This window comes from Anguilla rostrata, chromosome 3 (assembly GCF_018555375.3).
Source record: "Anguilla rostrata isolate EN2019 chromosome 3, ASM1855537v3, whole genome shotgun sequence".
Lineage (NCBI taxonomy): Eukaryota > Metazoa > Chordata > Actinopteri > Anguilliformes > Anguillidae > Anguilla > Anguilla rostrata.
Genome location: NC_057935.1, coordinates 49,219,111 through 49,335,199, shown reverse-complemented (window position 1 = coordinate 49,335,199; position 116,089 = coordinate 49,219,111). Strand labels below are relative to the sequence as shown.

The following is a 116,089-nucleotide window of genomic DNA, read 5'->3' as shown; positions in this document are numbered from 1 at the left end:
TATGTTTGTGTGTGTGCGTGTGCTTGTGTCCATATGTGCGTTTTGTGTGTGTGTGCATGCGTGTGTGTGTGTGTGTGTGTGTATGTTCATATTTGTGTGTCTGTGTTTGTGTGTGTCTGCATGTGTGTATGTGTGTGCATGTGATGTGCGTGTGTGTGTGTGTGTGTCTCTGTGTATATGTGTGTAGTTATGTATATATGTGTATATATGTGTAGTTGTTTAAATGTGTGTGTAGTTGTGTATATGTGTGTATAAGTGTGTATGTGTTTATATGTGCGTGTGTATATGTATGTGCAGTCGTGTATGTGTGTCTATATGTATGTGCATTTGTGTATATATGTGTGTATGTGTATGTTACGGTTGCTCTCAAGCCCCCGCAAACATAAGCGATGCCGACACCAAGGTTTCCCAAAATAACCAATAACTTTATTGAAATATATATAAGGAATACTAAAATACCAATTAGCGGCAACACACCAGATAAAATCAAGACCCGGCCGTGGTCGAGAGGTAAGGAGAAAAACTCCCATCTTCTGAGAAGCCGACTCCAGGCTTCTTAAAAGGGCACTGCCACAGGTGCTCACAATTACGTAACAGGTCAGGTGTCAAACTGGCTGGGCAGCGAGTGTATATATGTGTAGTTGTTTATATGTGTGTGTGTAGTTGTGTATATATGTGTGTATGTGTGTATATGTGTGTGTATGTGTGTAGTTGCGTGTATATGTGTAGTTGTTTATATGTGTGTGTGTAGTTGTGTATATATGTGTGTGTGTATGTGTGTATGTGTATATATATGTGTGTATGTGTATATATGTGTGTGTGTGTATATGTGTGTAGTTGTTTATATGTGTGTGTGTAGTTGTGTATATATGTGTGTGTATGTGTATATATGTGTGTGTATGTGTGTATGTGTGTAGTTGTTTATATGTGTGTGTGTAGTTGTGTATATATGTGTGTATATGTGTGTATGTGTATATATGTGTGTGTATGTGTGTATATGTGTAGTTGTTTATATGTGTGTGTGTAGTTGTGTATATATGTGTGTGTATGTGTGTGTGTGTAGTTGCGTGTATGCACAGTGTGTGCAGAGCCAGACCGCACTGTGGGATAACTGGAGCCTCAGGAGTTCCCATGACTCCTCCCGTTTGGAGGCCTCCGCCGGCCTCAGAGTAATTAAAATGTGTGAGGAGAATCAAACGCTGCGACAGCATGAGAGCGGCCGCCGGACGGCAGCTTTGATCAGAGGAAGCCGACGTGACAGCGGCAAAACCCTTCACGGGAATTTCAAATGCCCGCAGTACAGCTGCCCCCCCCGCGCCCCCCCCCGAACGTGAAACTGATACGCTTCCACGGCTCGGCTCTTAATAAAAGCGTGCCGTTTAATTCTTTATTTAAGAGCACTTTGGAGTGGAGAACAAAGGCGGGTGCTGTGAGTCAGTGTTTACAGAAACAGCATTTCCACGGTGGCGTGGAGTTCGCCTGATGAGGGGTATGGGAAGCCTGCGGGGCTGGCTCTGGGTTCTGCCTCATCATGCAGAGAACGATCCGGAAGGCACCGCTCGTGTAGCATACATGTGCAACATTTTCATCTCTTTCTATCTCTCTCTCTCTATCTCTATCTCTCTGTCTCTATCTCTATCTCTCTCTCTATCTCTGTCTCTGTCTCTCTCTGTCTGTCTCTCTCACCCTCTCTCTTTCTTTCTCTCTCTCTCTCAGGGACGGAACTGTGAGATCGCCATTAACGCCTGCGTTAGCCTGCCCTGCACCAACGGTGGAACCTGCCACTTGCAGCCCGGTCAGGAGGACCAGTTCAGGTGAGCTGTGTGTTCATTTTGTGGGGCGTGAATTTATACGCAGCCAATTACACAGCCTGTACATCCTGTTAACCATCGGTCAATGTGGTCATACGTGCGTTGCGGCCTGGATGAACGGGCCCAAGCGCATCCCTGTTTAGTCCGGTTCCTGTCCCATCCCTGGCGGGTTCGGCTGGTTCCACAGCGGGCTGAATTCCCATAAGGAATTACGAGCGGACAGCGAACAGCGTTTGGGGTTGAGGCGCCGCTCAGGGTGTTTGGGTGCGACCGCGCCCCTCGTCCCTCCCTGTGGGCCCCGCTCCGGCGGTGGCATCGCGGTGCCGCCGGCAGGGTTACGGGCGAGGGCGCGGGACTCACAGGAGGGGCGGTGAGGTGAGCGGCGCCGGTCTCGCTTCTGAGGCGGCTCGTTAGCGAGCGTCTCTGGCGCCTGGCGGCCGGGTCCGAAGCGCCTGCGGAGTGCCCTCTGACCCCCATGAGCGTGCAGAGCTCCGGGGCGGGGCGGGAGCGACGGGGAGCTGCGCGTCAAAAACACCCTCTCACGCGTACCGCTCGGTAACGAGGCCCAGTGGCAACACGGAGGCCAAAAAGTAAAAGCAGCTTCAGAGAGAAAGCGGCTGTTATCTGGCTCTGGCTCAAATGAGAAACAGCGCATGCGACGGCCCTCCCCTTGAGACAGGCGGTACGAGCGAGCACGCTAGCAGAGCGTTAGCCCGTGCTCGCGCTGCGCTCGCTGTCCGGCGGCGGGCTCGCCAGTAACCGCCGTGCCGCCCCTTGTGTCCCGCAGCTGCGTCTGCCCACCGGGGTTCGAGGGCCAGCGCTGCGAGGTGAACCCGGACGACTGCGAGGACAACGACTGCGAGAACAACTCCACCTGCGTGGACGGCGTGAACAACTACACCTGCCTCTGCCCCCCGAACTACACCGGTGAGTCCCGTCCCCCGCCCCCCCCCGTCCACTCGGGCGCGGCCGGGCCGCCAGGCTCCGCGCCCACACCTGCGCCGCGTGACCGCGGGTCAGCGCCAGACCGGTCTCTCGGTGCCCCGGAGGAGAGCGGCGGTGAAATTGGATTTCTGGCCGAGGGCTGACTCTGCACTTTTTTACTGTATTTTATTTTTTATTTTTTGCTTTTTTTGAAGAAGGCGGACCTCGTGCATTTTTCCCACCGCGCGGCTGCCAAGCCGGGAGTCGTTTTTGGGCCGCCGGGCTCAGACCATGATGGCACAGCCTCGTCTGGGCGGGAGAGGGGTGGGGTGGGAGGGGAGGGAGGGGGGGCATGCAGGACAGCCGGCGGATCCTTACCCTGTCATTATGGCTGCACGCCTAATTTTAGGGCCCCTCTGGCGTTCAGCGGGCCGGTGGCTCTGGGGCAGCACAGGAGCGGGAGTGGGCGTGGGGCGGGCGTGGTGCGGGCCTGGCGCGGAGAGCGGTCCTCCCCCCGCCGCGTGGGAAGCTCGGGACCCTGGGGGGCAGGCCAGGGGGGCGCGTGAGCTGGAATTGTAAATCACAACTGTAGTTATCAATTGCAATACAAATTGCTGCTGTTGCAGTATATCGCCCAGCCCTACCAACCTGGCAATTAGGGTTCTTATTTTTGAATTCTCCCCTATCCCATTGCACCCCCAGTCTGCTCCCAGCCAACCCCTGAGCTAAGAAGGCTAAGGGTACCATAGACTTTCAGATGGAGAGATGGAGGGAGGAAAGGATACCGAGAGAGAGAGAGAGAGAAAGAGAGATGCAATGAGAGGGGAGAGAGAAGGATTGAAACAGAGAAGGCAATGGTGATTTGATAACACTGCGTGTGTCACTGGAGAACCCTGTCCCCCTCGCGTGATCCCGCCCCCCCCCCCACCCCCCCCCCCCCGGCATGGAGGTCATTAGGCCTCCCGCTCACCTTCCATAACCTCAGAGCCCCTCAGCCTGCCAGCGCTGTCCCTGAGCAGCCTGTCCGCAGCCACCCAGCGCGTCCCAGATTAACCCCTCCGGACCGCTGCGCTCTCAGACACCGCGTTTCTGTGGGACGGGCGTGGCCTCGCTGGGCTGCCAGCAGCAGAAGGACAGTAGGCCCCACTCTGCGCGGGTGGAAAGGTCAGGGGTAGTACACCGGCTTTCTTCTCTCTGCTCCTCAAGCCGCTAGAGGAAAGTTCACCCTCTTTCTCCCCGCATCCCTTTATTTATTTCTCCATCTGTTTCTCCGTTTCTGTGTGTTCTTCAGTACTCTGCGAGCTCTGTGTAACGCGCGCCAGGGCAGCGTATTAAACAGTGTGCTTAAATCTTTTATCGCTCGCAGTATGTTGGTAATAAAGCATACGGCATATGCTAAATCCCTCAGCAGTTAACGTGTTACGCGCTCCAGTCATGAAAGCTTCTTCTCCAAATCAAACAAGCGCTTTGTCACATGAGAGCAGATCTGCGGCCGACGTGTTCTGATGATCGTCGCATTCAAAAACGCTCGTAGAAGCGACGCGGCGGGACAACGCAGACGCCGAGCGGGATAGCGGGATTTACGTCCCGGCCGCGGCCGAGCTTCCCCCCCCGGGCGGAAGCGGCGCAAGCGGCTCTGGCGGCAGACGGAAGCCCTTTTCGGGAGCGGGCCGCCGCCGGCCAGGACCGGCCCACCGCACACGCTACTCAGGAGGAGCCCGTCGGGCCTGAGAGGGCCTGGAAGCGGGGCCCGCAGGAGGCCTGGCTCTCGCCCAAAACCCGGCTCCCGGATCCGCTCCGACAGGCGGAGGCTTTATTAAGGCGGAGCCCCTGGGGCCCCGCTCAGCACGGGCGCTCCGTGTAGACTTAACGCTACGAGCGCGAACCTTCCAACCTTGTTAGCGGGCCGAACGTGAAAATTGGTTCCACGGGACCTTCTTTTCGGAGCGGACGAGATGCGGCGGGACCGGAGCGGAGCGGGTCCGGAAGGCGACGAAGTGACCGTGCCCCGCGCCCGACCGAAGAACGGCGGCGGGGGGAAATACGCGCGAGCCTCTCACGTTCACCGCGCGTTCCGGAAAATTCTAGCGAGCCGTTCGCCGCGCGACGAATCCAATTCCTCACCCCCCGCGCAAAAAAAATAACGAAATAAATAAGGAGACGTGGAAACGATAATTACTCACACCCGTTAAATCGTGTGGGAAGGCAGATAGTAAAAAAAAAAATGTGTGTGGAATATGTGAGTTTGTGTAACTGTCTTTGAAGGGGGCGCTTGTCTGATTTAGTCTCTAGTGTTCGTATGAATCGCATCGAGCTGCTCGTGTTGCGCGTCCTGTTTGATTTCATTTGAGGGAATTAGAGCGGTGCCGCTGCTGAAGGCCCTGTCCTTCATCTCTGGACGGGGGACGGCCTTTCATAAGCGTGGCTGCGCTGCGTTCAGGACGTGCGCTGAGTGATCTTCGCTAATCGCGTTTACGCTCATAAATATTAATGTCCCAATTAGGCCGCCGATTCCACCTTCGGATTCGGCGGCTTCATCATAATTTCCCTTCTTCCTCCGTGTCTGCGGTGCTTTAGTTTCGGTTAGTCTCTCCGTTTTGTTGAGACCCGGTCGGTGCTATTCTCGTACCGCATTTATGCCGTTAAAAATAGACCACGCTTCGTGTTTTTCTTTTCTTCAAATTCGCGTCGGCGAAATTGCGGTTGACTGCAGGCCCGTAGCTGTAACCTCAAGGGTGTGGTTGACCGGCGTGTACTGCGGTGTCTCTGCCTGATTGGTCTTTAGCAATGTCACACGGACACTAACGGCCTGTGCTACCGCCTATTGATCTTTACACTGCTGTCTGTTTTTTTGCCCTTAGTAATGAGTGACTGTTGGTTTACATTTGGGAATGTGTACTCACCCTTAGAATTACACTGTAGTGTACCAGGCCTGGGAAAAACTAGCTACAGCACTTGATCTTTTAAATGTTTTGGACGTGAACACATCATACTGTGTCACACAGCAGTATTACAGCCACTACTGAACAATAGACTCCAAAATCGAATGGTAAAAAGCTTGTGAGCGTACAAAGTTGTCCCCTCTCTTCAGAAGTCCATAGGCTAGCACTGTGGATGTGTGTCAGTTCTCCATTGGCCTAGCAACCAGGAGGTCCATTGGGAAGGCAGACTGGGTCAGACAGGACTACAGACACAGTCACAGACTGCCCTCAGGCCCCAGACCCTCACGGTCTGTGTTTCTCCGCAGGGGACCTGTGTGACGAGGTGGTGGATCACTGCGCCGAGGGCTTCGACCCCTGCCAGCACGACGCCAAGTGCGTCCCGCTCTCCAGAGGGTACAGGTGAGTCCCGGCTCTGCAGGGGGGAGGGGCAGGCCTGAGCCCCCTCAACGGTCACAGCGTACGGGGACCCACTCATGAGCCCAGGCGGAAAGTCCAGGGGTCAGAAAGTAAAAGCCCCGTCGTGTGTTTCTTGCACCCATCAACTCCGGCCGGCTGATTTCACTGATTAATTCCACTTCCTGGCTGAAGAATTGTGTGATGAGCAAATTCAGGTAACGAAACACTGGGGAGAACACTGGGGAGGACTTTTGCTTTCTGAACCTGGATTTTCCACCTCACCAACAGCACCTGTCCGACAGCTCACCAACATCAACCACTTCTTTCAAATCAGAAATGCCAACTGTTTGGAGCAGAGTGACAACTTAATGAAAATGGGACTGTAAAAACATGATTGGCATTTCTGTATGAATCCCCCGTTTGATCAAAGAATAAATTGCAGCTAAAAAAAACGTTTTTTTGTGTGTGTGTGACAGGTGCGAGTGTCTGCCGGGGTACGTGGGACAGCACTGCGAGCAGGACTACGACGACTGCCTGGAGAACAAGTGCCAGCACGGGGCGCAGTGCGTGGACGCCGTCAACGGCTACACCTGCGTCTGCAAAGAGGGCTTCAGGTGGGACCCGCCAACCTGCAGCGCCGGTCTGTACGCTGAGATAAGAGCCGGGCCCCGGACCCTGGGCCCCAGACCTGTGGACCATGGCCAACTTTCACCCTGGTCGTGTTGCTGTGAAAGTCTAATGAGATTTAAACAGTCCCCTCTGCCCCCCACCCCCCCGGCCCCCCCACCCCCACCCCGGCCCCCCCACCACCCTGCCCAATTGCCTCTAACACAGAGGGGTGGACAGGGACAGAGCTGCTTTAACTGTGAGGTGTTTAAAGACGCACAGAGGCAGCGTGGGAGTTTAGCCGGAGGTCTGTGCTGCAGCCCCAGTCACACACACATGAGCGCAGGCCTGGGGAGGAGCGGGGAGAGCTGCCAGAGCACCCGCCTCTGTTTCAGCGCACATCTGTGGGGTTTTACCGGAACCCAAATTAAGCTGTAAAAAATAACACATGAAATAAGTATTCCTTGCAAGAAAAAAGGCCAGAAAGTGGACAGAAACAAAGCCGCTGGCTAATGAACAGCTACGAAGCCACTGCTACTGTAACAGTACGGTCTGCAAGTGTTTAGTGGTTGGGTCAAGGTTTCAAGCCAATTCCACTGAAGGCCACCAATGCTCTGAGAGTTTAAGGTTGGAGTGTTTAAACCCCGAGTGTTGATGGGATTTTATAACTTGCGGTTATCCTCGAAGGTTTCTCTGATAGAATCCGAGTCTTCTTAAACGAGGTTACGAAATGGCTTCCCGTAACGCGGAGCTGTCTATCTGTTCCAGCGGCCTCTTCTGCGAGAGCCCTCCTCCCATGATCCTCCTGCAGACCAGCCCGTGTGACCACGCGGACTGCCAGAACGGCTCGCAGTGCCTGGTGGTGGCGGGGGAGCCCGTGTGCCGCTGCCTGCCGGCCTTTTTCGGGAGCAAGTGTCAGAAGACCCTCACCGTCAACTTCCTGGGCAGGGAGGCGTACGTGACGCTTTCCGGGGCCAAGACCCGTCCCACCGCCCACATCTCCCTCCAGGTACCGCCCGCGCGCGCCTCCGCACGCCGTTAGCCGCGCTCGCGCCCGCCGTGCACGCCCGCGGCTCACCCGCGCTACCCGCCGTTTCCCGGGTTCAGCGTAGCCCGCGCCGCGGTCTGAATCTGACCTGCGGTCCCTGAGGTAAAATGGCCGCCTCTGACCCGAAGGCCTCTGTGGAATTGCCCTCCCTGTCAACACCCTGGCCTACTTCGGGTCACTGCTTGCTCCCTCTTTCAGCGCCATAGGAGGGGGGAGGGTGGGCACGGCGGGATGAACTTTGACATCCACCAAAAAAGAGCGGGAAGGCTTGGACAGAGCGAGCATCAGAGAGGTGGAGGGAACAAACAGCAACGGCTTTGAGTGCTCATTCCTCCCGCTGAACCTCCCCACGCTGCCCAGCTTCAGGAGCCTCCGGTGCCCTGTTCTCCTGCCGCGCTCCTGTGTCTCCACGGAACAGACGCGGCTCCCAAACGCGCAGACGTAGCGACCCCGCAGTTCAGCCAGCCTTAAAGGACTCGCATGACCCATTGGGGAGAAAAGCAAGCTCCCCGCTTGCAGGCAACAGAGGAAGGCTTTCCTATCATAGGCATTGGCAGGACCCTGGCTGTGCTGTAATTTAAGTGTGCATCCCCCCCACCGCCCCCTTTTTTTAGGAAGGGTGGTTATATTTCACTGAAGACGGTGAGGAAGTTTTCTGTCCCCTCCTGGAGTGGGGGGGGGGGCTGATGTGTCGTCGTCACAGTTGCCACGGGCGCCGTGACATTATTAGAATGTCACCTTTTGTCCACCGGCGTGAATAATACCTCTCCGGAGGATATACATTATGGTAATAGAACGCCATTGAGGCCTTTATCGGTGCAATCAGTGGAAATGACTCATGAGCGGATTGCATCTCGGCCACAAATGAGCCCGTCCCCTCGTTTGCACGATGGGAGCGAGGTAGCGTTAATTAAAAAGGTGGAGAATTAATAACGCCGATGTCTCTCTCTCTCCCCGCGTGCGGAGGTTAGCGCTTCGACTTTGCGGGTTGTAAGGAGAGGAATGGGAGCGATATCGTGAAACGAGCGGCTTTTTCATACGTGGAGCCTGCCGTTATACTGTACACTGCACACGTATGCAGTATTATCGTTGGTCATTAATGTAGAGTGCAACAGTGCTTTATCTCCCATGAAATACAAAGTTGCAAAGATATAATTGATGTAGGAGACTATTATTTAAAATAATAATAATAATAATAATAATAATAATAACATGTACTGTGCAGTTGCCGTGCCTAAATGTTGGCTGGAAAGGATTTTTCCGTTAAGCACACTTTTAAAATGTTTAATAATTCAGTTCAAATCCAAGCATCGCAGTAGCGCAGCGGTCAAAGCACTGGCCTGTCAGATCAGGGTACGGCTGGCGAATTGAGGAAGCGGTAAAATCGGACGGCTGTTTCCAGGGAGGGGAATCGTCACGCGCAAAGCGTCGATCGGGATCGGGATCACGGTCAGGAGCACGAGGAGCCGTGCCTTGGAGGAGACACGGCCACCTCCTTTCTACCGCCGACCGCCGGGGAGGCGTGTTCTCAGCAGTGCATGTGGGAATTGAATAGCACTAGCGTACAATTAGCCACCAAACTGGGATTTAAAAAAAATAGAAAATGAAAGTCTAATTCCAAATGCAGAACTTTTTTCCCAGTTGTGGCTCGCAAGTTGGGGACGAGACCTAAAGCCGGCGCCCAGCTCTGCAGAGTCCCATTCGCGGCTGAAAACAGCCTCCTGCGCTACATAAAGCCCCTTTTCCTGCAGCCGCGGCTCTGGTCATGTGACCAGTTAACCGGCCGGTGGCCTGTCAGAGCCGACCTGTCTAATGCGATGGAGTGGAAGGCGGGGCGTGAAGCCATTCACACCCAGGCCCCCCTGGCCCCCCCTGGCTCCCCAGGCCCCCAGGCCCCCCGTGGCCCCCAGGCTCCCCCTGGCCCCCCAGGCCCCCCTGACCCCCCAGGCCCCCTGCGCCTCTTATTTTGGAGGGACTGCACGCAACCTGCCGCACAGCGCTCGCAGAAATGCTGGCAGGACGGTGTGCGCTGCCCGTGCTTGTATACTGCCCCGCCGAATGTGTCACTTAATCCACTCCGGTGCTGTTTGCGCCCAATCAGATTTGCCATAAATTCCCACTCAGAACAATCTTCTGGTGCTCGTAGCTCCCGGTCTCATTTGCCTTTTGGATGCTTTTATCCAAAAATAATTTAGATAAATTGAAATAAAAAAATAGGTAGAATATGAAATGTAATGATACTTACAGTAGGTATGGTCTCCGCTGTACCCAGCTTCTCCCTCCCCGTCGGTGTCCTCACGGTCTGACCTCTCCCCTCCCAACAGGTGGCCACGGACAAGGACAACGGGGTTTTGCTGTACAAGGACGACAACGACCCCATAGTGCTGGAGCTGTACCAGGGGCACATCCGCCTGATATACGACATCGCCAACTACCCCACCACCTTCTACAGGTCAGCGCTCGCCCCGCACGCACGCTCCGCACGCACGCTCGCGCAGCCGCCTGGTAAATGAGGACTCAGCATCTGGTCCTTCCGCCCGCACGCTCGCTCAGCTATTAGTGCTGCCTCGGCCTTCTCCTAAAACTGCCCACGCCCACACCCACGCCCACGCCCACTCCGGCTTGCGGGCATACGTGTAAACACACGTGCGTACGTGCACGGTGCAGGATGCACGCAGTGTTTTGAACTATTAAAAATGTTCCCTGTGACTTCACTTCCTGTTGACTCCTTCCTGCCTGAATCAGAGCTTTACACAGCGGGGCTGTGTCGTCAGTCCCTTGAGGGCTTGCTGAATCTCCCCCTGTTGTTACCTGATAAATTGATAGCATCCTGTTTTCTGCTAGCGTTGGGAAGCAGTTCAAGTTTGTTGGCAATTCCCTGAATCTACACTTTGTACAGTATCTCACTGATTTTTTTTTAGTGGAAATGCGCATATATACAGTAGTGAGAAAGGTAAGGACAATCAATACGTATTTATTTTTCCCAGTAAGGTAGAATGGAGCACAGATTGTCATTGTGTAAGTGCTTCATACCCATGTCTGAGCCTGCGCTGCAGTTTGAATCAGAGGTCACAGGTTCTGTCTCCAGAAGATTTGCACCCATTGATCCATCCATCTGCCACATCGCTACCCCCTATGCAAAGGTTACTTTTAACTGTCGGCACAGACAACGGGCCATCGATCGTTCTGATGAGCTTTGGGTTCCTGCAGTTCCTGGGGCCATGGGGGCACGTGCTGAAATAACTCTTTTTAGCCTAAAATGAAATATAGTGTGAACTTTCTACTGGAACTTTATTGCGCTTTATTATATTTCATCTTCCCCAGTTTGGTTTTTCTTGCGTTCGAACTCTGTCAGACATTGATAGTCAGAGAGAGGTAGTGCTGTGCGGACTTTGGAAAGGTAAGCACACAGTGTTTAGGGTCACAGGCTGCACAGATCTGTGTTTAGGGTCACAGGCTGCACAGGGCTGTGTTTAGGGTCACAGGCTATATAAGGCTGTGTTTAGGCTCACAGGCTGCACAGGGCTGTGTTCAGGCTCACAGGCTGCACAGGGCTGTGTTTAGGGTCACAGGCTGCACAGGGTTGTGTTTAGGATCACAGGCTGCACAGGGCTGTGTTTAGGGTCACAGGCTGCACAGGGCTATGTTCAGGCTCACAGGCTGCACAGGGCTGTGTTTAGGGCCACAGGCTGTATAAGGCTGTGTTTAGGGCCACAGGCTGCACAGGGCTGTGTTTAGGGTCACAGGCTGCACAGGGTTGTGTTTAGGGTCACAGGCTGCACAGGGCTGTGTTTAGGGTCACAGGCTGTATAAGGCTGTGTTTAGGGCCACAGGCTGCACAGGGCTGTGTTTAGGGCCACAGGCTGTATAAGGCTGTGTTTAGGGTCACAGGCTGCACAGGGTTGTGTTTAGGGTCACAGGCTGCACAGGGCTGTGTTTAGGGTCACAGGCTGTATAAGGCTGTGTTTAGGGCCACAGGCTGTATAAGGCTGTGTTTAGGGCCACAGGCTGCACAGGGCTGTGTTTAGGGCCACAGGCTGCACAGGGCTGTGTTTAGGGTCACAGGCTGCACAGGGTTGTGTTTAGGGTCACTGGGCTCAGAAGTGCTGATTGGTGAGAGGAGCAGCCAGCCTCTCTCTGAAGGTGAAGGGAAATGGCCCTTGTGTGGATTCGGGGCCGCAGGTGGCGGGGCCTTTGCCCGCGAGGTCCAGAGGCCGCCGCGCGACGGTTAGCGCTTGATGGCGCAGGGCCAGAGCGGGCGAGGTCCGGCCCCTTTCGCTCTGACAGGGTTTAGAGCCTCTGCCCCCCCCGCCTCGCCCCTCACTGTGTCAGCGCTGGCTCTTCGGCCCTGTTTTATGTTGCCACAGAAGGCTCTTCCCTCACGAAGGGGCCCTGGGTACGGTGTGGCGTTCCTGGGCTCTCCGCGGGAGCGTGGCTCCGAATGCAGGCGGGTCGCGAACCCGCCGCGGGCCCCGGCACGTGAGGAAGAGTGCGGTAGGAGAGAGGAGAAAGGACGCTTTCCCCCAACATCTGGAGCGCTGCTGCTGTGGAGCAGAAGAAGGGAGGGAAGGAGAGAGAGAGAGAGAGAGTGCTCAGCCTCCAGGAGGATAAAGGAGAGAGGAGAGAGAATTTGAGACAGAGAGAAGTATAGAGGGAGAGAGGAAGGAGAGAGAGAGAGAGAGATTGAGAGAGAGAGTACTCAGCCTCCAGGAGGATAAAGGAGAGAGGAGAGAGAATTTGAGACAGAGAGAGAAGTATAGAGGGATATAGAGGGAGAGAGGAAGGAGAGCGAGAGAGAGAGAGAGTACTCAGCCTCCAGGAGGATAAAGGAGAGAGGAGAGAGAATTAGAGACAGAGAAGTATAGAGGGATATAGAGGGAGAGAGGAAGGAGAGAGAGAGAGAGAGAGTACTCAGCCTCCAGGAGGATAAAGGAGAGAGGAGAGAGAATTAGAGACAGAGAGAGAAGTACAGAGGGATATAGAGGGAGAGAGGAAGGAGAGAGAGAGAGAGAGAGAGAGAGTACTCAGCCTCCAGGAGGATAAAGGAGAGAGGATTTGAGACAGAGAGAGAAGTATAGAGGGAGAGAGGAAGGAGAGAGAGAGAGAGAGAGAGAGAGTACTCAGCCTCCAGGAGGATAAAGGAGAGAGGAGAGAGAATTTGAGGCATAGAGTGAAGTACAGAGGGAGATAGAGGGAAAGAGGAAGGAGAGAGCATTCTCACCCGCCAGGTGAAAGGAGAGAGGAGAGAGACGGTCCTGGCAGAAGGAGGAGAAAAGGAGGATACTGAGGAGGTGAATAGATGAGAAAAGATTGTGGAAAGGTGTAGGGGAGAGCGGAGTGGTTGAGAGAGACAGATCTGATCCTGGAAGTGAGGGGGAGGGGGGTAGATTATGGAAAGGAGAAACAGGGTTTGGGGGAAGGTAAGACAGGAGGGGGGTCTGGCTCTTTACCACTAGTGACACATAATTAACATAAGCTGAATGCCTGTCTCCTTATGCCTTGTTAATGCAGTGCCCTTTTCAAAATGCCACGCTAATCTCTTTATTAGTTTAAGGAGCAATGTCGGCTATAAGTCAGAGGAAGGGAGTGGAGGGAGGGAGGGGGGGAGGGGTGTATCTCAGGAAATTAAACAGGAATGTTGGAATTACAGCCATCATTCTCATGTTTGCAGTTCAGCGCCTTGCCCAGCTCCACCCCTGTTCAGAAAGAAATTCGTCTTCCCGCTCGATTAAAACAGGGAGAGGGGATGCGGCGGTCGCTTCTGCAGCATGGCGCTTCGTCCCAGGCGCAGCTCGGCGTCACGGTCAGCCTTCAGCTACGGCTCTGAGCGCGCGGAGGACGCAGGATTGGCGGCTGAGCTGGAGGATTCCGCGGGCTTCCGTGGAAAGGTCGCCCTGGCGACAGGAACGACGCGTGGCTCCTGCCTGCTTGGCATTTGCTTGCGGCGTTGCTGCGACGTTGATGCTACATCGCCGCAGTGTTCTTTTGGACTTATGGGAGAATGCTGAAGGAATGCGTCCTGTGTTAGCTTGGAAGGGGGGGTGGGGGAGGTGTGGGCCAGTGGGCAAACATGGAGGAGAATATTCCATTTGCTGCTTCTGTACAGCAAAGTGTCTCCTTTCAAGGGCATAGTTAAGAGCCTTGTTCTGTTTGGTTTTCCTTCGCTCTGATCTACTGCAGTGAAATGTTACCGTGGAACCAAACACTAAGCGCCACACACACACACGCGCACACACACAGACAGTCCCCGCACCCTAAACGCGCTTGTAGTTTGGGACTGAGATTCCAAGCAAGCATAATTGAGGTTACAGCTGCGATTTATAACTGCGCTGGCTGGCTGTGCAACGTCAAGTCCAATTGGTCTGCTCGGGCTACGCGGCAAGCAAATGATAGCGCTGGGTAATTGAATTTGGAAAATGTAAATACGTCTACAGGGTAGCTGATGTAGATAACTCTCCCAGATAAAGGCACCGGTAATTGTTCCTAAGTTTGTCTACGTGTCACTTATAATGCGGTTTTGCGGAGGAAAACAGGGCATTTTATTCGCAGCTGACAGGAAATTGACTTCCCCCTGGTGCGAGGGGACGCGGGGTTGGCGAAATCTTTGACGGCTTTATGTTTATTTTTATTGAATTCCGTAATGGGGCCGCTTTAAACCAATACGCAGGCCGGCCTCACATCAAAGACGCTCGTCCCCCCTCCAAAAAAAAAAAAGACTGTGGCCTCTGGAAAATTTCAACTTGTCAAAATACAGACAAGGCCCAATATTGGCAAAAGCTGGCGGTCTGGAATACCCTGCCTTCGGGCAATCTGACGGTCTGCCGCCCCCCTGTGGTGTAACGGCTGTATTGCGTGTCTAGTCGTCCACCCTGAACGGTTAGCCTCTTTACACCGGCCCCTGAGAGAGTATTAGCACCTTGTCTGTGTTTTTACCCAGAAAGCAATCGAACCCCACCCGCTTCTACACTCGTTCCCCCTCTGTCCCTCCGCCCAACCCCCCTTTCTCTTAAACCCCAAAAACCCAGCATCCTTTCCCCTCAAGACCCCGGACTTTTATTGCCCTTCGTTTTCAGAGCGCGTGTAACGAAAGGCAGCTGTCAAAACCAGAGACACTGGATGAAAATGTCATTAAATCGTAATAAAGCTGGACTTCACGGAGGTATTTTACGTATCAAGTGGAAGAGTGGGAGAATGAAAAGGGCATGGGGGAGGGGGGAGGGGGGGGAGCATTTCAAAAGTACTTTTCTTTGTAAGTAGATTTTCGTATTGGTTGCAAATGCCCCTCTTCAAATAGGAATTGAATTACAGCCCCTTAATGCAAACCACATACGCGTTTGTGTGTAGCCAAGACCTTTATAAACAGAGGGCAACAGTTGAACCATTTGTCGGTAGACGGGGTTAGACCATGTTCCTGTGCGCTGGAATCCTGGGACACGGCTTGTATTGCATGTAGTGTATATGAAGAGTGGTGTTCGCAGTCATGGCAATAATAGCTTGTCTATTTTTACTTTTGGGCTGCTGGTTAGTTCTGTACAACTGGCACGATAGTGATGAGCAGCTACAGTGCCACAGTGCCACCTGGTGGACTTATTGCTGCAAGGGATTTTCCCCACCACCCTCCCTGTACCCCCTAGCTATGCTGGGTTTTTTTTCCAGAATTTACACCCCATAGAGTTTGGCTGTCAGAGCTACAGTTGGTCTGGGTACTCCACTCACTGCAGCAGTCCAAATCCCTGTCTCCCAATTAGCCAATAGGAGACAAGGAGGTGGGGGAGGGCATTTTTGCCCCTTTGATAGAGTGTGTTTGAACAAGGCCACCATGCAATGAAGCGTAGGGAAGTGGGGGGTGGCGGGGTGATGGTGGTGGTTAGACTTACAGAAACGGAAGAGCTTGTTTTGGGCTGAGGAGAGAAGGGACCAAACTGCCCTCATCTTCACTCTTTCCCTCTCTCTCTCTCTCTCTCCCAGAGAGGGCCCTGCCAAACCACTGTCTCTGTCGGCTGTGGCCGCCTGTCTTCCCTCCAGGAATAACCTCCACAGCAGAGGCTGCCAAGCGCCGCACGGTGCCCCCGCGGCACCCCAAGCTCCGGGTTTTCGGGGCGACCCGCGGGGGGTCAGGGCCGGGCTGTCCGAGCATCGCCGAGATAGCCAAACATAGCCATCGGTCATTACAGGAAACTGGCGGCGAGGTGGGCGGGTGCAGTCCGTGCTGAGCACGGCATCATGGGAACTGTAGTAGGGTCGGCCACTGCATCACCATAGTGGTGTGAAAAAGAGCTACAGCTGGTCACAGGCCAATGTCATCCTGCTCAGTAGCCGCAGGCCGCTGCCCTGTTCCCGGAGCCTGCCTCCTGAGGTACCGCGGCGTTAGCTACGCTCACGGTGCACTTTAACATGGACGTGGGAAACGGAATAGCTCACTCTCAGCGAGCCAAAGCTCTGAGGCTCTGATGGCCCAGAGAAAGAGTGTTTGAAAGGTGTTTGCGGAGTCCCACGCCTACGTCTGGCCTGACAGCCAAACCTTCTCTCGCATAAGAATTTGAGAACCCATAATGTGAAGAGCAGGCTTTTCGGTCCATCTAGCCATTTAGCGCATAGCTATCTTCGCCCTACTCTCCTTCTGTGAACAGCAGCTTAGCAGGCTCCCAGAAGTCACCCGGCCCACTTATGTTAAGTGTCTGACAACAGACAGTGATTTTTAGTTAACAGTGATTGTTCGTTTAAACAGAAAGGTCGATTTTTACTTGATCTTTTTTGCACATGCTCTCAAAACCTCTCAGGGAGTGTGGTGCTTTGGGGGATTCCCTTTTCCCATTTTGCTTGTAAACATGCCAAGCAGAGATGGAGATTTTTAGTGGTGAAAATTTTTGCTTTATGTAAATATTATGTTAATATTATATAAAAATGATATTCATCGGCAAGAGACGAGAATAACGAGAACAGCAATCTTACTTTTTCAGCAGCAACAGACTGGCTTTGCATTCCGTTCCTCTTCGGCAGTGTGTATAGGAGCCACAGAGGGTTCCATATGTACAATTTCCATGAAAGAGAGTGTCCTGCCAAGAAAGAGCGGCCATCTTCTTGGGTAGTCCTGAAAGGATTATCCCTACAGAAAGAATGACTGCCCCTCCTTCCCTCTGTTCCTCCCTTTCTGCAGTGTGGAGACTGTAAACGATGGCCTCTTCCACACGGTGGAGGTCCTCATCCAAAATCACACGCTCAGCCTGGTGGTGGACAAGGGCGCCCCCCGGAGTCTGGGCAAGCTCCCGCGACAGCCCTCCATGGACCAAAGCACGCAGGTCTACATCGGAGGTGAGCGCCAACTTCCGCCATCCCAACACACACAGGCACGCACGCATATGTGCAAGCGCACACACATTGATATTGGCTTGTTTCAGTCAACAGTGTTTGTATGCATTGACTGATACTAAGGTACTGTTTAATCCCACATGACCTGCCATGGGACTGGAGATTGAGTACATGAAATTACAGTGACATGATGCATGACAGCCAAAGCAGTTTTTGAAATATTGAATGGATCATTTATTGAATGCAGTATATTTAGAGTTGGCTCACAGTCGGGCTATCATGAAGGATTAATTAAAATGCCTTTAAACATAACTTACTCAATCTTTCTCTCTCAGCGCAGTTTGGCTGATGGCAACAAGGCAGTATTTCAGTGTGCGATTTAGCCTCCCCAGTGTACAGCACACTGCTGGAGTGGGGGGGTCTGTGGTTTTATCTGTGGTAACTGAGCTTTGCGAAAGAGAAAAACATCTCTCATTTTCTCTCAATGGAGCGCACAGCCAGTTTACTTTTCACCAGCAACATTTCCAGTGTTCAGTGTACAGCACTTTCTGTCATGCACCATTTTTGTTTAGTCTGAAAAGTAAAGCTATCAACATTATAATGTTTGATTTTTTATTTGTTGTATTTGCTTTGTTTTTTTTTTCCGACAATGGAGACATTTTAACACAAGACTTGTCTGATTACATAAGGTACATAACATTGTGGACTGCAAGAATTGACAAAGTACAGTACTTTACTTTCAAAGTAATGAATGAACTTTCAGATCACAGTTCATCACTGTTGGACAGAAGTTTTTATTCCTTGTGTTATTGTATATGTACTGTACTCATACCTTTAACTGCAAACAACAACGAAATGTCACTTCTCATTTCCAGGGCATTCACAGAGCATTTATTACAACATGCCTGGCATGCATGGCTTTTACTACAAGAGTTCCATAAGTCATAGCAGCTCACCTCTTCCACTCTGTGTGTGTGTGTGTGCGTGTGTGTGTGTGTGTGTGTGCGTGTGTGTGTGTGTGTGCGTGTGTGTGTGTGCGTGTGTGTGTGTTTCTCAGGCGTCCCTTCTACGGTTGGGATGTCAGGACTTCGTCAGGGAGCGGAGCGCGGCTCTCTGGCGTTTAACGGCTGCATCCACAACGTGAGGATCAACGGGGAGCTGCAGGATCTGGGCCTGGCCACCGGGGGCGCCGATGGGGTGCTACCCGGCTGCCACTCCTGCAGCGTGTGCGCGCAGGGGGCCTGCCGACAGCGGGGCGACACGGGGGTGAGCTGCGAGTGCCCGCCCGGACGCAGCGGCCCGCTCTGCGACCAGAAGAGCCCGCCCAGCCCCTGCCAGGCTAGCAGGTACGGCACGCTAATGCTAATGCTAACACTGCACCAACATTTATGCTCATAGACACAGCTACAGACACAGCACTGCTCATACACACAGCTACAGACACAGCACTGCTCATACACACAGCTACAGACAAGCAATGCTCATACACACAGCTACAGACAAAGTAATGCTCATACACACCTACAAACACAGTACTGCTCACACACACAACTACAGACACAGTAATGCTCATACACACAGCTACGGACACAGTAATGTTCATACACACAGCTACAGATACAGCACTGCTCATACACACAGCTACAGACACAGCACTGCTCATACACACAGCTACAGACACAGCATGTAATACACACAGCTCAACAAGTAATGCTCATACACACAGCTACAGCAAGTATGCTCATACACCCTAAAACACAGTATGCTCACACACAACACTACAGCCCGTAAGTTCATACACCATGCTACTGACACAGTAATGTTCATACACACAGCTACAGACACAGCACTGCTCATACACACAGTTACAGACAAAGTAATGCTCATACACACCTGCAAACACAGTACTGCTTACACACACAACTACAGACACAGTAATGCTCATACACACAGCTACAGACACAGTAATGTTCATACACACATGTACAGACACAGCACTGCTCATACACACAGCTACAGACACAGTACTGTTCATACACACATGTACAGACACAGCACTGCTCATACACACAGCTACAGACAAAGTAATGCTCATGCACACACCTACACCTGCAAACACAGTAATCTGACACACGCCAACACCTACGTACACACTGAAGCACACAGTACAGGCATGCATGTATTTACACTCATATCTCCTATGTGGGTGTATCCACATTAAGTTTATCTACTACTGGGCCTTCTGAAAGTATTCATCCCCCTTTAGCTACTTTCACAGTTGGTTCAGTCACCACATAAAATGTTAAATGCTCTTTCCCTCCTCACTGACACCATAAATGTAACCGCTTTACTGTGAAAAAATGTTTTATATGCAATTTACAAAAGGACCTAAATTTCTAATTTACCAAAGTATTCACCCCACCACAGTTAATACTTTGTAGATCGACCTTGAGCAGCGACAGCAGTTACAGCTTTAAAGCCAGAAATATACAAAGCTCAAGAGTCTGCATTAGCTTTGCGTGTTTAGGTTTTGTAATCTTTGCCTATTCCTCCATTAAAATTTGCCCCAGCTCTGATTCAGTCGATTGAGCATTGGTGGACAGGTCATACAGCAGGCTTTCAATGGGATTTAAGTATGAGCCTTGACTGTGCAACTCCAGAATAATAATGGCCTGGTTGTTTTTAATCCATTCCTTTGTAGTTTTTGCCACGTGCTTTGGGTCTTTGTCCAGATGGAAAATGAATCTTTGTTGTCAACACAGATCTCTTGGGGACTGTAACAGGTTGACCTCAAGGATTAGCATGTATTTAGCTCCATACAGTTTGCCCTTGATGGCAGCAACCTTCCCAGGCCCCTCCTGCTGAAAAGCAGCCCCATAGCATGATGCCGCCACCATGTTTGGCTTTCATGCCGAAGAGCTCGACTTCAGTCTCATCACACCGCAAAATCTTCTCCTGGAAAGTCTCAGGTTTTGCCACATGACTTCTGGCAAACGCCTGGCATGACTTAACGTTGGCCTTTCTCAGAAGTGGCTTCCATCTAGTCACTCTCCCAAAGAGGACAAATCTGCAAAGTGCTGCAGAGATTTTTGATCTCTGGGCAGTTTCTTATAATTCAGCCAATGAGCTTTTCTAGTCTGTCGGTGTTGTAGCTGGCATCTTGGTCACTTCTCCGACTTTTGCCTTTTTTATCTGATGGTGCAGTTTGGTTGGACTGCCTGGTCTGGGTAGTGCCACATTTTTCCATAGTTCTTTTTATAACCTTCTGTAGCTTCACAGGCTTCTAAAACTTCATTTCGACGTTTCACAGACAGTCCCTTGGTTTCCATGACAGCGTGACTGATCTGCTCTTTCAGTTGTGAGACCTCGCAAAGTCAGTCATGTTTATTCTGCAATCATGTGATTGAATACAGGTGGCTTCAAAATCAGAATAACTGGACCTTGTAAATGTGTTTAGTGTGGTCTCTCAGGAAAATGGAATTCAACTGATCAAATTTAGGCTGTTAACACAAAAGGGTGAATACTAATCAATTAACTTTGAGGTTTTTATTTTTTTATCTAATTTCAAACAAATCAAAAAAAATTTTTTTCATTTTGACATTATACCAAGTTACTTGTATAGGATAAGAAAAAAAATCCCAATTAAATATATTTCCTTTTGACTTTGTAACACAGCAAAATCGGTAATAATGAATGGAGGTTCGACACATTTTGAAGGCACTATGAAGTGCCTTTACATGTTGATATAAATATTTTACATTTATAAATAATTTAGTCCATGGTATGCTTAATTTTACGCAGCCTAATACACGCATGCTCACATGCACACACACACACATACGCACACACACAAAGCCTCTGAGCAGTTTTGTGCAGCAGAGCTGAGTTTGTGTCCCTCCCGCCCTCTCTCTGTCTCCAGGTGTGTCCACGGCTTGTGTGTTCCCAAGGGCTCGGGGTACAGCTGCCAGTGTGCAGAGGGCTTCTCCGGGCAGTACTGCGACAGGCCCGAGGAGCCTCCGGCCTGCAGGGGGCACTACTGCGGGCACGGGGAGTGCTGGGTGACAGAGAGCGGCGCGCCCGCCTGCCGGTGCCAGCCCGGCTACGCCGGCCCCAACTGCGACACAGGTAAGACCTCCTGTCCTGATCTGAGATGGCACCGGAGGTCTGTTCTGAATGTTGATTTAAACAGGAAACACTGCCACCCAGTGGCCACATCCAGGATCTGCAGGAATTTAAAGGCATCACGTAATGCAACCAAATATAGGAATAAGTCTTATTTAATGCATTGTCATTTCTTAATTTTACTTCGTATGTCCATTTAAACCAGTGGTAACCAACCCTGTTCCTGGAGATCTACATCCAGTAGGTTTTTATTTCAATCCTAATTTGACACACCTGCCTCTACTAATTAGCAGCTCAGCGAGATCTGTAGCTGTTGAATGAGGTGTGGCTTTGTTAGGGCTGGTAGATCTCCAGGAACAAGGTTGGTTAGCACTGATACAGATTTTGTACAGCTTTGGTTGAGGGTGGATGGATCATGCTCAGTGGACCAAAATGTAATTGGGTCCACCCCTCCCTCACCCGTCTCCTCCTTCCCCTCCGCAGAGCCGACCTGTCAGGGAGAGGTGGTCCGCGAGCAGCTGAAGCGCCATCAGGGCCACAAGACCTGCACCTCCACCGGCAAGGTGGCGCGGGCGGAGTGCTCCCGGGCGTGCGAGGGGGGGCTCTGCTGCGCCCCCGTCAAGACCCGGAGGCGGAAAGTGGTCTTCAAGTGCACCGACGGGTCCTCGTTCTCCGAGGAGCTGGAGACGTCCGTGGAGTGCGGCTGCACAAAGTGCCCGTTGTAAAAAAGTCCCCCAAAAAACACACCCCACCACAGAGGAACACGAAAAGGGACCTGCCAAGGAAGAAGAGAGATATATTGTAAAATAAAAAACAAATAGAACTTATTTTTATTATGGGATTTTGTTTTTAATGAAAGACTCTTTAACTGTTTTTATATGTCGGCTAGACTTTGCCGCACGAGTCATTTTGTACCGTAAACAAATAAGCCAACAAGACAGATTAACATTTCTGAAATTATATGAATTTCTATATGTGTATAAATCTACATAAATGTATAACCTAATCTGAGGATTCCTTTGCTGTTTATTGCATGTCTTTGTAAGTGAGTTTTGTGAGTGTGGAGTGGGGACGCCCTCCTCGAAGGGTGCGTGCTATACCCTCCCGGTCCCACAGGGGGAGGTAGAGAGCAGCAGACCCCACGACACAGGAAGAAGAGGATGGCAGTCTTTCTCGTCTTCATCTTTGGAAGCTAAAGAAAAGAACAGGGGCTCTGCAATGGACTTATACAGCCTCGCTCACCTGCCACCCCCCGAACTCTTGGGTTCAAACGTTTGACGGGAGACAGGGAGTTAGATATTTTTTTGGGGTGCGTTATGAAAACATTTTTCCCGTCGGAGAAGGGAGAAGCGCGAGCGGGCGTCAGGGCGGCGTTCCGTCCGCGGTTTCCCCTGCCGCCCGCCGAGTTCCTGCCGCGCTGCTTCAGGACGTCTCCGTTTCTCGAGCGACCGCCTGGAATCGGCTCAGCGGCAGAATGTGACACTCGTAAACCGTTACCGGCGCGGTTTGGGGGAAGGAGAGCGCGCCCGTCCTCACAGCCGAGGCGGCTGTGGCGAGCGCCTCTCCCGGTGTGACGGTACCGGCGGAAACGAGCTCTGCAGACGTCTCCTTTCGATGGGGGGGGGCTCTGCACTGTCACCCGGAGAAACCGGTGTTGAACACCACCAAAACCGTCCCTCACTACATAAAACTATTAAACAAACATCTATGAAGCCCATAACTACTGTATTGTTTACTATATAAATATCACATTTTGATATATTTTCAACAGGAATTGTGATATCAGCTACAAACGGTTATTTAGGTAGTATGAATGTGCTGACAGTGTAGGCCCCAATATCACACATCTAAATGAGGGAAGCTCTTCTCTGACAGATTGGGGACCAGTGTACAATTTATATGAGCTGACCAAGGCTTGTGAGATGCATCATATTTAAACCTACAGTATAATAGTAATGCCTATTATGGTGGCACTAATACAAGTTGCATCTTTTAGACATAGAAATTTTCTGGTAAAATATGAACTTGTGACAGATTAATACTTATGTTGAATGTTGAATTAAAAACCAATGAAACCACACTCTTTGTCTATATTCCTGTATCGATACCCCCAAAAATTACACCCTCTAGCAAAACTGGAAGTAGAACCTACGGCAGAACTGTTTTGTTGGCCAGAAACAGACAAAACTCTCTTTCGTCTGTATCTGACAAGAAGCAGATGGCAGGCAAAGTGATCAAACATTATAAACAGTTCTTCCCGGGGTTTCCATAAACATACTTTGCAAACTCACATGAAATCCCAGGTCTGCTTGATTGTACTTAGTACAGTGTTTTAAGATTCTCAGTTTAAGTCCCAAACGGAGCCCTTAAAAATGTATGGTTTATGTGTACACCCAGGTACTGTATTTGGAGAAAACTGCTGGATAATCTATAAGACATTATTCTGACATACAGAGCAACCATATATTCTGACTTAAAAAGGTACACGTCTCCTCCAATCACCATTAGCTTAAATAAAACATGATTTTGACTAAAATGAAATTAGTCAAATAAATTAGAAATATCATAGATCTGAACACCTATCAGAAAACGAATGCATCAATGTCGTATATCAAAGTAGACATTTCAAATTCCAGAAATAAATATATCAATGTTTAACTGAAGTTTGTATTATAGCCTTAACAGTGGAAGCAAAATAATTGATTGACTTAAGGGGAGAGTCATCTCTTTACCTCACTGACGGCATCGGGAGTCATGGATCTAACATTACAATTTTTACCATAACTATATCTTGTAGGAGTCAGGAGGTCGTGCCTTGGTTAATTCAAGCAAACAATGAAACATTTTTAAAGGAAACGATCTTTCGAACCTTGAAGTAGATGGGCCAGAGCAGCAGAAAACCATGCCAGATTCCACTCCTGTCAGCTAAGAACAGGAAGATGAGGTCATAGTTGTCACATGAACACCAAAACTGGATGATTGAAGACTGGAAAAACAATGCCTTGTCTGACAAATCTTGATTTCTGCTACAACATGCAGATGGTAGGGTTACAATTTGGTGTGAACAGCATAAATCCATGGATCCATCTGGCCTTCTGTCACCCGTACAGGCAATTGGTGGTGATGTAACGGTGTGGAAAATGTTTTCTGGGCTCACATTCAGCCCCTCAGTAAAGAATTGAGCATCATCTGAATGCCACATTATACCTGAGCACTGACCATGTGTATCCCTTTATGACCACAGTCTACCCTTTTTCAAGAGGACAATGCACCATGTCACAAAGCACACATGATCTCAAGCTGGTTCTGTGAACATGACAGTGGCTTCAGTTTACTCCAGTGGCCTGCACAGTCCCCAGATCTCAAGCCAATAAAGCACCTTTGGGATGAGGTGGAATGGGATGCTCCCAGCATGAATATGTGAAAAACGGCTGTTTTTTTGAGGAGGAAGGGGGTCCTACCTGGTACTAGATAGGTGTACATGGTAAAGTTTTAACCGGGTGCATATATAGTACATATATGACCAATCCAACTGGATATTGACTTCTGATTTTCTGGAAAAGAATCTGGATCTGGAAAATATACATTCTCAGAAGATGTTTTAGGTTTTGTTTGAATAGCGTCAGAATATAGTTCAGCTCAGAGCGGTTGTAGAGTTGCGGCATGTTATTGTTCTGGCATGTGACGGTCAGTTACACAGTTCACCACTAGATGGTGCAATTTGTCCAGCTGTCGTCACACTCTCAAGCACTTACCAGTCTTTTGTTTGGTATTGGTGTATTCATATCAAAGCGATTGTCAATCTTTCTGTTTGAGAAGAAAGTCATTTGGATATTGAAGTATTACATAACCAAGCAAATTCTCTGGTGATAAAGAATAATTAAGTTCTTCCTGATTCAGGGCAGAGAAGCTGTCTTGCCCCCGGGGTGCAGGTTGTATAACATTCATTCATTTTATTCATTTTAGAGGGATTCATTTTACTGGATGCCCCCATTTCGCCTTGTTCTGTCTTTTTTTAGCAACATTAAAAGGTCACCAAGAGTGAGGGAGGGAAGATTTTTAGGGAAGATGGCATAAAATAAGCAAATAATAAACAACAGTGAAATGATTTTGGTTTTAGTTTTACTTTTTATGTTATTTTGCAGTGTCTGCAGTATTAGACGTCATATGAAAAGGTCACAGCTAAGTAATAAAAGTATTTTCATCCCAGTTAAAATGTAAAATAAAAGGGATTTAAGGAATTACAGAAAATGTAAGGAAATAGCCTCGGATTAGTGGGATTATGCTGGGATACTGACATGTGATAAGTACCAGGGGCTTCCGCCAGTTCATTAAAACAGCTGATCTGTGCGCAGATATCCGAGCACGGAGAACATCCGTGTGTGTGATGAAGGGAGACAGCTAGTATTAAATCCTGTGTGAAGTTTTCCGACAATTACAGCATGTGCGTGTACGTGCATAACCTGCCTCGGCACTATGGTTATCCGTGGAACGACAACTCCCTCCCCAGGGGCGAAAAAACCGGAGAAATAACTGTCGTGACATGTTCGCTTAATGAACAAAAACAATACTTACCATTCCTAAGTATTAACCACTCTGTAGAAATTACAGAACTGCATAGCCCCTCCGAGTGTAGTTCATAATTGTTTGACAGATACTGGGAAGCAGGATGGCCTATTTACCTGGAAAATACCGCTAAATATCTGTCAAACTGACTGCATCAATATCATATGAGAAACAAGATGTCAAATTTGAATTATACAGTGTCTGAGAGCAAGTATTTCAGATGCCAAATACGTCAGAGACGTGGTCAAATTCAAGGGTTTTTGGGGATCTTTTCCTTATATGTAGTCATAAGTAGCAAAAATAATGATTGCTATGTTGGAGACACAGCAATATTACATAGATGGGTTGAAGTGCCAATAATTTACAGTGCAATGCTTTGACTAATAACGATGCAATATTATAAAAAATTACTACTATGATCAGAAAACCCACTCAACAGCATTCAAATGAAGATTCGCCTCTGAACACAGAGGGCACTCTAAGAGATGGAGAAATTAAACATTTTTGGATTTAATGTCAGAGGAATTTGGGATCGCAGGGTCAGTTCACCAGTGGGATGACTTTCGACTTGGTCCCTCAGCCAAATGATTCTCAAATAAACATTCTCTGCCATGTCTGTGAGACATTACAGTCGCTGTATACCAGCAGTAAAACAGGTTTCCATGGCTACATATTACATTACACGCGGAAGGGCTTTGCCCATTGTCTGGGAATCATGATGCAATGAAGAATAATACCGGTGTTGTGCATGAGCCGACTCAGGTTTAGTGACAGACTGATCAGGCTCGGCATTTTGCAGCCAGGATGCTGTGTGCATTTTAAGGACACCGGGAAATATTTGTGAGCAAAGACAAGGGATGAGGTGTGGAATATCGGCCAGACAATAACTGTCAAAAATGATCAGGACCTTTAGAACGTTCTGGACATTTTGCTCAATATCATTATTAAGGTCACTTGTTAACTTAATGAATTGATTAGCTGGGGTCTGAAAACAGATGTAGGTGAGGGAAATAAATCCACCCGGAGAGAAGAAAGTCCACACTGTCAGATTTAGGCGTTGGCATAACAGAAGGATTTGGGGATTTAGGGGGGGGGGCTTAGAATAGAATAGATTTTCTCTTCCTCTTATTCAAATGGCAGGCCTCTCTGTCTTTGTCTGAACAGACAGAGCCTGGTTCGTAAGTCAGGAAGCAGCTCTCCCCTCTTTCACCGAGCTAATCTACTTCTATCAGGCATCAGTAAACAAATATTAGGTACCAACTAATTTAATGAAATAAAAACATATTTTATAAATGCATTTTAAACACAATCTTTTCTGTCTTTCTCGTTCTGTTATTAACGAGGATGAGTATTTCCTGTTCTGGCCGCGTCACGCGCTGAATTGTAAATTCTTAGCGACGTACACAGTTAATTGCGGACCATTTCCGGGGTGGAAATAATGGAATGAGCTGCGGAGGCTCTGGGTGTGTGACACAGAGGACCCGTTAAACTGCGCAAAGTCAGATCAAACGGCGTCAGTCATAAGCGAGAGGCGGCCTGGCGGCAGGCCAGACAGGTAGACCCAGATACGGCTGCTGGATGCACTCAGCAAACACGTCATTTCAGCGCTGGTGCCAGCGGTGGGGGGGGGGGGGGGGGGGTGAGCAGGGGGCATTACAGGGCTGTGCCAATCCTGAGCGACTGCTCTGTTGCCTAGTGCCTTGCTGTTTATTTCCACAATAAAAATAACTGAATTGTTGGTTCCTTAAATGTAGTCACATAAATCAGAATTTAATTGACTGCAGAATGCAAAACTAGGTCAGTACATTTCATCATAGACACCAGAGAGCTTGTGCAGCACTTGTTTTGCATTCATGTTTTTTCGGATGCAAGATTTTTTGTATTACTGTAGATCATTAATGACTCGTCATCTTTAAACCAAGGCTGTCAGGTTAGGGTTGAGGATAGAGATAGGGTTAGGGCTAGGGCTGGAGTTAGGGTTAGGGGTTTACAGTTAGGTATGCAGTTAGGATACACTCTGTTCTGGCGGTTTAATCAAGCGGTCTGTTTCTTATCGCATTGCTCCTCAATCATGTATTATATCATAAAGATACTTCAGCTAAAATAACTGCTATTGATGAGAGGTGGCTGTAGCCTTTTCTCGTTTTTGTTTTGTAGACTAGGTTGTGTTTCAGATACATGAGTGAGTCAGGAAGACTTGCTTAAAAGATCCCCCCCCCCCCATGGAAAACCATGCAAACCTTGAGTAAGCCACCTGCAAGCAAACTGAAAGCAGGAATGGACATTCACTTGAACTATGGAGTAATGGTAAATCCTGTCTGTAAATCCTCCTCAATACACAGAAGAATGACTTAACGTGTGTATGTTTTTCCAAAAGCTTGTTCATCAAGCACAATGTTAAGGTGACAAAGTGAAAACCAATTAAATCTGCTATTGCTGGGCAGTTTATTTAATTTTGGCAGTTCATTTAGTTTTTGGTAAAAATGTGCTAAATCTGCCAGCTGGCATTTGTGCCAAGCTGGAGGTTGCATTCAATTTATCTGAGCAAGAAGATGCTACACTAGATTTATCAAATGTCTTTTTTTCTGTCTTCCCCCAGTGTGTTTTAATGGCAGTATATTTGTTTGTGATAATGTTTGCAGAATGAATCTGTACAAGCATAAAATCAACAAAACTCTTGAAAATAAAGCTCTATTCTATTCTATTCTATTTATTATATATTTTCCCACAATTACCTGGACCCTGGATTGTTTGATATACGTATCCTCAAGTCCTTAGACCGAGCAACTCCTCTAGGCGGGCTACTAGTTCACCTTGTGCTGCAGATAGTTGGCTGAACCAGGGATCTTGCCAGCCCCAGAAGCTCTATGATTACTCAACCATGATTGGTTGCATTATAGAAAACGCAGTTTTGCAGACATGCTGACGGCAGTACGTTCGACACCAAAAAGGTGAAGCTTCTGTTGAGAAGAACATCAGCCTCTCCATGAGATCTGGAGGTGGATCTGTTTAAATAAGGACTGCTTTATATCTCATGGTTCACATGTTAGAATAGAATTTTGCTTAACTCAATTAAGAACCTGAAGTCGGGACAAAATGAACTTTCCATCATGACAGTGATCCAAAGAAACACCCAATTCCAGGAAGAAATTGTTATTTAAACACAAAGCTAGGCTGGCCACTTGAAATCTCCAGACCATAAACTTGAACTAATACTTTTGATTGCTTTCCTCTGAAGTAGGTTATGAGTAATAAAAATAAAATAAAAAGGAGGTAAAAAAATATATATTCTAGGTTGAAGGAGGGATGAAATTACACGGGAATCTCATAAAAATTACAGGATTACATTTGATCTTTTTTAAATTGAATTTTGCCCTCAGTTGTAAATATTGTGCTTGCTTATTATTAAAAAAGTAATATCATTTTTATTCCAGTTTATGAGTGACCATTATGGTAGATTTTTTTCTGCATGTTTTACTGTTGTCTCACTCACTGTCCATCTGCTGCCGTTGGCAAACTGATATCTCTCTGTTCTTTTCCATCCTACTCCACATCTTAATGTAATGTTTAGAAAAAGAAAACCCTGAAATTATGGAGAGGTTAAGCGAACAGAGGCATTAAATGCCATTGAAATGCCCAGGAGTTGCGTGTATACGTATGTGTATCTGCGTCTGTGCACGTGCACGTGTGTGCACACGTGCCTATGTGTATCATACAGTATATGTATGTACTGTATGTACATGCGTGTTTGTGTGCGCGCGTGCGTTTGTGAGTGTGTGCATTCGCCTGTGCGTTATTACTGTGAAAAAAGCTAATCACAGTGCCACCAGCTGCCATCTGTTCCTCTCAGTCAGGCTGACCCTACAGTGATCCCTCCCGGCCCTGAAGATGACAGCTTCAGAGAACCGTGTAATCAAACCACTCAATGAAAAAAGGTAGGTCACGTCCAATGCAGAGCCACCGTTTATCAAGCGCACATTAGCAATTCGTTTTCATTAGGGCATAAGATGAAAATCAGCACTCACGGGCTGGTTCAGCACATTTTGTCGGAGCGGTTAGCATTTTCATGCTAACAAATGATGCATGTCCGTCTTGCTCTCTGTTCCCTATCATAGATCTAAGCAGCGCGTTCAAAGGCGTCAGGCGGTGAAAAGGAGCACTTTGAAGCAGGAGACAAAAGCCTACTTTCACATAACTGAAGGTCAAACGGAGAACATGAAGGTGAAGTCGGTGCATGCAGTCTTTGTGTCCCAAAGTCAGAGTCCCACGGTCAAGCCGGTACACGGAATGCCAGGGCATTCATCCGGCAAAAAGGTCAGCGCTTTGTGCAGGAAGTATTTGTTAAGCGGCCAGGCTGCCGTTCTGAAGTGTTTGCAGATGGGCTGGTAATTGGCGATTACAGTAAGGGCCACTTTGTTGACAAAAACTGCAATTCCTTTGAAATATGATCGGCCATTTTTTAAAAATCCAAATCGGCGATTCACGTCTACCGCTGGGTGATTTGAAATGCATCAGTACTTGCAAGGTTTCATGACCAAAAGTCTTTAAGTTCTTATTACCCCCAATTGCCACTTAAAGTAGATATCGGCTTCTAATATGAATGATTTCGAAACACAGCGAGGGGGAAGGGAATTAAACCAGGTTTGACAATTGTATCTAATCATTCTAACAAAAAATTGACCACCTATTCTATCTAACAACCAAAAATCCAGGATATTCAGTATCTTTTTGATAGAGTAGATAATGTAAGACAGGCAACACATATAAATTAGACAACCAAGTGACCAGTACCCTTATCTAAAAGGACTACATGGGTGACATTTGGCCTTAGAACAAGCTGTACGTCAAAGGAATGCACAATCATGATTGACTTAGATTATACTACACATTGTGTTTGATTAATTATTTGATCTTAGCACATTTCACCTTTAATGAATTACAGTTCAAAAATAAATTACACTTAATAATGAATTACAGTTCAAAATAACAAACAAATAAAATAACATTTTCAACTGAATCCTGATTAAAAGCATCAACAGTTTTCATGAGAAGTGCATACATTTTCGACAAACTGTATAATGTTATACATTTTTAGCTGCATGTATGTAATAATAATAATAATAATAATGGAAACATTTTTTATGCAAATCCTGCACCTTTGGTATCCACTGTAATTCATATAAATATTGAAGCATAGTTAGAGCACTGCAGGTATCTCCATGTATCCTATCATGCATTGTAGCAGGAGCACCCAGTCAGTGTAACCTTGAGAGGCATCTGTAGGAGAGGCTGTTGGTGATTTAAAGAAGAGTGAGTCATTAATCTTCATTACAGGCAGACATGAGGTGCCCAGCCCCAGCCACGGTCAGTGGCCCTCCTCAGGTTGGACAGCCCTATCCACCACCCAGTGCATAAGCCCAGCCTGCTCCATGTACTGTGTGTGTCAGACAGAGCCATGCGGGTGTTAGACTTCACCCACTTCCAAGTAATGTACTGAATGTGCACTCTGTGTGAGAGGCAAAGTGTTATGCATGAGCTTTATGCTCTTTATGGTGTTATGTATGGCGAACCCTCTCTGTACAACCTCGGTGTTATATATCTGTGTTGTATTCAGTGTTGGACACAGTCTGGTGTGTTATGTATGGTAAACCCCCTCCGTACAGCCTCGGTGTTATATATGTGTTGTACGCAGTGTTGGACACAGTCTGATGTGCTATACGCAGTGGCCTCAGACGGCAGGCACAGTCGCAGCTCACTCAGAACGGCCTACTCACATGTCAGCCTGGAGCAGGTGGTGCGTATGATTTATACAGCCCTGACAGTGAGCTGTCAGCACCGCAGGTAATTTTGTTTTTGTTGGCAAAAGCTCCATGAAACAAGTGGATCGTTTTTTCTCCCCTTTCAATGGCACTGTGGCAGGTGTGAGGTGAGACTGACTTAAGCGTTTAATGCCGCTCTGCTTATGTACGTACCTGCAGCCAATCCAAGGCTGCCAAAGCAAACTTGTACTCCACCGTCTTCAACAGAGAGTTTTGTTCAAAGCAGGGCTAGCATGAGCTGCGCTGTGATCCACCTCATATAACCTGCCCAGGGAAACAACTGCTATGCCCTGTAACAACAAAAAATGAAACAAACAAAGGTGAATCACCTACGCGGTCGTGCGTATCCTACATGGCACACACACGACAGCTGTCTGCAGCTTATCATTTCGATGACATTTGCAGCAACGAAGCGTTTCGGAAAGTCCAGTAATTGCATTGCCGCACGGCTGTCCTGAGGCGCAACGCAGCCAATGATTTCACAGGCAGTGCCTCTGGCCCCGCCCCCTCCTCTACCCTCAGCCGCTCCGGCACGTGAGCGCATCTCCCTCCGCTGCCCGCGCTCCTCGCTCACAATGGAGAGCGCCGTGTCTCCATGTGCTCTGTAATCCCTGCGCTGCTTCGCATAATCTCAGATGCCAAGAGGCAGGCGCTGCGTCCCTCTGATAAGTGTCTTGTCAGATTAGCTCGGTGCGGGTGGAGGTGCCGCCGCAGAGGCGGGCACCCCGCGCACGTGTGAGAGGAGAGTGCGCACGGGGGGCTGGTGAAGGGGGGGGTGGGGGGGGGAGCGAGGGCCAAGAGGACCGGCTCGACCCAGTTTCTGCCGCTGCCTTCTCCGCGTGCCAGCCGGCTTGGCCCACGGATCCGAGGAGGTAGCGGGGCTAACTGAGCGAGACCATTCCAGCCAGGAGCCCGCACTCCTCTGACTGTTAATCAGGCTGCCGAACACCCTCTGACATTTCAGCTCGTTTCCCTCAACGAGCGAAAACAACCCGACGCCGCTCGCGGGTCTTTGCGTCCAGATGACGTGTAACTCCATCAGCCTGGTAATGGCGTACATATTTTATCGCGCGTGCGTGTGTAACGGTGCACGGGGGGCTCGTTGCCTCACAAATGTGTTTTTTCCGGCCTGTTGCACTATTGCAGCGTCCGTCATCTGCGATGCGGCTGGTTTCCCGAGGCGGGCGTCCCGGCTCCCGGCCCGTGTGCCGCTCGCTGGGTACGGCGCCCACTCAAGGGCAGGCCGCCCTTTCTGCCTCCGGCCCTCGCCGCACACGCCCACAGCCCATTGGCTCCCCGGCGCTGTCTGTCTGATTTATCTCCTAAATCCCTCCGGGGGCCCAATGCCTGCCTTCCAGGCAGCTGCTCGCAGCCATGAGGAAGGCAGCTATTAAACCCTGATTTTAAAAAAGACACGTTACCAGGCAAACTGTGGAAGGAGCAGCCCGGGTGATTCACTGCTACCCAACACGGAGGAGAAGAGAGACAAGAGTAGCTTCCTCTTTCTGTTCCGTGTGCGTCATGTGACTATGGTCAAAAGCAGTGTGCCTTCTACTCTAGGTCTTGAGTCCCTTTCTTTTTTCCTTTATTTTGTTTCGCGGAGAAATGAACCTGCTCTGTTTCCACTCTTTGCCGGTGCTCTTTTGAAGGGCATTAGTATTTGGAAGCCATTGAAGCCCCACCGAAATCTCTACTGTGCGAACATGTGCACATCGAGAAGCCAGCAACTGGGACAGAACAGGCTGTCACGGAAACCACGTGAAGCCACGAGGGGAAGGGGGGGAGGGAATGTGCAAAAGAAGCATCCAAGACATGGTAGGTCTGCTCGGGCTGTGGGCTGCTTTGCCCGCATTACTTGGAGATTTACGAACCCCCTTTTTCTCGCAACTCAAATTTAAGGAATGTGGGCTTGTAATAATTTGGTGATTTATACAGGGAGAGACGTGAGCTGGTGAGCTGGGCTCCAACGGTTCCTCTCCGAGCTGGAGCGTGGCTGGTCTTCCAGTTGGAGCAGAGGCAGAAGCGTCTCTGTTAAGAGCTGTTGTGTGGGCGTCCTTCGGCCCAATCGCAGCCGAGACACATTCTGCTTCAGCGCCATTGTAATTTCAAGGCGCAGACTGCAACCACAAGCGTAATCATCGCGTGATAATGAGGGGTTTATTCGATCGAACGCAGGGGCCAGATGGCACGACAGTCTCTTTACTTTACGTGAGCCCCACACAGAGGCAGGTAGGTGACAGTGAGAGTGGCATGTGAAGTCAAGTCCTGTTTGAGCCTATTCTAGAACAATACCAGACCGGAACTGCAAGAAGCTGCTTCATGAGAATCAGCCATATTTTCGTTAGGGAGAAAATAATTAGAGGTGAGGCGAGTTTATCTGTGGTTTACAGAAGCCGTTGAGCAGCATTCCACCTCAGCTAATGTGGGAAATCACCCTAAACTTCAGATACACCGCATATAGCACATTTTTCATAGTCAATCTGCCGACAAATGGCTGTTCAGAGCCACTCTCCAATAGTTTTAAGACGGAAAGATCTGATTGTTTGACAGTACGCAGAGCACCTCAACTATTGCAAGTATTAGCAGTGAATGATAAATGTGTCCTGTTCCTTCAAGTGAGCGCAATCAATTCATTCCCTCAATGAAATCATAGTGGTGTTGTCCTGGGTTTGGTATACAACCTGGGTTGTACAAACAACCTACATTGGGGGTACATACCTGATTTTTGTTCATTTGATCCCCTTTTCATGTAAATGCTAAACCACAAAGAGCACCACAAACACATCATTTCAAGGGCTACTACCACAAATTTGGGCAAATATTAAATACATGAAAAGTTAGTTTTGTCATATTGCTCTCAATCCATTCTTAATGATGTCAAATACATGAATGAATTAAATTGAATATAAAGTGTGAGAAGCAGATTTGGCTAAGCACCACAAAACATTAATGCCAAATAGAATGCCAAAATTTAATAGGTCTTGTGAGATCAAAAATTACTCCAGTTGGATTGGACAGGTAAAACTCCAGGTGTGTAGCTAGTTAGATTGCTACATCTTTCATGGTTCTTTGTGTATTACAGTTTAAAGAAATATTAATATTTATAGAAAATATTGTACGTTAATAATACATAACGTGGCTTCAGCAAAGATGAATTTGGGCGGGTAGCATGCTAGTAAAATAAGATGACATCCATTCACAGCAAAGTAAATTTAATCCCGCATACAACCTGTGGGTCAGGGTTGCCTTGTTTGGCCAGTCTTACTGCCTGGTTAATCCCAAGAGAATTCAAACATGACCTCTGGCAAGATGCACTCTCCGTGCCTGATGATTCAATGTTATGATTCTTTACTAGGCATTACATCACTTTTTGTTTTGGCTTTCAAAGGCTCCAACTCAAGAGTGAATCTGAAAAGAGAATTAAAGAACAAATGCAGGAGAATTTGTATGTCAAATTAAATGCTGGTGGAATCCAAACCAGACTACCTTCAGATGCAGAATCGAACAGGATTTGGACAAAACTGATCCATCAACAATTTATTATATTTGGACTATGATCGTCAGGGGTGTCAAACTAAGTACCCAGGGGGCCATTGGGTCTGCATGTTTTTGTGGTTTCCTTTCTATCAGCTGTCAATTAATGGGATATATGTTGCATAAAAATAGAAGTGTAAACGGGACCTTGATTCCAAAGAATTCTGACATTCTAGAAGGAACTCAATGCAAACCTTTCAGTGGCACATGGCCAATGTCAGTCAGGCATCAGACAAACAAGTTATGATGGTCTGCAACAAGTTGCTACAAGCAAAACACTTTCTCAAAGCAACTCCCACAATTCCCATCCTATAGGGCTATTCACTCCCATGCCCCACTTATTGAATCATTTCATAAGAACCTGTCTGTTGCGGCAGTTGTGGGCACATGTATTTATACAACGTATTATGAATACTGTATGACACTGTAAACTGCAGGCTATTGGCACCTGCACAATATTTATCTAGGCATAATGAATGGAATGTTAGTTATCCTGCGACGCAAGTCTCTAACCCTGTTTTAATTTAGGAACAAACTTACGGTGCTATGGAGCCAAAAAGAGATGAAGGGCATGAAATCAGGTCACGCAAAGCGTAGGATGTGCCATTGAGCAAGTCATCTGACTGGTGAGCTAATATATAAAAAGCTAGCACTTAGCTAACGTGCAGCCTGTCAAGTTAGCTAATTGATGACAAGCTAAATTAATTTATCAGTCAAGGTGCGCTGAACCATTGCTGGCTCAAAAAGTATGCTGCCGCCTCAACCTGTTGCTACCTGTGCTCCTCTTCAATTACCAAAACACCGAATGCAAGTCTCCCATTTTGTCTCCGGCCCGTATTTCTTTTGAATTCTGCTCCGTTCTTTGTTCTTCTCACGCACACCCTGGATGTGTTTACGAGGCAGCTCACAGGCGGACATGCGATACGGGCTGTATGCGGAGTTGCTGAAATGCTAATGACATTCTGCTAACGTGCCAGACATGCGAATTCTGGCCCATCTGGTCGCCGTCGGTGAAGCTCCATATGCGCTTTGCGCGCCAAGTCTGCGCACATGGGCATTATGGAGGAACGGTTCACTGGCAAACACCAGCCATTTTCATTTGGAAGGTAGATCTGAGATAGAGTTCTGTTGTTAAGCCCAAGGAAAAAGAGGATACATTTCAGATGCCCCAAAATATTCCCAGATAGATTACTTGCTCGCTAGTTAGTTTTAGTTTTTATGCTGGTTGCTGGGATGAATTAACCCAGAAACATGAAGTATTCCAGGTATTGTGCCATGTGTACTTTCTTTGGTAAGTCTGGTCACTAGTTCTGTTAGTGCACAGGTAAACAGGCAGGAATGCTGGATCTTTACCCACATGAGTCAGTTTGCTACTTAATAAAAAGCACAGAAAAGGCATAATTAATAGCATTTTATGTTATCGTAAGCAGTAATACAATAGAATGCCTTACTTATAAAGGTGATTTTTAAAGGAGCAGCATAGCTTTTTAGCTACAGTACACTCCAAATTTCAGCCAGTTTGGAAAGCCCATCATAATAATAGAGTCATCCCATCACAATAACATTCGTAATCACGTTGGGAGGGAACTGTTTATTTTCACTCTGCAATCTAGCTGAAGTTACTGAGGCAAAGGACTTCACAATTGGCAGCTGAGGCAGGTAATCGAGACTTGCTATTGCGCAGTGACGCTGGAATCCACCCTGGACAGGTCACAGGGCCCACACACCATTCACTCACACACTCAGGCCTATAGACAATTTAGCCTCCATTACCGGAGTATCTGGAGGAAACCCACGTCGACACGGGGAGAACTTTCAGACTTCACACAGAAAGGCCCGGGCTGGGATTCAAACCCAGTGCACGACCGTGCCGCCCATTCCATTGTAATAACGTAGTGCTAAACAGTCTTCCATCTCTGCCCTTGAAGATACTTAACTAACTTAATTTTCGTTTCGCTTACAGAAAGCTCACAGAACAGCAAACATGACTGCAAACACACAAATGAGTATTGAGCTGAGAAAGTCGACAGGCTTGTCATCGCCCTACCTGGGGAGTTCCATTAACATCGTAATGTGGCTATTTTCCCCTCTCTTGAGCTGCTAATCAATCTGTCATGTGGCTTCAGGAAGAAATAGAAAATGACTCAGCAGCACCTCGGGGTTCCTGTCTCAGTTCAGAGAGACCAGGTGGGCTTCCGTCCATTCATGAAGGAGACTAGCACCTCCAAGCCAAGCATAACCCCTCATTACCACACGCAGGGACAACCCAAGCCCAACGGCAGCTATTTTCTAAAGTCTTTCAGACGACATTGTCCTTGTCAGTGTTGTCTCATATACAGTATAGACTGTAAGTATTTTGACAGTGACACAGTTTTTGTTATTTTGGCTCTATTCACCAGCACATTAGATTTGAAATGTATTATTATTATTATTATTATTATTCATAATAAAATATGAGTGAATGAATAATAATGAATGATACATTTTATTGTATGCATTTCAAGGTATCCATGGACACAGCTGAAAAACTGCTCATTCTTCTGTTAAAGCATCTTTACTGTTCTTACAACATAAGAATACACTGATGTCCAGTGGAGCAATACATTGTATAAAAATCCATTTGGACCCCTCTATTGTTGCACTAGGCCAAAAATGTAATTCCATATGACAAGGTAAATGGAAATGTGTTATGTGTAAGTGCCTTATTCAGACATGTACAGACACACCTGTTGATGATACCCTACCTTAAACTGCATTCTTTAACTATATCAATTACTAGGTGTGTATCCAAACCCGAATACCCCATTCAAAATGCATAGATAATGCATTGTATACAAATATGTTTTATAACCAATGGCATTCAGATGATTTTCTCTATTTTCGTTTGCCGGTAAGAAAATCCCACGTTACTATGTAAAAGGGCTGTTCGCCAAATAAATTAATTAGCATTAAATGACAAAAACCTTGAAATATATATCTCCTATATTTCTGTGGGTTGAGTTTTTAAACCACCAATGGAATTCCAGTCTGGTTTCAGATGCAGTCAAAGTACAGCGACTGCTCTTTTAGGGTAGCGAATGACCTCAGTGCTGATGGCAAAAGTTTTAATGTCACGTGGTGTTCCTCAAGGATCACTTCTAGGACCAGTCCTTTTTAATCTTTATATGCTGCCTATGGAAGGTGTTAAAAGGTCACTAGTAGTCCTTATAAACCTTTTCTCGGACCTGGAATTCTTAAATTAAATCAGAACAAGACCAAGGTGCTTCTTGTGGGTTCAAGACTCAAAGACTGGGGGCGACATAGCTCAGGAGGTAAGAGCGCTTGTCTGGCAGTCGGAGGGTTGCCGGTTCGATCCCCCACCCTGGGCATGTCGAAGTGTCCCTGAGCAAGACAACTGACCCCTAATTGCTCTGGTGAATGCGAGGCATCAATTGTAAAAGCGCTTTGGATAAAAGCGCTATAAAAATGCAGTCCATTTACCATTTACCAAAAAAGTGAAATCTGTCACTTCCCCTTGTTCTCTGTATGACTAAGCACTGGTTTCCCCTCTTCGCTCAGTATAAGGTCTTTGTAGTGAGCCCAGGTGCAATAAAAGCACAATGTTTTCCCAGCACATCTCAACTGGGATGAAAATGTGGATAAGAAACAATCCAATCATGGGAGCACAAGCAAGGAATCAAATTCATTGTGTTGAGGATAATATATAGTTTAATTAATATTTGTTTCAAACACAGAGACAGACCAGCAGTACCTCAAGTTTTTGGCAAACACTTTGTTGATGGAGAGCTTGTAAAACACTGGGCATAGGTGCAACTGAATGTTTGGCAACACAACAATTCATGACTCATTCTCAGGTGAGAGAGGAGACGCTAATTGGAGAATTAGTCAGTCATGAAAATCAGTCATGTGGATGACTGCATAACCTGGCTATTCAGCAAGAGGTGCATAGACACTGACAGCCGCCTGCCTCTGCTTTTCAGTTACCCACTGAAAACAAATACTTTTGCTTTGTGGAACTATATCACATTAATAAGGCTTCGAGCCAGAGGGTGCTCAGTACAAAAGGGTGCCATTATTGAAGGCTCCCAGCCAAGAAGCCACAGTCCCTCAACCTGAAGGGTCATTCTCCGTTTCCAGGAGTACTCACACACCTGGACGCACAGCACTTCCCCCTTTTTACGTTCACCCAAGCTCATTGGTTCATTGCTGACCTCAGAGAAGCCGTGGAGAAGCTGGCCGCTTTTTGGAAGTTGATTTTCGAGATCGGGCAGAACCTGACATTTGGGTGTTAAAGGGCCAGTCCGCGTGCGCATTCTGGCGCTTCTGATTGGGCTGGGTTGTTCGGAGGGTGGCTGAAGCCCCGGTAAAGGGCAAGGCACAGCAGTCTCCCTCTGCCTCCAGGCAGTGCCATCTGGCTGGGCCACTGTAACCCAGCCCTGGGCATTTATCAGCAGAGCAAACCCAGCACAAAGCCCCTAATAAACTCCATACCACAGGATAATTAGCAAGGCGAGAACTCTAAACCAGACCAGATTAATGTCAAAGAAGAACCATTTGTTCTGCTTACACAACAGGAACTGCCTGGCAGTCAGGATGCCGTCCAAAATCGAGACAGGAATGTTAAAGTGAGAAAGAGCGTTTCAGAATACACGGCACCCTTATGAGTCTGGGCAGGGGATTTGTATGGATAAATTTCATTGTTTATCTTTTTTTACTGTAGCCTACATGCTTTCTGGTTGCAGTCCTATTTTATTTTGATAAAATAAAATCATTCCCTCAGTGGGGCACAGTTTGGCAAACTAAACAGGTTATGTATATATTTAGAGCAGGTCTTTGGATGTTTTAGGGTTTCTTTTGCATTTGATGCAGGTCGCTTTGCACTTGACATGTGTTCTTGGGTGGTCCTTACAATGATTTCCATCTGTCAAGTTGTGCTATAAACCCACAGCAGATCAGCAAGATCACACAGCATCGTGGGTCAGAGTTTCCTGCAAGAGAATTACAACAGCATTTACAGCGTTATATTCTTAAGCAAAGCACTTAACCAGAACTGCTTTGGCTTAAAATTTGTTGCATGAGCATATATTATGTAAAAATTCAAACTATGAGAACAATCCCAAATAAATGTGTCTGATAAGCAAAAAGGTTTTTTAAATAATAATTTTTTTATTGGGGGTGTCAAAAGTTGGAGGAGACACACTTTTTTTGAAATGACAGAGTAGGGGTTATTTATTTGAGTGGATATCCAGATCATATGCTTTCATAGCTCTTACCACTACATTTCTGAAATGTTTATAGTCTGTTAAGAAATTGAGCTGCAAAACATTTTGTCACAAAAAAAAAACATCAAAGGGGGAGGTGGATGAATAATGGAACATTTTTACAAGAAGGCTATCATTATTTAGACCTGAGCAGGTTGACAGACTAAAGCTTTTGGAGAGCTTGTTGGGCATGTGGCACCGAGACAGTATGTGTTTGTGGAATTTGTATATATATATATATATATATATATATATATATATATATATATATATGCTTCTGTGCTGTGAAGCCCAGAGAGGGACGTAAGTGGAGAGCCTGATAAAATATGGCTCCTAAGTACATTAAAATGGAAAATTGCAGCATAAAATGAAGTTTCAGCACATAACAGCCAACTTTTTTGTGCCTTTGCTCATCACTTTTCCCATATGTGCATGCCCCTGAATGTAATTCAAAGTGATCCCCCCCCCCACTCCAAAAAAACAAACTGGTTCCATTTAAAACCGCAGAAAAGGCCACATCTCAATATCCTAAAAGCCCGTTACCGGGAAGGAGCTAATCACTTCTTTGCCGAGCGGGTCTTTGTGTTTCCTCTGGCACGACAGGAGTGGTTTACTTTTCATCTACAGTGCCGCTCTGAAGAATCATCCAAGCTTCAGTACACCATTTACCTCCACGTGGGGATCAAAAGGGGGTGGGTGGGCAATTATGGTCTCCTGGTTGTGCAGCAGACTTCTGTAAACATCAGGCCAGTTTCGAGTGCTTACGAGGGAGTGTGGGTCACATGGCACCATTGTGAACTTGCGTCTCATTCCCCCGCCATTACAGCATTTTCCCATAAGCTCCCAGGATGATCAGCAGCACTAATCTAAACTCACAACTCTCCTCTAACCGGTAAGACCACTGCAGACCTTGTGCCCACTTGCCCTGCCCCACAGTTGGTTATTAGGACATTTCAGTAACTTCTACCAACCAAGAACTTCCTTTTCACGAACAGACTTCCAGAACTTCCAGAACAATACATATTTCTTAAATCAATTTTTGATACAGTGACAAGAAGTGACTACTAGGAGGATTCAACGTTTCTATCCCTCCTGTAATTTTTCCAGCTGCTGCCTGATGACATAGTCAGTGACAACCTTGGGAGCAATTGATTCTGACTACATGTTGGCAGAAAGCATGGTTATACGATCGCACGCAATATTTTTGGAATTAATTCAGGAAAAAAAAAAAACACTTTTGTCTGCCCACAATGCAGAGCATTTTTCTGACATTGGATACAAATATGGAGATATACTGTTTTTATTACTTGCACAAGAGTATTAGTCCTGGGTCAGCTGAATTTAATGAGAAATGTACATTGTCCATTCATTTAATTAACAACTGACTTATACAATATCTAGAACAAAATGCAATATGACAGAACTAAATACAGATGCTTGAACGTGTTCAGCAAAGCTGTTCTTGTGATCACCAAGTTGTGGTTGTTTACAACTGCCAAGCCTATAATATTATGTAATATTAAGTATTGGGTGGGGGAGAGCTTTCTTAAACAATTCTGTTTTACTGAATCTAAGTTTGGTTTGTATATTCAGACAATGATGCTTGTACATCTCCTTTAATGTTTATGTTGCCTTAACCTTCCTTAGCTTCCACACAAGTGACTTCAATCAGCTTGCATTTACAAGTAAAGAAACAGAAATTCATAAAAACCTTGATGTTTTGCTGTAACAGTTGGAAAATACAGTAGTTGTGTGGTGAATGGTTGTCAGGAAGTCAGTCGCTGTTGGTGCTGGTATGGCTCTTCACACACCTGTGGAAATTCATTAATAATGCAAACCACCACTTTGGACAGGTTCCACCAAGGCAGCAGGTTCTGCCACAAATTCAGCCAGTGAGAGGGAGGTGTGATGAATTACAAGCTGACCACACACTCTCCACCAATCAAAGGAGGAAAGAGTGAGGTCCACTAGGGTTCAGCTAAACATCTATGACTCTACAACTATCTATGACTACGGCAATGAAGAAACTTAGCCCCAGCTACCGCGGCCCAACGCACGGGCATATGTGCAGGCCTGGGTGAGGATTTTTTCTAATCAAAGCAGCTCTGTTCTCTCCCCCTGCCTCTAGACCTGGAACAGGCGCCCTCATATGCCCTACAAGCCTGGACAGATTAGGGCAAACCGCCCAGCAGTGAACAGGAGGAACAAGGAGACCGACCAGCAGCCCTCTGGCCTGAATGTAGTTCTGTCTTAGCTGCCTTATTTAGTTTCATTCAAGAAATATTTCCAGTCCCATGGCTGTCCACTGTCCTCTCTAATTTATTATTTCGTTTATCAGAGTTGAAAGACTCTGACGGGCTGTTGAATGAAAAATGGTAAAGGTCAGGTTACCAAAGGTAAGGTAAGCATGATAATTGCAAGTTTCTGAAAGGAGGGTTGTTTTTACTGCTATAATACAAGTTGTACATTGGGAGCCCTTAAAGAATAATTTAACTGCCATAGCAGAGTCAAATCGCAAGCTGTATTCATTTACATTAATTACACCAAACCATGAGGATTACAGGTAAAGTAAAGGCTGAGTTCAGTTCCCCCTGCTGCCTAGGGTTTAAAATTGTTGTTTATTTTTATTCAAACTACAAAGAAAAAACTGGTAGAAACAACTCAAGTTTGCGCAACACAGAGGAAAATACAGTTCAGTCTGAGTAATCTAATCGTGCAAGGACCATATTTTCCCTTTGCAGTAAGTATGCAGTAAGGGGGAAAATCATGATTCATTCAATTGAAAAATGAGATCTGCATCGAGTTTCATTTTCCTATGAGATGGTTCCAGTTGAAAGGCCGGAAAAATACGGCTTTCTTTTTCATTGTGGGGAAAATTGTTTGGCCAATCAACAGAGACTACTCCACCTGTCGCTTTGTCACATGAGAAGGGGAGATTTTCCACTGCACGCCTCGGCTCCACAGGATAATGCAACTGTCCGACATCGTAACACGATCCTCGAGAAGTCAATTGGCAGAGTGACCCATTCATAGTGACAGCCGCCCCTGACACAACCATGTCGGTTCCTGTGTGTTTTCTTTGACTTCTGATGCTAAATAAAGTGCCTTAGTGATTATTGACATATAAAAGATTAAATATCATGTTGATTTTGGGGTGTGGCTAGTGTTTTTAAGGTCTCTGCTGACTGAATGTATAAAGCAACAGGCACTGGAAAACACTGTATTTTATGGAGCTTTTTATAACTAAAAAGAAAAGGTATAATAACAAAGACATTTTTTATCTTTTCTGCATTATTTGATTTTCTTGGTTAAATTTTACAGGTAAGACAAGAAACACCATTCAGATGTGTATCAGGAGATTGTATGGGTTGTCAATAAATAAGACCAGCGAGCACAACCTTCTGTCCTAAAAAATACTAAGGACAAAACAAATTTGTCATTACTCACCTGTTTTGTTTGTACTATTTTAAAGACCAAAAAAGCCCTCAATATCCTATGGGTTCCTGGCGCAATTCAACTGAAGTTCACTAACCTTTCATAGGGGGGATGTTGATGTTTGTGGAGCTTTGAAGTTGCACGCTTTGGGGGGGTTTCTGTTTAAACTGTGACGCACATTCGCTGTGAGACAAGATTCTCCAAATGTTTGTGCATTATTCGCTGCCCAGTATCAAACCTGTGGGGTAAACAGGGAATGACTTCAAATAAGTTGTACATAGTTATAAAACAGGATAATTCTGTTCACTAATCTAAACTATGATTTTCTTCTTCCGACAAATATTTTCTGACAAATAATTTTCTAACAGAAAAATGGAGCTCTTCTAATGCTTTGCCATTAGAACCCTGATTTTTCTTTTACCTCAAATACAAAATCTTGGCACATTCTTTTTAATCTTGACTAAAGTCATTTTGATCCCTGTACTAAGAGGATTGTAAGAAGTTTGGGTAGTTGACTTCACCAGTGCAAATACTTGTATGTCTCTGTCAGAGAGCTTTTCCAGTAAACTTATATCAAAGTCTGTGTGATCAGTTATCGTAGTGAATCAGCAAATCCAGTTTTAACGCACAACATAAAGCACTGGCATTCCGATATGTGTAGTAGTCGGGCTGGTGATGAGGAAATATAAATGTCACACCACAATATAAATGTCTAAAACATGAGTATTATGCAAAGAACTGTGTCGTGAGTAAGCTACCCCGTCATTCTGGATACGTCACTCTCTCTCCCGGGATGCAAAGAAAATGGGCCTTTTGTGTCATTTGTCTTTGTCCTGTTTTTCTTTTAAAAGAAAATGATTACATGTAGGAGGGGAATAATGAGTGTGGTTAAGATGCCAATTTCATAACTTCTGTTCTCTATGACTTCAGACTGTATATTTTCTTTGTGAGTCACAGCGAAAGATTCAAAACCACAATAGGGTGTTTCATAAAACTATCAAACAAAACCGTCACAGTTCACTCTCCATGTATGTCATCAAAGTTAAAGGGCTTGTCATCTCAGCTGACAATTTGTTTAATGGAGGAACATATGACATGACCAAAAGCAAAGAGCTTGGTGTCAAAATGCAACAAAAAAACATTCCCCCTGGCTTACGCAACAACTTGAGACTGAGGAAGGCCTCCATTGGTGCAGTTGCACCAATGGGCATCTGCTTTCTCTCGTGCTTCCCATTCCAAGTAGGGTCCCCCTGCCTGCTGATAATATGTGCACAAAGCAGCCATTATAGCCAATGAAAAACTACCCACTGGGTGCAAGCTTGCATTAGGCCCCGTCTCATTCACAAATAGTTTCCGCGGCGGGTCAATAGCAGTTGCTTAGATGCTGAGTCTGCTGCAAATCGCCAGCAGGTCCTGTGGCCAAGACTGTCCTCGAACCAAAAGAAAAGGGAAGGTGTCGCTTTTTCTGCGCCAGCAAAAACCTGCCCTTTGTACAATCCTCATTTGTTTGTTGGTTTTTGTTTTGTTTTGGCTTTTTTTCTGGTCTGTCTTTCTTTTTTCACATTTGTATAATTTCCTGTGAAAAAATTGCATTATTTTTGAGAAATATCCTTTTTGTTCCACGTGAACCCAAAATGTCTTTTGGTATAAATATAGCTAAAAAAATCAACCTATGGTCCCTACTAACTAAGTCTGGTTAAGCAGAAGAAGCCTAGAAAGTTCTATCCAAATCAGTATGTCAGTATGCAACAGATATCAAACAAACAGGTGGAATCAGGGGACTTATCCAATAAGTCAACTGATAGTACTCCTTAGGTGAGTGAGTAAGATGCTTCAGTACAGTTGCCTTAAGGTCAGAATGTATGGGGAAGCCATTTAAAATGCAATGCAAACAGTATTCAAGGCTGATAAACTCAGTCTAGTGCAACTTTAAAGTGCTCTACATTTCCTTCAAGATGCACGTGTCATGTGCACTACATCTATGCAGTGAGAGACGTCTGTGGGATATCCTTTACGTGTCACGTTAATTATTTATGACTTTAGTCATATTACTGCAGTACCAAGATGTGCAAGGTTGGAACGAAATGGCATAATGACCCATATCCAGTTTATAGTAGGCTTTGCACTCAGATATTCATGCGGCTATCACGTTACGCCCAACAAAAGCAAACAGTCGTTAGTTCTTCTGCAGCAATCATGTGGAAAACAAGCAAGTTGGCGAGCACAATTACGAGGTTGTCTCAATTACTCTTGCGAGTGAAAAAAAAAAATGAAAACGAACTGCACATTATGCCAGTGCGAAGAAATAGAAACAGGTTCCACAAAACATGTTGAGCAACCCATTCACTTTGTGGAATTGTTGGCAGTGTCAGGATTAGCGTGTGCTTAAACACTTTTTCCTGGGTATGCACAACTTCTCATTAGAAGTTTCCCCCTGGGAAATTTCTAGCCACTTAGACCCAACCGCTGCTCCCAACGACTGTTTCCACATGCAAGAGGTTCCAGCTGCCAGTTTCATTTGCATTCCACTAGCTATGTGCTTTACCTTCATCGCATTAGCACTGGTTTCAAAGGCCGCAAGACACGGTGAAGTAATTACTCTGTGTGTTTCCCGCACAGGGATTCAACCAGAGGGGGAAAAAGGGCTTTGGGTTACAAGGGGGCTCATCAGTTCACCATAGGTGTCACTCTCAGGTGTTATCTGTCTAAACTGGAGATGAAGCAGGGATTGTGTTGCGGTCATTGTTTGTGAACAAGACCAGGTCAAAACCTAGTACATGGCTGGACCGGCCAACCAATGGTGTAACTTCATAAGTCGGCCAACCGATGGTGTAACTTCATCACTCGGTCACAGACATTCGCGTCTGTAGGGCTGGCCCCGCTGTTGCGGTCCAGCCAAAAATCTACTGCGCTGTAGAATGTGTGCCTGCGGGTGCTTAGGTCTTTGCTGAACTCAAAGCAGAAATGCAGAAAACATGGCTTCCCAAAAAAAAACAACACTTTATTTCTTCCACGTCTCTAGGGAGAAAGATAAACAGCTTGCAAAGGCCTACATACCAAACTAAAATCTAAAATATGATACCAGATTGCGGTAAGCACAAACAAGCTGATGAAACAAAACTCATCAGGCTGTAAAATGGGACACAGCAGTGCACGATGGTCACCTGATTCTGTTAAGACTTGTTTGCACTGCTGGCTGTTATGAAAAATGAAATTATTGAATTTACACAGAACGTTCTCCATCTGTCCGTTCTATACAGGGGAGTACACTTTTTAACATCCAACATGTTCCTGAGCAGGCAAGAACAGCCTTTACACAAATATGGTTACAGAGCGAAGCACAGGTCTGTGACAATGAAATATACGGTGTGCCAGAAATTCTTGTGAAGACTGGAAGAAATCAGATGGCGATAATAACGGGGAATGACTGCCCGTTTGGGATTAATCAGGTTATTTAAACGCTGTTTATTTACACGGTAACGGGATGATGTACTGGGCAGCCTCTCTGACAGCTGAGACCTGCAGGGGTTTATTTTCCCACGAGCCGCGCTAATCTCATGACAAATGCGACGCGGATTATTTCAGGCTGCGCTCCAGAACACGATTCCACCACCTCACTCTCACGCTGCCTCCGGTTCCCTTCGATCTGCCTCGCGCTATTGCCGTGTTTGTTTGAGCGGACGATTTTCTCTCACCGTCTTTTGATGAGCGAGGGACGCTTTGTTTGAACAGCAGGTTTCCGCTGCAGATGGGTTTATCGCACCAGCGGATTACATCACTCCCACACAGTTCAAATAAACCTCGCTGGGCACAAATAATTACATATTAATCATCTTCAGTCGTGGTGGGGCAAATGTATTTAATGAACTATGTTTGCCTTTGCTTTATCTTGAGTTATATTAACCCTTTTTAAGGGGTCTTCATCAAGGATTATGCGATGAGAATGCTGTTCTTTGCTTCAAATTCGTTTTGTTAAGCAAACAGAGGCTTAACGGTGTTCAAGAATACAGATTAGTATCAGTATTATATGGTCCGTTTTCTGTGTAAAAATAGCTCATGGTTAAGAATTTTCTAGTTAGAAGCCAAGTATGGGTACAGAATTAAACAAAAATAAATGGCATGACTACTCAGACACAGAGAAGTGTTTCTGTACATAGGCCTAGCAGAGAAATTAACTCAGCTGTGCACAAACATTTAGTATATGTAAAGCTCCAGTCTTCAAGTGCTGACAGCCTAAAAACTGGACAAATATCCAGCACAATTGCAGAGATCAGGATAGATAGTGCTGGAAATATACTTCCTGTGGATTAGATTCCTTTTCTAATCACAGCCAACGAGAGCTCTGATGAAAGGCATTATTGTGGTTCACAAGAGTCCTTATCCCGATTTGGCAATGGAGCCCAAGTATGGCTTTCACAATGGATCCCCATGGGTAAGGCTTTCCCAAAACATGACTGAAACTAGCAATCATTTATAACCAGGTTACTAAAGAGAATGTCCTTTTATGTATCCTTTAAAAAACGATACCATTAAAAAACTATTATACAACATATTCTATTGTTAGTTTACAATATAATAATAAACTTATAGCAATTACATTTTCAGACACTTTCAGAACTGTCCTACTTGCCAAACATGCCTCCTCTTATTTCCATTAGGTATTAAATGCAGATATTCTATGTGTTCATCAGAAGTACTCTTTCACTGAGGTATCTTACATAACAGTAACAACAGATTGGTTCTGGATAGCATTACAAATACCTTGGAATAGAACAAATCCACGACTACAATGTGCCACTCATGTCCAGAACAGCTCAAACTCAGCTTATGCAACATCATCGGTGGTAAGAGTGTCCTTATCACACTTTAACCCACTCACCAAAAACCACAGATATAAATATAATGCAAATTCATTACATAAAAACACCAAAGGAGAAGGAAACTTGGCAGCATGAGTCCCTTGTCTGGTGTAGCATTTACCTGTCATATATAAACACTGGGTTCTTGGTATGTGCTAATGCTCCTTCTGTTTATGTGTTAAAGTCAATGTTGGAACATTTGGTTAAAATAAATCTAAATATTACTTTCTAAAACTAGAGCTGCCATCTGTAAAGTGCATACATACACTTCCCTGAATAGCACATACCAAAAATCTAATTAAATAGCTTCTGACTTTCAGAAAACAAAACCAATTCTACCAGGTTTCTTCTAAATACACCCAGAATGTTTTCACTTAGCCCATTTAGGCACAAACACACTGGCACACACACACACACACTCACTCAACAATGGTGCAGAAAACAATGTTTGTAGCGTTGCCATTGCAAATTCTTGTCTTGCTAGTGGGGCTGTTGATACTCACCCAACACATGTCATGTTTGTTCATGTCCTCCTCAAAACTGTTATTAGTGTATGGCCTAAGGGCTCTACAATTATTTAAAAGCCATTGAACAATTATATGTTAACAGTCATAAATATTACCGTCACTATTATTATTACTGTTAACAGTACTATCTGAACCTATCACATTACAAATAAATAAAGGTTTTTGAGTAAAAGGTTAAAAAAGAATGCCTTTCTACTTGAGGCCAATTTTTTTTCCTGAAATCACCTGTTACTATGGAAGCCAGTGCTTTGCCCACATGGAAAAACAAAACAAAACAAACAGCTCCTAGACAGAGAGAGAAATATTAAGTGCTATCTATTCAGATGGCTTCAGGGCAAGATATTTCAAGCTTAAATGACTTAAATGATGTGTTCCATCCACTGCCCTTTGTTACATCCACTGCCCTCTATTCCATCCACTGCCCTGTGTTACATCCACTACCCTGTATTAAATCCACTGCCCTGTGTTTTATGCACTGCCCTTTGTTACATACACTTCCCGGAGTTCCATCCACTGTCTTGTGTTTCATCCACTGTTCTGTGTTCCCTCCACTGCCCTCTCTATCAGCTTGTGTTTGTGTGCCTGTCCAGATATACATTGACTGACACCATTTAAAAGCGTGGTCCAAATGATACTTCTCACTCATCTCCAATATAAACATGCTTTCCTCATCTTATTTTATTGTGTGATTTTACTTTTAGGACCATTTCCAAAATCAATGAAGATAAAAGCTTATACAACATTTTTATTATGGTTTTCTCTTCATTTTAAGAAGAGCCAACCAGAAAAATTGTCTTACTTGCCCAAAATTTGCTCTGGGATTCTCCAGAATCTGAGCTGAGTAAGGTAGGCAAAAAATCAAATGCTGTGCTCTTTCATTCAAACAGGTGTTGGAAAACAAGTGGACACAGGGGTACCTGACACTTAACACAAGGCCAGGGGCTACTGGTGCTCCTAAGCTGAAACCATTACAGCCAATTAACTTTCAGGACCTGCCTGTCGTAACATCCTGTACAGACACGTTAGTTACCTAATCTGCACTGGACAACACTGTTAGTGGTCTGAAGTAAGGAATTTACTTTGACTGGCTGAAAGAGTCCCATGCCATTCAAACACCTCAGGACTTAATTTTTTACGTGAAGATAACATTTTTGATGCAGCTTAGTGTTAAGGTATGCCATGACACACTCGTGTTTTAAGTTTGTAAATTCACTTTGGAAAAATTACTGTTCCGCAGGAATCAGTCTCTCAGTACAGCTATCACCTTTGGCAAACATCATTATTCTATATTAATAATGCCTTTAATTAAGCAATTTCGAGAAGAGACAGAGTAAAGACCAGCAAACTCTGCTGTCACTTCAGGGCTGTCGCCACCCACCACTGGTCTGGCTTCCGCCTCCCCTCTCGAACCCTTTGAGGATTACACCTGTTTTCAACCAAGGTGGAGATGCTAGAGAAGAGACAAAGAAACTGCATATATGAATGCTGTTGTAGTGAGATGGTTGTGTAAGGGAAAGGAGTGAAGTGCTGAATCTCAGGGTTTAACTGTATAAAGTATATGCAGATGGGATTTTATGAGTATGTTAACACCACTAAGTGCATGTTACATTAATGCTGGAGAACTGTGGAATCTTCATTTAAGTTGATTATAGTAGCCTCAGGTCTGTGTTTAATTATTCTGTTCTTGCCATTGATTACAACAACCATTTAGTGTGTAAAGAGTATCAGCTCAGCGGGTGCTCGAGATCTAAACCAGTTTGTTGATTGAAGGCTAACACTAAAGCTCTACAGGACCCACGCCTCACAACCAGGATTTTTCCCATCGCTAGTGTCAGTATATAAACAAGACAAGCTCGTACTCAAGACAGGATTGACTCATAGTTTTCAGTGTGCGCGCAGTAATTCCTCACAATGCTTTGCGACCAACGGTTTCTTTTTAGCGCCTGGCCACAGTGTGGCTCTCAGGTGGAGTTAACGCCCTAAATATCATCGCCGACGGTAAAATGGAGGACTGCACCTGGCACGCAGTCAGCCCTTGCGTCCTGTTCCCGCAGTGATTTGGCAGACTCTCGTTGGGAGCGTGGTGAGCGCAGGGTCTGTTCTCCCAGCTGCGGGCGAACGTGTCGCCGTGCGATCGGCATAATGTAGCGTGGAGCGCTCAGCGGTCAGCCGAGCTGTTGCACGCATGGACAGCAGCCCAGGTTAATTAGCACCTTCGCTGGAAGGGAGCGATGTTCATCTGATCCTTTGCACCCCCCTCATCCCCCCCCCCCCCCCCCCCCCCACCCCCCACCTAGTAGCGTCCCTTCTCACCAGGCCTGGAAGACCATGTTGACTGTGCGAGTCGCCATCCGTATTTATCTGACCGGATAATTGTGCCCCTGTACGCCTATCTCGGTAAGTCTGTTTGGGTTACCTTGTATAAATATCTCAAGTTTGAGTGCAGGTGGCACTTTGTCAGTGGGTGCGGGGGTTGGCCCTGACTAATGGCACAGTCCCTCCTGTTATAAATGGACAAGTCTGGCTCTTTCTGACGTCAACGTAAACATTCTCTGGCCCCGCACTGGTGGTCTTTCGGATTGTGGGATTGTGGTCTGTCATCACCAACTGCCATATTGTCAGGGAGATGGAACACAGGTAAGCCAAACTCAGCAGCTGGTGGTCCATTCGATTATTCAATAAAACATCTGTGCTTGTTGTTGCTCCCATTGCAAGTATACATACATCTGTCATCTTTAGTGACAGCTAAATATTTAATGGCTATTGCATAATCCAATATAATCGCATCAAGGAAATATTTACGAAATGGGGGCACTCACATCAAAATCTCCCATTTGATATGTTGTATGTATAAATAAACCATTACCTAGGTGACTGAAAACAACAGTCCCGAAGTCTTGAGTGAAGACAGCTCTGAACTGCTTTTGTCCACAAGTGGAAGCAGGAAGTTATCTGCATAAAGAAGTATTTTGTAAATACAAAAGTATGTGTACAATCTGTTTAATGTAATTAAGCAATGATAAATCCAACGATGGAACAACAAACTGTTATAATGACTTTATAGTTCCTCCCACAGCCTTGATGCAAATCATTGAAAACTGGAGGGAATTCAGTCCAGGGCAAACCATACTTTGAAGGCTTCCTTTTCAATCCTCAAGTAGTCATATATATGACACAACATGTCAAGTTATTGATTGTGAGCACAGTATCATGTTAAAGTCACATCGCTATCAATTGAAAATGGCTGAAGTTTCCTCTTTCAGAGACATAAACCTGTTTCTCAGAGACATTACTGACAGATGTGAGCTGAAAGTGAATTGTCATCATGTTCTCTCCTGGATATTTTTGTGTTGCTCGCTGAAGAGATTCTTCAGAACTGCTGTTTGATGATGACGGGCATTTTAAAAAGAGCCGATTAATGTAATTTGCACGCTTATCACTATCATTTTACCTGGAGACTTGGCTGGGATGCAAATGAACACCTGACAACTGTGGTATGGCTGATGACAGTAAGGAAGGCAGGCTTGGCTGGAACACTGCATATTCTATATCTGAGTTCTTCTTCTGTGAATGAGATAAATGTGAGTGAGGAAGAGAAAAACACCCTTCTCATGGCTATCTATTACAAAGCCACAGGATACACAGGCTCTGGACATTGTGGTTCTTAAATTAAACAAAAGGGCCATTTATTCCCATTCTGTCTTCACTGTTTTGAGGAACATTCATTATTGTCTTTCCTTATTGGTTCAGAGGCAGTCGTGACTATCAGTCACAAATAAACAGCCCCACTTAAATGCCATGCTGTCATCTTTATAGAAATGCAATGCAAAGCTTTTGCAGAGATCAACTAAAGTGCAAAGACGTGTTTTGGAAAAATTTATTTTAGGATCTGTGTTCATTTCACTCTCTTTGTTTTTTCTAAAAAAAAAACAATTTCCATTATGCACCCTTTAACATATTTGGTGAGAAAGGGCGTAGCCAAGCGCAGAACCAAAGTTTTTCCAATTAATTCTAGTGTCACAAGCTCCTCGCTACTCCATAGGAAAAAGAGGAAATCGATTGAATGTTCATTCGTACCAAACATCTTATTTCTAATTAAATAGAGCCAACAACTTTACTCAAGAGCATTGTGGAAGGATGTCACTTGAAAAGGTGGCCATTGCCTGCCACTGTCATCATAGCAATTAGAGTCCTGAGGAAATTAAAATGGATGACAAAAGCAAATGATGACTAAATGCAAGGGAGGAGATTACTGTGATTTCAAAGGTCACCATGGAGTGACAGTGTAGGCTGTCACTCTGTGTGAACTATTGGCTAATTTCAGCTTCATGTGGGGAATAACGGCAACTAGACTGACAAGCAAGACCTTTCAAGGTGCGGAAATGAATACCTTCTTATTACAGCTGCCTTTTATTCACAAATTCCAGAGGGCTGATTGAAGTTTGTTGTTGTTGGAAACAGAATACAGCAATACAGATGGAAAGCAATGGATAAGATCATACGTGATGAGGAATCGCATAGATCCAAAAACAGCTGTTGCATAACGTACACGAACCAGGGGACTGGAACTTTACACTTCCTATAATAAATTTCCATTTCAAAACTCACTATTCCACCTAAATTTGCAGCAATTATCTAATTATATCAAGATGTGTGCATGTTCAAACACATGGATTGCCAAGAATACATGAGGAGAATGTTGCTTGATTTCTGGAAAGCTGTTCAAAGCTCTAAAAGTCTGGGAATGGCCAGGACATTCCAGGTCAGACACTGAAATTTTACTGGTTTAATAACTGTTCCTACAGGACCTGAACACAGGGCAGCCACCTGGACAGACAATACATGTCCTACATAAGAACACTATGGTGTCATTTTTTGAAAAATGATTGCCTTGCGTGTCCAGATGGAATTATAGTACAAACGTTTTGATTTCTTGTTCATGTTCTTCTGGGGAAAATATCAATATCTTTTCTGATAAGAAACTGATTTTATCTCTGTATTTCCACAATACTGCATAGCGTAATCTTGCAGTACCAGAAAGGGGTCCTCAAAATTCTGTTACACAGAACTATGTGTAACTAAATAAATGTAAATTATATACTATACTACGGTCTAACATGCCAGAATAAGACCGCACAGTGACCTGACTGCTCAATCAAAAATGTTATGCTAACGTGATAGTCTTTTTTTTTTTTTTTTTTTTTTTTGAAATAACGTACGCTACCACTGCAGTGTATAAAACGAACACCATCCAAATAAATATGTCTACTAGGTCAACCTGACATCATGTGTGTTCTCAACAGACTGCAGCCATTTGCATGTGCTAAATGTACCACATTGACTTATTTTCCAAGAGAAAAAACTATTAATTGTACCCTCGTGGATAACCCTACAGTCCAATCAAATACTATTATCTCCGCCGTTTTCACCAGACAGACGTCTTTTTCTGTTTTGCTGCTTTTTCTTTCATCCTTTCTGTATTCACTTGTCTTATAGAAGTGACTGATTCGTTGGCTTGTCGTGCATATTAATGAGGACAGGAGTGGGCTGTTTTTTAAAGGCGGGAGCTCAAAGCAGACAATCAGATTGCAAAAAGGAGCACTCAGCAGCGCGAGTGACATTTCTTTAAGAGGGGAGCTAACCCGCGGAGTTCGTCAGCACTTTGAAGAGCGCAAAAACTATACAGGCTATTAAGTAAAAAGGAATAAATTAATGTCAATATACAAGAATTGCTAAAGGGTATCTGTAAACTGGAGTGAATAATTTAGCTAAGTATCCAACATTCGGCACAGAATTACATAGCTAACAATTTGAGGAGGTTCTCAACCAGACAAGATGAACCGATGCACAGCTGCGTTACTTTTATTGGTTATTGCCATATATTTTCTCAACGTAGAAGGTAAATATTATTCATGTTTCTTGTTCAAAATGACCTATATATTGTACTGATCCTTGTTGCTGTAACCTAGCCTTGCAAGTCGTTGTTGCAAAGCAACCTTGTGAATACCAATGATTTCAGAGGCAGATATATCTAAAAGGGGATTATATAGCTACATGTATCATCGGGTTAAGTAAGATGACATATTTTGAGACATTCCAAATGTGTATTTTTCTTTTATGATAATGTGCTTCTTTCGTTCTCTTATTGGTTTTGTGTGATTAACTGGATATTAATTTGTTATTGCCATTGTTTATGGAAATAGAAAAGTTTTAGCCTGTATTTTCAAATGATTGATCTGACATTTTCTGACGTGCGAAATCGCGCCGTTACGACACTTCTATGTGTTTCAAGGTAGGCTTTACACACTTTAACTCGTTCACAAATTGCTCCCCTTCGTTCTCTAAAACAGTTGAAATGTAGTCTATTTTAAATGCTTAACGCATCTTACCATTTGTTATGAAAATTTCAATCTAGAATGACTTATGGTAAAATTTGGGCTAGGAATATTTAAGAATGTTAAAACAGAATGGATTCATAGTTCAGTGCATCAGATTAAAGCGTTTTTGTCCAAACACCTGTTCGAATGGATGTTTGCATGCTATTTTCGGATGTCATTCACTGGTGAGCGAGCGACTGCAGTTTACAGTTGTGAGCATGTTCTGTCCTGTTCTGTTGGAACTTTATATTCATTCCAATTAATAAAATACGGTATTAAAACAACGTAATATTTAAACGGATAGGCTAACTACTGACACTGCATATATTTTGTGCGTGAACACCCTGGTGATACGATTTTGACTGACTTTTGCCGCATCTAATTTTGCTAAATTTACGCACAACTCACGTTCCTACTTGGAGTGTAATCCAAGTAGTAAATTTATATATATATATATATATATATAGAAAGGTAACCGATTGTGTGTTCTTCTTCCTCTCTGGCTAACCTGTGAGTTTGGTGTTGGCCCCTTTCTTCCAGCGTTTGTTAAAAATGGTTCTGAGAATTTGGGACTGGAGAAGATTGATGAAGTAAAAGATGTAGGTCACTCGCTCCTTCAGAGAGGAAAATAAACAGCTGTTCACCTGCAACTGGGAACAGAGACCAGTTTTAGGTCAAGATCACACACAAACACACACACCTATATATATTGCATTTTAGGGTTGTTTTTCAAAAGGGGGCACTTAGACTGTGGTGTTTGGTTTTTGGAGATAAACTGTTTAGAGTTTGTGTGTGCAGTTACTGTATTGTGCATGCCACTTAAAGGGGAAGGCTGTATAGAAACAAAGGCTGTCCTTAAATGAGACACTTAGATGAATTATTGTTGTTTGTTATAGTTCATGGTCACAAAAGTCCTGGCTCAGACTTCTGCAGGTACTGCAAAGAGAGAAAAAAAAATCAGGATTCTGGTTTGAGGTCAGATTGATGAAAGTAATGGCGGTGGCTGCAACGTGGACATGACTCCTGAAAGATGGAATGGCTTCAGTTCTCAAGCTGCTTTCCTTGATGACTTCATTTTTTGTGGCTGTGGCTAAATGCGCGCCTTTCTTTTGCAGCGTACAAGTGCAGGTGCACACGGAAGGGTCCGAAGATCCGGTATAAGGATGTGCAGAAACTGGAGTTAAAACCTAAACACCCCTTCTGTCAAGAGAAGATGATCTTGTGAGCCTTTCCATTTCCTTGTTTTAAATCATTTTTGTTGCGCTTGCTAACTGTCTCTACAATCCATATGGTATCACACATTCTGTTCTGCAAATGGAGCAGTTCTTAATCCTTTTTTCATATTGCATTCGGTATCCAAGACTCACTTAATCATTGCTTTGAGTCACACAGGGTCATTTTGAACAGTAACACTTTTCTGACTGGGGTATGTATTTCCTAGGTATGCAGGAAAACCAGAAGCATAAGCAGGTTTTGTGTCCCTGTGAATTCAGATTGACTTTAGAGCTCAGTGGCTTTAAAACCAGTCAAGCTTTTCCTTACTAACAAAATCAGAAGTTCCAAAACCACGTGTACAAAAACCACATGTGAACACTCAGCAAGAGAAGAGTACACACGCGAACTATAAAAAAAGATTCCTCTCATAAGATGGGAGTGGAAAAGGTATCCTATGGTATTTCAAGTCACATGTTTTGTTTTCACATTTTTAAAATCAGTGACGTGAAGACGTGAAGATCATTCAAATCAATCAAAAGAGCAACTCTGTTCCAAGTTTGTTTCAACGGCTGGACTAACATGCAAGGTTGCCTTTCAGAGGGCAGGGTTTATGAGGTAAACCTGCCATTTGTTTTATTGCGACCGCTCCCCCAGAACGGTGAACAGAAGGCCTCTGTGTAGGGGGGCTGCCGTGCGTGGCCCTAACAGTCCGACCCACCTCACACACTGATGCAGGCAGGCCGCAGTACGACTCGTCAGCGAGGGGAACGCACTGTGTCGCCTCGCTCACAACCGCAACCGCGTGTCCCGAAGTAGGCTCCAGTTTCTCAGCCAGTCCTGTTCGCCTTTTTAAAGTCTCACTTTGATCTCCCCGTCTCAAAGCTTCTCTTTGAATTCGCTTGCGTCCTCGCACAAATGGCTATTGTTGCCTCGGCTGAATAGCCTTGCCGGCTGATAAGGGCCCCCTATTCCAGATGAGAGCATTTAAACCGGCTTCTAAGAGGCTGTGATTGGTCCTTCTCTGTTGTCATTTGCCATCAAGAAGCTCTTTGTCAACACCTGACATAGCTGAATGTAGAACACCTTTTCTTTTGCGAGCATTGAAAGATCTGAAATGTTGAAGTAGAAGAATTTTATTTATTGCATATTGCTGAGTTAAGTGGCGATGATGGGTAAGCTACATTCTGAAGGATTTAAGAAATGGATTATATCTGACTTTGTTCCAGATCTTATATTTAGCATGTGCTTTGTGTCCACCTGCTGTTCACCTGAGGTATTGCAGGAACAGCATTTTCATGGAAAATGCATAGATAATCCCAAAGCAATTAATTTCATCGCTCTCCATTTTGAGTTGATGGCAATGTTCTCACGATTTACCTAAAGCACTGTTTGCCTTTCTTTTGTTTAATTAAAACTATTCAATATAATTATTGTAAATTAAAAAGTACTATTTTTCCTTAAAAATAAATGTGAAATGTATCTCTGGTAAACATGTAGACAGTAACTCCCAGACAGTGCAAAATTGAACTTCAACAGACTGCATTTTGTAGTAGAGAGCTTCTCCCATAATCTTCTTGGGATGACCCATCATTATTCTTGAACCTTTTCCTCCCAGATTTGGGCCTGATTTGGAACCCTTGGATTAGCACTGTGATTGCTGAGCTAGACTGTGGGATTAATTACTTACTGAACAATTAGCAGGGCTATTTGCATGAGAAGGTGGGCCCTAGCGTTCATAGAAACAAGCTCCCAGCAGGCTTTGGAAAAGTGTGGCCTCTCTCTCTCTCTCTGTCTGTCTTGCTCTCTCTCTCCTGCTCTGTCACTCTCTCGCTCTCTCTCTCTTGCTCTGTGTCAGGTCGACGGGGAAGGGAGGCTGGACCTTCATTTTTAGTGTTTGCATGGTTGTGTGCCATTTTGACATTATTTGTTTCTCCTTGCCAGATGATCTGGTGATTATATTTTGATTGTCACTTGTGTATGTGGTGGAATTGTGACAATAAAGGTGGCTTTAAATCTCAAGTCTCTCTCGCTCTCTCACTCTCACTGGCTGGCATTAGTTAGAGGTCTCCCAGATTAACATTCAGGGCTGCCTCTACCTACCACTTCTCTTCTGCCTCCTTTTTCTGTTTTTTAAGGAAGTGTTGTGACTGGAGTTGAGCTTCCCTTGGCTGTGCAGGTGAATAATTAGATGAGACGATAGCAGGGTATATCATTTGAGCTCACTGTGCTAAATGGCATTGGGCACGTGGGACAGCTCTTTTTTTAGGCTCTTATAGACCTGTTGCCTGCCTCATAAAGGCTCTGAATTCACACTCAGCGGAATTGTCCCCTTTCTCTTGAATGTATGTTATTGCCTGGTCCTCTGTTTTCCTGTTTGTTTTTTGTCAAAAGTTCAGCAGGAGACGACATACACTCATACACTTTTGTTCTTTAAAGGAACAAATTTCCCAAATGCACACAGAATGTACAATGATGTTATATTTGGGAACTAATATGTACCTTTCACAAGCAAAAACGGTGCAAATGAATTTCATATTGCTGGGTTGGGGTACAATTTAATGTATTTTTAGGGGACTACCCCAGTGACAAGAATTTGTACCTTTTTAGGCATGTTTTTGTACCATTTTTTTCAGAGACTGTACTGTACCAAAGGGACAAACAGCATTTTAAAGATCTTTTTATTCATATTTGTGTACAAATATAAGAGCACAAACAGTCCCGAGTTTGTTAGTGCGTGCACACTTAACTTATATCTCCCAAACCTCCTGCACAACCCCACCCCAGGACAAACAGTTTTAACATGTAAATTTAAGCTATTAAATGCTATTTAACATTTAAGCTATTAAAGGTTTTAATAATGATCATATTATAGCGTTGTGTAGCTTTACATGCTGCGTAATCATTCTTGTCACTGTGTTATTTAAGATGGAGATTTGTGTAGGTTTGTTCTCCATTTATAGTCCGTAAGCCTTGGTAACACACAAAATCAGCCGTTTGGCTAGGCGAACAGATGAGTTTTTGCAGCACTGTTACTTTGACACATTATGTCAACAGATCCCCACAGGTACTTATGAAAAGCTATTATATCCCAAATGGCGGAGTCTTAGATTGTTTACACTGAGGGAGAGGACACATATCTAACACGAACGCCTTTCTCCTTTGTTGCTGTGCAGCGTTACCATGGAGAACGTGGCTCGCTTCAAAGGGCAGGAATACTGCCTGCACCCTAAACTTCAGAGCACCAAAAACCTGGTGAAGCGCTTCAGGATTTGGAAAGACAAGAACAGGTGAGCAACTGCGAAAAGCAGCTGGCCTATTGAATTTCTGTATAAATGCTTTTCAGATGAGCACACAGCGCAGAGGACCGCTCTTAGCTCACACTGCTAAACCTTTCGATTTTTAAGCAGCAATATTTTAAATTGTGCCGCCCGCTGTGCACGAACTGTTCGGAGGAGCAGAATAGGCTGATGTTAAAAGCGTCCTGCTGGAGCTGTCATTTTCTCTTCCCGTGGGAGCGGCCCGAATATCACTGCAGACATCTGGCTGTATTGACCCGGACATTTTATCTCCCCTGCAGGGTCTATGAAGCCTGAGGCCCAGCTGGACACGAAAGAACGGAGCGAAAAACGTCCATCGATTAGACTGTTTTCATAAAGCACAAGACATATCCCAAAACAAACCCGTACGGCTTCCTCAATTACACAGTAGGGTGAGATTTACCAAGGACATACAAATCATTATACAGTTCGACCATCGTAAATAAAGAACGAAGTCAGTAAGACATGACAGTATCGTGGACATAAGTATTTTTCAATCACGCACTTCATAGTAGTATGTCCTCTGTGTACATATTAGACTATTTACCAATTTCAGAATTAACCTGCAACGCTGTAGGAACGGTCCTTGATAAGTCTGATCCACAGAGTGTTTGGAATAGGAGAGAAAAAAGACACCCCTAACCATTCCAGGAACAAAGACGATTGTCACAGAGCATATATTGGGGTGCACTAGTTCTTACACTCAGATTTACACTGTTGTGTCTTTCTGCACTTAGTGTATGACAAACATAGCATACTTGTGTAGTTAAATGGATAAAGGGAATTGTTTTGTTAAAAATATTTTTAATAGAAAATGTTCTGTTCAGTTTTATAAACTATGTATTTATTTTTACTGTAAGACCCAGCATCATAGTTTCTGTCATATTATTTTCGTAAGTACATTGGTATGAAGAGATTATAATCCAAACCAGGCAGACGTGTGTGAAAAGGGATCTGTAAATTCAGGAAGTGAACATCTTAGCCTTAGCTTGACTCAGTCCTGGCTGTCAGTGGGTTACTTGTACAGGATAACAACAACATGCCTTTAAATAATGGTTACTAGAACCCTGCCCCCAATATTGTAATATGTTTACGATTTGAAATTGAACAAAACAATTTAGCCAGGGTCTTCCTTTCAGTTATTTATCAGCGTATATTAACTGTTAACTGTTCACAAGTTTCCATTCACAAGCTTATCGTGTCTGTGAGTGAAATAGGAATCATTCCCTCTCTCCCGTCAAATTAAGTACGTAACATCTGTGACCAATAACCAAGGTCAGTAGCTTTTTGTTCTCTCCATCTTTCCCCCTGGACTGTAGTCTCAATTGTTTGAATCTCTCTGGTGGTAAAGCAGTCCTATTGCACTTTTAAACAAATACATTTTAAAAAGTTTATTTATCACGTGCAGTGTTGTTTTAAGATATGCACATTATTGACAGACCAGTTCATCAACATTCAAATACTCTTTGATGAAAAAAGTTTTGTGACAGACTGCATAGCTATTTTTTATTTTCCTGGTATGATCCAAAACTATTCCATTTTATGGCTATGTGAGTCTAACCATCCAGTGAAGTTCTTTACTTAGGGGTTTAATTATTTTGTAAGCTGTTATTTTGATTAATATTTCATATGAGGCCATTTGCATTTTCCACCAAACTGAATGTTATGTCTAATACTTTATTATTTGCTAAAACTGTATTCTACTTGTTTTTTATCCTATATATAAATATATAAATAAACAGCTTGTAAATAGACCACTAGCCTATGATACAGAAAAAGCAAATTCACGATATCTTAGTGTAATGTATTGTATTACTGGAGTTACCTTTTGCTTTGTAAATGTTCAATAACAGAAATATTGAAGTTTTAGAATTGGGGCTCACCCACCCAACCTGTCTCCAAGAAATCCCAAGGAGTATATGTAATGACAAAGCAATAAAATGATTTGAAACAACAATTCAAACTGTTTATTGTTGTTCTTTCTACATTTTTCTATATTATCTTTATAGAACAGGAATTTATTTTTTTTGTTGTTGTAAGTCTAATGAGTCTACTTAAATGTTTTTTGTTGTGACGTAATTCGAGATCCTCAAAATGTGCGTCCTATATCATGTGCTGTTCAGCAAAATTGACAGTAGATGGCGCTTGTTAAACAATTTGTGACCACCCCACGCTTGTTTTCATAAACTGAACTGTGCGAGTTCAATTTACAGTATAGACCCCCCCCCCCAAAAAAAAGAAGAAACAACACAATGTGCACACCTTAAGCTACTTATAGGACGGGTGGGACGCTTGCTTTCTTTAACATTTCGAAAGAGATTGACCACTTCGACTCAGCCCTAAAACGTTCTATTTGTGTGTAATAATTACACAAAACAATCAATATGCGAATATGCATCACTGACCCGTCTCTACAGCCAGGGGCCGATGCGACTGTACCTGCAGGCCAGATAGGCGGATGTGCTGCCTTCAGCTGCGCGCACGCTGTCGTGAATGGCGACGAAACACCATTCACGAGAAGGTTGAGGTTTGAACTAAACATACGTATGTTTCCCTGCTACACGTACGAACACCAATAAATGCTACAATAAACGAATCCATAACTGAACGTTATTTTGTGTCATGCTGCAGTTATCCTTCTTTTGTGTGCGTATGGGGGGGGCAGTATGACTTGCGCATGCGTATTATGGATGGCCCTGAATAGCCAGATAATAATCAGTTTGTGTTCAAGGTGCATTCTGTGTGTTTAGCCTTAACTATCTGTGGGATAATTAAAGTTTTTCTTTGCAAAATGTATTTTGTCTCCATTCATACGATATCACCAGCACAGAATGTGCTCAGTATGAATGTGATATGGCTCGTTGGTTATAGATAGACTAGACATTTGTGAAGTTCTACTGATTCTCCTTCTCATTTTTCTGCCTGCACACATTGTCAGGCTAGGTTGCAATAATCCATATTAGACGATTCCGCACCGAGAGTTTTTATACGTATACAATTACACACCTATACGAGAAGTTGTTACATATGCATGCCTTTGCATGTATTTATTTTTATGTTGTTCACTCGTGTATTAATATTGCTCTTTCCATAATTCTCTCGACGGAAAGACATTCGAATTCGATTATGCAACCAGCAAAAAAGGGAATGTATTTCACCAGTAGGTGGCGTACACAATCTTTCATTGAATTAGATTAAGCATAACCTCTGGAGCCTAGTTTACAGGGCTTGCCGCTGAGAATATGTCTAGGTTATGTGTAAATATATCACCATATATTTTTATGAAGTTTCTCAGTGTTATAGGAAACCTCCACTGCTACAAAGCTTATTGGTGACTGTATAGTACTGAAAAAACTGCACGAGTGTGGACTGGTTTGCTGGTATCTGTCTGCATTGATTGTGTATGCCATAACTGATAACCGTTACATTCCAGATGTACTTTCCAAAGCCCAGTGTTATACTTGGCTGTCAGAGGATTCAATAGATAACGATCCAGAATGGGTGCTGTTAGGTCCCAGTTTTCATCATTTGCAGCACTAAAGAACACGTGATCCTGAAAAATTGTTACGCTAATCATCCGCTTTCTGTGTATATCATTAACACTGCATTACTGGCGTAAAAGAGACTGCCCAATGGAGTAAGCTAGTAACGCATTTTATTGCTTTATAGCCTGTTCGTTTATCTTTTCCAGAGATAGGCTACTTAAATCGTTAAATAAAATTACTGAGAAACTGAAATGCCTCGTATTATAAAATAGTAGGCTATCTGATTAATGGACGGAAGCAGGAAATATAGGCTACAAAATAAAATACCTTCATGTTTTCTTCATACCTGCCAATGATGGCGACTGTGTTGTCAATAACCTACGAGTAAATAGCGTACGTGGGGTACGTGAGAGCTCGCAATTTCACAGCCTGAGCTCGCTGACTTATGCAGACCTGGTCTCTGCAAGGGGGTGGGAATTAAACGCCGGTCGACGAGTAGGCTACTTGTTTTCCTAACCCCGGTGCAACTAAAAAGAGGACATGCTTGTAGACCAATTAAACTCAGTGCTTCGTTCAGTTTCACAGTGCAAAAATGAATTTTATCACTTTGACACGTTTGCGAAACGGCGCATACCATTGTTCAGTGAATGAATGTATATTTCTCATGTTTAGCTAAAATTATTTCCAAAAAACGTTCAGAAATAATTGAAAATATAACATGACGATAAAATTGTAAAATTTAATTAATTAATTTCTTTGAAGTAGCATACTCTGGAAAGAAAATGCACATTGACTGAATTGCTTCTAATCGGTCGGCGACTCGTCTATGTATATCACTACTTCCATTCACAATAGCCTACGATGAATTTCATCCAACAGCAAACACAGATATAGACCATTTTATGTTACCGTTGTTTGCTTTTTGTACAAACCACGTTTAAATACATGCATATATGTGTATCTATATTCGCAAGTGTATAGATAAAGTGCAACGAATGTTCTAGAAAACAAACGGAATGCATGGCCCGCCTGCGTTTCGGTTTCCCTTCTCTGTTCTGGAAATCGGGGTGATCCTTGCAAGAGGAAGTCTACCGGTTGACGAAGCAGTGCGCATGTGCAGAGATAGGCGGGGACAGAATTTGGCAGTTCTTTCTCCTCCTAGTGGGTGTGAGACCTTTTTTGCGACGAGCACTAAACGGCATTTCGAATTGGACTAACAAGGAAACGATGCAATTCGATCGATTATGTTCCCAGTAGACTGTTTATGTCATTTTTATTCATTGTTTCAAAAAAATAAGTCACTTAATATTCCCAGATTCTGAAAATATAGCAATACTTTTTTATGCTGCTTATTCGAGATTCGTCTTGGATTTGACCTGGTAGGTGCACTGGTTCGTTTATTCGTTAACGATGGCTGTATTATAACTTATTATTCTATATTTAATTTAACTTTGCATATGAATGTAATTTTGTAGAATTGCTTATACAAGTCATAAAACTAGTTACTGCGCTGCTGGGTAAGTTTAGCTATGTGTCTACTTATGTATATCGTCAGCCGTCTTGTTTGTGAGATATTAGCTAACGCGCTACTTAGCAATTGACAACAGTCATTGTTTTCGTTTAGCAAGGTAGCTCCAAGCTAACATATCACTTAGTCACAAGATAGCTGGTATTTTCTTTTTAAATTTCGGTTACGTATATGGAAATTGAGCCTTAACATTAAAAAACTTTGAAGTATTGTACGAAGACTCCTTTCATAAGCCAACGGGGCTGTTTTTTTTTTTCGTTTCATTCCTGGGATTTAAGTTAGTAGACTAGCTAGCGAGCTCTGTAGCTTTCTAACTTGGTTGTTTGCTACTGTTAGCTGATACGTCCAAGTTATCCGTAGCTAGCGCTAACTAATCTAACGTTATTGGCTATTAAAGCGGATAACAGTCTTCTGACGTAGCTTTCTAGTCTAGCTGTTTATTCATGGCTATACTGTGCGAACGTACTGCATTTTGCTAACTATATAGCCATTCTCAAATAATAGATACAAATATGAAGCCGAAGATTACACATTGTATGGGTTTAGCGGGCAAAGTTGACTGCTTAGCTCTTGCTTGCTAGCTAAAAAAAATGTATTACGGAAGTGTATTTTATGTAGCTAGCGAGGCGATTTTCCTTCGGCAGTTGCCTGTGTGTAGCATGTCTTGTCATCCATGAGACACACTAGAATGTGATTTAGCTAGCTAGCTAGCTAACATTTATGACCACACACCGATGAGTAAAAACGGTTAGCTGACGTTGGGTAGCTAGCAACATATTAAGTCTATGGCTCCTGAATATTTATTTTTGAGTGACAAGATCGAGGCGATATATATGTGTGTGTGACATATATAATATATATTTAATGTGTGTGTGGAATAAATTATTTGTGTAGTTCTGTAGTACTTTACTAATTTTATTGTGGCCTCAAATGGTTAGAAAATATGAATAGTAACACAGGCTACATTATGAATTTGCTTTGACCATCTCTTTCTTTGCTGCATTACAACACGCACGATAATAATATCCTGTAGCAATAACTGGGACCGAAACATTAATGTTGTTCTTGGGGCTTGCGTATTTGGTTTGCAAATACATGTAAAGTAACAAAACTTTTTAACATTGTTAAGGTACACAGTCAATGGGAGTATTTGTGTTAAATGCCAGGGAACTTTGATGCGTCCGTATTTTATTTTATGGCTACCCATTGTCTTTCTGTTTGCCAAGGTGCCAGGAAAACAAGTTTGCAAAGCAAACAGTGTTCCCTGACACAGATCTGAAGTCAGTAACACTTTGTTTTGGAAACGTGAAAAGAATCCAACCTGGGTGCACTTGGCAGGCGAAGATAGAGAAGTATTATATTGCCCATATTTTTTATTTTTTTATTATTTATACAGAATAGTTGCATTTGGCCCTACTATTGTAAAGGCACAATTCCTTGCACAAGCTGCTGTTCCTTCAGCAGCTAAGTTGTATGTGTGGGCCTATGTATACATTGTGTGTGTTGTGTGTGTGTTCTTGTGTGTGTGTGTGTGTGCTTGTGTGCTGTTGCTTCATAACAGGCTCACACTTGAAGAAAGTGAAATAATTTGTTCTAAACAGGCTAGGAAAAAGGTTTTTTGGTTGATAGCTTTCTTCCAAGTTCCATTTCCACAAATTTCCTCCTCACTAATGTGTTATTGTTATGATAGTGGTGAGCAGAAATGTAAAATAATTACAGAACTTTAAAATATGAACTTAAGGCATGTCCAGACTTGCACACACTCTAGCCAAAACTGACTGACCTGGTAGAGGGTGATTACTTTGGCATTTTTGCTCACAACCAGAGCAGTAGCACATGTCTCACAGACTATTGGTGCCTTCCCAGATCAGTGACAGTGGTCTTGTCCCTTTTTCCCTTCCATGTGTATCTCTTCAGTATTCACCCCAGGCAGAAGCAACATAGTTTCAGTTTCTGCCTCCACCAGCAGCTTACTTGTAAGTAGGCTAGTGCCATTACTTCTAGCAGGTCAAACTGACACTGATCAGTATGACATAAAAAGATAATGTAAGGGGCTGGATGGGACCACAGCGTTGTATAGAATCTGGCCCTTTCCGGTACCGACTGTGGCATGCAGCCTCACAGGGCAACACACACTTAGCTCTAGATCTTGGCCTGCCAGGATTGGGCACCCACAAGTCTCTGAATCGATAGACGAGTTTATGGCAACAAGTGCTGGTGCACGTACAGTCGTCGATCAGAACTGGGGATAAAGGCGAGGGAAACGGTAACGGAGAACCACTTAGACCTGAATTAATGGAGCCAGATTGGTTTCAGCTTTACAGTGTAAAATGGGTACTGGAGCTCTGTTGATGGATACTGTTATTAAATGTCACTAACTAGCAGGCCATGATTTATTTGGCTTTAAATGAAATGCTGTCATATTGAACATAGGTATTATAAACCAGACATGTATGCCTAGCGATCTCACTACTACTGAATATTAATCAGCACCATTAGCCTTCGCATGAATTTCTTTGGCCGAAATCTACAGGGCCACTCTACATTTTCAGCGGAGAGGATGCTTTGACATGTCCTTCCCTCTGATTTAGTAACGCTGATAGCCGAACCAGCCAGTAGGACCTGCCTTTGAAGCCAGTGAGCGGTAGAATTGCGGCAGTGCGATAGGCGACCCGCGCGCGTGACACAACATCAGCCACTGAGCAGAAAACCACAAGACCTTTTTTCGCCTGCGGAGCAGCAGAGAAGCACATTAGAGGAGCGCTGCCCTCTCAGCACCCAGCCAGATCGGAAATTTCGCCTGATAGAACATACAGAGGGCTATTTCAGGAAAGAAAAAAGGAAGTGAGGTCAAGCCCGTCAGAACCTAAACTGAGTGGATGTGTCTCAGCAGCCTCAGCCTGACATGTACATGCAAGTGCACACAGAGGCTAGGTAGTTAGCATTCTCATTAGCTACTGTCTGAAGCCAGTCACTAGCTAGATGGCTAGATTTTCTGTCGCTTTGTTTCTGCTATTGCCAGGACAACCTTTTGTGAATGTGAATGCTACTGGCACCTGCTCAGCCTGGTGCGTCTCATACAGGCACAGCTCCCACACAAGCTAATGTTTCCCGGTACCCCCTGAGGAAGTGTGTGACTGAAAGATCTACCCCCCCCCCCCACACACACACACACACACACACACAACCCCTGTGGTAAGCTTGAGTGGGAACATGTCTGCACAGCGTTGAAAGTGCAACCAGACATGCTCAGAATTAACCCCGTCCTTTCTATAAAAGAAGCGATAGGATGTCCAGTTAAACATGCCGGCCTACTTAAAAGGTAACATATCATAGAGAAACAAAAACAACCCAAGAACAACAGACGGTGAATTCTAAACCAGGACACAATCAACTTAACAAAATAGTCTGGTACAATGACACGTGGTCCTATAAATAGACTAAATAATCAGAAAGGTTGAGGGTTGCATTACTACAGACTTTGAGAGAGGTCACATTCACCGTTTTCCCCCTTAAGAAAAATATTAACTTTTCCAACTGTTAATGTCATGGTTGTTCATTAAACATAACAGAGTGCATAAGACTGTAAACCAGTGAGAAGGAACCTTGCAGCGGTTAAAAAGGATGATTTACTGGTCAACAGCGAATTCGCCAGTATATGGCAGGAAGATGGCACGAAGTTCACTCAGACAAAAGGTATGAATTTCCTTGATTAGATTTTTCCTGCTTTCGCTTTAAGGTTTCAGTATGAGTGACAGTCAGAGGGCATGCTGCAGTAGAGGAGTTGGCGATGGGGAGTGTTAAAATCCTTGGAGCCGTTAACTGTGATCTCAAACAAGGTGCTACTGTAGTGCTGCTGTACTAAATTCAAGCAGCATGGCAGAAACGTGCTCGTTAAGCAAAGGTGAAAAATTTAAGTGAGTATTGCTTTATGTCCTCCAAATAATGAAAGAAAAGGTTTGGCGAAGTATTGGGGAAAAGCACAGTGATTCCCTTATTCGTACTTGGATGTTTAGCTTCTTGTGCACCCAGTCTCCCGTGGCACTTGGAATGGACCCCAGAGTCCAAATTATAAAGCGGAGGCTTGTGGGCTTGTCTACACGCTGTTTGTGATGGAGTAAAAAGGCTGGCATTCTCAGGTTTCCCAAAGCTTGGCCTATATGCTTGTGCCCTGGGGGGGGGGACTGGTGATGCGCGAGGCGAATGCCGCTGCTATCTGCTGTCATGTCAATGTCAGGCCAGGGTTGCACTCTGCGATGGTCGTTCTGCTAGAGCCGGACAGTCAGGGTCACATAGACACAGGCTTCGTTTACATGCACACGCAATGCCTTGACTGTTGGAAGCAATCAGTTTATGGTTGTATTTAGATATAAGTAATGCGCTTGCTCCTATGGTCGATTTTATTTGATTCTTTTCGTAGGCTAATTGGCGTATGCTTGATGGAAACGGCACGCTAATGGCAGCCATGTTCGTTTTCATCCCGGATTTTTGACGTGCAGTTTCAAAAAACTGGAAGAAATCTGAGGAAGTCTGAGATGTCTATGCACCAAAAAAAATTGAAAGCTTTGGCAAAAATACAGGTATCTTAATCAGGCTTTGAATACACACCTTGAACCGATACAAATAATCAGAAAAAATGTGTTTTTACCCAACCATTTCAATAATCAGAGTATTGCCATCAGGGTGAGATTGGAGTATTCGTGTGCTTGTATATGCGCCAATTTATAGTCACTGAGCGATAGATAATCTCAGGAGTGTTCTCTGTCTTGTACAAAGCACTCCCCCACACACAGCCTTTTCATCTGTCTAAATGCAGGAGAAAACTTAAGGCTTTGACTTGCCTCCAGGAGAATTTTCATGTTTGAACATATCGCATTAAAAAAACAGAGACAAAATTGGACGTGTTTCTGGGTTTTTAGTGTTCTCATAATTTTCTTCTCATGTACAGAAGCTAATATATCCAGTACACTGCTTTATGAATGCTTTGTTTCGATTTTTAAGAGATTTCCATTATTCTCGCCATTTTTTGCTGGATGCGACATTTTAAAATGGATGCAATAATAGAAATAAACTAAGCCAGGATATTATCAGCATTTATTATTTCATAACAGCAGGTATGAAAAAAAAACAACGAGTAAATATGTTTTTCTTTGCTGTGAAGCTTTCTTTGCCTCGTGGTGAGAATATGAGTGAAAGGAAAAGAGGAAGTCCAAACTCCCCTGCCCCCTGCCGTGTGAGTGTTCTGAAACACTGTTGTTTTCTGTCCCAGCTGGCCAAGCTAGCCCAAACACAGGAGACCCCTAACCAGCCAAGGCAGAACATCCAAAATACCAGACAAATCAACATCACCGCCCGGGCGGGAAGCTAGCGCGCTAGTTTCCACAGTAGACTCCAATAGAGTGGTAGGGGCTAGGGTAACTCTCCTTCCAGGAGCCTCTGCACACAGTGTCCAGGAGGTACAGAGCAGATGAGAAGTATTTGCCGCCTTCGTCATTTCCTCTTTTATTGCATGTTTGTCACACTGAATAGTCTCAGATCTTTAGACAAAAATGTAGCCTATTATTTGACAAAGGGAACCTGAGTACACAGAAAACAGGTTATTTTAATTATTTAATTCATTCAATGATGAGAAGTTGTCCAAGAAATAATCCAAAGGGTATGTCCATGGCGTGCGGGCTGTGCTTTTCCTTAGCTTTTTGGAAAGGCAAAGGAGAGGTGGCGCTCGCTCTGAGGAACATGTACAGAAGAACAAGCTTTAAGAAATGAAACATGCTTCACGAGATTTAAAAAAATTGGTGCGAAAGTCATTTCGAAATACGAACAGCCATATACATGGGGCTGTAAAATACGACAGATCACGTGCGAAAATTTGAAGGACGTGTGTGGTGCTGCCCATGCACAGATGGCGGAGCTATCCTTGGAAATAAGTGCATGTGAGTGATTTTCTGAAATAGCGAGGGGGTTTATGTTGCCGTGAAAACTTGTTTCATGGCTAGCGATTGGATTAGGCAGGTGTCATTCAAGTCCCTTAACCCAACCCCTGCCTATTCTTTTTTTTAAGCTGGGCTGATCACTTGCCTGACAGACTAGTGAGCTTCAAATTGGTCTAGCCCGGAACATGAATTAGCCTACTCGCCTCTGGCGATCATTTCCCACCCTTATTATTGGCCCTTTTTTTTTTTTCAAAAATTCTTGTGGGTGTTTGAGGCTGCTCTTCTGGCTGGGGCCCATTTCACTTGAAACTGTTGAAGCTGCCACAGCGCATCTCTGCATTTAACATACGGTTTGAGAAGACCTCCTGCCCTTCAAATATGCTGAATTTGTGCTAGTCAGTTTACTACTGCAGCTAGCTGTTTACAGTACATACACCCACAATGCCTTGGGTCAGATTAGGCTCTTGGCTTGAGAGCTATGCACACCTTTTCTCTGAAAATACCCATATTAAGGAGGACGGTGCACCAAATCTGTCAGTTCCATTTGTGGAACATTTTTGATTAGGCAGACTTTTTTTTCTCTGATGTTTTCTGCATGATCAGGGTGGTAGTGAAGTGTAATGGGTAGAGAACCTGGGTTTGTAACACCAGGTTCCATTCCCCAGACGGGCTCTACTCTTGTATCTTTGAGAAAGTTAATTGTGCACCCAGCTAAATACACAGCTGTATTCAGTAAGAATGTAAGCCGTGTTGGTTGTGGTCACTTGTGTGCCAGCTTGGGAAATAATGTATTTATGCAGCCTAATATCAAGCAGAACCTCGGGTGCTTTTCAGGCACTGTTTGGTTCTTCCTTTGATTCATAATCAAAAGAGTTGAACATTGCCACATGTAGCACACACAAATGGTCCGTCGTCCTGCAGATGAGAAGAGCAGTGGGAAGGGCTCTGCTTCCTCTGCGTGTTCGGAGGAGTTGGGCTGCGGTGTAGGAGGGGAGTTCAGTTTCCCTCTGTAAACAGGGACTTTGGGCCAGAGGTCAAAGGAAATGCACACTACAGCTGCGCACCGAGCTTTGTGTGCGCCGCAGCGAACCCAAGCCACCCCTTATTTTCCCTCCAAGAGCCTCCAGTCAGGTGTTTCTCTGACGCCGTTTTGTCTTCCTTCTGAGCTGGAGGTGACTAAACTCCGGCCTGTCTTAGGTGGAGGGAAAAGGACTAACCAGCTGGACTTATTTTTGTCTGGGTCACTGGCTCAGTTTGGAAAGCAGAAACGTTTAAGTGATTTATGCAGTTAAGGCCGTATTAAAGCACTATATTCCACAAGTGAGTCATCGCTCACTTAATGCAAATCACTGCTTGTTTTCTTTTCCCATTTCTATTTTCGCTCTGGATTGAATGGGGACATTTTCACACCGTATCAGAGCACAGGTGAATTCACAAAGTTTCTCACGGGTCAGGGATAATTGTGCTGTTCATAAGGTCCAGGACAATAATACTTGGGGATTTGGGGCAGCGATGTGGAAATTTCAATTTTCTGCAGAGGTGATGAGAAAATTCACTATCAGTTCTCTGTATGCCAAGTCTTAGAGTCTGAATCACTCATGTTGGCTTAGAGACCCATCTGTTGTTTTCTTTTGTTTTTTTATTTTTTCTGCTCCGTTTTCCTTTCACATGGTAAATTAACCTACTTGAGCCTTGTTTTTATGCATCGTTCACCACTACCTGAAACCAACCGTCAGTGGTCTTTAGGAGTTGATGCAGACTTGTACAAACCACCTAAGTCTAGAGAGAAATGGGCATCCTCCATGTTGCTCTGTTTATAAAAAGCAGGACCCATCTCATCACAAGGCAAATAGTTGGCATGGTACACCAGTACCATGGCAGTGTTCGACATGAAGCCAATTTAAAACTATGGTGGTAGGTGTCTGTTAATTGAACACGCTTAAAATCTGCACGGACTCTGCAATTTGTCATCGGTACAGAACACAAAGCGACCTGTGTTCAGAGGGATTGATGAGCCATTATTTCACGTTATCAGTATTAATGAACGTTTGCTTAAATTTGGCTTGGTCAATGAGATCATGATGCAAGAACGATGGAACAAGTTTGATCCTGATCACTATTTTTCAGTCGTGTCATGGGCTAATTTCATAATTTCCTGTGTAAAATTTCCAGTCTTATCATGGGATTGTAAACCCTGTGTCCAGGGGGGTATTTCACAAAGTAGGATTACTAAGTTAGTTGGGTAACTGTGTTGAGTAAAACCCGGTACATCTCTTTTTGCGTTAGTTCATGTTCTAGATTTGGGAGGGTTCCGGGTTTTACTCAGCGCAGTTATTCAGATAACTGGATGATCCTGCTTTGTGAAACAGGGCCCAGACGTTATCTTTCAACCTCCTCGGTCCACACTCTTCTGCCCTTTGCTTTGCTGTATGAGGAACATAGAGACAGAGAAGGTCCTGCTCGCTCCTTGTGTGCTGAGCTGTATAAATGCCCTTTTCCCTCAGCTCCAAACATGGACTGACACTCCCTAAGAGGGAAGGCTGAGAGAACAGCTGGGTAGTTCCATGGTAACCAAACCATAACGGCTTCCAGACCGTCATTTGCTTCGCTTGGAGGAGTGAAACTTTTAGGCTTTTTTTTTACTTTTAGAGATTTATTTAAAGAGCAGTTTGCTTCAAGCATTGACCCGGCAAAGGCTGCCCTGAAGTGGAAAATGACCACGCAGATTTACGATTTATAGAATTATGCTAAGAATCCCTCTGGTCCTTGATGGTCAAAGGGCAGTGAAATTTGGGAGGGGGGTGCTTATGTGACCATGACTAGTTCGGGCCAAGTGGCCAGGGGAAATAACTTCATGCCAGATATTGAAAAATGGCAGAAAAATGTCTGGCCTTTTTGTGGATGTTATGGTGACTCAGCTGGTCTCTGGTGTATTTTAGTCAGTGTTTTCAGACAGACTACATTGTACGGTTGAGTGCATCTGAGTTACAGTGGTTTGACAGCTATTTAACATAGCAAAAAAAAAATGTAGTTCAGTTTTTGTTTCACAGAAACTGGCAGACACAAGCTACAAGTTTGTGTGAAGCAGGAAAACAGGACTGAATGCGGTTTATTCACATTTAAATTCAGTTTATTTACATTTAAAATCTGTTCCAAGACATAAGGCAGAATAGTACTGTAATAAGATGTGAACCACTCCCTGTTCCATTGTCCTCCTGTGTCCTTATTCGTTAAATCATGAGATTGGCTCACAATCTCTCAGGGAACTCTGGTTATTAATTAATAAATGCCATGGGGGATAAATACCAACTGAACTGCTATGTCAAGACCAGCCCTCGTCTCTCTCTCTCTCTCTCTCTCTCTCTCTCTCTCTCTCTACCCATCTACCTACCTACAGCGTGTTAATGCAGGATTCAGTGTTTTTTACACAGAAAAAATTGTAGGGGGGGGGAATACAGTGCGTTCTATAAACGCAGATTTTTTATTTTTTTTTGAAGATTACAACGATCAATGACCCAGACTTGAACCACAACAAAATAATTACTCCTGTTTCTTCGAGTCAATCATCTTTTGGCATTTGACATTTTGTTGTTTATTTATAATATGTACACAGCTGTTGTTGGCATTGGCAGATTCAAAGAGCAAGTGCCTAGTTTGAATGCAAAGTGAAATCAAGATGTCATGCTCCGGCTAGCTTGCTCAGCATGAGTAAATTGAAACAGAAATCACTCTAGGGTCTTTAAATATTAATAGCCTGTGTGGCAAAAAATTTGTTTTGATCAGAACGCCAAATAATTATTTGTAGCTTATTTCATCCTAATATCTATTCATCTATTCATCCGTCCACCCATCCATCCAAAGTCTGAGTGATAAGTGTGCTTTAGGTGTGAAATGTAGGGTTTTGCTAAACTACTGAGCGCTCAGTGTTTTGCTGTGCAGCATAGAACTCACAGGCCTTCCCTGGTCTTTGCTCTTAGCATTATGACATCATGACTGCGCCCTCCTCCTGTGCTGCTTCTTTGTTGGGCTTAGCTGAGCTTGCCCTCGGTGCTACATGGCTGCCTGGGATAATCACTGGATGACTTCAGGTCGTTTTTATACCATAAAAGGCTCTCTCACTTCGTATGACTGGCAGCTACCCGGTCTTGACCTTGCACCACTTCAAACCGAGATGACATGCCTGTTTTATACAGGCCTGGTGACTTTGCTGTGGTAACCATGATCAGGCTGTTGTGGTAACCAGGATCTGGCTGTTTCTGCTTAGTTCCGGTTTAGCAAATACTGATTGGGTACATTAACCAGTGCGTGAGCACTGCTGCTTTCTTGTGTTTTCGCCCTAATGTCTTCATTCCCCACACTTTGAAAGCTCTCTGGATGTGTGTTATGTTTTTTTTCCATTTATAGAGCCGCTGTAACATTCCACCAGTGGAATGGGCTCCTGCCCAAAATAGGTTCAAATGAAAAAGGAAGCATTGTCTGTGCCATGGAACAGGCCACTTAGCATGACAAAGCAGGACAGCAGTTTAATGTGCTGTTACTCGCATGCCTCAGTGGGATTAGGAGCAGTGATGGGAGGCTGAGGTTTCCTGATCCACACAATAGGCGGAGCTACAACAGGTTGTCAGTCTCAGAATTTTTTGAACCAATTAAAAGGTTTTTTGCTGTCTGCAGCAAAGAACAACGTTTGGATCAAATCTTTGAGTGACTGATGGCATAGCTCCAACAATTTTGATGTCATCAGAAGTTGTTCTCCCATCATTTTGTGTAGGCTAAGTGTCCTCTCTCCAGCGGCAGCCGTGCACAGGAGGAGTCTCTGGGTGTGGAGGGAAATAAAATGGTTTCTGGGAAACGGGGGAAGAGAGGGATGCAGGTTTGGGATTGTTTCGGAACAGCCTCGCGTAGCAGGACGCTTACGTCCCACGGGGTCGCATGCCGACAGCATTGGGGAACGTCCAAAAAGCCCTCTCCGCCTCTCGGCCCCCCTGCGAACAAAGGAAGACATTGTGGTTGCGAAACAGCAAGTTCACACGATGTGTAGGATTAATGTGGTGACGGGCTCAGAATTTATTTTCCTCCACAATGAAATATTTACAGTGGAGAGGCTGGCTGTAGAATGCCCAGAGGAGCGGCGAGAACATTTTGTCCTAGCAGCCTACGTTGGGCGCTTCTCTCTTCACCAGGATTCTGATTTTGAGAAGCGCCGTACGGAAAAAAAGAATTGATTTCTTCCCCCCAGGGAGGTTGCCCTCTTAGAATTGTCTGTTTGCTTTTTTATTTGTGTTGTTATCTGTTCTACTATTTAAAAGACAAGTTTAGTTTTTTTTAGCAGAGTAGCTATGGGATTTCCTTACCCTTATTCCCATCAGTGTTTGCCATTGTTGTTTTAGAACCACTTTCCCAATGCATACCAACATTATGCAGTTGCATAATGCAGAATTCCAGAAGTAACCGTTTCTACAGTTACTTTCACTTTCTCCTCGGTGAACAGTTTACAGAGTTTCTAGTAGGCAGAGGAGACATTTTGTGCTCTAAGGTACTACCAGCCATTTAGTAGAGGTAGTAGATTTAGTAGAAGTTGCAGGTAGTTTTACAAGTGTTTTTTTTTTTTGTTGGTGAAGTTGAGTCACATACCAATAAAATTGCAAATTGGTTCATTTGTCCTAGGTGTATCTGTATGACGGTCATTATGTGCATACCCTCCCATTTTTATTGGTTAGAATGTTTCTGTATCACTCCTGTTTATCTCATATCATGCCAGGTGCAGTGCAGTAAAAGAGATGACTGTAGAAGCTGTTTGATTCAAAGCACACTACTCCATTTTAAAATTCCCATTTAATAAGAACTTCAAGCTTCCAAATGTCAGTTCCCCGGACCTCTGGTGATTACACAGATAGGCTGGGTTTGATCCACTGATAATTATAAAAATTAAATGTGATGTTACCATGTGTTGGAACTGTTGGCATGTATGACCGTGTCAAGGAAAGGAATGTTCTAGCATTTTCCCCGGCTGACTGCTCTCCTCTGCGTTTTGCTGTGAAGCCATTTTGGGAACGTTTTTCTTTGGTAAAATTCTTTTGCTGATTTAGTAAGTGGTCAATCACAGATAGACCCTGGGTCCTATCAGCTGCTGACTGAGTAATGATGGGCAAGTTTCAGTGGAACATTAAGCAGTGTTCTTTTGAAACTAAGAAAGAGAATTTACATTGGGCTCTTAGGTTACACCCGTGCGAATCACACTCTCGATTGAATTGACGTGTGATGGACAAAAGCCTTCTGGTTTACAGTTCCACCGGAGTGTTGAAGGGCTCTTTCTAATGGTAAACACAGCAGCTGTCACATACAGATAGCTTTGGATTAAAATTCCACAGGCCCGTCTGTGTAGACCGCATACAACGTTATGTGTGGAATGCCAGTTAGTTGAACCAACGGTGCTTTCTTTTTGTTGTTGAAAGTGTGGTGAGGTCAAAGGTCATGTATACAAAACAGCGCAGGTATGTGTGTGTTTTTTTTTTTTGCTGTTTTTTTTTTTTTTTTACACAGAGTGGAGTGGACTGTTTAGCCAGTAAGGGTTTGCAGGCCGGTTGGGACAGACAGGCTCTGAACCCCCCTCTCTTCTGCTCTCTCTCCTGCGCAGCTTAACTACTGAAGTCCTGAAGAGGATTCGCGGTCTGTCAATGAGGAACTACAGGCTCATCTTTTGCCACAACCTGAAGCAGCCATAGATGACCATTCGATTCACTGAGAGTGAGCGGAGCAGGAGATAAGGTGAACCTCTGGGTGTTTACGTGCTCAACGGTGAGTCAGCTCTGTCCTGTGTTGAGTATTTAATACATGCCGTGCATTATAAGCTATATATCTTATAATAGAATGGAACAGTAGAGCCTTATTGTCTTCAGCGAGGACATTTGTTTTCACGATCAGTGCATCGTCACCTATTAAAACAAGTCAACAGACAAATACTACCAGTCAAAAGATCTAATACACCCCCGATTTTCAAGCAATTAGAAATGACGCAAATAACCTCCTTTCGTTATACAAAAAAAAAATCAAAATCTTATAATAGCCACCTTTTGTAGGCTGCTGAGCTTATTCATGACATTTCTTCTACAAGGGCAGTCATTTGGTTCTGAAAGTTCACACCCACCACTGCTGTAGAAGTTCCCACAGATGTGCTGCACTTGTGGGTTGCTTGTACTTGACCTTTCTGTCCAGTCTCTCACAAACCAGCTGGATTTTACTTCTGTTGTTGGGAAATGGAAATAATTTGTTTACCTGTTTATTTAGCCATATATGGCTTTTTATTAACTCCAAAATGTAAGTCACTGCCCTGTGAAGTAAATGATTCTTATACTGTTTACCTATTGCCTTGTGTCATTTGAAGTTATTTACAGAAGTTAAACTGCTTAAAAGCACTTTCAGTAAGAACAGAGTACAAAAACACCAGTAAAGTGTGCTAAAACTTTTGACCGGTAGTGTACGTTAGTAGACATACAGTAAACAAAGGACAGACATAACAATATATCCATAGACATTACAGTGCTCTATGTACAATATGTCCTTGCAGAACATTGTTGGAATGCGCAGTAATCTTGCTTAAAGGAATGCTTAAAGAAATATTTCATCCAAAAATAAAAAAATACATGATTTTTCACTTCACATGTTCTAGATCCATCGAGGTGTTTCCTTGCAAAAAATACTCCGTTTGTACATTCTAAAAACCAAACGCTCAGAATACGCTTAAAATGCATCAAAATCACCTGACATCATTCTTCATCATGGACTTCGTGTTTAGCTGCATAATCCCATTAAGATCACTTAACACGGAGTATAAATAATAACTGGTTAGGCCTATAATTAATTTTACAGATATTTTCCGAATGCAGACTATTTTGTGACATAACCACGCACTGTGTGCAGTTCACACACCTTCCCAGAGGCCGTGGTGAAGAACTGAAACTGCACTAATGTACTCACACCCCTTCTGCAGGGTGACACTTTTAAAGTAACACTTTCTAAGTGACACGGTGAAATGAATTCCTGGTAAATAAACATTCATTGAGGAAATGTTTTGTTTTGATATTTATTACGTTATTAGCTTTAACTAAGGTAAAAATCTGCGGTCGGTTTGAACGAGCGTTTCGGAAGTCGACGCGTGGTCAAACGAGGACGTGTACATGTGTGCTTTTGAGCCCATTCTGCTCCTTTGTGTCTGGCCAGTCTGATCTCACAGCTCAAGTAGAAACTGTTAAGTTTCAGAGGAGGCGTGTGAAAAATCTTATCTGGATGGATCAATAACGCAAGAAGTGAGCGGAAAAAATCGTGAAGATGAGATTTTTGGGTGAAATATCTTTTCAATATGCTCTCTTCTGGCCGTGTAAGGCCGGGGTGGGATTATGGGAGAGAATAGAGACCAGGGCAGAGATCTGGAGGGATTTGAGATAATTGCCGGTTTTATTCTGCCGGCCTGTCAAACTGAGGGACTGGGGGGGGGGGGGCGCAGGGGAGCTGTCAATCACCTGAGCCCCCTGCCCCCGCTTTAGCGCAGCACCTGCTGCCGTTAGCATTGCCGGCGTGCCTGCGCTGATCTCTGTCAGAGAGGCACACGCGTCTCGCTCTGGTTACATAACCGCTGCGGCGGGCCCGGTGAGCGCCGAGAGAGATGACAGGCAGGGAGGGGGTCAGCCCCGCCATGCCTTTTCTCCTCGGGTGGGCGAGCGCCCGGGCGCGAGGGCAGCTGGGGGCGGCGGCGTGGGCGCGGGCGCGTGCAGGGGGCGGACGCCTGACTCTGGTCCCGCCCGCAGACCGACGGAAGCTGCCCCGGCCGCGGAAGCGATGAGGAAGAGCCTCGGCCCTTCGCTCGGCGACCCCCTCAACACCGGCAGGGTTTTCGGGGTCCCCCTCGAGGAGGTGCAGCTGAGCGGGCAGCCCGGCCAGGGGGTCCCCCTGCTGGTCAAGCACATCGTGGAGTACATCGAGGAGCACGGTGAGGAGAACCGCCGGCACAGCCGCCTCACATTCTCACCGAAGACCCTGCTCTAGTCTGTTCCTGCAGGTTTTCACTCTGTTCCATTTCACCTCTGTCTGTGTCCTACTGCTGAACCCCTAACTCACAGCTGAACCCATAACCCCTAACTCACAGCTGAACCCTTAACTCACAGCTGAACCCTTAACTCACAGCTGAACCCCCAGCTCACAGCTGAACCCCTAACTCACAGCTGAACCCCTAACTCACAGCTGAACCCCTAACTCACAGCTGAACCCCTAACTCACAGCTGAACCCCTAACTCACAGCTGAACCCTTAACTCACAGCTGAACCCCTAACCCCTAACTCACAGCTGAACCCTTAACTCACAGCTGAACCCCTAACTCACAGCTGAACCCCTAACTCACAGCTGAACCCCTTAACTCACAGCTGAACCCCTAACTCACAGCTGAACTCCTAGCTCACAGCTGAACCCCTAACTCACAGCTGAACCCCTAGCTCACAGCTGAACCCCTAGCTCACAGCTGAACCCCTTAACTCACAGCTGAACCCCTAACTCAGAGCTGAACCCCTAGCTCACATCTGAACCCCTAACTCACAGCTGAACCCCTAACTCACAGCTGAACCCTTAACTCACAGCTGAACCCCTAACCCCTAACTCAGAGCTGAACCCATAACCCCTAACTCACAGCTGAACCCCTAACTCAGAGCTGAACCCCTAACTCAGAGCTGAACCCCTAGCTCACATCTGAACCCCTAACTCACATCTGAACCCCTAACTCACAGCTGAACCCCTAACTCACAGCTGAACCCTTAACTCACAGCTGAACCCCTAGCTCACAGCTGAACCCCTAACCCACAGCTGAACCCCTAACTCACAGCTGAACCCTTAACTCACAGCTGAACCCCTAACCCACAGCTGAACCCCTAACCCACAGCTGAACCCCTAACTCACAGCTGAACCCCTAACTCACAGCTGAACCCCTAACTCACAGCTGAACCCCTAGCTCAGAGCTGAACCCCTAACTCAGAGCTGAACCCCTAACTCAGAGCTGAACCCCTAACTCAGAGCTGAACCCCTAACCCCTAACTCACAGCTGAACCCCTAACTCACAGCTGAACCCCTAACTCACAGCTGAACCCCTAGCTCACAGCTGAACCCCTTAACTCACAGCTGAACCCTTAACTCACAGCTGAACCCCTAACCCACAGCTGAACCCCTAGCTCACAGCTGAACCCTTAACTCACAGCTGAACCCCTAACTCACAGCTGAACCCCTAACTCACAGCTGAACCCCTAACTCACAGCTGAACCCCTAACTCACACCTGAACCCCTAGCTGACAGCTGAACCCCCAGCTCTGTACTGCTTGTGTTGTTCCTGTACTGATGGAAACCCTGAAATGACCCTGTCTCCTGTTGTCATGTCTGACCCGGGGAGCCCTCCGGTAGCTCAGAGTTTAAGCGAGATGCATGTCAGTCGTTAAATCGGAAGCAGGGCTTTGGTGAGTGACGGTAGGCTTGTCTTATCCCACCCACGTGCTCCACATAAAAGCACAGAGGAGCCTAACTAAACAATGCCTCTTTTAGATGTCACTTTAGAAGCGGTGGTTGTTTTGTTTTTATAAATGCTTTTTTAAGTGTTGTTTTGTATCTTTTGAAAGCAGGAAGAATAGCTGTTGCCTGGGATTAAAATGGCAGAAAATGTACTGTGCTTTCAGCTTGTCTTGGACAGGCTTCGCTCGTCATAAAGCCAAAAATGTTGCTTTCAAAGATGGAACGATAAGCTGAACTTGAAATGCCCTGCGATCAAAATGATATGCTTCCTCCCTTATGCAACTCCTGGCAAAGCAATGTTTTTGCAAGTATGTAAGTGCACAAGTGCAGGAGACCCAGAATGATTAGTTTCAGCGAAGCTATTCAATGTCTAGTTCAGTGGTAACCAACCCTGTTCCTGGAGATCTACCGGTTTTCATTCCAGCCCTAACAAAGCACACCTCATTCAACCGCTAGAGATCTCATTTAGCTGCTATTAAGTAGGTGTGCCAAATTAGGTTTGCCATGAAAACCTCTAGGATGGTAGATCTCCAGGAGCAGAGTTGGTTATCGCCGGTCTAGTTTATTCAGTCACATGACCCAAGCAGGCACACTGTACTCCCATTAGGCCACAGATTGCTTTAGCTGTTAGTCGCCAGGTTACTGTGGCAGGTTGTCCTTTTCAGTACAATTAAAGGGAAATAGGCTAAGTAGCGGAATCATCAGGGTTTGAATGAGTCAGATTTTTGGCCGTTTTCAAGTTCAAATCCGTGTGTGTGTGTGCGCGTGTGTGTGTGCGCGTGCGTGCGTGTGTGTTATGAGTTAACCTGCAGCTCTGTTCTTCATTAAAGCTGTGTGCCCATCCCCATTTAAAAAAAAAAAAGCATTGCCCTCAATAGAACTACAGTCCGTACTGTTGTTGTTTTTAGCAGCATGGCTTTTCAGTGTTAATAATTACTTGAGACCGAATTAGAAAAGTTATGCAACAGATCCCTCACCCCTCCCCGACCTCCCCGACTCATTCTTTCTGATGTATTAATGATTGCAAAGTCTGCAGTTTGAAACCACCGCAAAAAGCTAATCGGCCAGGGAAAACACTTTAATCAGTCTGCTGGGCCTGGATGGGAGATGCCATGGCCGTGACTCAGAGCGGTCTAGGGAGGAGGCCCGTTGGCTGGAGCCGGAATGGCGGCCGGCGTGGGCTGGGGGGCACATACCAGTGCGATCTCCCGTAACCAGCTGTCTGGGAGCCACCTCCGTGGCTTCCGCCATTGAGCCATGGACCGGAAAGCACCGGAATGAAAATGTATGACAGCATCAGTTCAGACACAACTCAACGCGGAGCTGGGTCTCGCTATATCCGGACTGTGGGGAAGGCTCCGCCCGGTTTTGAATGGGATTGTGTTCCCAGAGCTACGGAGTTAAACAGTATGCAACGTGACGGGTGCTTTTCCCAGTTTTTCGCATAAACTCGAAAAAGTTAACTGCTAGGGAATTGGTTTCTTATAATATCTTATACTTCTTCTTGAAACTACTGTAAAAATGTCCTCCCCTGCTTTTTTTCCCAGGGTGCACCTGTGTGGGCGGTGCTGAGCTGGTGCTGACGTGTTGTGCTGTGTTGGCAGGGGGGCTGGACCTGGAGGGCCTGTTCCTGGTGAACGGGAACGCGGAGCGCGTGGAGTGGCTGCGGCAGCGCTACGACAGCGGGGAGGAGGTGGACCTGGAGAAGGAGGCCGACCTGGCCTCGGCCGTCAGCCTGCTGCGCCTCTTCCTGCAGGAGCTCCCGGAGCCCGTCATTCCCTCCGGCCTGCAGGCCCACATACTGCAGCTCTACCAGGGTGAGCCCCCCCTCCCCCCCCCCTGCGTGGCTCCGCCCTTCCCGCCTGGCTCCGCCCATCACACCTGACTCCACCTACCGTGCCCCCTACAATACACAACGCTGCTCTTTAGGCTTTATCGCTTTTCGCTCCTCAGCCCTGATTCTCTCCCCCTCTCTTCCTGCTCTTTCCTGTTCACAGTAGTTTCTCTGCTACCCATCTTCCCCCTCCACCCTTTTCTCAACCTTTGTCCTCATTTCTCTCCCTCTTTTCCCTACTTTCTCTCTTTTCACCTTTCTCACTCTCCTTCCATCCCTCTCCTCTTTCACTCCCGCTCCGTTCTCTGAAACTCGGTCCAGCCGCCTCTCCTCCGGCTCGGCTCTCCCTTTCTCTCACCCCCCGCTGTTTGTTTATCCTCTTCCTCTGCCCCCAGAGTACAGCAGTGAAGAGGGGCTGGCCCGAAACATGAAGTACTTCCTGCAGCAGCTGCCTCAGGTCAACTACAGCCTGCTGCGCTTCCTGTGCCGCTTCCTGTCCAGCGTGGCGTCCCTGCAGGAGGACAGCTGGAGCACCGGGGCGCTCGCCGCCGTCTTCGGGCCCGACGTCTTCCAGTAAGAACCCCCCCCCAGCGCCACCTCACCCCCACCCCACCCCCCAATCCAGCTCTGGTTGAGCTGGTTGTGTTTATGTATTATGTTTTAACATTTGACATTTAACGCGAGACACAATTTATCGGACATTGAAACTATGAGGGTTGGTACAGAATCCCAAAAAAAACACATGAGCAAGAAGATCCACACCCTATTTCCGAGCCCCTGGGTGAAGTGTTTATTTGAAGAAGCGCAGGCAGAGTTTCCATCCGCTACACAATGGCCTTCATGACGATGTTCCTCGTGCTGAACGTATTCTTAGCACAGGCGTGGACTCTCTTTCGCGGGAGCGTTGAGCTGGGCTTTGTACGCACCAGTGCGTTGAGAGGGAGTTGCTGAGGGGAGAACCCCCTTTGTTGCGAGGGGGATTGTGGGATTGCGGCTGACCTCCGCCCCCCTCTCCGCGCGGCAGTCTGGACACCGACGTGGAGGACCTGAAGGAGCAGGAGTCGGTGAGCCGCATCCTGGCCGAGCTGCTGGAGAACCAGGAGGAGTTCTTCGACTCGGACGAGGACGACGTCTCCACCACCAACGACTACAGCTCCATCAACGAGCAAGTAAGTCTCCTCCTCCTCCTCCTCCTCCTCCTCCTCCTCCTCCTCCTCCTGTGACTCGCGCTCACGTGCCCCTGCCCCCCTGCGAGTCACGCGTCGCCCTCGTTTGGGTGCCCCGCCCCCTCGCGCCCGTCCCAGGGCGGGCGTCAGCGGTCAGCTGACGGCGGGCAGGGAGTCTGTCCCCTTCACACGGGCCGGGGCATTAGATGATTGGTAATGGAGGTGAGTGAAGAGTGGCCTTTTTCTTCTTCATTTGGCATGCATCTTTACTGTGTCTGAGGCAGGAGCTATGAGTGTGAGAGCCCATTTATGGTCTCTGTGTATGACTGCAGTACTGTGCTGTAGAACTGCTGTGTAATTATCCGTGTGCAGTGTTGATTAAAGACTGTTACGCGATGTTTCTTCTGATAATGCTGTAGGAGACGTGTAATACTGTGTGTTTTAAGTATAGGAATTCCCCAGCGCTTTTGGTCTCTGGTCAGCCGTCTAGGTCATTAGTGTAGGAAGTCCTGGAGCTTTCCTGGAGTGTTACACGGCCACAGAAAAGGCCCAGATTAAGGATGAGTGCCGTTGTGGGTCCACGTCCTCATTAAAGTATCGTTGTTTTCGTTCTGACTGGAAGCACCTGTTTGTTTCCCCCCCCCGGGGCTCTGAATTAGAAATGAGTCGGGAGACGAGCGGGCGTCTGAAGTGCTCTTGGGTATTGCGTTCATGCGCCGCGATGTCTTGTAATTAGGACGCCTTCCGCCTGGTGCCAGTCTGAGGCACGCCCGTCTTAGAAGAGGCGCCTCGTTAGCCGTCCGAGCGGGCGCCCGGTTCGGACGATGCGTTTCCTGTCGGGGGGGCGGGCCTCCTCCCTGCTGGAGGGTTTTCTGGCCCGGCCGAGCCGAGCCTCGGCCCGATCCTTTCGGTGGTGGGAAGCAGGCCGCCGTGAGCTACGCATTCCGTCCGTCTGTGATTTTGTGGCGTTTCCTTTCTTCCTCCTCCTTTCCGGCGCGGTGGTCGAAAAAGGGCCGGGGAAGAGTCCAGGGCCGGCTGCCCACCCGACTCGCGTAGCGCTCCTGACGTGACTTTGGGACCCGACGCCCGCCGAGGGCCTCTCCTTATCCCGCGCGCTCTCCTGGAGCGTTTCCGCCGCCCGGATCGGACCGGGCGAACCCAACGGGCAGCCGAAGGCAGCAGACAGTGGGCCCGGAGTCCCATGGGCCTTTGCGGCTGCGCGGGGCGACGCGGGAGGCGGCCGTCCGTCCCGTCCGGCTCCATCTGAAGCACTCTCGCTTTAGCAGGGCGGTCGTTCACAGCTCAGCCCCCCTCCCCCTTCCCGCCTAAAAGCACACGGCCCGTCCCTCTATCCTTCTCCCCCCGCCACAGGGACCAAATGGGCCGTTTTTTGGAGAACAGGGAAGGCTTGTCTTATTTAACGACGCTCAGCCGATGTTCTCTGACGGCGTTGTTTTAAGGGTTATCCGGTAAGAGCCGGCCCCGCTAGCCGACGAGCGAACGCGAGCCCTAGTTCTCCATGGTAACGGTCCGTCTCGGCTCCTGTGAGCGAGCGGGAAATCCCCGGGGTTTCCGCTCTGACGTTTCCCAAGCGCGCGCCCAGGGCTGCCTGATTTCCCCCAGGGTCCCGCCGGTGTGTCTCAATGCTGCAGACCGAGCCAGGGGCACGCTCATTTACCACCGTCCCGCCATTTTAGGAACGAGGGGTGGGGGGCGACGGCGGGTTCCACACGCACCCGTACGGCACGGCTCCGCGGGCGCGGGGTGGAGGGCGGAGGAGACGAACGGGAGAAGCGTAGGCGGGGCCAGGTCGCTGAGGGAGAAGCAGTGTGAAACCGTAGGCAGGAGAGGGCACCATTTTGGCTCTCCGCTCTCACAAAAGCCCCCTTTCCCACTGGGTTGTGGGAAGTAAAAGCAGACAGGAACTGTCCACAACAGGAACTAAAGCGGTTCCTGGTGCGCATTTGTATTGGCTTTCCGCAGCTTGAGAACCACACCTTGAGAACCCGTGTGAAGTAGGAGGGTCTGTGGCCAAGAACTGGTTCATTTATCGGTCTCTTTATTTGCGCCACTCTGGTTATTGTGGTCTTTTGTTTTTTTAAATCCTGCTTCAATTCGTTTTTTTTTTTGGTTTTTTGTTTCCCAGCACTGTTCAGCTGAGTGACCTGTGCCCAGTTCAGCTAATAAACGCAAATAAATCTTCTGGTAACTTCTCGTTGCGAAAGAACCCCCCGCTGCACTGCCCGGAAACGGTCGCAAGCGACGCTTCTGAAAGCGTTCTGGATTAGCTGGAGGGGGTTTCTGAATTGTGTCTGGGGCCGGATGTATTGCTGATTAAGGAGACCCCCCCCCCGCGGCTCGGCCCAGCGGGAGCAGGGAGGGTCCGCTGTAATTAACACCAGCGCAAACGATCCGCTCCCCCCCGCCCGGCGTCTCCTGTTCCAGTTGGAGGGGAGTTTATTGAATTGGGAACGTCCCCAACCCCCGCCCGCTCGCCCCGCATGTACGCCCCACGCCCCGTCACGCTAGCACGGAGAGCGCGCGGGGGGGGGGGGGGGTCCCGTCCGGCGAGCGGATTGGTTTCCCCCCCCCGGCGCTCTGCCGCTGGCGTGCGCACTATTCGACGCGGCGGAGGCACACGTAGCTCCGGCGGGCCCCGCTACCCGCCCTGGCTTTCACCCCTCCCAGTCACGGGACTCCGTCTCTCGCTCCGCCTGCCGCCGTATTCATTTCCGTCCCTTCGAACCGTTCCGAGTTTCATGCGGAATCGTCCCGTTCGCCTGTCCCGTGTTCTCGGTGGGGAGGCTAACGTGGAGGCGACCGTGGGCGCTAACGGTAGCGGTAGCGAGTTTGAAGGCCGAATGGCGTCCCCCGCGCGCGCGCGCTAGCCCAGTGTCAATGGCTTCCTTCTCCCCCGCGGCTGTGCTTGGTTAGCGTCGCCTCACCCCTCCCCGTCCCAGGCGGCAGGCGACGGTTTTGCCCTTTCCATTCCTGGGATTCCCGCGCCCGCCGCTCGCCCACCGGCCTCTCAGAGCGCCGTCCCCTCCTCCGCGCGCCCGGAACTTTCCCCCCGGCCCACCGCCGAGAGCCTGCCCGCCTGCCTTTTCCGTTCGCCCTCTGGCGCGAAACCTCACTTCCCCTTTGCGTAGGCTGATGTTTCTGCGTTCAGCGGACGCTCATCCAGCGACTTCGGTGTGTTTATTTTCTTTTTTTAAATTTATTTGTGTGGTGCTTTTTTTTTTTTTACAGACGCTGTCGCAGAGACACTTTACAGCGCAGATACAACAGTAGACCTGCCCTGCTCGTATCTTCACTTTACGTACCGCGGGGGCAGTTCAGGCTCGCGGGCGCGTCTCCCGGGGCGACGACCGCCGCTCCCAGCATCTGGGCGACGCTAATCAGCGCGCTGCGCTTTTCGCGGCCTGCCGCGGTTTCACGGGCCGACTGCGCGAGGCGCTGAACAGGCGCCGGTTTCCTTCCCCTCTCCCCTCCCCCCCGCCCCCCCCTCCCTCACAGGCACCTCTCGCTCACCCCCGGGTCGTGCGTCTGAGCCTGCCAGAGCTCTTGCGTAACCCTGCCGAGCCGGGGTTCGGGGGGGGACGGGGGGAGGGGGAGGGGGAGGGGGGATTTACCGCGCAGCACCTGAAGCGGATTAGCGCTCGCCCGCGGCGCATTAACCGCCGTCGCGTTGGGCGGCGGTTTCGTTTCGAGAGGCGCTGGGCCGACGAGAACGAGTGTCGCAAGAAAGCGCGGCCCACAGACTCGGAAAAAAGAATGAAAGGATTTCTAAGCGCCGCTGACGTTTGGAAAGGAGCGCGCGAGAGCGGAGCGTGAGGCTGCTCGCTGCGCGCCGCTCCGTTAATAGCGCGCCTCTGTCTGCAGGGTCGCCGATTCGCTGGAGCGCCCGTGGGCTCCTGCCCAAGGTGGAGGAGGCTGAGCGGAGGAGGAGCTTTGTGTTTTTGCGCCACGGGTCTGGCGTCGAATGTTGTTTTTCCTCGAGGGCTCCACCGGTACGCGCGGCGCTCAGAGCGTTAGCGCTAGCCTAGCCGTCACTCGGGCTGTTGTACAGTAACAGCGAAACGGCGTCGTTTCCTCACCCCCCACCCCCCCGTCCTCACACTGCGCCCGAGCCGCGTCGCTCCGCATACCCGATGAGCCCCCGGCGAGCCCCTTTTCATCCAATCGGGGCGCCGCGAGAGCCGTCGCCATGGAGACGGGCGGCCGTGACTGGGCAGCGAGCGCGGCGGCTGCCCTCTCCCCGGTCTCCCCGCGGACGGAGCGTGTGAAAGCGTGACGGATTGAAAGACGGCCGCCGCCTCCTTCCTCCTTCACAGCGCCGTCGCTCCGCTCCTCTGCCACCAATCCGTACCTGGCCTTAACTAACTTAACCGGGCGCTGGTTAGGCGCAGCTTAGCACGCTGGTGCTGTGTTCCACTGGTGTGCTGATCCATCCTGCTGCACGTGTCTGTTTATCTGTGCATCGCTCCCTGCTGCTCGCTCGCCGGTTTCAGCTCGTACTGTACAAGCCGGGCCAGCCGAGGCAGGCAGAGCTCCTGTATGCAGCTGGCACAGGGAGCGTGGCACTGCAGAGGGGAGGGTTCAGCAGCCAGGAACAAAACCGGCAACCCTCGCTTTGCAAAGCAAATGCTGCTGGTTTTTTTTTTATTTTTATTTTTTTTTTCTCTTTCCTTTTTTTTTGTCCTTGGAATCATCCGGCATGCGAAGAGTGCGCCATCAATCCCGCGCGAGACCGGGCGAGCCGCGGTTATCTGTGTTTACCTGCGCCGCCCCGCCGTTTGCGCAAAGCAGGCTCCTGATTGGCTGTTGACCGAATGCTGGAAGTGAATTTGCTTTTGGCTCAAGATTGTTGCTAAGGCTTTTTTTTTTCCCCCTGCGTTTCCCTGGAAGGGAGCGTTTCTGAAACGAGCCTTTGGCCGCGGCTGCTGGGTGGAGCTGCTTTAGCCCGGCCCGCTGTGGTAGCGCCTTCGTGGCGGAGCCGCGCAGGCAGCCTGTTAGCGCCCTGGTGCTAATCGTGTGTGCTGCAGCGCCCCCTTGTTTCACAGTGATTGATTATTTAACAGTGCTAAACAGGAGCGTAATGAGATTAATGGGCTGTGCAGCCGGATGAGTCGATTTGAAACGGGGGGGGCCTGTGAAGCTTCCTAAAATGTGCTCCCCTCCCCTCCCCTCCTCCCCTCCCCCCGCAGATCACCGAGCTGCTGGACGACGAGAAGCTGGAGCCGTGCGAGGAGCTCCCCCAGGACCGAGACGACGGCCCGCAGGAAGGCCCCCCCTCCGACGCCCCCGAAAGCACCCAGGTCACCCCCTCCTCAAGGTACGAGGCCCCCCCGTCGCCCCGCGACCCGCAGACCCCTCGCACCGCGGCGGCGGCGTGAACATCGCGCAGGCGTCCCCGCGTACGTGCGTACGTGCGTCACGTTCCAGACCCGCCCGTCACGCAAGCGCTGACACGGCGCGGCCGGGTGTCCCGGGCGACGAAGACGGGCGGGGGCAAGGGCGCTTTTGGGAGCCCCCTTCCCCCCCCTTTCCACCCAGTGCCGCGCTTAAAGGACTCCTGGAACCGCGCGAAAGACGAGACCTGAGATCCGGGCCTCTGAATAAGGCTGCTCCTCCCCCTCCCTCCCGTCTCCAGCCGCCGCCGCGGGCCCCGGCCCCTAAACGTGAGGCCAGCGCAGAGCGCGCTCCAGTACACTGAGACACACTGAGGAGCGCCACACCCACCGCCTCCTCAGTGGAGACCCTGATTATATCCTTCTCACCGTCTCCGGCACTTCAGCGTTTCGGACGTGCCGTCTGTCAAGGGCGAAGGGAGGGCCCGGTGCCCTCTGCCTCCGTCCGTCCGTCCAGTTCTGAAGGACAGCCAGGCGAGCGTTGTCTTCCAGACTCCGACGCAGAGCAGCGCGCAAAAAAAAAACCTGCCGGATCAGTGTGTAATCGCCCCTCCGCACTCTCCCCTTAATTGAATGCTCTGCGATGGTCTGTGGAATCGGCTGCTCTTTGAGGACGCCGGTCGCTGGGTCTTTATGGAAACCTTGAGCCCTCCTCCGGGCCTCGTACCGCGGCGAGCTGCGACAGGCGTCCGCCGGCCCGCTCGCTCGCCCTGCGCTGTAAAGCGCTTAGAGGCGCTAATCCCTAATCCGCAGGAACGGGACGGGCACGGGCTCGGGGGCGGGGCAGGAAGCCGCCCTCTTCTAGCTCCGAGGTACGGCGTTCGGCGTAGCGTCCTTACTTCCCGCGTAGCGTCCTTACTTCCCGCGTAGCGTCCTTTACTTCCCGCGTAGCGTCCTTACTTCCCGCGTAGCGTCCTTACTTCCCGCGTAGTGTCCTTACTTCCCGCGTAGCGTCCTTACTTCCCGCGTAGTGTCCTTACTTCCCGCATAGCGTCCTTTACTTCCCACTTCAGTGTTAGCGTGAGTTTGTTCCGCACAGATTTCTGTCAGGCTAGCAGCTGCGTGCTAACGTTGCGTAACTCCTCTCCGCCGTCCCCAGCGGCATTGTGGGAGAAGGCCTGGACTGGCGCAGCCCAGTCCCCCCTCGGCCGGCCGGTCTCCCCTCCCTCAGAGGACGGTGCGTGTTTGTTTTTACTATAACTCCCGGGGCCCTGGCGTTTTTAGCCGCTCCCCAGGCGGTCGATTCAGCAGCCGCCGGACATGAGAGGGTCCGGGGGAAGGGGGGGGGTGGGGTTTGGGCAGCAGCTGCGGCGGCGGCGCTGGGGTGCGGGCGGGCCCCCTGAAGCCCGCTTAAACCGCGCCGAGCGAACCTGACGCAGGGGGAGAGGAGAAAAACAAGCGCGGCGGGAGGGGCAGCGAGCCGCGCTCTGTGCGCACTGGCGGCCTTGTTTGTGTCGGGAGGGTGGCGAACCCTAACCCTTACGGTTCGCCCCACAGGAATGCGCCGCGGGGCGTGTGCTGAGTTTCAGCCCCGGCGCGTATCCCATTCGCCCGGCGCGGAAAGTATTTTTCGCGGGGCACAGAAATAAACGGCGTTGACGAGGAGCGCCATTCTTCACGCGCGTCGCGGGCGGAGGTCGGTGGCCCCGCGGAGCGCGCCAACAGCTGCTGGCATGGCGGGGGGGTGGCGGAGGCGGGGCGGGGGGGCTGTCTTCGCCCCGATTAGAGCCACCCCTCTACCCCCCCCACCGGCGAGTGACCGGAGGGGTCGGGAGGCCCTCGGTGTGGAAACCGGACGGGATCGTTCTCCCAGGCGCTCTGTGGAGCCGGGGGGACGGGGGGGGGGGAGGCCAGCCGGACGTCCCGCATCACGCTCCGGTGCTGAAGGGGTGAGGCTGTTAAAGTCGGGAAGGGCCGCATTTGGCTGGCACTTTGAACTGTAAGGCCTTGGCCGTGCTCTCCGGGGATTACCGCTCCTCTCACCTTTACTGCTCTGCCCCTCACGCAGAGTCAGCTGCTCTGTCCCTGGCTCTGCGCTTGGCGGCTCTTCCTGGGCGCTGCCCTGCTGTGTCAAGGCTGGGCTACGGCCCAGATAAGATTGTGTGGGCCTCCGTGCGCTGTCCTGTTCCTCTTTAGACATCGTCTGCGCTGGGAATTAAGATAAGCAACAAACCCCGCTTCGCCTTATCGCCTTCCCCTGCCATCTCTTTCTCTTTCTCTTTCTCTTTCTCTCTATGTCTCTTTCTTCTCTCGCTCTCTCTTTCTTCCTGTCTCTCTCTCTCTCTCTCTCTCTCTCTCTCTCTCTCTCTCGCTCTCGCTCTCTCTCTTTCTTTCTTCCTCTCTCTCTCGTTCTCTGAGTGTGTGGCCCAGGGTCTGGTCGGCGCAGTGTGCGTTTCTCAGGACGTGCTGTCCTGCATGGGCCCCAAACCTCAGCTGACTGGACCTTGACGTGTACAGGAACGGCAGGGTAACAGGGAGAGGAACGTTAACAATGACTGCGTGTGTGGCTATGTGTGTATGTGTGCGGCTGAGTGTTTGGCTGTAGCTTTGTGTGTGTGCGACTGTGTGTGTTAGTTAGTGTGTGTGTGTGTGTTTTGGTGTGTGTGTGTGTGTGTGTGTGCGGTTGTGTGTGTGTGGCAGTGTGTGTGTGTGTGTGTGTGTGTGTGCGACTGTGTGTGTTAGTGTGTGTGTGTGTGTGTGTGGTTGTGTGTGTGTGTGTGTCGTGTGTGGCTGTTTTGTGTATGTGTTTCTGTGTGCGGCTGAGTGTTTGGCTGTGGCTTTGTGTGTGTGCGACTGTGTGTGTTAGTGTGTGTGTGTGTGTGTGTCTCTGTGTGTGGCTGTTTTGTGTATGTGTTTATGTGTGCAGCTGAGTGTTTGGCTGTGGCTATGTGTGTGCGCGACTGTGTGTGTGTGTGCGTGGCAGTGTGTGTGTGTTTGTGTGTGTGTGCGGTTGTGTGTGTTAGTGTGTGTGTGTGTGTGTGTGCGCGGTTGTGTGTGTTAGTGTGTGTGTGTGTGCGGTTGTGTGTGCGGCAGTGTGTGTGTGTGTTAGTGTGTGTGTGTGCGGTTGTGTGTGTGTGTGTGTGTTAGTGTGTGCGTGCGGTTGTGTGTGTGTGTTAGTGTGTGTGTGTGCGGTTGTGTGTGTGTGTGTGTGTGTTAGTGTGTGCGTGAGGTTGTGTGTGTGTGTGTGTGTGTTAGTGTGTGCGTGCGGTTGTGTGTGTGTGTGTTAGTGTGTGTGTGTGCGGCAGTGTGTCTGTGTGTGTGTGTGCGACTGTGTGTGTTAGTGTGTGTGGTTGTGTGTGTTAGTGTGTGTGCGGTTGTGTGTGTGTGTGTGTGCGGCAGTGTGTGCGGCAGTGTGTGTGTGTTTGTGTATGTGCTGATTGTATCAGAGCTATAAATGAGCCCCTGACTGACAGTTGCTAAGGCTGGGCAGACGCTGGGATGCTGCGCAGGTTATGTAAAAGCCAAACTTGGCTGAGTGACGAGCGCCAGGGCGCGTGTGGTTCTGGGGGGGTGTGAGGGGGAGGGGGCGGGGCCGCGGGCAGCAGGAAGCCCTGCGATTGGCCCGCGGGGCGGACTGCACCGCCGCGTCAGACGGCCGTGTATTTGAAGCGGGGCTCTGGCTTGTTTACTGCAGCACTTTTTCCGGAGAGCGCAGTCGCAGCACAGCCCCGCAGCAGCCGCGCAGCTCCCGCGCAGCACAGCCCCGCAGCAGCAGCAGCAGCAGACATGCACCCCGGCAGCCTCTGCCTGCTCTACCACTCGCTGATACAGACCCTGTCTCCGCAGAGCGCCCAGTCCGGATAACCCAGCACACGCACGCTCACACGCACTCACGCTCGCTCGCACGCTCACGGCTACGCACGGGACCATGGCTTGCGAAATTCTGCTTCCCAGGTAAAGCGGAGAGGAACTGGGGCGGGGGGTAGGGGGAGGGGGGTGGTGGGGGGAGGGGAGGGGAGGGGGAGGGGGGTGGAGGGGGAGGCGGAGGGGGAGGGGGGCAGATTTAGCAGCGTTGTTTTAAACGGGCAGCGTAGCCCGACGCCGCGGGCGAACCTGAAGTCGGCTGATTTCCTCTGAGGTGCGAGCGGTCGCTAGCAGGGCGGGCTACCGGGGGAGCGGCGGGATGGGGTGGCGGTGCGTCACGCGCCTCCTCCATTCCCGAAACCCGAGCCGGCTCTCCGATTTGGCGCCGACGTCCCCTGCCCCGGCGCTCGGGGGCGGGCCGCTGGTTCGGCTCCCAGCCGCAGCGCTGAGAAGTGTGACGCTGCTTCTGCGTCACAACGTGCGCGCGTTTACGTGGGTGTGAGCATGCGTGTGCGTTTGTGTTTGTCTTTGTGCGCATGTGCATGTATTTTTGTGCACGTGTGTGTTTGTGTGTGTGTGTGTATATGTATTTGTGTATGTGTGTGTGTGTGCATGTGTTTATGTTCAAGTATGTGTGTGTGTGTGCATGTGTTTATGTTCAGGTGTGTGTGTGTGTGTGTGTGTGTGTGCATGTGTTTATGTTCAGGTGTGTGTGTGTTTATGTTCAGGTATGTGTGTGTGTGTGTGTGCATGTGTTTATGTTCAGGTGTGTGTGTGTGTTTATGTTCAGGTATGTGCGTGTGTGTGTGTGCATGTGTTTATGTTCAGGTGTGTGTGTGTTTATGTTCAGGTATGTGCGTGTGTGTGTGTGCATGTGTTTATGTTCAGGTGTGTGTGTGTTGTGTCAGGTATGTTGTGTGTGTGTGTGTGTGTGTGTGTGTGTGTGCATGTGTTCATGTTCAGGTATGTGTGTGTGTGTGTGTGTGTATGTATGTGTGTGTATGTGTGTGTGTGTGTGTGTGTGTGTGTGTGTGTGTGCATGTGTCCATGTGTAACAAACGCAGTCATGTGAAGTGTCTTGCTGACTGGGAGCTTTAGATGCTGGATCAGACAGTGAAAGCTGGTTTGGCGCTGCGGTGAAAGTAGAAGCAGATCTGACTGCACCGCTCTTTCTCCCCTCTCATTCTGAGCCATGTTGAGCCTGCATAAGCGCAGCGGTCTTGCGTGTGAGGTAACGTGCTCGCACAGCCCTATCAGAGCAGCGCGTGAGGCTGTGGCACGCAGGAGGACGGCTGCGTCCCCCGCTCCGCTCCGAGCCGTCCTGTCGCGTGCCCCGAGCGCACCTCAGAGCGGAGAGGTACAGAACCCTCTCACCCGGGCCCTCTCCTCCCGTAGTCACCCGCGCTGGTTACATAACTGCCTCCCGCTCCTCTGCGGCCGGGGCGTGGCCAAGCCGGGCTGGTCTCTTCTCCTGGTTCCGCCGGGGAGGTTCCAGTGACTGGTGTCGCGCCGCTGATCTCCCACCCGAGACGGGCTGTTTCCCGCCGGCTGCTCGACAGGGCCGCCATTGTTTGTCCCCGGGAGGAAAGCACCTGGCTTTCCTGAGCGTGGCCGGCACGGTCTGCAGACCCTTCCGTCCCTCCTCCCTGAAGGAGGGGGGGGGGTTCTGCACAGGTTTCCTCCAGGCTTTGCTCTGCAGTCGGGTGATGTTTCTGGGAAAGTACCACGCATGAGTAATACGGTAGATCCCTGCCATTCCGTTAGCCGCAAGCTCGTGTGTGATGTAACGGGTGCCTGTGTCCCCGTGTTTCTGTGTCCCTGTGTTTCTGTGTCTCTTCTGTCCCTGTGTCCCTGTGTTTCTGTGTCTCTTCTGTCCCTGTGTCCCTGTGTTTCTGTGTCTCTTCTGTCCCTGTGTCCCTGTGTTTCTGTGTCTCTTCTGTCCCTGTGTCCCTGTGTTTCTGTGTCTCTTCTGTCCCTGTGTCCCTGTGTTTCTGTGTCTCTTCTGTCCCTGTGTCCCTGTGTTTCTGTGTCTCTTCTGTCCCTGTGTCCCTGTGTTTCTGTGTCTCTTCTGTCCCTGTGTCCCTGTGTTTCTGTGTCTCTTCTGTCCCTGTGTCCCTGTGTTTCTGTGTCTCTTCTGTCCCTGTGTCCCTGTGTTTCTGTGTCTCTTCTGTCCCTGTGTCCCTGTGTTTCTGTGTCTCTTCTGTCCCTGTGTCCCTGTGTTTCTGTGTCTCTTCTGTCCCTGTGTCCCCGTGTTTCTGTGCCCCGTGTTTCTGTGTCCCTGTGTATCTTTTTCACCATTGACCCTGTGTCCCCGTGTTTCTGTGTCCCTGTGTATCTTTTTCACCATTGACCCTGTGCCCCGTGTTTCTGTGTCCCTGTGTATCTTTTTCACCATTGACCCTGTGTCCCCGTGTTTCTGTGTCCCTGTGTATCTTTTTCACCATTGACCCTGTGTCCCCGTGTGTCTGTGTCCCTGTGTATCTTTTTCACCATTGACCCTGTGCCCGTGTTTCTGTGTCCCTGTGTATCTTTTTCACCATTGACCCTGTGTCCCCGTGTTTCTGTGTCCCTGTGTATCTTTTTCACCATTGACCCTGTGTCCCCGTGTTTCTGTGTCCCTGTGTATCTTTTTCACCATTGACCCTGTGCCCCGTGTTTCTGTGTCCCTGTGTATCTTTTTCACCATTGACCCTGTGCCCCGTGTTTCTGTGTCCCTGTGTATCTTTTCACCATTGACCCTGTGCCCCGTGTTTCTGTGTCCCTGTGTATCTTTTTCACCATTGACCCTGTGCCCCGTGTTTCTGTGTCCCTGTGTATCTTTTTCACCATTGACCCTGTGCCCCGTGTTTCTGTGTCCCTGTGTATCTTTTTCACCATTGACCCTGTGCCCCGTGTTTCTGTGTCCCTGTGTATCTTTTTCACCATTGACCCTGTGCCCCGTGTTTCTGTGTCCCTGTGTATCTTTTTCACCATTGACCCTGTGTCCCGTGTTTCTGTGTCCCTGTGTATCTTTTTCACCATTGACCCTGTGCCCCGTGTTTCTGTGTCCCTGTGTATCTTTTTCACCATTGACCCTGTGTCCCCGTGTGTCTGTGTCCCTGTGTATCTTTTTCACCATTGACCCTGTGTCCCCGTGTTTCTGTGTCCCTGTGTATCTTTTTCGCCATGACCCTGTGTCCCCGTGTGTCCCTCCCCTGGCCTCTACAGCAGGCAGTTGTGAAGGGCAGTGTGTTAAGGCCACACGCTGTGCTCAGCCCAGAGGGAGGATGGAGGCGCGTGTGAGTGTTAATAATTGAGAGGTATTGATCATTTCTGCCTGAGCTCAGAGGCCAGGGTGTCACTGTTTCTCCAGCGTGTCAGGGCTGCCGCCATGTTGGAATAGCTGACCCATAGTCACCCGGGCCGGGGCGCACTCTTACCCCCGGGCTCGGGCTCGGCCGGGGGGCAGGGCGTGGGGCGAGGGCGGACAGCCGGGAACGGGAACGTCCCGTACGCAGATTCGCCAGATTACTCAGCAGCGAAGAAACGCCGGAATGCGTCTCGCCCGCGAACACGCACCCCTGCCCCCCCGAGCGCCTCGGATGCTCGGGATGCCCGGGGCGGGGTCCGTCCCCCACACACCCGCGGCGGGCGAGCCGGGGCCCCCTCACACGGGCAGGGCTGTTATGTAACACCCGGATTCCTGGCGTGCCTGAGTCTGTTTGTGCACAGGGGGAGGACTGGACTGCTGAATCAAGCCGTCCCCTCCCCTCCCACAGGCGACATACCCCCCCCCCCCCCCGTCGCCACGGCGTCCCGTTTAGCTTCGGCGCAAAGGATTGTGGGAGGCCTTGTTTTTCTTGCTGTTGCGAAAGCGGATGGAAGGCCTCTCGCTCCGCCGCCCTGTGGAAAGGGAAGCAGTGAGGGAGGCCGTGTGGCGGGACGGCTGGCCAGGGGGGGGTGTGGGGGCGTCCTGCCACGTGTCTGCGCGGCTCTGTCCCGCCCAGATTAAAGCGGGGGTGAGCCCAGGAGGACCCTGCCCCCCGCCCTCCTCCGGCCTCCTCAGCGTTCTCTCAGAAACCGTCCCGTAACGTTCCTCCGGCTCCGTTTACATAGCGCGCGCGGGGCAGGGGGAGGGGCCTGCGGCGTTACGTCACCTTATCTAACTCCGCCCCTTTTCCCCTCTCCTCTCTTCCAGCTCACACATCTCATCCATCAGCATCCTGCCAGGATCCGCAGAGTAAGTACGAGCGGCCAATCCCGTAGCAGCGAGCGCGCGGGGCGGGCGAATCGGAGCTCGGCTCAGGAGCGGGTTCTCACAGCGCTGAGCGTTCGCATTGGTCAGCTGCCGGGGTGCATTTCAGCGCCCCACATGTCCTCACAGTGTTACTGGAGTGTTTTGACAGTGTTATCACATTGCCGCGACATTGCGAGAACATTTCGTGTTAGCTGGGCTGTGCGGAACAGAGCTGCTTATGATGCTTAGAAGTGAAAAAAGCATTACAGTGTCATACAGCACATGTTATTAGTATTTAGTTCTGTCGATAGAACTGACAAATTTATAATAACCCCCCCCCAAACACATTGAACGTACACACATACATGTGCATGTGTTAGACAGTTAGGGTGTGGTTTAATGTGGCGCTGACCCTGATCGCACAGTAAATGGGAGGAGCTGTGGAGCTCGCGAGCCTTCCACTCAATAAAGTGCAGAATATGCTGCGTGTGCGGAACGGGAGCGGACAGAGGGGTGACTTGTGTAGCGCTGGAGTCGTGGCGCTCGTGAGAACAGGCAGCGCACGCCGCGCGCCTCAGCGAGCGACCGCACGGCCTTCACGGTGACGGCTCCCACCGGGCTCGAGCCGCGCGAGCTGTCGCCGAAGGCAAAAACCCCCGTCCCGTTCACAGCCATCGAGCTCGACTGGCTGCCCCTATTATGATGAGCCTCCCCCCCCCAGGGCAGAAGGCACTGAGAGCGCGGGGTCTTTAGAGGCACAGAGAACAGGTCACCGCTCGTGTGCTGTCTCTTCGTACGGGAGGCGGATTACTGAGAGCTGAGCGGATGGGATTACGGAGCCGAGCCCGACGCGTCACCGCGGTAACGGCGGTGGCCGACCCTTACCGCTGAGGGAGGGAGGGAGAGAGGGAGGGCGGGCGGCCGAGCCGGCGGTAACGGACTCGGGACGCCAGCGCTCTGTGCGCCGGGGAAACGCGGTTTGTGGTTCGGTGCCCCCGCTGCAGCCGCGGGCTGTTAGGAAAAGCTTCAGGAAAAGCACTCGAGCGGCTAGCGGCTAGCGCCTGACCTGGCGGAACGCCGCTGCTGGCGGTCGCTCTCCCCCGCGCGCTCGCGGGACGGCAGTAAAGCGCCCGGGGCTGCTGTGGAGAGCGCGTCCTCAGTGCTGTACGGGGACACTGCGGATAGCAGCCGCTTCAGGCACCGACAGGGCATGACCCGGCTGTGCTGCTGTCTGTCACTGTGTGTGAGTGCTGCTGTCTGTCACTGTGTGTGAGTGCTGCTGTCTGTCACTGTGTGTCAGTGCTGCTGTCTGTCAGTGTGTGTCAGTGCTGCTGTCTGTGTCCCCGCAGCATCATCCAGAGGGCCATCCGCTCTGCTGTGGAGCAGCACTTCCTGGATTTACAGAGCTCCATCGACCAGGAGATCAGCAGCTATGAGAGCCAGGGGTAAGAGCAGTCTGCCTCACACGTACACACACATCCCACTCACACCCACACCCACACTCACATTCACACAAACACACACACTCACACAAACACACGCATGCATATACGCAAGCACACAGACACACACTCAGTCATACAGACTCGGTACACAGAAGCAGTTACACTTTCACACATTTATCAGGTAATTATCAGACTGTTGCATTTGCTGTTTGTCTGGAAGTGAGAGTTCCTGTGTGTGTGTGTGTGTGTGTGTGTGTGTGTGTGTGTGTGTGTGTGTGTGTGTGTGTGTGTGTGTGTGTGTGCGTGTGCGTGTGTGTCTGTGTGTGTGTGCGTACGTGTGTGTGTGTGTGTGCGTCCGTGTGTGCGTGCGCGCGCGTGTGTGTGCGTGCGTGCGTGTGTGTGTGCGCGCGTGTGTGTGTTTGTTCACACTCTGTCTGTATCCTCAGGGAGGGACCTGCTGAAGCCCGGGTGACTGAGCCGGCTGAGGAACATGGCGAAGCGCTGCAGTCCCAAAGCGAGGGGGCCCAGAGCGGCGCCCTCCAGCCGGGCGCGGAGATGGACCAGAGCTCGGGGGAAGCGGAGCGGGACCAGCAGGTCAGTGCCCCGCGCAGAGCCAGCCGCCGCGGCTCACCGGACGCTCACCGCCGGCTCGACCTCGCCGAGTGCCTTTCAGCACGCCGCGAGACGGCCGTCCGTTAGCAGGGGGACGCTAGCGCTTACCCGCTGGGCCCCGTCGTCTCAGAGCACAGGCTCCTCTCTCACAGGGGGGCGCGGCCCGCGAGACCACGCGCTCTCATTGGCTGCAGCCGCTGGTCATCAGTCATCTCTCATCAGTCTGCCAGAAGACGGTTGCTCCAGATCGGTCCACTTTATGTGCCCATGTCGGGGGGGGGGGGGGGGGTGAGACCCAGCCAACATCCGGCCTGTCCTCCTCCTCCTCCTCCTCCTCCTCTCTGGGGATTGGAGGAGACGCAGAGCCCCGCCCCCAGCGGTCTTACTGGGTCACGCTCTTTTAATAGCCTTCCCCAGGAATGACAGCAGCACCTGCGAACAGTAAACAGCACCGCCCGGCCCTGTTTGTTTTCTGCTCCTTCCTACGGCCGGTCACTGCAGGCGATTGTGTTATCTGAACACATGACCGTAAAAATAGCCTTTCGCAGCGAACTTGGCATGTGGGCCCATGCAAACAACATTGTTCATAAAGTTTATTATGCGATGGATGCTGTCCCACCTTGAAATACAGATGATATGAATAGCATTTTGCCTTTATACACGGTTGGAGATGCCAGGCAAGGGATGGGATATTCTGCTGGTCAGGGGTATGAGGTCTTCCTAATCCATGGTTCAGTTCAGACCTCCACGTTTGAGCCACTGATTGGTTAATAGCTCTTTTGTGATGTGAAAAGTGGAAAAACACCAGTTATTTAAAACACTAAGAACATTTACTGAGTTGTTTTAACGATAAATTTAAATAGCCACTTCACTTATAGTTGTTATGACTCCAAGAAAAACAGTACTTAAATAATCATGGTAAACTAAGAAAAAAAATCTTCACCAACGAGAACAGGACGTTTGCGCTTAGTGCGTTTTGTTGTTGGTGCGTTTAGTTAGCAATTTCACATTTGTGAATATGCTTCAGTTAAAGGCAGAGTTCATGTTCTGGGTTTTTTTTTTTTTTTTTTACATATTTCAAAATTTACCCAAAAATAAAATGTAAAACCCGTGGTACTGGATGTGAACCACAAACCGAGACTGGCGCTTGTGAATTGTGGTTTCAGTTTCAGAATGAATACACTGATTGTGTATCTGCACGTGAGAGAATATGGCATCACCCACACAAGTCTTAAGTCTGTGCACTTCCAGGAGGTCCAGGGATCCCATATCCACTGTGCTGCCCCGGAGGAGAGTTCTGGAATGGAGCTTGACACTAGAGCTCTGGTAGATGCTGAAAACAACATCAACACAGCAAGGTATGCTTTACAAAGAAAATAATATTGAGAATTGAATTACTTGATATATATTTACACACACACACTCACACTCTCTCACACACACACACACACACACACATTTAAATACCAGTAAAATCCAGATTTCCAGTGCAGGTCTTTCCTGTTTAACGCGCCTGTTGGCTAATAGCTCGCTAATCTCCTGAGGTCTAAACCCCAGCACCTTTATCAGATGTTCCTCATCTTAAGAGGCTGGAAAGGTAGACAGTGCACACTCATTAGACAGGTTGTTGCTGTTTCTGATAAGCAGGCTGGGTCAAAGTTAAGCAGGAAGACGGCTGGAGCCCTGAAGCAGTCAGTTAGGCGTTCATTGTCCCTTTAACGCACCCAGATCTGAAGCGGTGCCTCTGGCCCCCACAGGTCCCTTGTGCTGTCACATGTCTGTTCATCGTCCACGGACCCGCTTCGATTATGCTCTCCCACGCTGCGCTTGGAGCCTTTGCCTGTTGTTCCAGTTTCAAAATGATTTGTCGCAGCCAATAAAGTTTTTTTATTTTTTATTATCTCGCCGGTTTCCTGATGCTGTTGTTGGTCTTGGCAGGCAGGAGAGCTGCCAGGCGTGTGAGAAGATGGACGGCGGGGACCTCATCACCTGCGTGAGTCCAAGCCTCTTCCGGTCGTTGCGCTGTTGTCACGGTAGCAGTTACCCGGCAGGACTGTCTTGACCGGCGTCTGTCCATCACCCCACAACCCCCCCCCCCTTTTCCCGTCTGCTCTTCAGGCCACCGAGGGCGGGCGCGACCTCAACGCCAACTCCGCCTCCGGCCAGCCGCCGCCCGGCAACCCCCGTCTGGACCTGCGCCACATCTTCCCCAACGGGGAGTGGGAAGGTAATTCTCCCATGATTCCCTCCGTCCTGCAGGCCACGCACTTGTGCACTCTCGCCCTCAACCGCAGAGACGAGGTGTGGTTCCACACAAATGAATTAGACTGCAAACTCCACATGAAGATGGATATGAAAGTGTTTGTGGGTTTAGAGGCAAGAAGTGCACACTCAGGCTGTAGGTTCTGTCCTGTGTGTGTGTGTGTGTGTGCATGCATGTGTGTGTGTGTGTGTGTATACAGCACATAGCTGTGTTCACCACAGTCTTCTCTGCTATCTCTCCTCACCAGCCCCCCCCTCCCCCTCCCCCACTCGGTCAGCACCACGCCCCAACACTTTCCCCCTCATAGACTTCTCATGTATGCACCTGCAGAGAGGAGGGCAGGGTAAGTGCACTCAGAGCTCACACCTCCCGCTGCTCCCCCTCCCCCCGCCGCCCCTCCCCCTCCGCCCGCCGCCCCTCCCCCCGCACTAATCCAGCGTAGCTGAACCGCAGGAGCGCTCCGTTAACGCCGGCTCGCCCGGTCACAGCGCTAGCAGCACAGCGCTAACTGCACTAACCGCCCGCGGGAGCCCGGAGGCGGGCCCGGGAGGGAGACACGGCAGGCCCTCACCCGCGTGCGCACCCGGGCCCCACACGCAGCCGCTCTTCTCCCCCGGCAGGCCCTCACCCGCGTACGCACACGGGCCCCACACGCAGCCGCCTCTCCCGCAGCCCTCACGCCCGCCCCGCTTCCCCCGGCAGGCCCTCACCCGCGTACGCACCGGGCCCCACACGCAGCCGCTCTTCTCCCCCGGCAGGCCCTCACCCGCGTCGCACACAGGCCCCACACGCAGCCGCTCTTCTCCCCCGGCAGGCCCTCACCCGCGTGCGCACACGGGCCCCACACGCAGCCGCTCTTCTCCCCCGGCAGGCCCTCACCCGCGTACGCACCCGGGCCCCACACGCAGCCGCTCTTCTCCCCCGGCAGGCCCTCACCCGCGTACGCACACAGGCCCCACACGCAGCCGCTCTTCTCCCCCGGCAGGCCCTCACCCGCGTACGCACACGGGCCCCACACGCAGCCGCTCTTCTCCCCCGGCAGGCCCTCACCCGCGTACGCACACAGGCCCCACACGCAGCCGCTCTTCTCCCCCGGCAGGCCCTCACCCGCGTACGCACCCGGGCCCCACACGCAGCCGCTCTTCTCCCCCGGCAGGCCCTCACCCGCGTACGCACACGGGCCCCACACGCAGCCGCTCTTCTCCCCCGGCAGGCCCTCACCCGCGTACGCACACGGGCCCCACACGCAGCCGCTCTTCTCCCCCGGCAGGCCCTCACCCGCGTACGCACCGGGCCCCACACGCAGCCGCTCTTCTCCCCCGGCAGGCCCTCACCCGCGTGCGCACGGGCCCCACACGCAGCCGCTCTTCTCCCCCGGCAGGCCCTCACCCGCGTCGCACACGGGCCCCACACGCAGCCGCTCTTCTCCCCCGGCAGGCCCTCACCCGCGTACGCACACAGGCCCCACACGCAGCCGCTCTTCTCCCCCGGCAGGCCCTCACCCGCGTACGCACCGGCCCCACACGCAGCCGCTCTTCTCCCCCGGCAGGCCCTCACCCGCGTACGCACCCGGGCCCCACACGCAGCCGCTCTTCTCCCCCGGCAGGTCCTCACCCGCGTACGCACACGGGCCCCACACGCAGCCGCTCTTCTCCTTCAGTCGGAACAGTCCGTCTTCCCTCGCTCCTTCTCTCTCTCTCTCTTTCGCTCGTTTTGTTTTCTCCTCTGAACGGTATGCGAACAAACTTTTAGTTCTCCGTTTGTAGCGGTGTACCTTGGTCTCGTACGTCAGGGCAGCAGGGACAGTAACGGACTGTCCTCTCTCTCGCTCTCTCTCTCTCTCTCTCTCGCTCTCTCTCTCTCTCTCTCTCTCTCGCTCTGTCCGTCCTTGCCTCTCCCCGGCGGGACGCAGTTTACCGCCAGGCCCCTGGCTGCCCGTCAGCGTTAGCGTTAGCGCTGCTCCTCACCCACCAGGGCCTGGTTAAGGCCTGTGTCTCACGTGCCTTAAGTCACGGCTTCTACAGACGACACCACAGTTACCACAGTTACACTCGAGGAGAGAGATATTCAGAGAGAGAGAGATAGCTATTAAGAGAAAGAGATTCAGAGGCAGAGAGAGAGAGTGAGGAATTCAGAGAAAGAGAGATAATCAGAGAGAGTGATGGAGATGAGAGACAGAGGATAGGCCTGACTTTGTCCCGTCCACAGCCTGCCTCCGCAAAAACCTCCCAGCCTCCCCCACCTCGTCACTCAGGCCCAGCCGTTCCTGGTCGTGGAGCTCGGTCCAGGGACCTTTCCGTCTTTGGCTCTGTCCGAACTAACTGTGTAGTTGCATAAGTGGATCAGTTATCAGGCTAAACGGATAGGTGACATGCGCTCCATGTTCTGTGCAGCTAAGCACTTTGCGGACCCGGTCAACCGTGTCTATTTAGAATAATAATTGATCCCATTATCTAGTTTAGAGCTGGGAAGCAGCGCGGAGAGGAAGGATTTCCCGCAGGAGCGGAGTTGCTGTGGCTTCATCAGAGCCATGTTTCAGCCTGTTCCCTATGATACGGCGCATGTACGAATACAAGGATATAACCACACTACATGGACTATTACAACACACACATGTAGGGTCTGCCCCCTCTAATTACAGTACAGTACAGTAACATAAATGGAGAAAATGTTAGCTTGCTAATACACTGCGTCTCCTTGGAGGTGAATGGTAATCTAAGAGAACATGGCACTTATGTCATAAAATATTTTTTTGCCTCCGCGACGGCACAGCCGTTATGTTTTCGGGTTGTCCGTCCGTCCGTCCCGATTCTCGTGAACGCGATATCTCAGGATCGCCTTGAGGGAATTTCTTCAAATTTGGCACAAACGTCCACTTGGACTCAAGGATGAACTGATGAGATTTTGGTGGTCAAAGGTCAAGGTCACTGTGACCTCACAAAACACGTTTTTGGCCATAACTCAAGAATTCATACGCTAATTATGAAAAGTTTCACACAAATGTCTAATAGGATAAAATGATGAAGCGATGACATTTTATATCCAAACTGGATACTGGCTGGCGGAGGCACACAGCCGCGTGGCGGTGTTTCTAGTTTAAATATGACGTGTGATGAATATTTGGACAGAAAGTAGCGGTGCTCAGTAGCAGGACTTAATACAGCCGCACTAATGATTCTTTAAGTGGGAAGTGGGGCTTCACTAAGCACTAGGACCTGTTACAACCACTGGAGCGAAACCTGCATTCACCACCTGCAGCCACAATCAATTGTAACCATTTTATCAACTCCCTGGAACCCTTATTGACCAGGTCTGATCAGTCCCAGGGCTTCGGAGCGGGTGGTTGCCGCGGGGATCTGCGCTTTGAGAAGCTCGGCTTGCCAGCTACCAGGCTCGTTTTCTCCCCTCAGTGCCGTCCGCCAGGTTTCCAGCGTAGTCTTCTTTTCCCTGACTCCTCCCCCTTCAGCGTCCGTCTCTCTTTGTGTCTCCAGGCAACCTGGAGAACACGCGGTAACGCCCCGCCCCCCCTCCTTACAGAGCAGTGAGGGAGGCGGGCCGGGCGAGGTCGAGCTCCGCCCCCCGGTGTAACCCGTCCCCGTTTCTGTGTCTGTGTGCCCCTCCTCCCCCCTCCCCCCCCCCCCCCCAGACCCTGTGCCTGCCTTCAAGTCGTGGCAGGAGGAGGGCGAGTCGGGCGAGGCCCAGCTGTCCCCCCTGGCCGGGCGCATGGTGCCCCTGCCCTTGGAGGAGGACGCCCACCCGCTCATGGCCCGCCGCTTCCTGGACTTCGGCCACAGTCAGCGCTTCTTGCACCAGGACCCCGACGCCACCTCCCCCACCAAAGCGTCGTCCAGCGGGAGGTAGGGGACCACTCAGCCTTCCACGCTCGCGTACACGCGCACACTCACACGCACATGCTCACTCACACGCCGCAGACTCATTCCCGTACTCACATGCTCTCACACACATCGCAGACTCATTCCCGTACTCACATGCTCACACACACACACACACACACACACACACACACACACACCGCTAGCCTGACTCTGAGCCTGGCAGTGGAATGAGCGTGGGCGGCTCTGTTATCGGCGCATTGGCCGACGCTCAGGAACAAACACTGTAATGGCGGGTGAGCAGTGCCTGGGCAGGAGCGGGGCCCGCCTTCCGGAACGTTCTCTTGACTCCTCTCCTCCCCGTGCAGGCCGCGGCGCGCCTCCCTGAGTTCCAAAGACAGCGTGAAGGCGGACACCGTCTCTCACCAGCTCACCAAGAAACTCCAGAACCTCAAGAAGAAGATCAAGCAGTTTGAGGAGCAGTTTGAGAAGGAGAGGAATTACAAGGTAAAGCGGTCTGTTCTGAAGTTTTTTTTTGGCTCGAGAAGGAGAGGAGATTCGGAGCAGGTCTCACTGCGGTTCCCCTCTTCCCCTTTCAGCCCTCTCACGGAGACAAGGCAGCTAACCCAAAGGTCTTGAAGTGGATGACGGACCTGACTAAAATCCGGAAGCAGATCAAAGGTAAGCCCTTAAATTTGGGAGCTTCCCCTCTACCTGGGGGGAGAGTTGGGGGTGGACCTGGTCGTTGTCTCAGAGGGGTGAGGGTGGAGGTGGAAGGAGGGGGAGGCGGTTTGGGCTTGGGGGTGAACTCCCACGTGCCATTCCTGGCCCCCCCCACCCCCAACAGGCGCTAGAGGTTGGCGGGTTGCGGTCGCTGCATGCTTAGAGGGCCTCGCACGGGCAAACAGAAACGGGGCGCCTTCACGCTGTTAGCCTGCCATCTGCCTTGTCCATTCCATCTGACGCCTCCAAATCCTGAGGTGCAGTGCCCAATAAGTTTCTCTTTCTCTTTAAAAAAAAAAAAAACAAAAATCCGGACGTCCCCCTGAACAGGAAGACAGCATCACTTTCCCAAAGGGTCCATGAGGCACCTGGCGGTGCTTCAGTCACACAGACGCCACTCCTCCTCCTCCTCCTCTTCCTCTTCCGCCCCGAACACACCCCATTTAACACTCGCACGCCCCCTCACAGCCTCTAGACAGGAACCCCACCTCAGTAAGTACACTGAACGCCAGTAAGTAGACGTCAGAACACTTGTTCGGAGTTATTCGTTTATCTGTCTTTTTAAACCTGTGGTTAGATCTCTTGTCTGACGAGACCCCGCCCTCCCCGGCGGGTCGCACCGAATCGCATCACAGAGAAAAGTGAGGGGGGAGGGGCCATTTCCACATGTGTGTCAACTGTAGTCGTGAAATGTGGTGAGCGTGGTTGGGCATTGTCATTTGGGGGTGGTGGGGGAGGGGAAAGGGTCTTTGTGAAATGCTGCCATTTTCAAACGCGGTTTTATTTGTGGTGTCCCCGTGAGAGGGCAGAGAAATGCGGGCATTGAGGTCATCTCGCTGCCAGGGCAGGCCGTGTCGTCCACGGTTACAGGCCCCGCCCACAGGCTTAGCAGCTGCAGGGCTCCTCCCACAAGCCCGATGCCTCCCTCTGAGCGCGCTCCGTTAGCGGCCGCGGTGCCCTGCACGTCCGTCGCCCCTGTGATGCGCGCGCCTCTCGACGGTCCTGACCCCGCCCCTCTCCTCCGTCCCTCCCCCTCCCCCCCACAGACACCAAGCAGAAGATGGAGGGCGAGCTGGCGCCCCAGATCCGGCCCCGGAGCAACACGCTGCCCAAGAGCTTCGGCTCCACACTGGAGCACGGCGCCCAGGAGGGCGGGTCCGAGGGCGAGGCCCGGGCCCGCCAGCCCACCCGCCAGGAGACCCTGGAGCTCATCCAGCGCCGCATGAAGGGAAAGAGAGAGGACGACGGCCGGCCCGAGGACATCCGGGTACAGAGCGCAGCATCTAATACAGCACAGAGCATAGCATCTAATACAGCACGGAGTATAGCATCTAATACAGCACGGAGTATAGCATCTAATACAGCATCTAATACAGCACGGAGTATAGCATCTAATACAGCACAGAGTATAGCATCTAATACAGCACGGAGTATAGCATCTAATACAGCACGGATCTAATACAGCACGGAGTATAGCATCTAATACAGCATCTAATCGAGGCGAGTTAGCATCAAACAGCACGTCATGAGCACGGGTAGCATCTAATACAGCATCTTACAGCAAGGAGTATAGATTAATACAGCACGGAGTTAGCATCTAACAGCATCTATACAGCCGGGTATAGCACGTACAGCATCTAATACAGCACAGGAGTCATAGCATCTAATACAGCACGGAGTATAGCATCTAATACAGCATCAATAGCAGGAGTATAGCATCTAATACAGCACGGATAAGTATAAACAGCATCTAATATAGCACGGAGTACAGCATCTAATACAGCACGGAGTATAGCATCTAATACAGCACAGAATACAGCATCTAATACAGCACGGAGTATAGCATCTAATACAGCACGGAGTATAGCATCTAATACAGCACGGAGTATAGCATCTAATACAGCACGGAGTATAGCATCTAATACAGCACAGAGTATAGCATCTAATACAGCACGGAGTATAGCATCTAATACAGCACGGAGTATAGCATCTAATACAGCACAGAGTATAGCATCTAATACAGCACGGAGTATAGCATCTAATACAGCACGGAGTATAGCATCTAATACAGCACGGAGTATAGCATCTAATACAGCACGGAGTATAGCATCTAATACAGCATCTAATATAGCACGGAGTATAGCATCTAATACAGCACGGAGTATAGCATCTAATACAGCATCTAATATAGCACGGAGTACAGCATCTAATACAGCACGGAGTATAGCATCTAATACAGCACAGAGTATAGCATCTAATACAGCACGGAGTATAGCATCTAATATAGCACGGAGTATAGCATCTAATACAGCACGGAGTATAGCATCTAATACAGCACGGAGTATAGCATCTAATACAGCACGGAGGCAGCATCTAATACAGCACGGAGTATAGCATCTAATACAGCATCTAATATAGCACGGAGTACAGCATCTAATACAGCACAGAGCGCAGCATCTAATACAGCACAGAGTATAGCATCTAATACAGCATCTAATACAGCACGGAGTATAGCATCTAATACAGCATCTAATACAGCACGGAGTATAGCATCTAATATAGCACGGAGTATAGCATCTAATACAGCACGGAGTACAGCATCTAATACAGCACAGAGTATAGCATCTAATACAGCACAGAATGCAGCATTTAATACAGCACAGAGCGCAGCATCTAATACAGCACGAGGCAGCTCTAATACAGCACGGAGTATAGCATCTAATACAGCACGGAGTATAGCATCTAATACAGCACAGAGTATAGCATCTAATACAGCACAGAGCGCAGCATCTAATACAGCACAGAGTGCAGCATCTAATACAGCACCGGAGAGCATCTATACGCACGATAAGCATCTAATACAGCACGGAGTATAGCATCTAATACAGCACAGAATACAGCATCTAATACAGCACGGAGTATAGCATCTAATACAGCACGGAATACAGCATCTAATACAGCACGGAGTACAGCATCTAATACAGCACGGAGTATAGCATCTAATACAGCACAGAATGCAGCATCTAATACAGCACAGAGCGCAGCATCTAATACAGCACGGAGTATAGCATCTAATACAGCACGGAGTATAGCATCTAATACAGCACAGAGTATAGCATCTAATACAGCACGGAGTATAGCATCTAATACAGCACAGAGCGCAGCATCTAATACAGCACAGAGTATAGCATCTAATACAGCATCTAATACAGCACAGAGCGCAGCATCTAATACAGCACAGAGCGCAGCATCTAATACAGCACGGAGTATAGCATCTAATACAGCACAGAGCGCAGCATCTAATACAGCACAGAATACAGCATGATGCAGCACAGGGCACAGCCTCATCCAACAGCATCTAATACAGCACAGAGCACACCCTCATCACATAGCTGTGAGCACTGAAATAGTTTAGGGGTGATAATGCAGTAGCATTGGTTTTCCTGGGTTTTCCTAAGCAGTGCTTTAGAGGAGGGCCCAGTGCTGACTGCCCCCCCCCCCCCCCTTTACTCTCTCCTGCAGAAAATGAGCAAGGAGCAGCTGTCCTGTGAGAAGACTGTGCTGCAGAAGAACCTCCTGCACTACGAGGGCCTGTACGGACGCCCAGTGAGTCCACGTCCCACCCTGGGCGGAGCCAACACGCCCCGTCCGTCAAATTTCCCTGTTAAAACGATTGGCTCGCGGATAGCATGTGACTGCTTCCACTGAGGTGGCAAGTTGTCAGCGGCAGGCCGTGAGGTCATTTTCCTTACTTGGTTCTGGAGCAGATGATTTTTCGGAGCCCAAATGTCCCCGGGGCCCGAGAGCGTGTGACTTTGCTGCCGCCCAGAGGCGGTTGATGCATGAGCTCCCGTCGCGGCGTCTGGCTCTGGTTCAGACGTTCAGGGCGGGAACGCTGTGGAAAAGGGGAACCCCACGGAGGGGCCCGCGGTAACTGGGGGGTGTGTTCTGTCCTGCCAGGGGACCCGTGAGGAGCGCCTGATCGTGAAGCCCCTCTACGACCGCTACCGCCAGGTCAAGCAGATGCTCACCCGCGTCAGCATCACGCCCATCATCGTACGTCTCGCCTGCGCCCCCGCCAGCGACGCGCATTCGTCGGTCTGTACCAGACATGGAAAATCCAGGGTCACAAAGTCCTCTGCCGTATTTTGTACCGATCAACTGGATTTGCCAATTACCGCAATTCTTCAGCCTGGAGGTCAAACTAATTAGTGAAATCAGCTGGTTGGATGATTTCATGGTTGAATAGAAACGCATGGCTTTTACTTTCTGACCCCTGGACGTTCCACCTCTGGTATACATGCAGCTCTAGAGCAGCCAGAAGCACTAGCAGCCTTTGTTTTGTGTGTTTGGGAGGCAAAAGAAATGGTGTTAACCCTCAAATTTAGGTCTAAATAACATGAATAAATACCTCTCTGAATGGAATGTTAGTAGAAATGCTACAGGTTTTCTATTTACACTGGCCAAAAAAGCTATGATTAAGTGTGTGTGTGTGTGTGAGAATGAATGGTGCTAATAGAGTAGACCTGTGTTCCTGCAGGTCTCAGTGTTAATGTCGGCTAATGGGACTCCATTGTCTCCCAAAAGGCCTCCCCCTCCAGCAAGAGGCGGAGCCAGACCCTGCAGCCCATCATCGAAGGAGAGACGGCCCACTTCTGCGATGAGATCAAGGAGGAGGAAGAGGAGGAGGATTTAAGCGAGGTGACGAGCGAGAGCTCGCCCGAGGTGATCATCGCGCTGGACCCCGCCGCCCAGCCGGACGTCCTGCTCCGGCCCAAAATGGACGACAGCTCCGGGAAGCTGGCCCTGGACCTGCGTCTGTCCAGCTCCAACGCCTCGTCCATGTGAGCTCCCGCCCCGAGCCCGACGACGTCTGAGAAAACCTCCACCTTAGAGCTGCCAAAGCCTGCTTCTGGAGATCTAGCACCCTGTAGGGTTTCATTTCAACCCTAATCTGGCACGCTCAGCAGGCCCTCTAGCTGTTGAATGAGGTGTGGCTTTGTTAGGGTTGGAGTGAAAACCTACAGGGCCGCAGATCTCCAGGAACAGGGTTGGGACGCCCTCCTCTACATTAGCTACACCGTGTCAGCACAGTGCAGGGTGCTAATAATCTCACTACACTTCACTATCAGCACGGTATAGTGCACACTTGACCTAACTGCACTACACTGCACTGCACTATACTAGCACAATGTAGTGCACACTTCATAGACCACACTACACCAACACAGTTTAGTGCACACTTAATGACATACTGGACTAGCTCAGTGTGTAGTGTACTTGTGGTCCTCTCTTCACAGGATTTACACTGATTGTACTCCAGCACACTGCACGTGCTCTCGCTGACGCTAGTCTGTCACACACAAACATGCACAATCACCCAGGCTCCCTACGCACCGGCGAGCATGTCGGCCAGAACACCCAATCCGCTCACCCGCCCCTCCTGTGAGGCCTATTTAGAGCGCCCACCGGGGACCGGCCCGATGCGTTTCGGTGTCTGTGGCTCCAGTGTCCAGGGCGGGATGCAGGAGTAATCTCTGCATGACTGAGTGGCCGTCTAATGGAACTGAGGACTGGCAGCTTTGAGCTGCAGCTGCTCGAGCGCTTCACCGTCTCCCCGAATACGAACGCAGCAGAAGACGATTCGCTTGGGGTTTGCTGAGGGGTATTTTCCCGTTAGCTTGCTGTTTGCTGAGGGGTATTTTCCCGTTAGCTTGCTGTTTGCTGAGGGGTATTTTCCCGTTAGCTTGCTGTTTGCTGAGGGGTATTTTGGTAAATGGTAAATGGACTGCATTTATATAGCGCTTTTATCCAAAGCGCTTTACAATTGATGCCTCTCATTCGCCAGAGCAGTTAGGGGTTAGGGGTTAGGTGTCTTGCTCAAGGACACTTCGACATGCCCAGGGCGGGGTTTGAACCGGCAACCCTCCGACTGCCAGACAATCGGTCTTACCTCCTGAGCTATGTCGCCCCAAATATTATACATAGATAGGTAGCTACAGCTAAGGCAAGCATGTTTAGCTTCACATTACATTACATTACAGGCATTTAGCAGACGCTCTTATCCAGAGCCACTTACACAACTTTTTACATAGCATTTTACATTGTATCCATTTATACAGCTGGATGTATACTGAAGCAATGCAGGTTAAGTACCTTGCTCAAGGGTACAACGGCAGTGTCCTTACCCGGGAATCGAACCGTCGACCTTTCGGTTACCAGCCCAGTTCCTTACCCACTGTGCCACACTCCGACCTTCAATTTTCCCGTTAGCTTGCTGTTTGCTGAGGGGTATTTTCCCATTAGCTTGCTGTTTACTGGGGGGTATTTTCCTGTTCGCTTGTTGTTAGCTGGGGGGCATTTCCAGTTAGCATGCTGTTAGCTGGGAGGTTATTTTCCAGTTAGCATGCCGTAAGCTGGCGGGAATTTTCCGGTTAGCCTGCCATAAGTTGGTGGGTATTTCTTTATGTGTAAACCTTGATAGTTTTTTGAAAAGGAGTCGTGTAGACAAGGCCTCCATGTCAATAGCACCCGCCCCAGTCTGAAAGGCAGTTAGCGCTGATTTTTGCACGCCCGTGTAAAGCCGCATTGGAGCTGCAGGGCAGAGGGCTCAGAGCAGAGGGGGGGGGGTTAAATCGTGGAGCTGACGTGCACGTGCCTCCCCCCCCCCCCCTTCCCCCCCCACAGGCCCGAGCTGCTGGAGCAGCTGTGGAAGGCCCGGGCTGAGAAGAAGAAACTAAGGAAGACCATCCGGGAGTTTGAGGACGAGTTCTACCAGCAGAACGGCAGGTGAGAGTCCAGCGCAGACGCAGAGCACTGTCCTGAGAGCCCTGTCTTATATCAGAGCAGTACGACTGGAGGGTTGCCAGATTGCAGTGTAGTTAAAACTGCTCTGCCTGTGTGAGGAGTCATTGCATTACATTACAGGCATTTAGCGGACGCTCTTTTCCATAGCGACTTACACAACTTTACACAACAAGGAGTCAGCGTCTGCCTGTTTACAGCTATGCAGTCTTGCAGTGTAGAAGCGTTAGTGCTATAGGGCAACCCCTGCTGGTCTTCAGCTGTGCACATTGGGAACACTGGGTGTGTTACTCCTAACCCTAACCCCCCTCCCCGCCACCACAGGAACGCTCAGAAGGAGGACCGCGCTCCCATGGCGGAGGAGTACAAGGAGTACAAACGGATCAAAGCCAAACTGCGCCTGCTGGAGGTGCTGATCAGCAAGCAGGACTCCTCCAAGTCCATCTAGGGAGAGCCACTGCGATTGGCTGTTCGGGAGCCTGAGAGCCAGTGAGGTCGGGGGTCGCGGTACTGAGCGCATGCCAGCTCATCCCTCAAAACGCACTCCAGCATCACCGCCAACCCCCCACACACACACACCCTAATGCCGACCCCCGCTCCTCACTGTGGTGCCAGCAGCATCCCGAGGAGGAGGATGATGATGATGATGATGATGATGATGGTGAAGGGCAGCGGCTTTATCCCACCAGTAAAGACTCGGCACGCGCCTCCTTCGATCCCTTCGGCAAACAGAAGACATCTTTTGGTCCTCTTTAAGTTAACTCCTCCAAGTTGGATGTTTTTGTTTTGTTTTTCGTTTTTTTTTTTCGTTCTTTTCATTTCACTTAGTTTCTCATACTGAGAAATTGTTACGGGGAGAAAGCAATGCATGTGGACGGGCTGTAGTTCTCCTGTCTGTCGTACGTACACACGTTTGAATGGAACTCTTCCTTTGAGACGAGGGAACTCTGCACAGCTCGTTGTCGACATACAGACTTGCGTGGATCCATTTCGCCAACTCTCTCACCCTCAAATATTCTGTTTCTGTTACACTTGAGTGAATTTTATTTTTTATTTTTTTAAAAGCATGGACATGTGTGTGTATGTACAGTATGTGTGTATATATACATACGAATGTGTTTGTGTTTAGATACACGTTTGCTAGTATCCTTCGTTTGTTTAAACTAACGGTGAGATTTCGGGTGAGAGATGTAACTTAGGATACATATTCGTAATTTTCGAGTTAATCTAGACTCAATTGCCGCGATGAGAACTGACAAAAGATGAACCAAATGACTTAAGTAGGTTTCAATTTTAGCTTTTTGCAGTTGTGCTCGGATCTCTGAACAACCTGTTTTGCATGCTGTGGGTTAGCGGGTTAGCACTGTGGGTCAGCTTCGCTGCATCCTAGCAGTGCTGCGTGCTAGCGCCACTGCTAACACACAGTTAGCCGCGCTGCCTGTTAGCGGCACTGTGGGTTAGCGGCACGGCATACTCGCAGTACTGTGGGTTAGCGGCACTGTGTGCTAGCAGCACTGCGGGTTAGCGGCATGGTGGGTTAGCAGCGCTGCCTGTTAGCAGCACTGTGGGTTAGCAGCGCTGCCTGTTAGCAGTACTGTGGGTTAGCAGCGCTGTGTGCTAGCAGTGCTGTGGCTTAGTGGCACTATGTGCTAGCGGCACTGTGGGTTAGCAGTGCTGTGTGCTAGCGACAGTGTGGGTCAGCAACGGTTTTCCCTGAGGTGCCCCGCTCTGACGGAGCGCATATGGGGGTGGGGGGCGAGAGGGGGGGAGAGAGAGCACTCCTCTTCACCTACAAAACTGCAGTCAGTTTCCCGCCTGTAAAGCACGCTTCTCCCCATCGCTTCACCTCAGGCCAGTAACGGCGCTCAGAACGCTGGTCATCTGCCAGTTTCCCCTGCACCGTCTATCAACACCGCTTCCTGCGCATACACCTTACTACACCCTCAATCCAGCAGCATGCGCTCCTGCACACGTATCATTTTTAAATCTGTTTTTAATACTCTTAAAGGTTCACTTGCAGACGTTTAACATATTCTGTAACGTACGTGCGAAACAGCGTAAGATTTGGGACGCGAGGACCAGTGTTTGATTACTGTATCAGCGTGCCGGTGGTGCCGGCGTTGAGTATTTATACTGCCGGCAGTATTGACCGGTGCATCACTGACATTGCCAATGCCCCGGGGCTGCAGTATGAGCACAGGAAGTGTTAAGCGCTCGGCGTCGTGTGTCCCGGAGAGCCCAGCGACGCACGCCACACGCCAGGTCGGAGTATCGGTCTCTCCCTCCGCGTGCTCACTGTGGGGGGCAAGCCTGCAAGCTCTTCAATATCAGCACCGGCCTTAGCTGGAGCTAGCGGCGGCGCTAGCGGGCTGCACACACCTGCGCTATCCCGCCGCTCCTACCCGTCTCTCCTTTGGGGGCGGGG

The 116,089-nt window shown here is 48.4% G+C and overlaps 3 protein-coding genes across 6 annotated transcripts in view; all 3 read left to right on the top strand.

Annotated features, from left to right (window-relative positions):
• The window catches only part of slit3 (slit homolog 3 (Drosophila)), a 160,553-nt gene extending 137,315 nt beyond the window's left edge, over positions 1-23,238 (top strand). The window contains exons 27-36 of the mRNA XM_064328036.1: positions 1,717-1,814; positions 2,599-2,738; positions 5,983-6,076; positions 6,550-6,687; positions 7,448-7,688; positions 10,052-10,179; positions 16,885-17,039; positions 18,094-18,382; positions 20,956-21,161; positions 21,642-23,238. Of these exons, the coding sequence (XP_064184106.1) occupies positions 1,717-1,814; positions 2,599-2,738; positions 5,983-6,076; positions 6,550-6,687; positions 7,448-7,688; positions 10,052-10,179; positions 16,885-17,039; positions 18,094-18,382; positions 20,956-21,161; positions 21,642-21,883 (1,731 nt within the window). The 3' untranslated portion in view covers positions 21,884-23,238. The remainder of the gene's footprint in view (positions 1-1,716; positions 1,815-2,598; positions 2,739-5,982; positions 6,077-6,549; positions 6,688-7,447; positions 7,689-10,051; positions 10,180-16,884; positions 17,040-18,093; positions 18,383-20,955; positions 21,162-21,641) is intronic.
• A 31,488-nt stretch (positions 23,239-54,726) lies between these two features.
• cxcl14 (chemokine (C-X-C motif) ligand 14) lies at positions 54,727-62,025 on the top strand. The gene is made up of 4 exons (XM_064328035.1): positions 54,727-55,058; positions 56,652-56,757; positions 59,925-60,038; positions 60,329-62,025. The coding sequence occupies exons 1-4, from the start codon at positions 54,995-54,997 to the stop codon at positions 60,342-60,344; spliced, it is 300 nt and encodes a 99-aa protein (XP_064184105.1). The 5' UTR covers positions 54,727-54,994; the 3' UTR covers positions 60,345-62,025.
• Positions 62,026-64,670: 2,645 nt separating this feature from the next.
• On the top strand, positions 64,671-115,830 carry fam13b (family with sequence similarity 13 member B). Of its 4 annotated transcripts, none has more exons than XM_064328031.1 (24): positions 64,671-64,932; positions 77,649-77,809; positions 79,816-79,997; positions 83,158-83,370; positions 83,783-83,960; positions 84,412-84,556; positions 89,761-89,888; positions 97,946-97,987; positions 99,334-99,429; positions 99,876-100,023; positions 101,293-101,399; positions 101,980-102,034; positions 102,160-102,268; positions 102,582-102,647; positions 105,951-106,161; positions 106,506-106,644; positions 106,737-106,818; positions 107,191-107,352; positions 107,907-108,127; positions 110,383-110,466; positions 110,821-110,916; positions 111,448-111,704; positions 113,548-113,649; positions 113,989-115,830. In XM_064328031.1, the coding sequence occupies exons 3-24, from the start codon at positions 79,847-79,849 to the stop codon at positions 114,110-114,112; spliced, it is 2,916 nt and encodes a 971-aa protein (XP_064184101.1). In that variant the 5' UTR covers positions 64,671-64,932; positions 77,649-77,809; positions 79,816-79,846; the 3' UTR covers positions 114,113-115,830. The 4 variants fall into 4 exon arrangements, with proteins under 4 accessions (XP_064184101.1, XP_064184103.1, XP_064184104.1 ...); XM_064328032.1 differs by lacking the exon at positions 64,671-64,932 and adding an exon at positions 68,583-68,777; XM_064328033.1 differs by lacking the exon at positions 102,582-102,647 and having other exon boundaries at positions 64,672-64,932.
• Positions 115,831-116,089: the final 259 nt, after the last annotated feature.

What these genes read in the sequence shown, in the direction of transcription:
- cxcl14 (XM_064328035.1), top strand. Translation starts at nt 54,995, where the DNA reads ATGAACCGATGCACAGCTGCGTTACTTTTATTGGTTATTGCCATATAT. An exon ending in ATATTTTCTCAACGTAGAAG is followed by an intron (nt 55,059 to 56,651) that starts GTAAATATTATT and finishes TTTCTTTTGCAG; the next exon opens with CGTACAAGTGCAGGTGCACA. An exon ending in TGTCAAGAGAAGATGATCTT is followed by an intron (nt 56,758 to 59,924) that starts GTGAGCCTTTCC and finishes GTTGCTGTGCAG; the next exon opens with CGTTACCATGGAGAACGTGG.
- fam13b (XM_064328031.1), top strand. Translation starts at nt 79,847, where the DNA reads ATGAGGAAGAGCCTCGGCCCTTCGCTCGGCGACCCCCTCAACACCGGC. An exon ending in GGAGTACATCGAGGAGCACG is followed by an intron (nt 79,998 to 83,157) that starts GTGAGGAGAACC and finishes CTGTGTTGGCAG; the next exon opens with GGGGGCTGGACCTGGAGGGC. An exon ending in CCTGCAGAGAGGAGGGCAGG is followed by an intron (nt 102,648 to 105,950) that starts GTAAGTGCACTC and finishes CCCCCCCCCCAG; the next exon opens with ACCCTGTGCCTGCCTTCAAG.